The 143655-nt window shown below is 44.3% G+C and overlaps 4 protein-coding genes across 4 annotated transcripts; 1 reads left to right on the plus strand and 3 right to left on the minus strand.

Annotated features, from left to right (window-relative positions):
* Positions 1 to 371: 371 nt before the first annotated feature.
* Positions 372 to 9000, minus strand: TMEM237 (transmembrane protein 237). Its single transcript, XM_088523805.1, has 12 exons — positions 8978 to 9000; positions 8822 to 8832; positions 8423 to 8479; positions 6841 to 6954; positions 6347 to 6461; positions 5492 to 5652; positions 4778 to 4901; positions 3919 to 4110; positions 2961 to 3034; positions 2396 to 2489; positions 1519 to 1640; positions 372 to 671 (listed from the first exon to the last, which is right to left on the minus strand). Exons 1-12 carry the CDS (start codon positions 8998 to 9000, stop codon positions 604 to 606), a joined length of 1155 nt encoding a protein of 384 aa, XP_088379931.1. The 3' UTR covers positions 372 to 603.
* Positions 9001 to 10665: 1665 nt separating this feature from the next.
* MPP4 (MAGUK p55 scaffold protein 4) lies at positions 10666 to 29266 on the minus strand. Its single transcript, XM_088523807.1, has 21 exons — positions 29233 to 29266; positions 27572 to 27693; positions 26716 to 26793; positions 25940 to 26020; positions 25249 to 25380; positions 24473 to 24554; positions 23178 to 23263; positions 22129 to 22200; positions 21580 to 21776; positions 20605 to 20669; positions 19862 to 19879; positions 19032 to 19070; positions 18328 to 18348; positions 17152 to 17166; positions 15672 to 15713; positions 14765 to 14935; positions 14268 to 14348; positions 13280 to 13373; positions 12498 to 12606; positions 11938 to 12072; positions 10666 to 10944 (listed from the first exon to the last, which is right to left on the minus strand). The coding sequence occupies exons 1-21, from the start codon at positions 29264 to 29266 to the stop codon at positions 10753 to 10755; spliced, it is 1866 nt and encodes a 621-aa protein (XP_088379933.1). The 3' UTR covers positions 10666 to 10752.
* Positions 29267 to 39070: 9804 nt separating this feature from the next.
* Positions 39071 to 71632, minus strand: ALS2 (alsin Rho guanine nucleotide exchange factor ALS2). The gene is made up of 33 exons (XM_088523752.1): positions 71563 to 71632; positions 68960 to 69114; positions 66680 to 67593; positions 65302 to 65662; positions 64204 to 64372; positions 63662 to 63758; positions 63207 to 63284; positions 62080 to 62256; positions 60557 to 60728; positions 59999 to 60179; positions 57683 to 57748; positions 54978 to 55140; positions 54080 to 54211; positions 53718 to 53846; positions 53299 to 53369; positions 52961 to 53027; positions 52489 to 52694; positions 52282 to 52347; positions 51745 to 51843; positions 51002 to 51166; positions 48889 to 49000; positions 48459 to 48536; positions 48227 to 48360; positions 46042 to 46209; positions 44944 to 45061; positions 44196 to 44353; positions 43376 to 43498; positions 42703 to 42879; positions 42298 to 42343; positions 40902 to 40963; positions 40473 to 40622; positions 40104 to 40200; positions 39071 to 39281 (listed from the first exon to the last, which is right to left on the minus strand). Exons 1-33 carry the CDS (start codon positions 71580 to 71582, stop codon positions 39243 to 39245), a joined length of 4950 nt encoding a protein of 1649 aa, XP_088379878.1. The 5' UTR covers positions 71583 to 71632; the 3' UTR covers positions 39071 to 39242.
* Positions 71633 to 73969: 2337 nt separating this feature from the next.
* On the plus strand, positions 73970 to 100014 carry CDK15 (cyclin dependent kinase 15). The gene is given in 13 exon segments (XM_088523790.1): positions 73970 to 73979; positions 75298 to 75441; positions 78362 to 78474; positions 78790 to 78876; positions 79641 to 79703; positions 81630 to 81753; positions 83197 to 83246; positions 83248 to 83342; positions 88383 to 88402; positions 88405 to 88475; positions 90957 to 91017; positions 97445 to 97496; positions 99822 to 100014. Coding segments are annotated over 13 exon segments (1083 nt in total).
* The last annotated feature ends 43641 nt before the right edge of the window (positions 100015 to 143655 follow it).

Consider the following 143655-nt stretch of genomic DNA (forward strand, 5'->3'; position numbering starts at 1 on the left):
AACTAACGAAAAAAGTGTCCTCTTTTAAGGAAATATCAAACTAAATCTTTGACAAACCAGCCCCACACTCTAAAAAAACGCTTTTTATGACAACTAAAACCAGATTACATTTGTTAACTTGGAAATGTTTATTGCATGTTTTCTAACTTTGTGTGTTGTTATAACCTTTCTTAAATTGCTTTCTTTGTAAGATTTGTTACAGTCTCTGGAAATACTTAGCCAAGTCAGATAACCCAGCTGTATGAACTGATATTAACAAAGTGCAGGTTGTTGAAGAAGGTAGCGCTGTCTAAAAGCACTGAATGCCTGAGCTTTTCCACCCATCCATTCTTTGGCTATGGAGGCAGCAGTGCTTACAAAAGCAGCTTGACTTTATGCACTAGAGATAATTTACTTTTTATGAAACAAAAAGCAGAAGTATAAAAGTTTTCGGTCATCACTGGAAATTTAAAAAACAGTGTACATAAACATCAAACAAAACCAAATATATACAGTATAAAAATACATTTTTTGCTTTATGAAAGGTGTAATATATGGTTACAATACAAATAAAATGTTTAGGCATCAGTCACAGCTACGATATTCAAAGATGTTTGTTTCACACTATGGCTGGACTCTGGGTAAGATATCCCCCGGAGGAAATTCCTCAATTTCAGCATGAAACATCAGTTCTGCAAGACAGAAAAAGGAATTCTATTTTAAAAACTTCATCTGAAAATAATTTAACTATACCTGAAGAGTTTCCTGGCATTTCCCCAAGCCTCCTCCTTTTTTTCCCCCCAATCAAAAACTCAGTAACAGCAAGAGCCACTAATGTCTCTCAAATCTTGTTGTTGCCCCCAAATCATTAACAGAATTAGCAATGATGTTGACAGCTGATCACATGCAATATCATCCTGCATTCAGCTTGGCACTTAAATAAAATCAGAAAGTAGACTGAGCAACTGTTAAAGTTCTGCAAGCATCAGATTCATAAAGGAAGTTTTCCATTTACCATCACATTAATTTTTACACATACCTGCCCTGTGAATCACAGTGTTAAGTTAGCAACACAGGGATTGAGAAAGTCACGAATTATACTGCTCACAGCTAGCTGTCGCCAAGTAATCTTCTGTTGCAAAAAATACCACCAAATAGTACTAAAAACACATTTAGCATTTGTAAAAGGTACATTAACAACATAAGGAAACTTTCTAAAATATAAGTAGAATAAATAACTGCACATGTTCAAAATTTTTCTTCTACAAAGATGACCTGACCCACACAGCATTGTGTGTCAAAAATTGCTCCAGCTAGGAATTTCCTTCAGCTTTCTGTCCCTCCTTGTCTCCTTTTGGTCTTCTGAAGACCAAACACAGATACCAAAATCCTAAAAACACTTGGAAAGTTACTAGGAGGGAAGGCAAAGCTCATAATTCCTTAACTGTAGCTCTTGTCAGCAGAAGTCTTCAATATAAAACACAGCAGATAAGAGCCTGGACAAGAGTGATCAACATTTTGCCTGTTAATGCTTCCTACCTTCACTGTGGTCCAGCTCTGGCTGGTAAGACAGGAAGATCCAACTTGTCCCAACTAGAATAGATATTACCAAATTCACCACAATCCATGGCTGAAGAATTTCTTCCTCCGTACCTGCCGTCCTGGGCAAAGCACATCAAGGAATCAGTCAGGGTTCACTGGTACATACGTGCTGTAATAATCATTTCAACAGTGACAGAGCAGCGAACCTCTTAAGCCAGATGTGAATAATACTACCAGTCACAACTTCTGAGGCTTCAAATAAACTTAACATTTAGAAAAATAATTAAAGAGGACAACTGTCTAAATACATAAAACATCAATTCTTTATTTTACTTCTCCTGGTCTATTTAAAAAGTGCAATGCTGTAAGAGTTTAATCCCATTAGAAAGTACTAGATTCAAATGGGAACTCCTAGCATGAAATGGCACTTTGCATTTACTGTCATTTGTGTCTGCTAAGCCCTTGCATCCTACTTCTTACATAGACTACACTATCTCCTACAAAAATAGCACTGACTCCCAATAGAATGTTCTGCTGTGGATACAAAAGGGGCGGGTTGTGTCCACCTCAGTAGAATCACAGTTCCCCAGCAAAATAAAGTTTCAGCATCAGTTTTTCAGCATCATTCAGGCATGCTCTTGTTCAAGCTGCAGATCTGGGACCAGTATTACTGAGGCAAACTTTGAGAATTCTCATTTTTCAGTGAAATTATCAAAAATTCAGGTCAAGCTCACATAAAAACAGGTTTACTAATAAAATCTTTTGTTAGTAGTATAACCTTTAAAACCATGAGTTCAAAAAAGATTCCCAAGTGAATTAAGTTATAAAGTGAGCTATATTCTGATTTGCAGAAGTGATTTTTTCATTTTCCTACCAGATGCTGCCGTTTTCTGAAGGTGGTGTGTAAAGGTTAATTCTATCACATGTCATCTGCTGGCTCAAGGATAAGATAAGAGCAGCAAAGTACACTGCAAAAAATGGAATTTGTAGTGTTAGCTATAAACTACAAAAATGCTGTTCCATCATGACATGATAATTACCACATTTTCCTTCCTCTCACTCCGCTGCCTCCAACGATACTGTTGCCTTTAACCCATTCACTCTTCTTCAGCATTGCCTGACCCACTGAAATCTGGATTCTGCACTTTTGCATCTATTGCCTACAAAGGTAGAATCTCACTTTTTTTTTTTTGCTATATCTTTGTTTTGCAATTAAAAGTGGGAAAATATTTCATTAACAGCCCTTTTAATACTTTAATACTTTTAATCCCTAAAACTGAAAAAAACAACACAGCAAAACATTCAGAGCCCTTGAATGCCATTTTCTACTACTCAGGAAGTCATTTAACTCAGTAACCCATTTTTCAATGAAAACTTATCCTAGAATTTCTCCATTTACTTTCCTTCAGACCATGTTCCAACCACTTCAGAATACTTACAGAAGGACGCTATTGCTGCTGGGTCTAGGGTAAGAAAGCCCCTCAGTGCAACGGATGCTTTTGCCAGATCAGTCCTGGTGACAAAAACAAGGATTACTGGCACAGTGCACTAATGATACCATGACTCCTAACAACTGCTCTTTTACTTTTTGCCTTTTTCTGCCTCTATTACAGTGTCTCACCACACACAGCCACATCACATGCAGCAGCAATCTTCCTTATGCCAAAGACTAAAAAGGTAGAAACTAGTGAGGATGTTCCACAAGGCCGGTAGCTTCCGCAAGGTGGTTCCTTCTGGAAGAGGGAGGCCTCGGAGAGGTCTGGCCCCTCCTCTGATCATCACATTCACTTTGGTGTCCACACTGACAGCTCAGTTATGTGAATGCAACTACTCAGGTACTTCCTGTTCTGCACTTATCTAAAATAAATCAAATGCAGAACCAGTTGGGTCTTCTCCTGCTGCCGCCTAGCGAAATGAAAACCACGATTTCTTTTTGCATAGAACAGACTCCTTCCCTGGTTCACTACGCTCACTACGGAAACAGTTCCCTATGGAAACCGGCACTAAAAAACTTCTATAAAACCTTTCTGGCAAGCCTTTGATGTCTCTTTACTCTCATTTTGCCTTTTTTTTTTTTTTTTCCTTTTTCCTTTTTGGACTCCTGTTGTCCATTCCCATCCTTCAGCCATAATGCACCTAATGGAACTCTTTACCACAGCCCTGTTGCAAACCAGACTGGGGAATGGCTACACAGAGAAAGAAATCCAAGAGAAACATTACTTTTCCTGCTTCCCTCTCTCCATCAGCTCTTCTGGTTCACCTCATGGTGATACGAACAGCACTAGCACATTGAAGCAACAGAAACTTTTATCTGTATAGACAGTTGCCTTTAAAAAAAGAAAATCACACTCCAAACACATGAAGAACATTTGCTTTTCCAACAAAAACATACTTTACCTGTCAAAGGCTGAGATGGTACTGATAGACAACAACAAATAGAATAAACTCTGAGCTGGGTAGGCTAGTGTCTTGTACTGCTGGAGGAGGTTAGAAAGTGTGGAAAGCTGATTTCCTGCCAGAATGTAGATAACAATGATGTTCCATACAGCATATCCAGCAAGGAAGCCATGGGTAAAGAGTCCAATCACTCTGAATGGATAAGAGAACATCAGATGATTTGTTTTATTACTGCTACAGTAATCAAATTATATCAGAGAAGCAATACACCGTACAAACTCTCAAATACTCCCCTCTATATTATATTTTCAGTCTTCAAATAATGACAGAAGCTAAATGCACTCTCCAATTCTGCCTGTAGATCCCTGAGACCAAAAGCCTTTTCACTTATACCAGGTTCTTAAACGTCTTTGAAAGACAGTCCAGATTTGCCTCACTTTTTTCATGCCTGTCATTATCCTCCTTGATAAGAAAGAGAAAAAAGGAACAAGCACGAACTTCTACATGAGATAAACTGGGGGCAAGATAATGACTGTCATCTTCCCGCTTTGTGCCACAACATGGTCACATTTGCAAAGATCACTTTTTGCTACTCTATCCAAACTCATGCTGCAGTCCTATTTTGCTTCTCCCTCCTTTTCACCATCTCCAATTTTTAATTAGGAACTATCTGAATTAAGATATTTTCTTTCTGATCATATTGAAGCTGATGGATGCATCTCATTTTGCAATACATATTCTCTGTACTTATTAAGAACATGCAAAATGAGCAAAGATACATCTTGAAGGTAGAAAAAAGGTACTTCTTCCTGTCCTGATTTCTGCTTATTTCCATCCATCATTTAAATCCATCAAATACCTGAAACTTCGGTGCACTGAGAGGGCGACATCTCTGGTGGTCCATGAAGCTTTCACATCCATAAATACATTAATATTTTCAGTGGTTTTAATCAATTCTGCGCGGTCAGCTGCCTGGAAACGCCCTAAAAGGACAGGGAAGTAAATATTAGAGAGTATCATTTCCTTTCATCATTATTACCACATTAATAGACTTGTTAATGTTAAAAAATGTGCCAAAAGTTTCAACAAAACACTGTTTCGCCTCCTTCCTGTCCTACGCCAGCATACATTCAAATCAGGATGCCTTTGCCAGCGTGCTGCACTCTGCAAGATCAGGCTGTCGATGCGAGACAGTGCAAGACACTTCAGGGAGTTACTCAGTGTTCCCTGTCACAGGGTGCACTGCCCCGTGTAAAGACTTTTTGCAATATAATATACGATACTGTTTTTTTGCCTCAAGGTACTATGAGGTTATTGGGGTCAAGTAGCTCAGTTCTGGTTTATCAAACAATCATTTTCAGGCACAGAATCAAAAAATGAAGACGACGTGTCAAGTACAGCAATAATAACGTCCGCTTTTACGGTGAACAATCACAATGTTTATTTCATTGCAAATAATCTTTGTGCTAGTCTTCCTTTTCTTTAAATCTCCACAATAATGCAATATTCTTTTTTAATATTAAAAATATACTAAGAATTTATTTAACTTACATAAAGCACAAGATTTACTTACGATTTTTTTCAACAAACACCTTGCCAACAGGCTGGCTAATCCCGGTAGGTGCAGCAAACACAGGCTGCTGATCTGGGCTCTTTCTGTGCTCATCTTCAATGATGTCTTCCTCCTCCACTTCCAGATCGTTGGAACACTGCATTTCTGCTGGACGAGATTTCCTATCATAACAGGGCATAAAACAGGGTAGAGAAAGAATATTTACTGAAATGTAAAAGCTTATGCCTCTGAGGAATATACAGCATATCTAACTTGGCCAATAAGAACAGATCAGCCTTACAGACATGTATGATACTACCCCCATGCAGAGCATTAAGGATTAAAATTCTCATGGAACTAGTTAAATTAGACTAGAAAGTTGAACCTTGAATTTGGGTTGCTTTTTTTCTCTCATTTCATTTTACTTGCCTCAAAACACTAAGGTGGGAAGAAATGTATAACAAGGGAGTAACAATTAGAAAAAAAGATAAAAAGACCAAGAAAGTAGATACTTTTGGTAGAAATTAGACTAAATGTTTTAAAGGTTTAGTTCTTAGAACAGAGGCATAGAAAAAGGACCCGAGTTTTTTATAAAATTAAAGAAAAAAAGGAAAACTAAAGAAAGCAGTTATACATGTTCTAATTTCTCATGTATGTGACAAACATTAAATTTATGCTAACACATTCTGAATTGTAATGCACCCACATATATATAAAACAAGCAAAGAAAATTAGATCCCAGTAATGGAAGAAATCATACATTCTATTTATTGCAAAGGATGAGACACTTTTTTTTTTTTTTTTAAAGCACACAACTAGGCACATTCACTGTCACAGTTATCCTAAATTAGAACTAGCTTTGGTAGCTTTTCTCACTTGGTTCTTTTTTTCTGTTTGCGGATCACTGCTTCTTCAGCTTCTGGGACATCCATGCCATTTCCATTCTGAAACAAGGACGCAACATTCTGCTGGGTAAAAGAGGTCTCAGAATCTGAAGATTTAAAATAAGCCACGTGAAAATTTCAAAGCTTTTATAGAATAACCTATTTATGGCTATAGATAAGTAATTATTATGTAAACGCAATGGCAAAAGAGTGATGCTCTTCTGAGTTTCTGGATCATAGAAGGAATGTTTTACCACGTCCAAAACCATACTGCCACCATTGGCATCAGGATCTGTACCCTGAGGAAGCCAGAATCAGAAACTTAAATTTTAAGCTACCATTCATCCAGAAATTACATTCACCTGTCATCCATGCAAGTGCACAGGGTCTAAAATATTCATAAACCAAAACACAAGTTGGCCAATCTAACTGCTGCATTACCAAGTTTCACTCAGCATTCTTTCCTGCACTTTCTTCTCCACATACCAGGAGGTACTTTCTTCTTCTTGCGTTTCCTCTGAGGAGGGACATCAGGAGGTCCAGGAGTTAGGGGCTCACTGCTCTCAGACTGCCGACGAACAGCAGCTTGCACAATACCATCTGAAACCCAGAAGAAAAACTCCAGCAATTCTAATTCAGAGGAGCCAGGAAACAACCACGAAAAAGAAATGTGCCCTTTGCATTTCTCTCTCTCACTTCCACTGCTTCGCAGGGATTCATCTCTGACACATACGTTAGAACATTAAGACTTGAAATTCTTCTCTTCTTGGCCAGGAAACTTATAAAGTTCAGTTACAGAAGCCCCTACACCTTGCACAGAACTTCTCCACTTGCCCACTAACAGCTGCGATGAAAAATACTGGGCAGAAACATAAAGCCTGAGAAAAAAATGTAAGGAGCAATGAGCAACCCTTCTACCACTCTTGCAGCTTCTTGTAGGTATTGAAAAAGTGGCATAAGTCCCATTTGGGTCTGCAACAGAGCACTCACACATGAACGAACTGCGCCCCAATAACTTCAACATGCAAAGCTTATCATGCAAGGCTCAAAGAAAATGAACAGAGCAGTTTGTTACAAGTTACGCACAGCTAGACAGATAAGCCAAGGCAAAATGGTGTAACATTATAGGGAAATTTAAATGCTACACAAACACAGAGTAAAGGAGACACAGGAAAAAGCACATTCAGAGAATGTCTACGCCCATTCAGGAGATAAATTACTAGACTTTGGAGAAACTAATTTTCCATGAAAAGTTTACATGAAATTTTGTGCATTCTAGCAGCAGTAGCATCGATTTGCATGACTGGGTGTAAAAAGACCAAGTCACTTGTCCGTTTTACACCACATCTACCTTCTTTATAGCCTATCCAGATACAGAAGTTTTTATGATAAACAATTGAATCTTTCTTGTCTTTACTACAAATAAAAGTTTTACCAAGTTTTATATTTTTACTGTGCTCACATGTAAAATTAACAACCAAAGCATTGGCCAAAGGAAGACTTTGTATCATCATTCAGCTCACTGAAAACACTGAACAAAACTTGATCCTTAGGAAACCTGCTAGCAACAGCTGTACCTATTTAGTTGCATACAAAGACCTTTCACTAAGTTTTAACCAGGGAAAGGAGGTTTATTCATCAAAACTTCATGGGGTCCCAAGTCAACTGTTTTAGAGAAATCTAGTAGATTTTATCAACATTTTGTTTTAATAAACAGAGATCACATCTATAATCTTGCTTAAAAGCACATGCTTGCTTTACGGACCAATTTTCTGCAAAATACAAAGCTCTTCATTAATATACATATTTTTAAAAGCGGGAATAAAAGCATTTTCGCAGTACAGTATCAAGGTTTGCTGTATCGTAGGACTGGGAACAGCTCTGTGGAGGAACAGTGGGGTGAAAAACAAGATGCTTGAGTTGGTATTTTTTTTCTATAATGACAGCCCCCTAAATCAGTTATAGTGGAGCTCTTGTCTAAGTTACTATTTCAGATGTAGAGCACAAAGCTGGGAACTGTGCCTCTGTCAGGTTCCAAACTCCATTTGCAGTCTTGGCAGGACCTTACCTAAGGGAGTCTTTCCTTTGGGCTTCCTTTTTTTTGGACGACTGAGTGGAATTTCATCTGTAAAGCATAAAACATCGTTATAGATGTCCAGCATGAGGAAATCTCTATTTTGTTCTTTCAGTGACCCTTCTACTGCTAGCCAAAAAAAACACAAGTGAAGACTTTCTTAACACAAGACTTGAACAAGTGAAGACTTTCCTCACCTTTTCCAGATAACATGACAACTGACCACTTTATACAAGCAGGAAGAGTAAAGAAAGTGGCAGGAAAACAGTGAATAAGATATCTTTAGGTGCAACAGAGGTTACACAAAGACATACATATGCAATAAACGAAAAAAAAAAAGATTCAAAATAATGCTCTGAAGAATAAACTTTCTTTCATGTCAAAATAACTCACCTTGGCTTCCACTTCAAATTTCCACATTTAAGGAGGAAAGTGGAGAAAAGCAATGTAAAAAGAACAGAGAGAGAAAATTAGTTTTCAATCACAATTCACAACAGCTTTAAATTCACACCTGCCTTTTTCTTTATTGTGATTCCTCCCCTTACGCACCCGCTCCTAATTCTCTTTATCATCGAGACTCAACAGTCTGCTTGTGATTATGCACAGTTTCTTGATCGCTTGACTGTGGAGCAGATTAAAAGCTTTAATCACCTAGTTATTTAGTTAGAATTTGCCTTCCTGCCCAGTATGTAACAAACGAACAAAAAAAGTTTCAAAACATTTGAATATGTGTGTTACTAAAAACAGAAACACTCATTACGTGATTAATCATAAACATCAAATTTGCTTTCAAGGACTTCTGAGGTGCTACACCACAAAACCTCTAAAACTACCTTTCCTCTGCACTATCTGCTAGGATGCTGAAAACCAGAGGCCCATATTTCTCCTTATATCATGTCGCACTGCTATGTACATACAAACCTATGCGAGAATACCTAATCTTATTTTAGAAGTCTTCGTCCAGGAGGATTTCTGATTCAAATATACAAGAAAACACGAAGAAAGAAGAAAAGGAGAAAGAGGACAAAAGGAGATTGAGAAGAGGGATGTTAATAAAGCTAGCATGGATGCTACTGTACAGCTGAGGCAACTGAGATGTTCTTGGTCAGCAAATTAGCCAGAAAAGGGAACATTTTTAAAGCCTTTATGACTGCTCAGACTTTTATTTTCACCACCTTGAAAAAAATCACCGCAACACACAAGTATCAGTTCCATGGGGTGAACGGCTCTTACCTTGGCACTGGAGGGAGGGCACGAGGAGGGCACTGCAGGAGAAGGGACAGAGACAGAAAACAAGCTCAGACAGTGTGAAACCGCCTGCAGGTGTCTGCTAAACCACCTCACCGAAACAGCCGCCTCCAAGCACGGCCAGAACAGCCCAGGCAGCCCTACATTCCTGTGCTTCTGAAACAGACTATAAACAGATCACACCGCAATAAATGCATGAGAAAAAAAAATTCTGAATGGAGACAATATATAAACGCTCTCACACTAGACGGTTCTCTCTTCTAAGAAAAGCCAGGCAGCTTACTTTCAGATCTTGAGTTATATAACCGTAATGGAAGAATAAGGAGGAAGAAATACTTGCCCCGCTCCAAGCTACAACTAGAAATAAAACAAGTAAGGCTGCAGGCCTGATGCCTCGAGGATCCACAGACTTACCACCTGTTTCCTCCCCATACCACCCGAGGCTGAGAGGGCCACTGTGAACTGCTGCCTGCTCCTCACGCCGCTCACCCTCAGCCCCGGCTAATTCCCAACTAAAAATAAGCTCCGCGCAGCGCGGATTAGCGGGAGGTGAACGCCCGCCCCGAGCTACAGCCTAGCGCTGCTCCCAACGGCAATTTCCTGGAGTTTTCCAAGATGGGGAGCGCAAGACCCGAACGTCGCCCACACTGAGGCGACCGCTGGAGTTCCGCAGTGTTTACGCGGCGCCGGAAAGGCGGGTTCAGGCCTCGGGCACCGCTACTCGCTGCGGGTTTAACGCGGGGCCCGGCGCGCCGCCCGCCCTCACCCGGCCGGGAGCCGCCATGGCGCGCGGGCCGCACCGCCCGCCCCCTTCCGCCGCCGCCGCTTCCGCCGCCGCAAAGAGCAAGAGCGGGTTTTTTATTCTTGTAATTGAGACATCACAATTATTTTTCTGGTACAAAACCGTGAAATACGAGATAGCTAAGCAGAACATTGTATTATAACATCTCCTGCAGCCGCTTCTTCCTTAATCCTCCTCCAAATCCTCGCATACAAAGATAAATTCCTGCAGTCCTGACACTAGGATTATTCCTGAGGTAAAACATAATCTTCACGAGGCTGGCGGCCTCTCGGCATTACGGCTGAGTGTCTGAGCATATCCACAGCGCCGGGACCCACTGGGGCTCGTCCTGGGCGCGATGGACGGCCGAGAGCAGCTGTGCCGACGCTTCTTGCAAGTCGTCATTCACTATCACGTGATCGAAGAACTGACCAAACTGGGCTTCCATCTTCTTGGCCGACTCTTCCATCTCTTGTAAATCTTCTTCCTGCAAGAGACAGACCGAGTCTATCCACTGGACTGCTGTGTGCAGAGCCAGGCCACGTGGTATCTGCAGAAGCCCTTGGGCTATCAGATAGCGCAGAGCAAGTTATTTCCATTTACAGCTGTTCTCACAGTGAGGTGTGCTTCATCCCAGCATCAGCTCTGAGCTTCTGAACACAGCCGATTCCCACGTGTGCCCCAGTAACCTAATTTATTCCCATGTGTTCCCCAATAACCTATCTTATGTCTCAGGAGGCTCCAGCATGCGTTTCATTGCTCTGAGATGACTTTACTGACCAGAGTATGTTACAGACTGCAGACAAATCCTGTTTTCTAACTCTTGTCCTCTTCTGCATTTTAGCTTATCTGGAAGTTTCCTCAACATTTACATCTCTATTTTAGCAATTATTTCCATCATCCATAAGATTCGTTTCCATCTAAATTATAGACTGATGTGCTGGAAATCATAGGAGGCTGAACCTGATGATGATTACTGTCTCGGAAACCATGGAGAAAAAATGGACTAGACACTTTATAAATGCAACAAAGACTTCCTCTAAGCGGAATTTGAGTGAGTTTATAGAATTCACTATAGAATTGCCATCAGTACTGTCATTAAGCATAACTGAAATAACAGACTAAGTTCTTATAACTACAAGAGAAAAAATTCAAATCATTGAATAGAACACGTTACATATATTTCAGGGCAAGCAGTAAATGCATATATTGACTCAAATCTGGTCATAAGACATTTAAAACATTTACAGAGGAACATCTTTAAGGTTGTTTGCAGTAAATGCCTCAATTCCCTAGGTACAAATTATAATCCTACCATTCCAAGGCAAATCTGAAGGAAAAAAAAAACAAAACAAAAATATGTACATCTATTAATGAAGACACAATCTTTTAAAGTGTTATCACAGTTGAAGAATATATTAAGCGCTAATGTCAAAATCCCAGTGTAATCAGCTCTGTTTCGTCCATCTCCAACTCTCACCTTGAATTTTATATTTACATAATAATCTGTAATGATCCTTGCGTTTTTACGAGACTGCCTCATGCAACTTATACTGGGTGGCTTGATGAATATGATGTAGGGCTTTAATTCATGAGTCCGGGCTACTTGGATGCCCTGCAGATTGAGAGTAAAAAGAATTTAAAGTATTTCGAGAGTATTAATCCCAGTTTTATTCCCATAAAAAAGGCAAATTATTTACAACAGTACTGTTATCTCCAGACCTGGCAGTAATCTTACTCAGGAGCACCTGCTTTAAGATGACCTCACTAATAATCCCTGGCCCAGACATTATTAAGCACCTGTACCACACTGATCACTTAATTCCACATACGTGCCCTGATAGGGTTACCTTTCAACTGCCATTGTTTTTTCCTCCCCCCTAAGACCAGACTCAAAAAAAAAAATCCATTATTAATAAGCATCATAAGGTATGAGAACAAGACAAATCAGAGCAATTAACACTATTCCAATGGCTCAAGTCTATACAGAGGATTATTTTTCCTTACAGGATACAGATTCCCCGCTCTTTTGTGGCTCACCTGTGGTTCTAAATCTATTACACAGATCTTCCCTTCGTCAAGGACTGCTCGCACTGCATCAACACTGGTACCATATAGGTACCCTTTGTACTCCCCGTATTCCAGCATTCTGCAGCAGTGGTGAGAGAGCAGGAGGAAAATGAAGGAGCACTTGAGTCTCACAAAGGCTCCAGTTAAAGGTGAAATCTGCAATTATTACGTCTGCAATCAAGGCTGAATGATAAAGCATCATGAATAACCTCCACATCTGTTATTCCCCACTACGGTGAGCAAAACAGCAACTAATAGACTGTTAGTGTCAATCAGGACATCCCCAAAATACACCTTTTTACCCATCTTCCTGTGACAAGTCATGTGTTTAGAAGTGGCAATTCTGGTCTATCTTAAGAGAAGTATAAGAAAACTTCAATCATCACTTATAGTGACAACACACTTGTCGTTTATACAGCACTAATATCATAATCAGAAGATCTCAAAGATGCACAGATAAAGGAGTGTAGCTTCTGGTGCTGAGCTGGGCTGTTTTGGCAGAGGGATTTCTGAAGCACAGAGGTGCACAGTCACGTTTGAAAGTTCGACCCTTATGTCTCAGGTGCCTACATGGAAATGTCATCACTCCAGAAGTCCCACAAAGATACGCATATGATAAATGTCTGACTCTGTTCAATACATACGATGACATATATAGCAGTTATGAGGAGAGGAGCCCAAACCTGGGGCCTTACAACAAAATCATCTTCCCATTTTAAGTGCAAAGAGTGAAATTGGTCTCTGCCAGTTACCTGTGAGTGTACACCATGTTTTCAAAGGTTTCCTTTGATACATAGTGGTACTCACGACCATTCATTTCATAGCTCTTCTGAACACGAGTAGTATCTGGAGAGAAAACAACAACAACCACCAAACAAAAAACGCACAATTTCAAGTCCATATTCGTAATTTAAACAAACATAAATGAGGCAGCCTTTCATTAAGGAGTATAAATCCATATTTTTGTAAGAAATAAAAGGAGCTATTTGGGAGTCCAGAGCAAAAGCCTTGTCTACTTTTTGGTTATCCAGTGGAAAAATTAGAAAGAACATCCACAATTCCTGGAATGGGAGAGGTGATTTAATTGACTTAAAATGATCAGGAATTGCTTTAGGCCAGTTTGCACAACTGTTTCTTCACTTTCTCTCAGGTGAATTCGATTCAAGTTCATTCCGAATCATCCCACACTTTCACTTCCCCCAAATTTGGTATCTTAAGCATAATGAAATGCCTAAATTTTCAACCCACTTCCGATTCATTTATTTCCTGTTTGGTTATCCAAACCACAAGTAGCAATTTCAGTGATTAAGTCAGAAATTAAATGGCATAAATTTCAATCAGTAAAAGAAAGGTAATAAGGAAAGCTGCAAAGCCTACTAAGCATAAACCTCTGTTACCCTCAGTACCATATCTCATCATTTTAACACTAAAAAATTATCCTTATAATAACCCTAGGAAGTCTTCCTTTTTTCCTGGACTTGAAAAAAACACAAAAACAAAAACATAGGATTACCCAAAAAACATGCAGATAATGCATAGCTACCTAAAAATCAAAATACATCTCCTGAAACCCATCAAATACCTTTGTGTGACTTGCCTCAAACCAAGCCTTGCAAAGCAAATGATTCTAGTAGAGCTGAACGTGAACAGCAGCAACAAACACGCAAGAGCAAGGGGGAGGTCTCTGTCCTTTCCTAGGGCTGCCGAGGGGGAAAGCGGGCAGGGAAGGGCGCTACGTACGAGGGACAGCGCTCCGGAACTGCTGCGGGCAGCTCGTGATCAGCCTTCGCCTCAGCTCGTTCACTCCAACTCCTGCAGGACCTGCGTTGTTGGAAAAACAACTGGCGTGACTGACCGCGGCGCTTTGCGTGCGCGCTCCCAACCTGCCAGCACGTGCCAGTGCAGACTTTACATAGGGTGAACTTGTGATTTTAGTCAACAGACAACGATGATCTATCAAGCAGAATCAAAGTCACATTGCTACTTCTGTCGGAAACAAAAGAAACCACGCTTGATGCTACTGGATTTTATAAAAGACTATTAGATCTGATAAAAGCAACAACACTGTCAAATTGAAAAGAACCACTATTTGCTGCTTTCAGAGCTACCGCACAGTTCTCGGCCATCACCCGTTGCAGTCAGCAGCAGAAAGTCTCGATGGACTAGATGATGACTGACCGCTTCCTGCCCTCCTTACAGGTGGTGGGGTTTGCACGAGAAAGTAAACCACAGCTTACCCACTAGAATGATGAGTCTGTTCCTGTCTGTCGGGTGCCGCTGGTACCTGAGCACCTCCTCATAGGGAGCGGCGAGCGCGCTGTAACAGCTGCTGGGGCACTGAGCGTAACACGAGTGCTTGTTGGCCCGGGATTTCCTGCGGCACAGGCGCATGCTTCTGCGGAAACCCGCTGCAAGGGACAGAGGCACCAGCGGTGAAAAACACACCTCACAGACAACCCGTTTAGTCCACATTGTCTCTTTTTAACTTACGGAAAAATGCACTGCAGTTTTGAGCTTTTTGCAAGGTGAAAAAGCCCTTCGGTATTAAAAGTCACCAAAGGAAGAGGTTATAGAAGTAAAACCACATTTTTTAAATTTGAAAATCACCCCCATATTAGACCAGAATTAATGACTAAAATATAATTCCAAAACAAGCCTGAGGAAAATTTCTGGCCATAAAGAGCACTGCTAGGATTGGATTGAAAGTGTAGCTGATCCATTCTGCTAAAATCAAATCTGGAACCTTCACTCCAGCCTCCAAAACTAACATAAACATTTTAAAGACCACTATGGTTTAGTAACAGGGATGAGTTTGTAACTTCACCTTGCCATCATAATTATTCTCAATACACAAAAGGCAAGGGGACAACATCATGCCATGGGAAAGCTAATCCTAAAGTAAGGGAAGTAGGGCAGTCAAATTCAAAAGGTGGTGGCAAGTTCTCAGTAGAAACCGAGTGAAGAAGTTCGCATGAGAACAAGTGTTAGTAGGAGGCAAGTGACTTTTTGAAGTCTGGAAAATGGTAGCTAGGATTCTGTTCAGTAAGACTACACAGGAAGTAAAGAACAGAATTTGATTCAGCTACAGACAAGCATTTTTTCTAGGTCAAGCCCCAGCTATCTTAGTTCTTCATCACTACATACCAATAAAGACTCGTTGACCAGATTCAACAAACTCTTCATCTTCTAGAACAAGAAGAACAAACACCCATGAAGGGGGGAAAAATATGGTGATAATTGAAGAGCTAGATAGCTAACTTCATTATCTCTGATTCCACATGGGAAAAAAAAAAAGAAAGAAAGAAAGAGACACACCATTTTAGTAAACAAATCAAGTGCTACATGACATAAAATATTCAAATGACATTTCTATAAGAAAAAAAATAAGCCTAGAATGTCCATGTAATTTCTAAATAAGACCTGAAACTTGACATTGTTTTGAAATATATACAGCACAGAAAGAACTCCATGTTATTTATTATTTCAGATGAAATGTAGTTGACAAGGATTCTTTAATTCTAATATTAAAATAACCAGTAATCAAATAGCTCAAAAATCCCTGAAAAAAATAGAATAACCATATAATTCAACTTCTGTCCAAAGGTGTGCCTTGAAAAAACATAACAAGCATCTACTGAAGTCTTTATGACAGAATAAATACTTTTATTTATTTATTAAAATAGTCTTTGGATCGGGGATATCCCTGCCCCAGTGCTCCAGTCCAATCAGTTTCCTCCATGTCTTTTTCATGTCCCCATTCCCATGCCTTTTCTTATGATGGCTCAACCAGTCAGGTTATCCTTCCAAGTCTCTATCTAAATCTTTTACAACAATGTTTCTTCTACCAGAATCAAAAAGAATATGGTTGATCCATTCCTCAACAGATGAATGCTCTAACAGCTTTGAAACAATTTTATAGAGATGACTTGAAAACAAATAACCTAAAAATCCTGGCAGATCTCTTTAGACCTCTCTTTGCCAAGGACTCATTTTCCCCTACTGACTCATCTGTCTATCTACAAACTGTGTATTTTGCCCCCTTATTTAGGCCTCATTAAACCACGAATGAGATTGGGAAGATGTTCTTGCTTTGGAACAATTATTGCATTTTAAAATATGTCTACGTTACATTCTCTTGTAAAGCATGAAAGGTACTATCTTTTAATGCTAGTTATTTGACTGTTAGTTCTTACAACCACCAAGCACCAAAACATAGCTAGATGCATCTTAGCTACTCTTCTTTCATGTCTATACACTCTTCACTACAAACTGTTTTAAGAGAGTTCTCTTCCCGACTTTCCTGTATGCACTAACAACAACTTGTGTTTGACTGTACCATGAAACAACTTGACACGGAACTGCTCTATCGGCAAAAGGTTCAATGTTGTTCAGCTAAAATATCATTTTTATCTTAATTTCTTTTGAGTTGCCATTCGGATTTTTTCTGAGCATTTCTGCTTTATGCTCTGCAGTACAGATTGCAATATGGAATCCTACAACGAACCACGTTTCAGCTATTGGGTATTGAAGGGACGTATTGCTCCTGGTAAGCCAATAAGCCACATAAATACTAATAATTACTGTTCAAATCTATAGACAGTGTAGGGGAAGGGAAGTTAGTTACCTTCTTTAAGCTCCTCTGCATGTTCAGATAGAGACAGACATAAAAAATTAGTTTTGAGGAGACAGTCTGTACAGAACTAAACAGGAAAACAACCGGCATGGTCCAATATACTAAAGTAGTTTCAAAAACAGATACTGTAGATTTTGAAGTCAAAATATGCCTGACGAAGCATCATGCATGAATACTCAGCTCCCAAAGAGAGAGAGCTACAGCGTCTAGGTTAGGACAGTATTTGCAGAATACATAACATAGAGGTTAAGCTACTTGGTAGGCACAGGGGCAATATCTGAATTTTTATTCCTTTACCCAAATACAGTAGGGGTGACACAGCAGTGGGTAGTGAAAAGGATTGCAGGAGTAACTCTCAAATGAAGTTACCCCAGGTGTCCCCGCCTGAAAACAGGAGACTGCTTTGTTGACCTGCTGGTTCTGTTTTGCAGGCTTTCGACACCAAGAATCAGGCCAAGATAATCCTGCTTGCAAGTGTGAACTTTGGGAAGAAGAAAAAAAAAAAACAGTAGAAAATAAAGAATAACAACATTTTCCCCACAATATCAGCAAGTATCTCAAACAAGCTTAGGTGTCTTGGAAGTCTTAATTTATTTCAGAAGTCTGATTCTGCAGAACTCCAAATATGCTGGAGATGCACGGCTGCCCCCTGAAAAATACAGCTGTATAGAATGAAACAAAACATTGATCGGTTGCATGTCTTACACATTATGCATATGGTTTGTAAGAGCATTTTTGCTTCTTGCATGCCAGCCACACCCCCAGGCTCTGGAAGAACCTTCCTCTTCTACCATGTCACCAGTTCCTCCAGGCACTGGGGCCCAGGCCCTGCACTGCATGTAGGGAATCCAGTCACCCTTCCTGGCATGGGCGCAGGCCCTGGTGCCACAGCTCGCCCTCGCCTTCCTCGGTAGCATCCGACACACACATCTGCTACTGACACACGGGCAGAAACACTCACGGTCTGTGGGGCAACATGGCAAACACTTTACTACAAAGGGAGTCAGGGAGCAAGAGAGTTAAGCCAAGGTAGTTTTACAGAATGGCTTTTCATGCCCGAATGTCATCTAGTTTTTGTCATTTGTGTAAGCCACTTGCTTGTCTATGGACACCCTTCTGCCAGCAAAATGATAGCAAGGAATTTGGAGTTAGGTCAGAGGAACTTACCAGACTCAAATGTTTCTTCATCTTTTTAGCAATCCCGATAGCAAAAAATAACAAACATAATTTTATTTTTTTTCCTGCTATAGGATTTTCACACACACACTATCTCACACACTTTCTCCACTACTTTTTATACTATGTGGTCAATCTGCAGCTTGCCATGTTTGATTTAACTGTCCAGTCTCTTTCCACAGAGCCTTCTTTTTCCTGGAAATCTGTTCAGAAACTGAAATTTATTGGGCCTGATAACAATACGTGCAAAAACAAAGAGAACTTGCATAGGAACCAGGAGATGCTGCGTTGTGTATTTGCTTGTGTGGCTGCAGATTCACAGCACTTGTGTGAGGCACACACCAACAGGAACTGAGATCCATCCGGGATCTGGGCCTCCAGCTAAAAAGTGCGAGAATAAAGTACAAAAGAGCAAGGGACTTTATCTGTAATGGCCAAAGTCCAAAACGTGAATCAATCAGGTTTGATCTCATTTGGAGGAATATTCCTAAGTGTGGCCATTCATTCAGCACAATACTTCACTGTAAGTAGTCATTCACAGCAGAACTGCAAACTGTTGATTACCATATTTTATATAGTAGGAAATTTTTCAGAGTACATATATTAAAACAAAACAAAAAAACTACAAGTAAGGTCACTAGGAGACTTACTACTACCTGCAAGCAACCAGAATAGCCTTAAATGAAGGCAGTTACCTGTTTCCACACACTTCTCATCGATCTGCATGTCATCCTCTGTAGAGAGGCACAAGACAGAGGAAAAGAAACAAGTCACCTTAACGCAGAAAATATTCATTTTGAGAGGAGGGAAGCTTTGCAAATCTTATAAAAACTAATATCAGAAAAAAATGCTTTCAAACTCAAATCAGCTCTAGACATTGAAGATTTTTACCACTGTACCACTAACTTAGATGTTCTTTCTCAGTGAGCAAACAGTTCATCTTAAACTAATGCTCTGAAGGGCTGAGAGCCAAATACACCTAATTTGAATTCTCTTTTTGAAATAATAAAACATTTAAATTGGCTGTCACTATAGTCATCCGACAGATTTCTATCAAGTATTATCATGACAGAGCAGTTTTCAATTCCCTCCTCCCCTTTAGTGTTTGTAAATGTGCATCTGCAGTATGTTTCATTCAAGGAAACTGTTTCATTTAATTGATATTGTTTTTAATAAGGAGAAGAAAATAGGAGAGATTGATTCAGCTGGACCCAAAGGCAGCTATTTTCCAAGTGCAAGGGTATGCAATCTGCCAATCAGGCTCAGTTTCAGTCCCAAACTCCTTTAATTCTAGGAATCTGCCAGAAGTTATTAAGAGCTGCTGGGGTCAGCTACTGAAGAGGGGAGAGAATGAGGGGGAAAAAGGTGTCTCCCTCCACCAAGAAACCCTTCCAAGTTCTCAGTTCCTTGCCATACAGTGCATAGCAAAGTTAAAGTTAAGAAAGACTATAAAACTCATGTGCTATATTCTGCTAAGCAGATTTTAGGTACCGGAATGCAGTGCAGTCCCACCACCACCTCTTACCTTCTTCCACAGTGCTTACTGCTCACAGCGTATCCATTGGAGCAGTTAAAATGCAACAAAAAAAAATAATGGTGAAAGAGAGCAGAAGCTCTGGGAAACAAGCAGAGCAGTTCGTGTGAAAGAAATTCTGGGCAAGGAAACCCAGGAACTTAATCTGGGAGTTATCAACAACAGAAGAATAAATGTTATGTTAATATAAAGAGCAATAGAAAAAAGGCAAGGAGGGAAAGCGGGAAAAAATATTCTTCTCTGGGAAATAACTACATGCATATAGGAAGTTAAATTATAGTTGGCAAATATATAGAGTAAATGAATTTTTTTTTGATCATCACCACAAAAACTCGAAAGGCATCTTAAACCTCAAAGAGAAAAGTTGCATCTTTCTCCCACCAGTTTTGATGACACAAAAGCATTCTAAAAATTATCAGGCCATCCAAAAAAAGGGAATATCTTGATTAAAAACATTTTCTGAAGACTTAAAGTGAAGTAGCACAATTTTAGTGAAATAAATGCTGTTACGGTGGCATCCTAAGTACACTGGAGACAACAACCACCATCAGTCCTCCAAGTGGCACTATCACTATTTTCCATGAAAATACTTAGCATACTCCTGAGGTTACAATACGGCTCCATGAACAGTGTCTTTTAATTGAAGAACTGAATTGTATGAGCTTAGATTTCAGTATTCTTGGAAATGGAGACCCTTCCTCTCTACTCAATCATCGAAATAACTTTTCACTCACATATTGATGACTTGAGGCAGAGATGGGGCTGGAAAGGCTGAGACCACCAGAATTCTCGCTGCTTCCTGCAGCAGAAGAAATTTTAGGCAGTTAATGAAACAAGTCAGTTCCCAAGGCCCTTGGGCTCCAAGTCAGATTCACTGCTTACACACAGCAAGAAATTAGGGCTGAGCTGAACAAAGACACCAAGAATGGAAACACTACCAAAGCTTTAGCCCACTGCAGTGTTGAAGAAAATCCAGCATTCTATTAGAACCATTTGAAGGCAGTTTCCACAACAGCTCAGAAGTATTTGGAGTTAATCGATGAAGTTCGTACATTTTTAGTTTTCACTATACAATGTACAGCTAGGTTTCTGCACAGTATAAATTACAGCTTTCACCTATGACTGCATAATTCATGCCTTACATTGAGCGTAGCATACGGTTAGAAGATGAAACTGAGAAGTGTGCTGCAACAATTTAGTTACTGTTTCTGAAAGCATCCTATCTTAAAAAAAAAAAATTAACCTGTCAACTCAGCTTTGAGCAAAGAAATCACTCATGCCTCACAGGATACCTCCAAAAACAGGTACAGCTAAGCAGTTATACCATACATATAGTATCCCATACTTCTCCTTGTATTCTGTTTTAAATCACAACTGTCTTAAACAGTCAAGGTCTATTCCCACCCAACTTTCAGCTGCTCCACTCCACTAGGTGCCTTAGCAGCTGGCATAGAGTGTAGGCAACTGCTGTCAAGTTTTTAGACTCAAATTTAAGACGATGCAGGCGCTTCTAAAAGGCGATTCTCTCATCGAAACTCTTAAGGAAACTTCTTTCCTTAAGAGGAAGAAGTCAGAAAACAGAAAAAGGAAAAATGACTTTCACCTGCTCTGAATAATACTACTACGTAACTCATATACATTTTAATAGCAAACTTTGAGTGATTGGCATATTTCTGGATTTGAAATCAGAAACATTAAGATTTCTTTACCTTTTAAGAAGATGATTTGAGGGTATAAGTCCAGCACAGGCACCAAGATCTGAAACTTTCCTGGCCTGCCACCAAAAAGCATCGTTCTGGTCCACGATCTGGAGTATTTCACCTTTCTTAAAAGGCAAACCCGCATCCGCACATGGTATGGCAGGATCTTGCAAGGGCCAATAGTCTGCCATTGCTCGCACGTATAGCTGGTAAAAATACATAAGTGTAAGTGGAAGCTCTCTTCAGAAGACGAGATCAAGCCCCAAATCCTATCTACTCATTAGGGAGTGTGAAGGTGGTGGGGAGGGAATTCAGCCTTTAATCTATGGCTGACCCCAAAGATACCTTTATTATCTTAATATAACTATATTTCAGCTTATCTTCATTGCTTCAGCAACAGCGTATTCCTGTTAGCTGAGAGGTAGCAGCAAAAACAAGACAAGCTTTAAGGATTGCAGTGAACATCTAAGCAGCAGCAAACTTCCAAACAAACTGCCCATGAGACATTATTGATTGGCTGCATGCAGTAGCAATCTGGAAGAAAAAAATTAATCTTACTGTTGTTTGGTTAGTGACAGGCCGATCAGAAACTGGAATCAATTTGAACATAATTGTTCCCTCAGACAGGGCCTAAATGAAAGAAAAACAACAACAAACTATAACATATAACTGGTATTCAACACAAATCACCAAGCACAAGCATAACAGTATGGCTCCTTGCTAAAATTTCAGTTTACTATATTATAAAATAGATACAGCTTAAGCAGACTGACCCAGTATTTAACATTACTGTGTTTTTCCAAAAGAACACGGAGAAAAATTTCAAAATCTTGCCAAGTATTTCTAATTCAGTGAAATCCACAGTGTATTATAAAGATACGTAATTTCTCCATTCATCCAGACCAAACTTTTCTACTGAAGTCTAATTTAAATTATCTGCAGGTCTGGTAAGATGCCAAAAGGGAGGAAAATAATATTAAGTATTCAAAAATTAAGGTGTCTTTATTTCTCATACCGAGAAAAATAAGAAGAGTCAGGGAAATAATTTTTAGAAATAATTGATAATAATCACATACAGCAATTCGTTACTGACTGTGACTAACTCTTCACAGCAAGGACCCCTGAAAGACTGTGGGTAAAATGACAAACAAGGCACAGGGACAGCTTAATAGAGATTTCTTCATGAGAAAATCCATCTGGCTTACAGGATCATTTATTTGCTTTAGTGCATTTTGTAAGGCAGGACTTGCGCAGCGCCTTTCCACTACTTTCTTGTGGAAGACAAAGTGAGTGGAATGTCCAAGATAAACAAAGTGTGAATTAAGATTTTCCACAAAAGCTTAAGCTGGAAAGGCCATGGTGAAGTTGATTTCTGTCCAGGACAGAGTTTAGATTCAATTCTTGTTTCATATATGTCTTCATTTTTTTAGGCTTAAATATGCACAAGATTTATTCTGTTTTCATGTGAACTTCATCCATAGCAAAGAATTTTTTTTGTGGGGTGGGGGATGGTGAGGATGGGAAGAAAGAGATGGGGACTGGGAAGGAGTATAAAAAACAAACCCACTATTACTTCTAAAGGTACATAGTAGAAAAAAATCCAATACCAGAATATTAATAACTTGCTCTGGGTCAAGTCCCTCAACAGGAACTCCGTTGACTTCCACCAGTTTGTCTCCAGCGTACAGCAGCCCTAACAAGCATGAAAGCAGCAGCAGTTTTATCACAGCATGGACAATACTATGAGGGGAGGAGAGAGGAAGAATATCCACACCCAGCAATTATGGGATACACCAAAAGTTGCAGCACCAGTTGCACCACGGGTTTGGAAGCCGATTTTGAAAGCTCCATAAATTAATTGCAGAAAAGTATTTCAGACTTGAGCTATATTGCTACTGGACAGGGCTATAAATTTCTGTGGGTCACATGAATTTCGTGCTTCAGGTTTCTTATTCCTTCCTTTCTCCTTCATGCAATACCTTTACAATACATTAATGCTTTGTCCTAAAAGTAGCAGCAACACTTCAATACAGCCCCATTATTGGGAGCTATTTCTGAGTCCATTCCAGCTAAATCCATTATACTAATAAGCCATGAGATTTAGAGCCAGATCCCTGGAGACTCCTTATTTCTCAGGTGCTGTGGGAGGAATGGGAACTCATGTCTAGTCTTTACATACTCTTCACACTATTTTTTAGTTTTGTTGGACAGCAAAAATTGTCACATTTTCCTTCAACTTAAAGCATTAAACTAAAAACTTATTCAGCTATTGCATACCTGCTAATATTTCTTCTATAGACAGAGGCCAGGAAATGCTGAAAGTAGCTATGTTGTAATTGTTTTGAGAATTTATTTTTAGCTATTTCATATTTCTCAGAGCACATGGAACAACTCTGGGACAACAAATTAGTAACATTTCCAAGGAAGCTCCTTGAAAATTGCTAAGCAGCTAATACCAACAAAGTGTTCAGTAGACAGTGCCAAAAAGTATTCCAGTATATTGCTCAGAGACCATTTCTGTTGTGCAGTCTGTGTCACAGACTACTGACATTTTCCATTAGGGAGCGAGCTACTAGTGCTCATACTGCACCGCAGTTTTGGATATTACTGATCAGTCTCGTGGCAGACTTACCAAAGTGCTGGTGTCAAGAATAGGTAACAAAAAAAGAAGAATATATTTGTAACAACTCACACTCAAATACGGCACATTCAAGTGAAAATTAACGAAACTGGAATCAAAAGTCACTGCAGTGCGTCACTATTCACACAGCGCTGTTCAATACGCACATCTGCTCTATGAGGGATGACTAATTATAGAAGTAAAACTTCTACAAAAATCTTATTTCAAATACGTTACTTCAAGTTTGTCTTTTGTGTTACCTCTATTTCAAATGATACATACCACTTCTGTCTGCTAGTCCACCATGGATCACACGGGCAACTGTTATGTCACCTGTTATCTCATGGCGTTTAATGGTGGCACCCTGTCAAAAAAAAAAAAAAAAATCCACACTTTGATAATTGAAGAAACCCTTTAAGCTTCCTTTTGAGATACAAGGCTGATCATGTTTGCTGTGACAAAGGCATTGAAAGATACTACTTTTTAAAAACTGCAGAAAATAGCAATAACACGTCATTTTCAGTGCTATTGGCATTGTGCCGAGTCCTTCAACACCTCCAACTCCTATCATACTAAAATAACCTGAAGTGACTGACTGTAACAAATCTTTCCCATCTCAAGTACTACACCCATCCATTCCTAGACCAGACTAGTTAAAAAATACTGTATTTTCAGCTTGTAAGGCCGCCTGTTTTCTAAAGAATCTTTCAGGGTCCCTCCTCCTTTCCTTCCTTCCTATCCTGTCCAAAGGAATCACTCTCAATGATAGTTGCATTTTCATCTTCTGAAATAAAAATACCTGCCAAATGGTCAAAGCCTGACTCAGTAGGGCTGCAAAAGCAACATGCTCTAGTTGTCCCTGCGCCGACCAAGGGGGTGGCACTGCATAACCTCCAGGGATCCCTTCCACCCTCAGCCATCCCGTGATTCTCTGGCTCTAAAAAAGCTGGACAAGGTGGCAAACAGGCTCTACGACATTCCTGGAAGGAAATCTGTGTGCATGTGACATATTCAGTACTTGCACAGGTAATTTGTCAGACATCAGAAAGCTCCCTCACCAGAGGCTGCTTGTTCTTCACTAAGCAGACAATCCTCATGGCTTCCTCATTCTCAGGTATGTTGTCTGGCAGGGGTGGGAGAGTTGGTTCAAAATCTTTCTGGGCGACAGTATCGTGAGCAGTTAACAAGGCCTGTTACAAGCAAATAAACCCACAAGCAAAGATCATACAGTAGAACAGTTTTATAAAGTGCCCAGTTAAGGAAACAGAGGTTAGATACTAAGTTCCTACATGGGCGTAGGAACATAGGCACAATTTCGCTTATTGTTCTTTCCACCGGGGAATTCAAAGTGCAAGGTGAAATTTAAAAAACAGGTCCTCTCTCTGCTTCTGCTAGAAAATTTACAAAAGAAGAAACATCCCTATTTGCCACTCTAGCGTAAGAATGTGGGTTTTACAGAAACAAAAAGTGTTGTTTTCACGTGTCACCATTCTGCCTCAGCTGCTCAGAATTTAACTCTGCAAGAAGCTGCTCTCTCAAACATAACCTTTAAATAAAGCACAATCCACTCCAAGGATTTCAGATATACAGTCTACATCTGAGTTCACAGCTAGATTATTAGTACATGACAAGAGTAAACTAAGCCTCTTCTAACTCCATTGCCAATTCCTGTGAACGGCTGGCCATTTGTTTCTATCCCTGCTAGAGACATCTCTGAGAAAACTCTTCATTTCTTTAAGCAGGACTTGCCTTTAGGTGTGGAGATCTCAGAAGTCGCCTTAGCTCCTTGATCTCCCCAGACTGGGGGGCTTCACGTAGTAATTCCACCACCTAAGTGCAAGGAAGAAAACATAGACACTGGTTCTGCTAGACGATTATTTTAAAGACAGCTTTATACTGAATTTAAAGGCATATGGTATGGTAAGACTTAAGCCTTCTCCCTTCCTGCCCCTGTGAGTCTAGGATGGTTGCTTTAGTGTTTGTTTTGTTTTTAATTTCAGAGGATGTACCCATAGCATATAGGATCAGGCTAGCTATTGAATAGATGTGTTTCACAGCGTGGACATGTTCTAAATTAACTCCTTTCTCCTATTCTGCAAATCAATTTCATCATTAACTTCCTCCACCTAGTTAACAACTCTTTCACCAATTCAGTAGTTATACAATTATTCGACTATTATGATCAGAGTGCTTTACACTATCCATAACACTGAACAATAGTGAAATGGGAAGAATAATGTAAGGAAGAAAAATATCTTGATTAAAGCAAGAAAAGTTACATATTTATTACACTGGTCAGAACTCATGTAGCCTAGTGATAACAGCACTATGAATTTCTCATCACTCTTTGAATATGAAAATAGTAGTCAATTAGTTTGACAAACGTCTGCGAAGAGAGGTTCTTTCAAGTTTATGTAGCACACTCATGTCAGAGACATAAAATAAATACAAGGACATTCTTACCTGCAATTAAGCTGACTAATTTGGTATTATTAAGTAAACCAAGTGTGAATACATGATCTTACCTCACGATTCAACACACATGCCTGCACTGTGATGGGAACTGGTCTTTTTCCGAGGTAATTTTGGAGGCACTCATAGATCTGTTGCATACCACAATAGACAAGACATTATACAATGATGTTACGCAGTTGTTTTTAAATTTCCAATGAAGAGTTGATTACATTGGACAGTGGGCCAATAGGGTCAACTCTCCAATTTGTGCTTTGTTTGCTTCCCCTAAGTGCAGGTCCCATTAACAAAGTAAACTTAAAACAAAATATTTTGTTGTATTTAAAGGTGCCAGAGAGGGGCTTGTAGATATTCTTATCCAATGGAAATTATCAAAAACACTCAAAGGATTTTAGAAAAAGATAGAGAAAAATAGAATTCAGAGACAGTCCCTTGAGGACCCTGTCCTGCTTAACAGAGAAACACCAACCAGAGCTGTTCTATGCTAACATACCACCTTCAGCTACACATCAGATCGATGTGGCCAACACCAGAAGATTTAATTTCACAAACATTCCGCCCTCAAAAGCCTCCTAAAACAGAACCAAGTTTAACAGTGGAACAGAGGGCTGAAGAGTGCTGTGTTCAGGCTATGCTTTGACCCTCCTCTACCTCACCTGTCCCCTGCTTTATACAGCTCTTATCAAAGAGCTTTTATTTCTAGGACTTCATGCAAGAATATATTTTTCTCCACCTTAAGCAGAAGCGCTTTTATTCATCTTTACTGCTGCTATTAGTTCCAATATTAAAATCATTAGCAGTTTGTGGAAATGTACACTTACTGTCCTAAGAAAGCAAAATGGGGAAGCTATCCACTGCATGTTTTTTTCTCCAAAAAGTCTTTTCCTTCAAAACTAAAAATTACTATACCTTTAGGAGAGCTTGCAGCCAAGGAGATTTGAGCAGGTCATATAACATGCCAACGCCGTTGACATCCTTTTTACAGAGCAAGCTCAGTTCTTGCAGCACTAGAGTCAGAACATGAGATAAACCTGAGCCCAAGAAACAGAAAAGTGCAATATATTTCAGTACCCACAGAAGATCAGCTAAAGCTAACAGGTGACCCAGACTTTGAGAAAAACCACTTCAGTTTATGCTTTCAAGAAATATGCATTGTTTCCTGTTGGCAATGCTTTAAAACGTCTCCTGCAGCCAACTCTCACATGAGAATTTTCTTTTGTTAATAATCAGCAGGATTAGGTCAATGCAAGAAATCTTCCAGAGAGCCAAGAGATAAACACCCAGGGAATCCCCCAAACAGCCTGGGTTCAAGGTCACGCCTCCTGTTGGAACATCTGCCTTTTTCACATCCCTGGCCCCTGTTTTGAACGGCCCGCTGCTCGGAGCGGAGGCTGCCTGTCCTGTCCTCCTCTGCGCTCGAGTGCGCCAGACGTGGGAGTATTGTAAGAAATGCACATTCCCACCAAAGATATACAACAACATTATCAGACACCCAGAACACCTCCCAGCAAAAGGGAAGAGCTTCTTCTTACTATTAGAAATGGTACCTGTCCTATTAGGAATGCTGAAATAAAACCAAGGCACAAGGAGCTTTTGTATTTATGTCACCCAAAGCCAATACACCCAAATCATTTTTTAAACTACAGCTTATCCAGCAGGCCCTAAAATAACGGAATCCTCTCTACTGCAGACTCAATGCCATCAGCTGCTACAATCCAGTCACTACAGTTAACCTGAACACGGCAGCTACTCTTTCTCCTTCCCTTGCATCTCTCAAGCACATTTTCTATACCTGTTGATGGTTACTATTTTCCTTTGTCAGTTCTAGGCCTTTTTATCAATACTTATAGGTGCTCTTATCCCCCAGTTCAGTTTCACTGAGATTACTAGTTAATATCAGTACTTCCTGGCAAAGGGGACTTTTGCCTCAATCACTAGGCAGAATTATTGAGTATTCAAACTGAAAGCCTGAAAATGTCACCCGTTATCGCAGCAATAATTTATTTTCTGGGAAACTCAATGAACAGTACTTTGCTCCAAATTAAACTCAAAAAATAAAAAACAAACAACCTCACACACTTTCACAGGAACATCCTGATGTCAAATAAAACACTACCTTTGGTGGAGACACTTCAAGATATTTTCCTTATTACTAGTTGTCTTTTTTTGAGGTAACTCGTACAAAGTGATCTTCACCAGCAATGCTATTCCTACAGCAAACAGGGCTGAAATAAGCTAAGAGAGCCCATACAGAGGCACAGACTTTCCAAATGCAGAGAAAGATTTCCTTAAACATTGTTGTTTAACTCTTGCAGTTAGTCAGTAACTTCCAGTGCAGCTGCTGAGACCTTTGATTTTATAAGACAGAAATAAATGCCAGGTATTCGCTTCAGACCTACCCTAAACTGCACTTCCATTAAGCACCAAGACTCATTCCTACTTTCTAGTAGCAATGCTTCTAAACATGGTCATCTCTGATGTGACTACACTGAAAAATAATTATGCAGATGAAAGAATAAAGCTCCTTGCCAGCACTCCTTGATTGGAAAACCATACGCAAGAGTGAGTACCATTATCTTGGCTGCAGGTGGTTGGCACCTCCATCTTTCCTTCATTCAGGGGGATTCCGCTCACTTTTCCAAGTACAGCATTCACACCAAGCAGGTTTCACAGAGGTGGATGCCACCCTGGGGAGGAGAGGATATTCAGAGTGCAATTCTGCCAGGTGTTTCAGACCGATAACAAAGTAGAACAAAAAAAGAACGGGGGAAGGATGACAATCGTAAATATTTGAGCGAACAACAGGTTGCAAGAATAAATTAGGGATATGAACCACTCTTGAAATTCAACTACTCACCGGTGTCCCAAGGCAAACAGACCAACAAAAACTACAACATGCTTTTTTATTTCTTTACATAATTTTCATTAGTTTACATTATTAATCCATCTGAAGTAACGAGCTATTTCATACATCATCCGTTCCATAGTTTAAGCACACTACCATGCAAAGAGAGCATTTCTTTCAAGGACTTCAGTTTGCTTTGCACAAACAGCTTAGGAAAAAGAATTATTCAATAACAATTTATGCTTTGATTCCCTTGTTACTGACATGGAATATTAAAATGAAATGATTGAGAGTTTTTACTGGATTTTCATTGAGTAAGGGCATGATTTTGCAAAGAAGGAGCTCTTGTTTCTACCATTATTTAAGTTTTCTGAAGAGTTTTTTTCCGCAAAATACTGCATTCCTGCATTTCTCATAGTGATACCAGTTCTCTCTGGTATCAATCTCTTGTTCATTTCTACTTGCCTGCCACTCTTCACGGAGTAAAGGAAAGAATTCATCTTGAAGTTAAAAAAAACTTCCTAAACGATCTTTAAATCCAAAAGGGAAAATTATGCTACCTTATGATTCATATTTTCTCTTCAAAAATAGAAATTGCTCAAGAAGTAAAACAGTAAGCAAACAGATTATTTAATCTGTATTCAAGCTACCTTGAACCACCATACGGGGAAATTTGGGGAGGCTTATTCATCTACCTTTCGTCTCAGAGTTCTATGACAACCTATCACGTTTGTAATGTTTTCTTAATCTGAAAACAGAGTTTGTAATACAAGTTTCAAGATATTGTAACAACTAACATTATTCTAAGATTACTCATGAAAAGTTAAATATTTAAACTGATTAGTAATTTATACTCTAAAACTGCTCTTGAAAGAGCTTTAATACTAAATATTTAGTACCTCAGACAAAATTGAACAACGATGTGACCGTTCTGTACACAGTGAATGCCTTACCAAATTCTGTTAAATATATAGCTTTAGCCTCTGGATTATTAAAGCAAAACGGCAGCCATTTTCCTCCAGATTATTCTGCAGACAGAAAAAAAAATCAGAAGTTAAAAGCAGTAAATATATTATCTTTACCTGCTTAGAGAAGCAAAACGCATTACTGTCACTTTTACTATACTTCACAGAATCCAGGTGGATTGGAAGATCTCCGGAGAAGGAGCCTCCACAGCCTCTCTTGGCAGCCTGTGCCAGGGCTCTGGTACCCTCACAGCAAAGAAGTTCTTCCTCACATGGAGATGGAACTGCCTGGGGTTCAACTTGTACCCGTTACCCCTTGTCCTGTCACTGGCCACCACCAAGGAGAGTTTGGCCCCATCCTCCCTACATTCTTCCCTCAGGAACCTATACACATTGATCAGATCCCCTCAGTCTTCTGTTCTCTAGGCTGAACAGGCCCAGCTCACTCAGTCTTTCCTCACAAGATAGATGCTTCAGGCCTTTAATCATCTTTGTGGCTCTACGCTGGCCCCTCTCTAGAAGCTCCACGGCCCTCTTGTGCTGGGGAGCCCAGAACTGCCCCCAATGCTCCAGGTGCAGCCTCACCAGAGCTGAGTAGATGTCTTATTAATGTTTTTCAGAATATGTTCCCTCTCTTTTGTTGAATCATAACACTGTCTTCAAAAGGCAACTAAGGGAGAAATTTATAAACTATTGAAATTATAGCTCAAACATTTCCCTGTTGGGTATCTCTAATTCATCACAAGTTACTTCTACAGAATCCTCAACTATGTGGGTCAGTCTTATTTTAATCCAAAGATGGCTTTTAAAAATGATTTCTTCTTTCGAAGAGTGCCAAACCTAGTTTGATCCTCTCCCAAAAACTAATGCAACCTTTCTATTTCAGTGATAGATTATATTGCATCATCATGTTCCCATTGAGATTTTTTTTCCACATTTTCTGAATGTAAAATTGAATCCTTCCACCACATCCCATACTAGATGTTTTGAACAACAGTGCATTCCACCTTTTTTAATGTTTTGAGGTCTGTTCCTTTAAGGGTTTGCCTTCCCCTTTAAGCTTAGCTGATCTGCCTAATGATGGATTTAACAAAGGAGGCCACATAGATCTAGTCACGAACCCTTGTTCAAAGGCTGAAGACATCAGGAGTAGTGCAGAAATCCTTGAAGGATGATGGCAGAGACAGAGAGAGAGGCAGCCCTATGCTACAAAATACAGTTCAAGACAGCGGAGCTCCTGGTTTTCACTGAACACCACTCATAGTGAAACATAATTAAGTCTAAGATTATGGAGCATCTTTGTAGCCTGGCTGATTCCTCCCTCTTTTCTGGAAACAGAGTTTTTAGCTGCAAATTCAGCTGCAGAAGCATTTATAGAAAGCTGCCATGCAATCTGCAAGTTATGTCCTAAAGTATCCCTATAATCTGCATCTGAGAAACCTAATTTCTTAACATTAATTCTAAACCTCCTCTGTGTTTCATAACTATTATTTTCTTCCAGATTTTTCGAGAATTAAAGATAGACCTGACTAACATCTGTCACTACCCTGTGTGGCAGCTGTTTGTCTTGTTTCTCTTAAAATAGTCCCCACATCCCCAGTAGTGCACTCCTAAACGAGGCACATTCAGGCACTTTGGATGTGCTGCCAAACAGCCAGCTCCTATTCTGGGTTGTATTTGGTATATTGAGAGACTACATTAGAAAAAAAAAAAAAAAAAAATGCGCACATGCATCCTTTCCTTTCCATGGAAAGGAAGGAATAAACAAAAGAAAATTCCCACCAACAAAAAAATCCACATTTTTTATTTTTGAAAATGAATAAAATAAATAAAAAATCTGTCAAAGTAGAGGGAGTCAACTTGTTGATATTTATCTGTAGCTGAATGTACAATTTTGTAGAGGTTGGTGTGTTCAGATATAGTATATTCAGCTTCTATCTGTAAAGATACTCTGGCACTTGGAAGGCTCTCAAAGCATTGTACTTACAAGAAATTCCAGTTCAACAGTGTCATAAAACCCAAGCTGGGTCAACTCTAGATCTTTTTCTACAATTTGTCCAGTTTAGCTTTGCAGAACCAAACCATGTGCCTCTAAGCAGGCTGGGAGCCTGCAAACACATACAGGGAAACACATGAAAGCTAGAAACGTTTCTGCAAGTTTTTCAATAGAGGTAGTCAAAACAAAGCTTGGAAAAACGTTGAACTTCAAAATATATTTGAAGAATACTGAAAAACATCTTTTTCCTCCTGATTACTGGAGCAAAATTAAGACCTGTACTGTACAAATACTGCTGTCAACCAAACGAGTATGTCAGCATGCTGGCAGTTACTATTGCTATTATTCTCTCACAAAACACAGAAGTTTAAATGAAGAGGGGAAAAAAAAAAAAAAAAGAAAAAGAAAAAAAGAAAAATGAAATTCTCTTTCTTACACTCTCTTGGAAATACCTTACACATAGTCATTTAGCTATCAGAAACTAGATCATATTTATGATTACTCTTAAGCAGAATAAATCTCGCATAACAGTGTCTAAGAAAGGAAAAAAACACAAATAACATTGTCAAGCAAATTACCATACAACTGCTGAAGAAATAACTTTCTACAATTTTCTACTGAGCAGTCATTTCATTTTTAAGTATGTGGTTGAGAATCATCCTGCAAATAAAATCAGAAATGTTTATGGAATACTAAAAACTCGTCCTGATGCTGTTATCTTTTTAAGATACCTAATAGATTTTTTCCACGGATAGCTCCTGGTAACATGACTGCTTCCACAGAGAACAGATGTGGGATTGAGTATAGTGTGTTTAGGAATGTTTTAAACACGCTATTCTTGACACTGATGTCAGAGAGGGGGGAGAAAAAAAAAGTCACTAAACCTGATGGTCGACATTTGGCCACAGCCTTGGAGATACCAGAGGTTGGCTAGGGTCAGCAAACAAACAAACAAATTAATTTCCATCCTAACTTTTAACTGCAGAGGTTAGGCTCACACTGATAGAGTCATTAAACATCAAAATCTGCCAAGTCTTAAAGAAATAAAAATAAATAAATGAAAAAAAGAAAAAGCAATGCAGCTCACCTGATTTGTAAGAAGTGGTTGTCTCATATTTTCATACAACAAAAGGAAAGCAGCTTTAACTGTGAAGCCTGGTTTCAACAGCTGTCACTGGCAATAAATGATGAACAAGTCATTTCTATGAGGGAAAGAAAAATCCCACCCTTCTGTACATTTCTGTAGAAAACAATGACCAAACCGCATGCTTGCCAGAAAGGCACAGCATCTAAACAAGCAAAATTCCTACTGTGCCTTCGTTTCCTGTGACTTTTATCTATGCAAACTGTAAGACCACAGCTCCGAGCCTCCTCATGCCAAGGATCCCGCTAAATTAGATTGAAGTCCTTACTGAAAAGCTTACCTGACTAACCCCCAGGCACTGCAAGGTCTTTCCCATTCACATTTATTACACACAGACAATCACAGTTGCTCATCAGACATTTCAATTTGCCTGGACTGAGCTGGATAGTCCTGCTGAGTCTGCCAGGGTTTATAGTAAAAAGGAATCCAGCCAAATATCAGTTATCCCAGATCCAGGCAATGCCACTTACTTTCTTCAGTGGGGAGACGCAAGATTCCTTGAACTTATTTACCTGACAGTCTACAAGGTCTTACTGATGTAAGTTTAGGGTTCTAAGGGAGCCTTAGCCTGCTCTCACACACATAAATATCATTTTCAGAATCATCTTAAAAGGCAGTTTTGGACTCTGTGAAACCTTTAAAGGAGACAAATGCCAGAGACTCTGACACTCATAACATGAGCAGACACATTCCCGTCCCCCGCCTCGATCTTGTAAGCTTCTCTGGTTAAGATGTTTGATGAGTTTCAGGCACTTTTAACAAGGCAGACTATTCATATAGTAAAATGTATCCCAGACCAGCAGGTTGGTATACCAAAGACTACAAATTAGCTTGAGGGCAGGGAATGCCCTGAGAAAGCTTTGGTTGTAAGTCACTGCAAAGCGGCACACTGAGCACACAAACAATAAAAGATATTCAGCATCCTTCTAATGATGTGTCCTATTGAGGACTTTTGTTCTGCACTAAATGAGCTTAATTAAACTAGTCTCATGACTAGACTACATCAATCTCCTCTCTCAGTGTGAAAGACATGTTGCCTTTGCACATTGATCTGTAAGTGCTTTAATTAAAAAAAAAAAAAAAAAAAAAAAAAAAAAAAGCAGTCCTAAATATAACAGGAGTAACTTAGCACTTATTTTAAGCAAAGGATGGGATCTGCCCTTTTCAAACCATACATCCTTAGCCTGGCCTAAGAGCCACTTATGGCAATTCTGAGGTGACACAGGTTAAAATATTAAGTCTTACATTGATGCAAGGCACTGTGTGAGCTTTAGACAACCACACCTGTATTTGCTACAAAATATGCTACTGACATTTGCAAATAGATGTATTCAACTGTATGATTCATTCTACCTCTCACTAAGACACATTCCTACAGCTGCCCTGGGGGTTCTCATATCTTATTTGCATGGGGGTAATACCTCTTATATGTTGCTCCCCAAAAGAACAACACGCAGAAAAGAATACGTGTGTGTGCCGCATCAGACTGGCAAAGCTGGAGCATTACTGACTTCTCCCGCATTTTCTTCTTGTAGCTGTTTACTGTCCACAGCTGGGACATCCAAAAAGCAAAACTGATAGTGTTAACCATATAGTTGATGGGGAAACTACCGTATCAGTCACCTATCTTTCTTCTAGGTTAACCTTCACTATACAAGAACAGTTACTTCCCCAAATAGATTCTAACAGGAAAATGCATCTAGCTTTAGCAAAATGAGTCAATAATGCACAGAACATGGCACCCAAGTCAGAGTACTTCATGAAGATTAGGAGTAAGGACGGACATTCTCTTTTTAGATCCTACTCCCCATTCACACACATCTCTGGTACTTAGCAAACGGGAATTAAACAGACAGCACGAATTTAATCAGGGTTACTGTAACTATGAGAAGGAACAGATACACGGTGGAAAATATGCCTAAAGCAGTACAATGGTTTCACAAGAGTGCATATTGCCTTACCTGCAAATCCAGCAGAATATACCATGTTCAGCTCATAAATTTCCAGTGGGAAGGAATATTTGCAGCATGTTAGCAGAGAGTAACCTAACTGCCCTAGCTAATCTATGGACATCTCCTCCTTTCTAATCCGCAGAAACCTAACCTTAGAACTACTTATTACCAGGGAGAAGAGAATAAATCCCCTTAACCCTTTTCTTGCTTAAAAAGCCTATTTTTAATTGTCTCTCACCTAAGCAGCTTGTTATTCTCAAGAACTTTCCCCGTCATAAAGACAGTTAGCTCTCAGGGTTTCTCTTCAGTTACCAAGTCTGCAATTAGGCTGTTATCTTGATCTTCTGTTGCTGGTTACAGAATTTCTGCTACAACACAAGAAATTCCTGGCTTTCAATTTTAGAGTGGGGAGTGGAAGGATGGGTTTTTGGTAAAGTAATAGAGATAGAAGTCCTGCAGGTTAACTCACCTCTTGGCTAGCTACAGCAACACATGACCAAAGCTGCCCAGCACTGATTTCCCAGTGCATCACAGCCCACACACAAGGTTGTAAAGGGGAATATGTCAGAAGTACATGTAATCCTCGGATTCTCTTCAGCTAATAAATGAGCTATATCGCAGAAAGACTGCAAGAATAATCCAATCCAGCCGGTCAGTTTCCACTAATCAGCATATACCTCACTGCTTTTTATAAGAGGGTATGTATATAAAAAGGTAGATTCATTTTAGTTTTTAGTTCTCAATTTTGTATCATTCAACCTGAAGTTAAGTAAATGTATTTTTAAAATAAAGTTTAAAATGCAGAATTTCCTAAGTGACAGTATCCATACAGAGGAGTGTTTACATGAGGCATAAACTTTAGAATTTTGAAAAATATCTGCTAAAAATGCCACACTTCATAAACTGACACAATACATATGGCAGTCACCATTCAAGTTTCTAAGTATAAGCTAGTAACTGTCAATAGTTAAAAGATCAGAACTAAAACACAGAAACAAAAAAATCCCATGGTGAGTGAACAAACCTAATATTAACTTTTCATATAGCAAGAAAAAATACTGTCTAAGTAGATAAACCATTTCCAAATTGGCATCCACCATGCTAAAAGGCTCACACCCACACCCTCACTATGCTTCATCCCCTTCCTCTAGAGGGGGAAAAAGGGAAATCTCTGTACTCACTCTTTCAAGATAATCAATAACTATTAATCACACACAAAGAACAGAGGTTTGGGGAACTGCAGATTCAATGGGGGAGGTTTTGTTTCTAATGTTATACAAGGCAGCAATAACTGGTTTGGTAACTACTTTATGGAATCAATGCTGGAATCACAAACCTGACCTGTTCGATGCAACAGGTACCTTGTGTACTATAAAGCACCAAGGGCGCCAAGAAATCATGATGTTCCTGTCTTCAATGCACACTACATATTCTGCTTCAGCCTTTTTTTCCCCCAAAGGTTACAGGGGGGTTTTAGGTTCCCAAGTAAACAGCTGCCTGGCAGAACGTGCCTCTGCTCCCCCCCCTCCCAGATATGGGAGAAAACCTATAAGAAGTGCTGTGCTCCCTCAAGCTTCATGATCTGAAACTTCCTTGCTGCAATATTCCCTTTGGCATTCTCCTGGATAAAAAACAGTATTAGAAACAAGGCAGATGGTCACAGAATGCTCTGTTTAGCTACTATATATAATTTTCATGCTGTATACACATTTTGACTTACTGTACTATTTATTTGAACTTTTCCCTACTTACATATTTTTCTTTTTGTCCCTCAAGGTCTCTGTGTTAGTCTTCCAAAACAAAAGCAAACTCAGTTTTTGTTTTCAGTTTTACTTATAAAAAGTTCTCTCAGTTTCTCTTCAGCAACCTGTTTAAAGATTAGGCAAATACCTTTAAGTATTCATTATTCTTATATTTGCAAAAAAAAAAAAAAAAAAAAATTATAATGAAACCCTGCAACTGTTCACAACAACCTATCTATTCAACTAGCTACATATATTTAAAAGGAATATTCACAGCAGGCAAAAAAAAGTGTGAGCTTCTGTTATAAATCAACTTTTATCACTATTTTCAAGAAGAGTTTTAGTCCTCTCCAAATGCTCACATCTTATATAACTTTCAGGAAAAGATTTCAACCAGGAATAGTTCCCAAACAGATCCAAAGCTGGCACAGTCCCCATCACTACACTTTTCCTGGTTTAATTTATTTGCATTAAAAAAATAGGTAATAGTCTGATACCACAGCTATCTTTCATGCAAGAGCTTTAACCAAACGTGTTCTGCACACAATGAAACATTTGTAATCTTGTCAGAATTGCTTTGTTGTCTTCTCTAATAAAACAAAAATAATCTCAGAAAGAATTTTTTTATTTTATTATGAAAATTGCTGCATTACAGTCACTGTTCCCAACAGTATTTATACTTTCCTTTTTTGAACAATTTAAGTGCGAATATGCAAGCCATGATATTTTTTCAAAATATGATTAGCATTTTCTATGGTCATTTGAGATAAACTTAAGCCATTATAACATTCCATAACCAATATTCCCCCCAGTCTTTTCTTGTGTCAGCCATGGTACAGAACAGCACCTACAATATCCAAGTTATCCACTAGTGTTATTGATATAAATAAACGTAACCATAAACCACAGAGGAACACACACACATACACAAAAATCCCCCATGGAAATTACTTGTTCTTTGTATCTTCAAAAATGCAATGAGGTGGGCATTTTTCTTTTTGACATGGAAATAACTAGCAAGTTAGCTGTACAATCAAGAGTCTCAAACTTAAGCTGTTGCCAGTGTCAGTTTGCTGAACAGCACGTTCCCATTTTCCTATCACATGGGACCTCTCTTTTGAGGAAAATGTTTATTCTTGGATCTCACGGTGACAGAATTGAATGCTCCAAAGACTAAGCATTTAATTTAGTCCCAAAATATTAACTAGCCAGTGCCTGTTTTTTTCTCTCATAAACAAAGAGTAGTGACTACAAAATTCTAGTAAATAGGGAAGTCTGCAACAGTGCAATTATTTTCACAACAGCACGTAATAACACTGCTTTCTGCAGTTCTGCTCCACAGAAGATGCTTGGAAACCTTTACAGCAAAGCACATTTTAGGCTACCCATTATAAATACTAGCTTTTTTACTTTTTTTTTTTTTTTTTTTTCTCTTCTCCTCTAAACAAACATACATAGTAATAGCTGAATTCAGGAAGACCAAATGGTTCTGTGGTGCAATTAATTTTCTTTAAATATTCCTGTCAACAAACCAGGAATAAAAAAACCAAATGTACTATTTAGAAATTACACGGCCCAGATTTTCACATGTACTCTATGTAGATGCCACGTCTTTTTGAAGTAACCTTAATTTAAACGGAATAAATAATTATTCTTTCACAGTAGGAAGGAATTTCTTCTTGGAAATTGCTTGGCAAACCAAACTCCATTATCGCTATCTTCACCATCTCTTCATAACTAGCTTCCAGCTGCAATTTTCCAATCTTAAATTCAAAGTTCAGAAGTAAAAAAAGACTATGTTCATGTGCAACAACAGAACATGTGTAGCTTCAGAGTATTTTCATGTTTTCAGTGCCATTTCAAGGAAGGAAGTGAGTAGTAATGAAGTTGTTCTCAGCAGATTATTCCACAGAGCCACGTTACAAATGATGGTGATCTAAGTAAGTTTTTCGTGTTGAATCTGGTAGTAACATGCCTGAATTAAAACAAAATTCAGCTTAACACACACGTCAGTTTTAAGGAAGCTGATAAAGCACTAAACACAAATAGGCTGAGTTTTTTTCCTGCCCAAGAGAAGACCAGGCTTTCTGCAAGCAGTGATGATACAAGTGACATTGCAACACATGAGACTCTTCAAGTATGTAAATAAAAGAAGCAAAAAGGCAAGAGGACCTTTCAGTTACAAAGAATGTCCAGTGAGAATAGTGAAATAGTGAAAGTGAGATAGCCCAGTTTGGAACTACTTTGGAACTACAGTGGTTCCCAACTTTGGCAAGATACACATTGTCTTGCTCACAAGTCTTTCTTTACCATTTGATAGAAGGATTCAAAAATCCTTCCCACATGTAGAAAAATCTTAAGATATTAACTAGAATATACAGATTTATAAAGGAATCTGGGTAATTTTTGTGGCAAAATCGAGCTCTTTCTTGATGCACCTTCATGTAATGTTGGACGAACATCATTAGGACTGTTCAAGAGAAGCACTTCATTCCAATTTTTATAAAAGGAGTAAGGTGGAGTAAGGGAAAAGACAAGTGAGCACAGCAAAGTCAGGAGGCACTAGCATTCACCTGTAAGTACATGTACCCATTGCATCATTCTATTAGCAGTTGGCGTAAATGTTAGGCTAAGCTCTAAGTTAAGCTTTTTTGCCCATAATAACTAAAAACATCTATTGAAAATGTCAAGGAAGTTTTAACCTAATGTTTGTGTAATCGTCCTAGGCTGATCATTACTGCCTTAAGCTGATGAATTCTTAAAGAGAGTTCTTAAGGGCCCTGAATAATTTGCATACCTTCAATGTAGTGAACATGATGCCTTGTTCCCCATGCTGGAGATAAGGATCCATCAGGTCTTCAATTAAGTGTACTTCAGACCCCAAATTCCTTATCCTGTCACATGGCGGAAAGAATAGGGTGAAAAAACACCACTAACATGTCTTTTTTGTATGTGCTCTGCAAGATTCATGCTTTGAGGTTACAGACATTTCAGTTTAAACTCTTTAAAATGTACTCAGCCCAAAGCAAACAACCAAAAAGTAAAATTTACAGTTACAAAAAGCTACAAGTTAGTCTTACAATGAGAAGCAGGAAAGCTTAATATAAGCATAAGTACCCAAACTGCTTCTGCCCGCCTTGGGTATGATGCTCCTCTGAATGCCTACCTGGCTCGTAGCACCACGTAGAGAAATACAGGAAATAAGTCATCCATAGACCACAGAAAGTCTTCCTGAAGAGTCTCAAGTACATTCTGAGAGATCTCTTCAAAGGTTTGTTGGATCACCTTCAATTTGTCAGCTGGGGTGAAGGTAGTACTAAAGTAACCACAAAAGAAAAAAAAAATCATACGCACATTTGATTAGATATCCTCTCACTTCTGATTCTAAATGGTGTCCTCAAACTGTCCCATTGATGAAGCTACACTTGTTTTCTCACTGGGAGAATTTGTTGTCATTTCTGGTAGGAACTCTGACACTTTAAGATGACCTCTCTTACCAAAATGAGCAAGGAAAGAAAAAAGATAAGTCAAATTAAATTGCTGCTGCTGTAGCAGAAGCAGGGGGGAAAAAAAAAGACAAAACTCAGAAGATTACCTGATTTGCTGTAAACATTCAACTGCAGAGGCAAAGCAAGCATCTTTTGTAGTTGGTGATACCTGTGTAATCAAGAGAAGTTTTAGCATTCAGGTCCAGCAATTTTCCAAAGACAACACAAAGTCCCAAATTCCAAAGACTAGACAAAGAAAGGGGAAAAAAAATGCAGCTACTGTTGCATTAGCATGAGTGTGTGGCATTAGAAAACTCTCTCCCCACACATGCACAAATTGCCTAATTTCTAGTGCATCTACAAATTAAAAAAAAAACACTCAAAACCTGCCTACTTACAATTTCTAAGAGTTTTATTTAAAATTCAGAAAATGCTGCACTCAATAGTCATATTCAGTAGCTATGGAAGTCATTTACGTTTTTAAGATACCTTCCAAATGAAGGTAGGTAGAGAACCACTTGCACCTAGAGAAGCCAGACCAGTCAATACTCAACACAGACTTGGGTCTGGGGCAGACAGAAAAGATACAAGTGTAGGCTCAGTTGCCTGGTAAGAGCCAAAGTCTTTCTGCATGGGGGAAGCAGAGAACGGAAGGATGGATGGATGCAAGGAGACCAAAACACAAAAAGCAGGAAATTAAACAGGGAAGAGAAGCAGACAACTACAGAAATTTCTGCTACAGAAATTCTGTTCAGTTGAAGAACAACGCAGCAAAGAAGGTAAATGGTTGTGTAGAACATGCCATTCTGCATAATTCAGAGAAATCACACACTACAGTGGAAGGTCTCTAGCCCTTCCTTTTGTGCAAGCCAAAGTTATAAATAGATAACAGGAAATCTGGAGAGGATCTAAATGTCCATAAAAACATAAAAATCTCAAATAAAAGTATCATTCAACATAGCAGACATGATCTAAGTTATATAGTAAAAAACTGTTAATAGCTATGATTACTAAATCATTATCACTGAAGTGTAGACCATTGTTCAGCTACTTTCAGGAAGATGATGAGAAAGAATAAAAACAATACAATTTGCTTAATCATGTGGTGTGCCATGGTACAAACCTCCTGATCAAACTTCTTGAGAATTACCTTGGTAGATGCTTATTTTCTCACTTTCCCAGAATTTTAGATCAAGCAAAATGATTACAGACTTTTAAAATTTATTACTAGACTAATTACTAGACTATTATTAGACTAGTCTAAAACTAGATTACTAAAATTGCATTCTGAATAAGTCAAGCCAAAAGCTAGAATGATAGTTGCTAAAAAACATACTATTTTTCTCTTATAAGCAGCAAAAAAAAAAATGTCAGGAAGCAGACAGCAGAGCATCTCTTCAGCATCAACACTGCTCAAAAAATTCCTGTATTCTTCATGCTTTCAAGTTTTTGAAAAGAAGCACTGGGTAAAGCATATTCTAAGTCAAGGTCCAATGAACTTACGTTCCTAATCTCTCCAAGGATGGATACAGTTCCCGGCCAAAATTTCCTGTGAGATAGACAACGTCTGTATTGAGAGGACAGAGATGTACTATTCATAAAGCATTATTCACTTTATAAAATTAACTGATCATCAAGTTTCCAAGATAGAATAGATCCTGTGGTAAAAATTGTTCTATCTAGCACAAATAGCTAAAAGAGAACTGGAGTGATACTGACTTTTAAGAGGAATGTTTTAATTCACTGGCTTAAACAACATTAATACATTAATCAGCATGGAGCTTAGATGCATTTTAATGATTAAAGCACTATTATCAAAAGATCATCATCAAAGCTTCATTTTTAGACATGCTTTTTATATTTATGCACTATAATCTAACTTCTGTTTTATTGTTGAAACATACTCACGCCTGCACCCCAAGAAAACTTAGGAGAGCTGTATCAGTTTGTTTGTTCAGACGTAAAACACATTCCCAGTAAACATCTTCCTCACGCTCATTGTCTAGAGCGTACAGCATAAACAGAGGCGGGTAGAGTCGGGGCAATAATACAGGGAGCAGCAGGCCAAAACTGGTTACAACGTAGCTGTAGAGATAGAAATTAAGAAAATCCTTAACCATTTACACAAGTGGAATTGAGATCAACGATTGGAACACATATTAAATTTGAGTACATTCTATGAGCGAATAGTAAACACACACACAAAAAATCAACTATTATGTGTGTTAAGACATATATAGGAATAAAAACTTCTATTGATACAGTCTAGGTAGGTTTTGAAATGGAGCACTGTTTTTTTTGATCAGTATAACATTAAAAGTATATTTTATATTGAAGTGTAATTTTTACCTGCATCTTCAAAGTAATCAAGGGTGGACATTTAGCTTTCATTCTGAGACACTCTGAGAGCTGTCACTTACTGAGAGCATCAACTAGAGAATAGGCTAAAACCCAGTAAGTTACCTAACCTGTCAAGTCAGAAGGCACTTGGCACAAAGCTGCCGTATTAACGGATAAAGTTGAACTCACTGTGCCTACTAGAAAGCCGAAAACCATTGACAAACAATTTTTCCCCGTTTACCCTGGTTCAGGAGATTCTGATCTGGAATCTGATTTCCCACTGCAGAAGGATCGCCTTCCCTTTGTCTCTGTCCCCAAAAATGGAATTGTGCTACCCTCTTCTGGCAGATCAGGAAACAAGAACCTAGATAGTAACACAAAGGATAACACAATTTCAAGTTTCCACTCATCACTGCAATTCAAAAGGCAGGACTGGAGACAGAAGTTCAGCCAGAAGCAGAAATAATATCATGGAACAAAGCATTATAGACAATAGATGTATACAACAATTGACTTGGGATGAAACTTATAAAGGCAATCCTCTCCAATGTCAAAAATACATTTTCTACCCTGACATCATTTTCTTCTGGACAAGGCTTCTGATGGCTACTAATTAGGATCCTGCCAATATGAAAGCACAAATACAAAATGAAAGCTGCAAATGCCCTCAAGAATTTAAGCAATCACTTCCTATTAACGTGGATGACAAAGAACTCTGAATCCCTGTCTGCACTCTTCTTCTATACCGTTTGAATATTGTCTTTACACAACAGATAAATCCAGACGTGCTCAGATGGAAACCCACATTCAAGATGAGCTCCCTGTAGCAGTTTTATTTTACAGTATTACATAGTACGTAATTCACTGCAGTGAAGATTTTAATATTTTTTCTGTTTTGACAGAAAACGCTCAAGAGTGCTTAAAAAGTCTGAAGAAGTACAATCAACCCCAAAATGCAGTGAAGATTGACACATTTGGACTACATAAACACAAGGAAATTCAGCGAGTCATATCTTTAATGATACAACACAGTTTGATGCAAAAATTTAGAGTATTATTACCTGACCAACTGAAAGATGCGTTTGAGGTAGGACTTTATTTCTCTTACAGCCTCCTGCAGTAACCGTCGATTAGCTCCTACTCCAACATAGGTCATTCTGTAGACAGCTACCAGTGTCTCCACCAGTTTCCCCAAAGGATGGAGGGGGGTATCACAAGCCTGAGGTGAAACATATTCATTGGTCAGTCAGGGCAATATCAGGCAAGTGAAAGGAGGAGGAGGGGAAAAAAGGAAGAAAAAAAAAAAAAAAGGGACAGGTTGGAAGTCCAACAACAGATATAAAAGCAATTTATTACACATACATCAAAAATCAGTAAATTTTAGGTTATGAAATTTATATGGTATTAACTGAAGAGTACATGTAAGCACTGTAAGAACCTGTGCTACTATTTGGACATGCCATCTGTCCAGTTTTATTAAAAGATAAAATGCAATAATCTGCAAATACTCCAAAATGCTTTGCTGGGATCAAATGCATAAGAAACAAAATAGTAGTTAAGCTAAAATTTGTACTAAAGAACCGTTCATTAAGTATATAATGACTTTAGCTCTACAGAGAGTTCAATTTTACTTATGAATTGATAAATTTAAGGAATCAGGAAGTTACAAGCAAAGATGGATTCACTCAGCTTTGACTATAAATATGGAATCTGGAAGGGATTCAAAAAGCTGTTACACAAGTATAACAACCCCGAGCTCAAAATCATGTCTTACCAACAAGCTATGTGAGCATTAGATAGTCACAATACCTTTATCAAATATTTTTTGATATTTTCATATTTTTCCAGGGTGAAGGCACCAATGTGTTGTGGAATGAACTCCAAACTTTCCAGTGTCTGTGTATGTGAACGACTCAATAATTCTGGGCTGCAGTTATAAAAATCACAAGAACATCGTACATGTTATTCATCAGACACAGTAGGAACAAACGCGAAGGTAATTATGAAAGCTGCCTCAAGAAAGTTAAGAGCCTTAAAGGAAAAACAATGGATAGGGAGGAAAAACACACAGGACAAAAGAACATACACACACACACACGCACGCTTGTTCCCTTAAACTTTTCAGTTCTGATACAGCTCTTCAGTCTGAACTTCTTCATTCCTCCCACATCTGTTGCAGAAGAGTTCTTCATCATTATTTCAGCAAAACAGAAGCTGAAACATTGTACAAAATACTCATCCACAGACTCATTTAGCTCAAAATCTCAACCTTTACAAAGTCATGAACATGCAAAACATTATGCTCACCGTAAGAGACATGTAGGAATCACCAGGATCTTGTCACCATCCATTTCCTGGCACTCAGCAGAATCAAAGTCACATTTTGATTTTTACTATGGCTTTCTTGTGGTTAAAAGCTGACTTTCTGCATTAATCCCCTGATCCTGCCTACTTTTTTTCAAAAGCAGATTTCCCCTAATTTGGATGGCCAGGTCTGCTGAAGGGACCTCTTCTGCAACATCCCAAGCAGGACTTCTGTATCTGCTTTTCTTGTCAAAGGCTTTCAAATCTCACAGGAAATTTTCTTTTCTACTGAACCTTTTCTTCCACCACTTAAGCTTTCAGCAATACAATCTTTACCTTTCTTTCCAAATTCTCCAACACCCCGTGCCATGCAGCAACCTTCATTATACTACATTTTAATGATTTTCTAACTTAATGATTTTCTGCACTGATCTGGATCAGTTTGAATGTTCCCTTACTAGAAAGCTGGACACAGAAGCACGCTTAAAGAAAAAAACCTCTAGGAATAAGGCCCTCATTCATACACGCTACTTAATGTTCAGCATTGATTGTAGCAACTAACCCCAATCTTCACCTTGGTGACTACCTTCTCCAGGAACCCACCTGTCTTTGTGCTGCCGTCGGTTGGTGGTCAGGGCCACGGCAATGTTGTCCCAAGCCTTCCATCTGTCCCCCTGGCCAGGAATCTCGCAGCCCAGCTGATTCCAGCACTCCTCAAATACAGCCTTCCACTTCTCATCAGGGGGCACTGACAAAACCCCGAGTTTCCGCCTAATAAAAATCACCAGTTACTGCTTCAAATCAAACAGTATGGCACAACACATTCAACTGTGAAAGCTACCCATGCCCAGTATCAGTCTAATACTTCATACTCCCTTATCAAATGCTAGCATACTCTAATACTTCACAATGAACAGCATTAGCTATGTTCATCACTAAAAATGTCTGGCTTGATTTTCAATACCCTTTAGGGACTTCTAAGGCTTTAGGACAAGGCTTATAATTATTCTTTCTTGCCAAGGAACATCTTCAACATACACATTTATCCATGTACCAGATTTTAATGCTGCAAGATGCTTCCATTATATGGGAACAACTGTAAGCCTTATTATACTAGGCAAGGCAATCTGACTCTCTTGTAGCCTTCCAGGACACAGTTCTGAACAGGAAAAGCACCGTTTTGATTTCCTAGAAAACAGGCCAGGCTGCTGTTGGCAGGGCTTACGTTCATCATGGCTATTCATTCAGATGCCATAGGATGCATTATGTAAGGATGCTGCATAAAAATGTCCAAAAAATTCCACTATCTTGGAATCTGCAAGTAGCACAGCTACACTGATAAACAGCAAGAAAGGATTATATGGCTTCTGAACCTACAAGGATATCTAGAGATATTGCTGCATAGTATCTTAAGAGAGTTCGTAAAGAGCAAAATCAGGTAAGGTAAAGATCCTTTACAGCCAAAGAGAAGAACTGCTGATTTCCATATATACTGGGCATACCATGAAATCTAAGGCTTTAAAGCATTCTCATGAAGCATTCTCATAAGTGTTGCCAGGAGTTAACAGTTCTACCCAGATTTAGACTTAAATCAAGTGTCATAGAAATCATCAGACCTTCCATTAATATTTTTAACATTATATGAAATGAGAGCCAGTAACACTGAATTCTCCATCATTCCAGTTTTATACAGCCAAAAAAAGCAGCGAATAACCCTTTACACAAATTATACTACGACATTTTCAGCTTCAAGGGAGCCTGAAACCTTTATTTCACAAGCAATTTTAACAAATATGTACATACATTTATTCATAGACTCCCTACTGGGGTGAAAAACAGACAGCTGCTAAAGTTGCAAGTGTTCAGTTCAGCAGGGAGGCCTGCTTAACGTTGCATCCTGCTGTAGATGTCAGCGTTGTCAAAAGCAATCACCAGCAAATACTTCAGGAAGCATACTGAGAAATAAGCTGGGTGTAAACGTAAGAGCGTGTTTCCCATTTTACTCTCTCTGAAATTTAAGAGTAAGCTTTAAAGGTCTTTTGAAGACCAGTATACAGAACTATCAAATATTAGACTTTCATCTACAGCTGTTTAAGGATGAACTTTTCTTTTATCCAAAGATATCTTAATTAAGACTTAAATGAAACAAATAAAGGTTTCAGAGATAACTAAGTAAACTGACCCAAAACACCCTCTGTGTAGTACAAATAATTTTATGGATGCTTTCTAAAACTCTTCCATGGTGTTAAAAATACTCTTTCTTAGTGATTCTTCTACTTCTTATTCACTGTTTGAAATAGGTGTACTAAATAGCTAGTTCTATTCAAATGCATCCCTACTGGTGTTATTACATGACTGTTATATGAATAGATGCTACCAACAGAATAATTAATGGAAGACAGAGGTTTGCAATGGCCTTAACTACTCAAATGTAGCTCAATCTTTCTCTTAACCTCAAAAGTCATTAGTACCTACAAACAAGTTCTAACGGTTAGTTTATTTAAATAAAAATCTGAGACTGCTACAGGACAGTAACAGCACCTACAATCTTATGCCGTGCTATCTAACCATTCAAGGATGAATTAATGCTGGAACAGCTACGAAGAACTGATCTTCATTTTTTAAATCTTACTGCTTTAAGGGGAGGAAAGATACATGAGAAAGTCAATGTTTTCAGAATCTCACCGATTCTGTGGCAAAATTACTTTTAACTGTTCTTTAAGAGAGATCAGTAGGTATGTTCAGAGATGAAGAAGCACATTAGAAATTGTTTATATTCACAACTCACAAGGCTTTGGGTTTGTCCTTCTCACTCTCATATAAGCTAGGTTTGAAGTAGGTTCCAGTGATTTTTATTCCAGATCCCCATTCTCCACTGAAGAGACCTTCAATATAATCTCCATTGGGCAAAGTCAGTGTTCCCTTGGGAGAAGATGATAAAATTTTTAAATCCATTGAGAATAAAATTAAAAAGAGAGTGAAGGCTTCTTTATAATAATAGATACAATTGTGATGCCAACCTTTCCGCTCAGAGTCCAGTTATCTGCAAATTCCCCTTCATACACTGTATCATCCTCAGAAAGCAGAATTCCAGTCCCCTACAGAGGGGAAAAATACATATATATATATATATATATGCGCGCATGTATCTCATTAATAACACTAAAACCAGTAGTTACAGTGAAAACAAGATCACATCATAGATCTAAGGATACACTGAAATACCTGTTACTATTTCTCAGCAATTTTTTTTAAAGCAACTTCTGCAGTAGTTCTAGTAAAATAGAGCAAATATAATGATGGTTTAAAGAAATAGGACAATAGAAAGTTAAAAGAACTGCAGGTGTACACAGTCTAGTGTATTCTGCTTGTGTTACTACTCTTTCAGCCCACAAAGCGCCACGCTTAGAGGACAAGTCACTCTAGGATGAAGTCCAACATTTAACTCACCATCATTTTGTTGGTGCTGAAGGCCCCTTCATAGTACAGTCCAAACTGAGTAACCACAACACCGTTTCCCTGGCAGAGATCATCCTGCCACATTCCCATATACTTTTCTCCTCTGAAGAATGAAGAAGGAATAATACAATCTGATTAGTCCATTAGATTTGTATCCCTTCTTGCTTGGGCTTTCGGAGTCAAGAAGTCATTACAAAAGACTCATACAGCACTGGGTCCATCAATCTGATTTTATTGGCATAGTGGAATAAAAGAAAAAGACTCTTTGCAATAGAAACTGTAATCCCTTCATGATTCCCTCTGACTTTTTGAACGTATTATTAGAACATCAAAAATAACAGGAAATAGACATCTTGTAGAAAGTTTCTGGGTAACAGCTAACAAAGCTCACACCATAAAAACAGATTAGCCAATTAAAGGTTTCTCATATGTAAACAGTATCTCTTCTAGTACTTGAAATTCTTGTTGCCAGTTGAAATTCAGAGACCAGGTTAGAGTGTTTCAAACTAACCCCAGGTCTCAAAACTTTTCAAATAACACAGCTTTCCAGTTGGCCTGAAAAAGGACACAGTGCTTCACCTTCTAGGTAATAGACAAAACCAACCTATCATCAACTATTTTTTATATGTTTTGAAAGGGAGAGTACTGACTTTTGAATAGAACTCTTCTTATTGTGAAACATTTTGCTGTCAGTATGTGGAAAAAAGTTATGGAATATTCATTGTAAAGAAGAAATGAGGGATATTTTCTAGCTTTTTGGCACCATTTTGCATGCCAGCAACACAGCTCTCCAAGTGAGGGCTTCTTAAAAAGACCAGATGCAGCATATTCAGTTTTCAAGATGAAAATATGACAGTCCTGCTTCCCAAAATAACTGGTTTTCAATAATGACTAAAGTTGAAGTTGCAGCAATTCTTTCTTTGGCTGGGCCAAAGAAAGAGCGCAGAAAATGAAGCCTTAGGCAATGAACTTATGCATATATCCTACTCCTCTGAGGGTAGGAAGAATCCCTGTAACAGCTTCTCACTCATATTTAAATCACAAAATGCCACACTTGTTTTTAGCTTAAGACAAATTAAAAAAGAAGGAAATTTTCTTGGCAGGTCCAATCCTTTCCAACACTGCTAGACATAGCAGCAACTCATTGGCACTAAAAAGCCCCACACTATGCAGGTGTAGGTAGCAACATCTTTTGACTAGAGCACAAAAACAACCACAACCACATACCACAACTAAATGCAAAACTGTGGTCAGGAAACACCCAGAGATGACGCGATAGATCGGTTTCAAAAAAATATTTTCTCTCACTGTTTCTTGTTATTCTCCTTTATAAATGAACCTTGAGTTAAGCTTAAAATAGTTTCTTCAGCACTCACTGAAAGTTCTCTTTTAAAGAGAAATCAGCACTGAATTAGTGACAAAAAGAAAAAAAGAAAAAAAAAAAAAAAAGGTTGTATTGATTCAGGTTGTATTGATTCAGCTACGGTCAGGTAGCATGTATTATACCGTGCAGTTCTGGTTCTTAAATTAGCATTTCACCAATTTACCCTGAGAAGCAGCAGCTTTCCCCCATTGTCACAGTAAGTCAGTGGGATGTCTGAGTTTGAGCTGAAATTTACCTAATTCTTGTGTACTAGATCGTTGATAAACTCGTTGATAAACTCAGTGTTATATGCCTGAGATGAGAGAACACACTCTTCTCATGACATTTGAAAAAAAAAAAAAATTCAGCAGTAGCACTATTTTCCCAGTAAAATACCATATTCATTGCCAGTTTACAAGGCAGTAGTACAACAGAAAAGGTGTTAAAAAACACCACAATCCCCATGCTCCTGAGGAGAAAAAAAAAAAAAAAAAAAAAAAAAAAAAAAAAAAAAAACACACACACACACCACACACACATTTATCTCAGGTGCAGTACTAAAAAGCAACCTCTAGACAGATTTATATCACCACCTCCTTCGATCCATCATGCCCAGTACAGTATTAAATAAAGGAAAACATTTGACACATTTACTACCACACTGCTGCCAATCAAGTCCTATCCTACTATTTTTGAAACTGTAGGTCAAATGCTTGAGGATTTCAGCAGCTGAAGAGTTACCTTGTGATATCATCAAAAACTCCATAACCATTCTTCTTATCCATCGTCCACTGGCCAATGAACATACTGGGAGAGGAAGAGGTCAGCTTCCCGCTGCGCAGCAGGCCGTGTCCATGACGCATGTTATCCTGAAAACACCCTTCATACACCTCACCAGTTGCATAGCTTTAATGAAAGAGAGCATAAGTAAAAATCCTTCCTACTTTCTTTTTAAATTCCAGATTAGGAATTGCATTAAAACCACACCAGGTAGGAAATAGATTAAAAGCATATTTGGGTTATAAATGAACAAAGTATTTTGAGGATGATTTAAAATTACCTTCTCCCTAACAAGCAAAGCCATTAGCACATTATCTCTCTCTCAAAAAATAGAATAAAAAAATCACCCCAAAACAAAACAACAACAACACACACACACACACGCACGCACACATCCTTGCTAATCATAAAGTGATGGAAACTTCAGAAAGGAGATTTTTAACAGACCCCAGTACAAGCAGTGTTGTGAGCAGTCATCCAAAATAATGCAGAAAACAAGCCAAGCAAACTACAATTATGGATTTGGAAAATGCAGCAAGAAAACCACGTACAGGAGTTCACCAATTCAACTGCTTGCCAAATGAATAATGGAAATTTAGTGCTACGGAAAAGCAGTGTGGAAATTTTATGTTAGGTTCACATTCCCATCAGATTCCCTATTCCTCTTGCCTTCTGTAGTCAGGGAAACAAATTCTATGCATTACCTGTAGACTCCATGCCCACACATTTTGCCTTCCTTCCAGTAACCCACGTAATGGTCATCCTTGTTCAGTGCTTTGTTTGGCACTCTGTATTCACCATACCTGCCAATGCATGAGAAGGAAACACAAGCAGCTAGAATACTCATCCATTCTATCTAAACACAGAAACAGATACATAGCACAAACCTATTCTGCAATCAGAATGCTTTATGTTAGTTTTAGTGCTTCTCTTCACGTACAACAGTTCATTTTTTTAAAGGGAAAGCTGTAACTTCAGCATCACTGCATCTCTTATCGTATTGCTCTTCCATTTGGTTTTGCCCTATTATAAGCTTTCCTCCTCCTCCTACACTGCAGCATTTTTCTGTTTTCAAAAGGCTGCAAGTCTCCTCACATCCTACATCTGCTTCTATCTTGGTTGCCTTGAGTTTAAAAAAAAAAAAGTTGCTCAAATACTGTTGCACCTATGTTCTAGGGACAAACAACCTATATTGCCATAGACCTATATTGCCTCTGTCTCTAACAGTGAAAGGATCTTACCCATCCTCCAGCCCAGTTCGAAAAGTCCCAGAGTACATTCTGCCATCTGCCCACTTAAGGATTCCTCTGAAAAATACAAAAAGCCACATATATGTACCAGTACACCAGTTCACTTGGCACTTCACAGAAACTAGCTGTGAGCAGATCTTATTCAGATACCATCCAATTATTTTTATTTTTGAACCATTAAGTCACAAAGATTTTTACCTGCCATGGGGTTTCCCCGAAAGCCACCTCCCGTTATACATGGCATCTTTAAGTCGAGGGTCTTTATAGAAGGTATATTTGGCACTACGAGATATAGGAGGTTCCTGTCGTTGAATGTTCCCACCAGCAGCTCCATGGAGAATTAAATCCGAAGTCCCTTTAAGGGCCTGATCCACTGCTTGGCTTATTGCCCTCAACCACTTGGTCTGAAATAAAGTGTTTAATCACAGAATTTAGTTACCATCTACCTTTGCAATCTCATCCTTCAAGAGAACTACTATGATTCTTTGTGTTCCTCATCACAGTTTAACTGTGGCATTTCTAATGTCAGGCACAGGACCAAACAGCCTATCAATCTGTAAAAAGACTTCAATTCTTTGTTAGCTAGCCAGTATTTCTCTCTGTTTGGTTTCAGAGGAGAAAAGAAAACTTTCTTTTCACTAAAGCCATGCAAAATTTGTAGATTACTTACCTTTTCCTGTGGTGTTGAAGAAAGAAGAACAAACTGTTCTTCTGGGGTTGTAATCTTCAAACCATTCCTACACAGAAAAAGACATGCATTTTAATCTAGTGTAATTTTATCCCAAAAAAGGCAAACTTGCTTAGAGCATGAATACAAAATGATTACTCACTTCCTTTTTTAATTTTGAGGCCTATAAATACAAAGCCCTCAGAGAAGAGAGAAGTGTAGATGTGCTTGCATTTTATTCTGCCCCAAGTATACCATACCCAGTTCAGGTGATCGCATAACCCTCATCTTCCCCTTCCAAAATACCTGATTATTTTGACATCACAAATAAGAATACTTACACATTACCAGATTCTTCTGAAACAGCCTCTACCCACAGTGTGGACAAGGGAAAGATATGGTGTGTTGAGAACTGTAGGCAAGGAGAGAAGAAGGGAAGGAGGGAGAAGGGAAACTTCACCAAATACTCATCCCATTCATACTCTCCCCCACCCTTTCCTTCTATACCCCCTGATCACAGAAGTGGATAACAACAAACATGGCAGCCACAGGGCAATAGCAAACAAAAATACATGTCAATAGGTCATTTCAAGTGTTTTTGGAAACTTGAAAACATTAGCACTTCTATGTGTTCAAACAACCCTGCAGTGAAGGGTAGAAAACGCTTCTGTTGTTATATGGAAAGAAAAAAAGAAAACAACAATACGCGATGCAGTTTAAAGCAGAAAAAGCTTTTGCTCCAGCAGAAGAGCTGACTTACCTGTGCATGCACCAGGGCATCATTAAAGAGGATGAACCAGTTTACGGAGAACCTCCCAGCATGTTGTAGGGACAACCCCCGGTTGCTACTTTCACAGATTAAACGACGCTCTGGCTTCCGCAAGGAATCCTACAAGTGGGTTTAAAAATAAAAATCACAGAAACTTACTTAGCATTGATTTTAACTGAAGGTCAGTGCTATCTTTCCTAATGGAAGTCAAACCTTTCAGAAGCTGGAGGACTACAGCAAGAACACTCAAAAGAATAGAGTATAAGTGGAAGAGTAGCACTAGTATAGACACGTGGTAGAATGTTATCAGCAGGAGATTCCAGTTGCCAATGGACTGACAGATATCATCATACCGTCATTTTCCCAGGAAAGGTCCTCCAGAAGCCCAGAGTGTACTCTGCTTCTTTCCTTTTCCTGCTAAGGTGGACAGCAAGGCTCTCGTAACAAGAACTGCAGTCCTGCAACTTCTGGTATTCTGGAGACGCCTGTAAGACACAAAGTAACAACAGTCCTGAAACCCTTCAAGTTTCACCAACCTAGCTTCAAGTTTTGCTACAGTCAATCTTATTAAATCAGCACTGAATATTTAACAGTTCGCCTGGTTAAGAGAGTGACACAGCTGTCAATTTTTTTTTTTTTTTTTTGGTAACATATCCTATTGGGGTGTTGGGTGTTATAAAGGTTCCCTGAACATTAGGCAATATGTAGACATTGCACGTTAACAAACTTCCTCATGGGCAGCTTAACAAGCTGTAGCTGAAGAAACACTAATACTTTCACAAATAATGCTTTAAATGATTATATTGAGATGAATTATCAAACCACTATTGTTCCTAGCTAATCATCTTTTCTTTCAAAAGAATGTGGTTATGTACACTCCGCTGACAAAAGTCTAACTAATGTTTATTCATTACTTTCAATACAACAGCAAAGACAAGGATCACTTTGTCAATGATGCCAGACAGAATTGACGAAAAACAGGGAAACAAGTTAATGTATTTGCAATTAAGAGCTCACACGCACAAACAAGTTATGGCAAGCTAACAAACTTCTGCCTGCCATACGGTATGTGCAAGCCCACATGAAAAACACACAAGTAAATGTGTACAATCTTTCCCTAAAACTATTTGAGGTAGTTTGGCTGCAGCCTAAGCTGCTTCCAATTACCTTGCACTTGCTTCACACAGTTACTTCTGCACTCTAAGCTTTATATGTGTATTTGTCTAGTTATAGATAACAAAAGACGCTTACCACTTCAAAACACGTAGCAAGCTTTAGCAAAGTTCTAGCGTAATTATGAAGTCGTCCAAATGGCATGAAAAACAGAGCATTTAGAACTTCCACTAGCTGCGTGTTCTCCTCATTCACCTCAGACAGTTTCTGCAACAGTTCCTGGTTTTTACTTAGGAAGTCTCTAAATGATGGGACCATTGCATGGGCAGAAGGAAGAAAGAAGAAAAAGGCAGTTCAACATAAGCGATATTTCACATGCACAAGCAGTGATACTAGCAAAGAATGCGCTTTTTACATTATTATAAGCAAGTAAAAATGAAAGGCAAATGCATGCTGATCATTAATCTATTCCCAATTTTTAAGGGAGTACTATAATACAACCATGCTGCTCTCTGCCAACTGCAACACAGGACTTGTTAATTTCTACTCACAAGCTCAGTCATTAAATTGAAGGAAGTTGACTAGTCTTCCCCACTTGGGAGTAACTAATTGCCTTCTGCTTTAACACTTAGTCTAAGGGCCAAGACAGATGGAGTGACTCCCCAGAGATTGTCAGATTAAGTTCGAGTGAGTCTCTAACACTGCTGACAGACTCCTAAGAGACAACCTGAAAGAATCTTAACTTCGCTTCAGTGCGCTTCCCTAAACATATCCAAATCATCTCTTTCCCACCCCTGCTCTTCAAGGAAACTATGCAGTTTTCCCCCTAACTAGAAAAATTACATCCTACCTCAAAGAAAGGCAGGAAATCTGTTCAATCCTCAGTCTGATTTCCAAGAGGGAGAACTAATCTAGTTCAGAGAAGAAGAGGGAAATGATTCTGAAGACAGTGTATTAGCACACAAAACCAGGAATTCTTCACCAAAAGGAAAACAAACCTATATTTTCCCTCTCCTTCAATATCTGTGTGCACACATGTGCAGGCATATATGACCCACATTTGCATTAATACACACTCAGCTGAGAAGTACTAAAACTGCAAGCTACAAGAGTCAAGTGAGGCAGAGAAACCATCCCCAGGGACAGAACAACAGTTTGGAGAACCGCTCGGCAGGATCCCTACTTCTACGTGCCTAGGTATGAAATGGCATCTTGCTAAACTCAGGTACCTTGTCTGGGTCTGCTGATGAGACTTACAAACTCTTGTTCAAAAAGCATAAAGAATGTCTTTTTTGCAGAAAAGACCATATTTCTAAATATAAAAATCTAGATGGCTTGCATTTTTAAAGTGTTTTGAGGTCCTCACATGAAGATCTCTCTATAGAAAGTGTCACATAACAGCAGATTCATCATAAGCACAGATTTGGTCTACTCCTTCAGATGAAATAGCCCCAAAACCTGCCAACAGTGAAAACTTTTACTGAAACTAGCATTTCAAAAAACGTTACTCCTTGCAATGAATTCACATACAGAATATCCAGAAGAGACAAGCGGATATCACAAACCAGTGCCTGAAACAGTATCCCAAGGAAGGGGGGTGTGTGTGCACACAAGTGACATATTCTAAACAAAGAATCATCATCATCAATGATATTCTTATTTTCCCATTGAAAAAAATAGAGCAAAACTTCTTAAATGTTTTCTCTCTGAAGTTTCAGAATTTAAATAAGTGTTATTTGCCTAAGATCCTGGTTGCAGTAGGAGAAGCCATCACACATGACAGCGACAATTGAAGAATTCAGTACGAGTAGTTTCTGTATCCAGAACTTTCCAATATCAAATATAAGCAAACTTATACGTAGTTGTAATGCTGTAATTTGAACTCAGACTTGCTGTTATTCACCCTAGAAACAAGACTGTTGGTATCTCTCTGCAGCAGGATTTTAAACTTAGCCATTGGTACCAGTTTTCAGGCAGCAAGAATTTCTTGCATTAGGTACCTTGGCATTTTAAGGAACTTCCAACACCACTGCTTGTGCTACGTGCAAAGCACCCCAGGAACAGTGTTAATGGAATAACTCCGAGATTACTGAGGTTAGGAGAGAATGCAAATGAAGAGTTAAACTCTTCATCACAACTTTTTCACAACACTATGTTGAAAGATTCACAGTATCATTATTTTATCTTCTAGGTTAAAATATTGTTTAACTGAGAAGAGGCTTTACTCTGAGATCAATGCAGTTCAAATATTATGTCTCAGGCCTCAAGACAGAGCTTTTATTTAATGCTCTGAACGCTTACATATGAAAGAGTAAAGCATCCTTTAGAGGCATACAGGATACTTGTGCAAAAGTGTTGTGCTGTATTTTAGTGTCATTTTAGATTTCTTCTGTAAAGTTAGAGAATTCAAACTAAATATAACTAGTTTCATCTACTCAGTTCTTAAGAGATTGCTGTATTTGTTTACAGCAATATTTGAAAGGATTATGTATCAGCAAACACTGAACAATGAAAATTTAACCTCAAGACTAAGCTGTCAAGAATCATTATCCTGAAATATTATGTACTTATATAAATTACATGGAAATTACCTTTTACACTTATTCTCTTTCTCCACCTTCAAGATAAAGCAACTGAACTCATTCAGCAGCATTTAAACTTAAATTGTTATCACATTTGAGAGCAAGCATCTTTCTTCCTCGGATGGAAAAGAAATCAGTGTACTCAGGTATGCCAAGATCAAGTTACCACATGCTTGTTACTACACACATGCAAACATATGCACATACAGTTCAAAGTACAATTATTTCAAGTTTCTGAAATCAGGGTAAAGGTTTTCTTACATTGCTGGCTTTGCGAGGAGCATAAATCCTCCCATTACCAGGAAGTTTGTTACTGAAGTGCAGTACCTAAAAAAAGGAAAGAAAAAGATAGCTTCAGTTTCCAACCAAAAACATCTCTGGGAAACAAATACAGTTGACATTTCAACCATTTATCAATGAGATCTGTAAGTTTTAAGCATAGAAGTCTAGCTACTTGAGAAAACAATGAACATTCAGCCACTCAACATTAGTGGAACACTTAATAGTCACTTCCCATATGAAAGGTAGGACCTGTATTACTCTTCCACATTCGCGCTGCTGTTAGAACAACACAGAAAGATTACTTTGCAACAGAATCCTCTCTTTTAAATTTTGGGGTTTCCCCTGAACATGGCCATGTACAGAGCAAGTCATCTGTTTCTATGGAATAATGCTGCTAGCTTCTAGTGACCTTCAGCATGGGATTTTTTTTCCCTGCTATTTAACATTCTATCTCTTATTTTTCTCCTAATAAAAGAAAACTATAAAGAAATAATTCACAACATGTTTCTCCAAGGAGATCGAGGTCTCAGTTCAATATAGTTAACAGCTAGTACTTCTGTTGCTTGATGGAGCCTTGGAAGAGGCTTAAATACTACACTGAAGGATGCACAGGTTTTTATACCACAGGCAAAATGCGTAAAGCACTAAAAACACAGAGACAGGAGAAGACAGGCAGTAACAATGACAGCAGAAAACAGATATTTCAACCTTTGACAGGCACAAAAAAGAAGAAATTAAGAAAACCCTTCTAATCTGAGCAACGATGAGAATAAACTCTGGAAATCCAAGTTACAAAAAGAACTGAAATCAGAGAGACAGTAAGAACGAGACAGAATGTCTGCCTACAATTACAAATAATTCCAAGCCAATCAAACCAACTAAGTACATAAATATAGTAATTGTAATAATTTATACTTAATTCTGGGCATTAGAACAGCTCGAGCTCCCAGGTGAAAGATGTAATGCTCGTTATTTGGCAAATAGCAGGAAAGAAGAATTGTTGTTCTATGATGGAGGATGCAGTTTTTAGTTAGCGAGTTTTGGTATTTTGTAACCACAATATATCCCAAAGGTAGCTTTGCTTAGCATCACAGAATCCCAGAATGGTTGAGGTTGGAAGGGACCTCTAGATGTCATCTAGTTCAAACCCCCTTCTCCAGCAGGGACACCTACAGCACTGGGCACAGCGTGGTATCCAGGCAGGTTGGAAGATCTCCAGAGAAGGAGACTCCGCAGCCTCTCTGGGCAGCCTGTGCCAGGGCTCTGGCACCCTCACAGGAAAGAAGTTCTTCCTTGCATGGAGATTAAACATCCTGTATTTCAACTTGTACCCATTACCCCTTATCCTGTCACTGGCCACCAGCGAGAAGAGTTTGGCCCCATCCTCCCTACATTCTCCCCTCAGGTATTTGTACCTATTGATCACATCTCCTCTCAGTCTTCTCTTTTCCAAGCTAAATAGGCCCAGCTCGCTCAGTCTTTCCTCATACGATAGATGCTCCAGTCTCTTAATCATCTTTGTGGCTCTACGCTAGACCCTTTCTAGAAGCTCCACAGCCCTCTTGTTCTGGGGAGCCCAGAACTCCAGATGTGGCCTCACCAGAGCTGAGCAGAGGGGCAGGATCCCCCGCCTCAACCTGCTGGCAACGCTTCTCCTGCTGCAGCCAGGAGCCCATGGGCCTTCCTGGCCACGAGGGCACGTTGCTGCCTCATGGGGAACTTGGTGTCAACCAGGACTCCCAAATTCCTCTCTGCGGAGCTGCTTTCCAGCAGGTCAATCCCTAATCTGTCCTGGTGCCTGGGGTTATTCCTCCTCAGGTGCAGGACCCTGCACTTGTCCTTGTTGAACCTTACAAGGTTCCTCTCTGCCCAACTCTCCAACCTGTCAAGGTCCCTCTGAACGGCAGCGCAGCCCTCGGGAATGTCAGCCACTAGTCAAATGGGACTAGGCAAAGCAGGCAAGATTGAAGCTGGGGAGCCTAGGAGTGGGGAGCTACAGAGAGGGGAGCCACTCTATTACACCGTATTAGAGCATCCTAATTATTAATGACAATTACGTCACTCTGCAAGATATTTTAGCAACAACCAAAAAAAGTTTATCCACAGTTTTACAGTAGGAAAGCTGTATGGTATGCTCTGCTACTTGAAATACACAGCTCAGTACAAAGCAGACTACTCTTTTTGCAATATCCTCCATAAATTTTGAGTAGCAAAAATATAATTGGCATGGTAGTTTCTTATGCTGTTTTCCTTATGCTTGCAGAGACTCTGGATGAGAGAGAACTAGATACTTGCTCAGTGTAACTGTCCAAGAAGAGACTGGAATGCTTCAGGATGGCCAGGCTCCTGGCTTCTTTCACTCCACGAAGAAAACTACTTAGGGAAGCTCCATGTTGACCAATGAGATAGCAGAGCTTGCTGAATCTGCTTGCCATTTCCTGCAACAACTGGATTGTATTTGCACTGCCCAAGTTATCTGCAACACAACAGAAACCAATTTAGCATATACTACAAGAGAATAGCACCCATTAACAAGGAGAATTATCCCACATTACTACTGCAGTGTTTTATCAGCAATTTCACTTCCTGGCAACATTATTCAGAATCAGGAATTCAATGATTTTAGACTAAATACGGCTCAAACTATTAAGATATGAAATAGTTAGGAAAGTGTAAGTACCAGTAACATAAAGCAGATGTCGGAAAGCATCTGTATTTCACTAATAGTTCCAAACAGGAAACAGGAATAAGATCTTAGCTTTAATACATAACATCATTTTTAAATTTTCCATAAAGAAGTTACAGAATTTAAGGGAAATTATAACAAAGAAAAAGTTAGAAAAAAGTTCTTACCTAAACCTAGAAGAGGTCTAAGAACCTGAGATTTGATCTCACTCAGTTTACAATAGAATCTCCTCTCAGTAGAGGCCAACTCATGCAAACTGGCAATATACCCCATTATGTTTTTGTCTACCAAGACCAAACAGCTTTCCCCGCCAGCTATCACATTGCTTATGTACCCTATCTGAAAAGGCAAAAAAGGAGAGAAAAAAAAAAAAAAAAAAGAAAGAAAAAGAGTAGCATTAATATTTTTCTTCCTAGCTTCCAATTTAAAATTAGAATGATATAGATCTTTTATTCTGTATTTTTTTTTTTTATCAGGGCTGAATAAATGTTATCTATCCACAACAATCCATTTAAACTGGCTTAATAAAAGACTGCTAAGTAGAAGAAACGTTCATAGTCAATGCTGTTCATTTTCCTAGCACTGGCACAGCCTAGGAAGCAACAAATGGACCTTTTGAGACAGCTCACACACAGTTACTTGCGTAAGAGATAATGACCATGAACTCAATCACTTAGATCTGTGACTTATTTCTTTATGCATATCAGCAATATTGATACTAATATCAATGAGCTATTTCTTCCTACAACTAGAAAGCAATGGCTACAAGGGTTTGATTTTTACAATTACTCTCTGAATTCACAAAGGCAATATTCCAAAATAGTTCTAAATAACTACTAGTTCCACATAATAGTTCCAATAGCTTCAAAAAATGGATTTGTTCTACTTGCTTTTAGAGCTCACAGTTGTAGGAAGGAAAATTTCTCTCTGCAGTTTCCACAAGTGTCACCGATACACTCTGACTCCTCCTAAATTCTATTTCACATACAATACTGTAAAGTAACTTAGTGTTTGTTGTTGAATGGAAGATTCCTCAGAAACACTGGGCCAGAGGTGCCCAGAAAGTAAACCAGAGCCCAATTGTGACATGCAAAAACCAATTAAATATTCTGCTAGACAATCCTATGACTGAGGAGCCACCCTGTAAGAGAAGACAAGCGAATGGCTAGCAACAGTCTCACAGGAAAAAATACAAGGGTGTTTGCGTGATTCTCAAAACTACTCTTCAGTCGTAATCTGCCACACCTATGAGCAATGAGACCCAGAACAGCGGGGAGGCAAGGAGATAGTTTCTATTCTCCCTGTCTCCTGCCTAATGCTTCGAACTCATGTTGGTCTGAGACTAAAGAGCTTGCAACAGGACACATGGAGTCAGAGCATATAGGCCTCCCCACTTCATACCCAGTTTAAGAGTTAGAGAGATGGAGCTTGGTAATAAAAAATGAATAGGGGCACTTCCGCTCCCCCAAAAATACACAAATGCCCTTTTGGTGTCTTTGCTCCATTCTTCTTCCTTTACATCCAGGAAAAGGAGATGATTCACAGCTCAGAGGGACCATCCACAAGCAATGCTGACTAGAAGGAACAAGTTCCTTGCCTCCATGCCCTTAAAGCTAGCTGAAGGACCTTCACTGTGCCATTTTAGAAAAGCTAGCCATAGGACTGTACTAACAAAGCAAATACCACCCACCTTACTACAGGACAGAAGCAGAACTGGAGCCTTTGTACAGTTATTTTCAAATAAATAATCTTGTGTGGTTGTCTCCTGGCCACCATAATATAATCCAGGCTGGAAATCTTTCTCGTCTGCTAAGAAGAGAGAATAATGTGGTCCTGCTGCCATACTCCAAACACCATCACCAAGCACCTAAAATTCATGGGGAAAGAAAAGACATGGGGGAAGAAAAAAAAAAAAAAAAAAAAAAATCACCACTTGAGGTCGAGGCTGGAAGTTCCCAGCACTTCTGGTCACACAAACAAGGAACAGACTGACAACATGCAAAAGTATCACAATAACTCGGCATTTTTCAATGCCAATGTCTCATTAACAAATATTTTTTCCTGTGTTTTGCCGAAAGTGACATTCTAAGCCAGTTTTATTCTAAAATGGACTTCAAGTCCAAGTAACTTCATGAAAGTTTGGACACTGACCTCCCCTCTCTATTTAACTGGAAATTCTATGAATTTGGGAGACAGCTGTACATTAATTTGCATAAGACCTAAACAGGACAATTCTATAACTAGTTTTCCAAAAAGACAGGCAAGAAACTAAAAACAGTCAAGTCAAGTCTAACCCCAAAACTGGACTATTTACTCAATGTGATAAAAAGGCTAAAACAGGCAAAAAGACCACTACAGCACTGACTTTCATGCAAGATGCAACCAACAGCTATAGAAATACAGATGTGAATAGCAAGTATGGCTATGATCTAGTAAAACTAGACATCTAGGGGCAATTGTTTAGAACATAAACACTATTCCTTGCTATTAAAAAGTCTTAGCATTGCAACTTTAGTATCGGAGAAGCCAATGATAAGGCAGAAATGAAATCTGATTATAAGATACTCTCCTCCTCCCCAAAAGAAAAAACAAACAAACAAACATACTTGCACAGTTGAAGTTTATGGAAATGAATTATTGTGGGTATTTTCACTGATTCATGTAAAGATTTAGTGTCATGCTATAAATCAAAGGAATTAATTGTGTTACTTTATAGCACACAGATCTATAGACAAGGTCAGTTTTTAGAAATTATGCTCATGCTTATTGGAAGAGGCTCTAAATTGAAAGAAGAAAAATACAGCAAACAGGAAGTACCTTTGCAAGACGAGGGACTGTTGTTGGGGAGCTGAAGTGCCCAAGCTGGCCAGAGGTATTACTGCCCCATGAATACACCTGTGCAGAACACAGCCAAGCATCAGAGTTTAACAGTACATCACAGTGCAACACATCAACTGTGCAAACAGACATGAGTCAAGGGTATCAAGGGTATGTATCCTAAACTCTGCTGTTCTATTTTCTTAGGTTATGCCTTCTAACATTCAGATTTGGAGCACGTCACATTAAGTCACCGATCTTTAAATATAATATTGATGACACATGCACAAAATGAAGCAAAAATATAACTAAATCTCCACTAAGGACAGTGCTTCCAACTCCCCTCCCACAAACAGGAATGAATGCTTAGAAGCAAAACTAAAAAACAAACCTAGAAAATAGCAAACATGACAACCATGTCAAAGATAAGCAGTAAGTTATACGATCACTTGTACCTGGGATTTGGCAGTGAGTGCTAAGGAATGATGGCCACCAGCAGACAGTTGGATCACTTCTTTGCCATCTAGACTTTTCACACATAGTGGCTGAAGCCTGTCAATCCCCAGAACCCATGAAGGAAGAAAACCAAAAAAACTATCAGAGGAATTGCTAACATGAAAATAAAATCTGAGTTTTTTTTCCCCAAGCACCTGAGAGAAAACAGAATAGTACACGGAATCTTTTGGCAATAAACCAGCTTAGCTAAAAGTTCCTGAAGGATGAAAATTGATGATGAACCTCACCCCATTTAGTCAAAACTGTTGAGCAATTCAATCAAAAAAATCTCATCAAAACTCCTGCCAAGGAGAAGTTCTGACTGACCTAGGTTTAGGAAGAATATAGCATAAAACATGTTACTAGAAGGACCTGTGGCCAGCAGACAATTTAAAAGAATAAGAGCCCAAAGTAAGGCAGTTGGCCAATTCAGGGGAAGTTTAGTGTTCGAGTTTTCCTAGTAGCCTGCTGAGCAAAGCAGCTTTTCTCAAAGAGGTCTCACCTTGGCAGAACATCACCATGTCCTAGTTGTCCTTCTTTTCCCTTTCCCCAGCTCCATACCTCCGTTCTTAGAGATGGTAACAGTGCATCAGCTTCCCCACTGTAGGTTGGGGTCAGAGCTACAGTCCTCATTTTTGCCCGTCCCACCTTCCGCAAGAGCCTAGGAGAAACTGAAAACAAGCGAAGAGAAACCAAAACAACATTTAAGGCTTGAAAAACAAAAGCTAAAAACAAACCAATTAAAATACCCCAAACTCAGCTCATCACTCCAGATAAATAGATTATTACACAGACTGTGTCTTACACAGGAAGAGTAACATTCAAAACAATTGTTCAAGGAGTCTTTAGGGGAGTCTAAGATTCAGGAGCAAACACTAAAGTATAAGAAGTTAGAATACTCACAAACACAGGAGCAATATATGCTAAAAGTAGAGAAGTCCCAAGCAAATTTTAGTTATCATTTTAGAGAAAAATGGATATATAAAAATTATGTGGTTACAGTAAAGTAAATGAACAAAAACAAATTATATGTAAAAGTAAGCATATTTTGAAAGAAAGTATATCCTTGCTGTGACCAAAAGTATTCCAACAACTCCTAAAAACTCTGCTCAGATCTAGAACCAGTATAGAATGAAGCCACACAACTCTGCACTCAGAGTGACTAACAACATTAAAACTTGCAAGGGAGAAGCCCACTCGCTTTGAAGTTCAGCAGTTGGAACTGGAATATTTCTAGACCCCCTGTCTCAAAACCAGAGCCATGCAGTAGGGTTCAAGGGCCACACAGATCTTAACTGCTACGCAACCTATATGAAAGGCAGTCTCAGTCCTTTTTGTAAAAGATAACCAATTTACCATGGTGAGCCCATTTTATGCAATAAAAACATTCATTCCTAAGCCCACTATGCTTTTGGTTTTATGAAGATGAAGTATTTGCCAGCCTTCCTCCCCCACCTTCAGCTTTTTAAATACAATTTATAATTAATAAACACCTTTAAGAGGATTAAATTCACCTCCAAGTGTACTGTGTCTTCAGTTACAACCTTTTAGAGCATTGTAACTTTTCCAGTCTCTTGGCTTTCCCAAAACACTCTCTTACCTTGTGACAACAAGCCAGGTAGGGAAAGTCTTCGACTCACTCCTTCAGATTCTTCCTCTCTAATATCTACTAAGCTGGAACTCTTCTTTCCTTGCATGGATTCCAGCCTGACCTGCTCTTCTCGACTGTCTTTGAGGCTGTCAGGCCCCGTGGAACTGCTGCCAGACTGAGACCCAGCTTCACTTGAAGATGTGCCATAGAAGTTCATGACTTTCTTCAGAGACAGTGCTCCAGCTTCGTACGTAGCAGCTACTCTCACCCCCACTGCTGATGCACAAGAGGCCACCAAGCTGTTCAAAGCAGATGTGCTGGTGCTTGGAGGGCCTGGGACACAAGCACCAAGTTGTTGTTCTTGAGAAGCCTAAAACCAAAGAAAGATTGAAATACATCCTATCAGACACCATGCAATAGGGGGATGAAGATACACACTTACTATTCAAACTATGTGCTATACTGAATGAGACACTGCTGAAGCTTCTCATACCTACATCTAGATCTATTTCTTAGAATCAATCATGTTTTGTAACATGAGCCACTTTTACACGGACCAGGCTTTGTTTGTTCCTTGTAGCTCATCCATAAGAGGTCACAGACTTGTTTTGTTTGCTTGTTTTTTGGGGGGAGAGTGGGGAAGAGGCTTTCTTTGCCTTTTTTAAATACTAAAAAAAAAATAGTCTTTGCAAAACAAATTTAAGATTTAATTCTAGGCTTATTAGCAGCTTCTCCAGCTGCTCAGAAGACATTATATTTACAAAAAGATAGGTTAATATATTGTGATCCATTGATTCATTTAGCAAGGTCTACTCTATGCTATATACCCACTTACGCTACCATTGTATCCATATAAAGCACAGTTGTTAATAACAATCAGCAGTTACTTGTTTGCCAGAAGTAAATATTAAAAGCAGCCATTACTACCAGAATATTATCTACTACTGTAGCAACCTATTTACACATCAAGTAATAAAGAACACACATTTAACCTATTTAGCAAATATCAAAAAGTCAGCAAAGCCCCAGTTTCCCATCTAACATCCCTTAATATTCTGGATTTTATCCTGCAAGAAAGAAAATCATCTTTGAATTTTTTTTTTCCCCTCCGCAAAAGACTCCACACGTCCATGGCCCCCATGCGGAGGCAAGGCTGGAGCGCTGCCAAGGCTGCTCACATTAAAGGTGGCTTGGAGCTGAGAACAGCCAACAAACTCTTCCATACATAAGCTGAGAACCACCACGGCGGGGGCGGGGGGAAACTACAGAAAAGTCCTACTTAAAACACTAAGAAAATAGTTCATCTGTGATCAGTATAACACAAAACATCATGAATACAGCTTAACACAAGCTGTGGCACATTAGAAACCGGTTACTAGGTACCAACCAGCTCAGGCTCTGTAGCAATGCTTTTCTCCAGGCTCTCATTCAGTGAGCTGTCTGATAAACTATACTCCTTCACTTCTTTTTTGTCAGGGAACAGAATATTCCCAGGACTAGAGATTCCGCTGTCTTCCTGTCCATCATTGCTGGAAAGCAAGCTTGCTCCATCAGCTTCCAAAGCAACAAGGGTATGTTCTGCCACAACGCACTTCTGACTGTCTTCACTTTGGCTACCTGTCACACTTTTTCCTTCTAGGGTCTCCAACGACGGACAGGAAAGAAGATTATCTGTTTGGGTACCAGCTAGTGCTACACCCAGTGGGCAACAGTGACTATCTGATATGATTACGTGATCTTCCTTGTCCGTCATGGTAATGAGGAGCTGGCTGCAGTGATTGCACCTCTCCGGGATAGGCTTCATCTCCTGCACAGGGAGACACTGTACGAGAGCCAGGCTGTGGAAAGCTCCACAGGCAACCTGGAGCACAACACGCCCTGCCAGGTGCTCCACCTTCTGGGGCTTGATCACTGGGAAAGTTGTTGTTATGAGGCCCAGCTGGCAGCCACTCCCCCAGGCCCATATCTCCCGGCTTAGCGATAGTGCCAGCGTGTGCTCCTCTCCACATGCCAGCTGCAAAATCCTGACCGATAGCAGAGGGCTCGTTTCGGAATCAGAAATACTGATGGGCTGTGGTTCTGGCACGTAAGCTTGATTAGCAACAGCACATTGGCCAGCAGAATTGTTTCCCCACATGTAGACCACGCCACCGTCTGTCACGGCTCCGTTATGGAAGCTGCCAGCTGCCACTGTAATAACATGCTGCCCAAGCAAAGTATTTTCTAAGATGGGGCTATTGGTGCATGACTCCTCAGATCCTGTTCTCCAGGGAAGTTTGCCAAAACTGTAGACCTCTCCACCTGAAAAAGACAGTACAGTTTTAATGAAATTAAGCCAGAACTACAATTTAAAGAGAGTCAAATGAATGAACATCGATTTTTGGCTTATTCTGTGGTACTGATGCATGAAGGCTGCTGGTTGGTCTTTGCCTTGGCTGCTCTAAGTTCTATATACCTGGTATTAACATTACCCCGCACATACACGAACACTGCTGAAGTAATACTTTTTTGCTAAAAATTCTACTATACCAAAGTTAACAGAATAGGCTGAATGAATATATTTTAAAAAGGACCAAGGAATGTTGATCTACAATGAACATCCAGATGAATAAATACAATTCATCTTGCTGGTACACATTATTCAGAGCAAACAATACTCTTGACAAACTACATAAGAATTTTCTTAAGAGTAAATAACATATTCTATTTCTTAATAGAGAACACAGTTTTATACTTCAGCCTTTAAAGTTTTCCCTGCTCTGTAGTTCATGCATGCAACCATGCTGGAAGACCACACTGAAGTACAGAACTCACCCTTCCATACAGATATCTAGCATCCCTAGTTGTACTGATCCTACCATCCTCAAGTACCACAAGAGAACATTGCCCTAACATGTGAAAATGGGGTAAGTATACCCCATTATTTAATTTTTTTAATCACAAGGCCCCTCTTCCAAATCTATTTGTTTTTATCTAAAGTGATTGCAGCAACACCAATGCAAGTTAGGTCACATGATACTAAATAAAAGCAAAAAAGCAAAATCTACTTTAAGGATGAATTTTGACAACAGTTGTTTTGACAGTGATAAAAGAATCATAAACTATAGTTGCAGATAATATTCTTCATGGTGTAAGAATATATGGGCAAAGGTCTTTTTAATTACTCAAAACCAGGTTCTCAAAAAAACACTGGATCTCCATAACAGCTTAGATATACTAGAGATGGCTAGAACAGGCATTCAGATAACCTGTAGCTTTTTTTTTTTCCTTTTTAAAACCTGCATCTGCAAATGCATTGCTGCTATATCCGCTAGCTATGTATTCTTCCAGAAACCAAAGGATCCTACACATTGTGAAAACTTGTTGCTACGATGTCTTTTTGGAACAAAAGAAGTCACAGTAACTTTTATTTTGAGATAACAGGGTGCTTCAGGTCATTTCACCATCTTTAAAACTGAAACCCAGAGCCATTAAGAGAGAAGGAAAAAAAATTGAACAGTTTGAAGGGATATTAAGAAGTAAATATTGGCAATGTTACAAGTTTAACAGTTTAGAAGTTGTTTATGGGACTCAGAAAAAGGATCAGATAAAAACGCTAAAAGAAAACAAAACTGACAATAATCAAAGCTTGCTATTGCTTTAAGTCTAAGATTAAAATGCTTACTACCTTCTGTTAGAAGTAAACCATGATTTACTCCAAGGGCTGCCTGCAACACCGTCTTCCCATTGAGGCCTGGAAGTCTCTCTGGAGTTATGGAGCAGGAACCAGCTTTCCACACATAGACCAGGCCTCTCTCTTTGGCTCCTTCTGCCTCTTCTGAACTACAAGAATGGAGAAAACAGAATCAGCTCGCAGTTTTCTAGGGTTCAGTCATGTGCAGCTTGCTTGTCACATGTGTTTGAAAGACTTAGAAGCTCAGGCATCAGCTTCAATTTCAGGAATTTCATTTACGCCATTTCAAATTTAGTGATCTCAATTAAAACGTTATTTAAAGGAAAAAAAAAAAACTTCAAAATAAAATCATTAGGTTTTTCATTTATAGTTCCCTCTTTGAAAAGCAGCTGACCTGATGTTAGTAACCTGTAAAGACTACTTACTCACAACTAACAAGAGCCCTTATATTAAATATAGTACTTTTGCTCACTGTGAAATCAAATGAAAATACACTTACGCCATTGCATGTATATTCAAGGACATAGTTATGTTATTCCTATAGAATACAAACAGTGAGATTTACGTTAATTCCTAATGCGTCAGGAAAGTGGCAAAAATTGCAACTTTTTGATTTTGTTTTGTATTCTTGAAATTAAAATACAGAAAAATGACATTACAAATATGCTTAGCAGCTACATACAATGCCAGGTGTGCTGAAACAGTACAAAAAGTTCTCGTGAAACATTTGCTTTTAAAAGGAAAAGCTGCCTGCAGACTGTGCAGTGAACTGATTGTTTATATTCAGTGTTTTCAAAACATCACATCTGCAAAAATCTCATGCTTTACCTACTTTCATTTCTATCTTCAGAAGAAAAGGGGTTTATTTTTGCTTTTTAATTTCTTAACAAGTTCCTCAGATTCAAATAAGCAAGTCATTCAAAACAGCCATTCAAATAAAAACCACCCCAAAACAAAACAAAGCTTGCAGGAATGAGAGCAACTTTCCAAAGCTGCTTTAACACTTGGGCAAACTCTGGTTTGAAACTTAGTCAGTAACTTCTTCCATCCAGCACAAAAAAAAAATCCTCAAAACATTTTACAATGAGCATATAGTTTTAGCTATTGATGTAATCGTATAACTAAAAATTACATTTTAAAACTTTAATGCAGACAGCATCTTAAGTTCAATTAAGAGCCAAATTCATTTACAGATTCATATATAGTAGATTGCTGTCCACCCTACAGAAAAAAAAAAAAGGAGATTTATTTACTCATTCGACAACAGTCTTCAGCACTTTATTCCCTCTACAAAGCAGCTCTTGCCAGCTTCACATGAACTTGTGAAGTAAAACAGGCACTAAGGCAGTGAGAAAAGCTTTGATGGAATAGCAGTGTACATGTAGAAGCAAAAGCATTAAGTAATGCATGTTTTCCAACACTGAAAGAATTCCAAAAATGTTCTGTTTGATAGGCTGCATTGCTGCCAACTTCTGGCACACAAGCAGCACACTCAAAACAGTAGGCAGCTATTCGTGCTGGCTCTAACTTCTTTTAAATTATGCAATTCGTTGCATAGCACGGGTAGGTGAGACTGAATAGTACAGATAGTTCCACGTCTCAGTTTCTGTTCCCAGCCCCACTGGAAGAAGTTGCCCACAGAAGGTGGGCAGGCTCCAGCCTCAGAGATATTCAAAACCCATTGGGTTTTCCACTGGGAAAAGGTCCTAGGCAGCCTACTCCAGATGACCCTGCTTGGGCAGGAGTTTGGACCAGATCATCTCCAGATCCCTTGCAACCCCAACTGTTCGTGTTTCTTTTTCCACATAAGATGACCAACAAAAAGATTAGTCAAGGAATCTTCTGAAATTGGGGTAAACAATTTAACCCAACCCAAATCCCTTGAATTTAATGCAAAGTGAACCGTGCATTTTAACACTATACATTTCTGCTTAGAAGTAAATGAAAAGTAATAAGCTAGAAATACACAAGGTGGGAAAAGCTAGGAAATCCAAAAATCACAGCATGCCCAAGATCAAAATGTGGATTTTACTCAGAAGAGCAAAGCACACCAAAGAACAGAGCACAATTATAAACAGTGTATTAAATTTGTGTGTATTAAATTTAATCCATGGCCTAATGTTTGGGTAATTATCCATTTAGTAACTCTTCAGAGAGCAATGCAAGATAAATTCGGACATACATCTGGATTCAACAGAAGACACTACCCTTCCATCCCAAGACACCTGACCCCTCTGTTAGGTTTCTTAGGGTAAGAAAAAAGGATACAATAACAGTCTAGTTGCAGGGCTATCAAGCTAGAATCAGAATTCACACATGCAAATAAGAGATCTGATCTATTCTTCATCAGATAATGTTACTTTCAAATTCCAATAGCTATGCACAGGTAACCCTCAACAATGAGTTGGGGAAAAAAAGTTATGTTATAATAAGTTGAGGGTTCCAGACACAATTAAAGCTGAAGTTAGGTCAGCCCACCTCATCTTCAGCTCAACTTATATAACAAGTGTATGTGGACATCGCTCACTTTTAAAGGATGATTATTAGTTGGCACATTTCCACAAGCCTCTGGGCTTCGCCTCGCTACTCATTCTCACCTTCTTTCCTGTGAGTCCATCTGTCAGTGGCAGCACTCCATCACCACCAAATCATTCCCCTTTCGAAAGGAACAATGGAACAATATTATTTCATAAACCGTAACACATGGAAAATAAACTGGCTGTAACATTGCAAATACTATCAACTCCGCAAGAAACAAAAAGCAAAGCTTTATATTCCATGTATTAAATAGTTGCACAACATAAAAATGTATTCAGATTGCACACACTGAGTTGGCAGACAAAAACTAAACAGCCAGAACTGTCCTACCTACTCGTCTTACAACAGATCTATTGTAAGAAAGGCTAAACAGAACCTAGCTCAAAAACAAAAATTAATTAGTTTAGGCACAGAATGAACTTCCCAACCAGAGACACTATCACCAACTAATAAAATGCAGCATTTGGATGCCGTGGTGACCATTCAATGATTATTTTCTGTACAATGGGTAACAATTTTTATAATTCACAGTACATCACTCAATAAACCTCAAAGCGATGCATCTGATCCATTCCAGTTTAACAATATGACAGAATTCTATGTTCAAGAAACTTTTACAAGTCATATGGATTTCTATGAGCGCTATGAGTTGAATTCATAACTGTATTCCTGAGCCAAAGCACATATCATCAAAACCTATGGTTCTATTAAAGCTGGAGCAGAAACACAAATTCAATCAAGAGTTGAAAACATTTATTCATGCCGTCTGAAAGCAGAGTGTCTCTGAAGATCTGACAAGACCACAAAAAACAAGACAAAACGACTGCTCTACTTATAAAATTCAAAAATCAAAAGGCTTTCGATCCAAAGTAACTTCATCCTTCCTACCCACACCCTTCACACCACTTTCTCTAGTTGCTACCATATTGTTAACTATAATTAAAAAAAAAAAAATCCTGTTTGAGAAACCACAACAGGACAAACAGCACATACTTCCACAGAAGTATCCAGTTTTCCAAACACAGGACACTGAAAATAGAGAGACCAGGACTTCTCGGTTGACAGCAAACTTATTTCAACAACAAAAAAGGTCATGAAAATAAGAAATCAAATTCATGTGTCATGTGATACAATAATAGTGTGATGAGTTATACGCATTTTGGATTTAAAAAAAGAAAAAACAAAAAACAGAAAGAAACCACAGAGCATACTTACAAGAAATCGAGATATGGCAAGTCAAGTCACACTGGCCACCAGAAGGACACAGATTTGAAAATGCTTCTTTCTCTCCTTCCTCGAAAAAAAAAAAAAAAAAATTTGAAAAAGAAACATTTTCTTGTTTTCTTGCTCAAAAAAGTAATCAGAAAAAATATTTATATTATATAAACACATTTATACAATATGAATGTTATAGTATTATTCTCTATATACATTTTTTTTTCTCGTTTTCCCACTAAAATTACCTGAGCTATTATAAGTAGCTAAGTTTAAGGCCCAGAGAAGAGACCCATCACACGAAAGTGAGTTCTGATGGTATGGAAAGCTGGTCTGATACCAGCACCTGCACTGCTCTGCCTACACATTTACACTCTCCATTTTCTCTTGCAACATTGCAAGGAGAGATGGGAGAAAAAAAAAAAAAAAACACACCTACAAGTTGTGCTGAACAGTGCCAAACTATGAAATGGCTTTGTGCTACAGACAGATGGTCACTAGCATGGCACTGATGTCATTCTTTCCTCTTTAGAGCAGAGTGCTATTCCAAACCCTCCAGAAATCAAACACTACCATCCCGTAATAACCTGCTTGGTCACAGGGAGCAACTTAGAACAAACATCACGCTGATTACTACAGAGCTGTGTCCTTCACTGGACACTCGCTGCTCAGTGGGAAGCATCACGGATAAACAGTAATTGCAGGTGAGCAGGAACAACAGGTATGTCACCGACTTGCAGAAATACTGGGACTCTTATCAGCCTCAAATATTACGTGTTTATATAGCTGCCAAAGATAGTAAATGCCAGACCACGTACCTCTACCACTTTATCAGGTACATTCCCTATATACACTTACAAACAAGCTTTTAGTAAAGCAGCTGCACCATGCATAGTGAACTTCCGTCAGCAAGGCTAAGTTTGTTATATTTATATATTATTATAAATATTTAAACATTATTTGATACATTTACACAAAGTTATCTGTTCATGTTCTGAAGGGGTAACCATCAAGCTTCCTAGCTCAAGCCGAAGTTACCAATTTTAGTGTTACATACATTTATATAACCCATTATTAACCATGGTTCACAAATAACATACTATCTGCTCAAGGAGCTCTTGGATTTTTGTTACCACTGAAGACATACTGCCAATGTTTTGAACACTGTGTGATTAATACCTGCCCAGAGCAAAATGAAACAACTTTCTATTGAAAAACAGCAGCAGATATTGTTAATGTAAGTTCGTACGAATGAGTGACGGTAGTAAACATGATACAACAATAAAGGAGTTGGAAAAAAGGAACAACAACAAAAGTTTAGTATCAGCTGAAAGAACACAGATTAAAATTAACCGACTTAGGTCGTATTTTTTATGGTTTAAAACTTACCAGTTTGGTAAGAGACTGATAAAAAGTTCTGAACTAATATTCCTGCCTCCTCTCTTTCTCTTCTGCAGCTACAAGTTTCTCATTTAGCACATGACGAGATGCTCTCCCTTCTGAAAACAGCCCGTTTCACTGGAACTGCAAGCAGGTAATTAGAGCTATTTTCGTTAAGGTTACAGCAACGGCGGCTGGGTCCTGAGAAGAGAGCTCAGGTAGCACACTGCTACAGCTACACTAAGCTAGCAGCCCCTCAGCCCCTCACCGGAACGCGACAGGAACCCGCCGCCCGCTCGGGGAACCGACCCTCCGCGCGCCCTCCGCCCGCTCGGGGAACCGGCCCTCCGCCCGCTCGGGGCACACGACGGGGGCCAGCCCGGGCCCTCCCCGCAGCCCCAGGCCGCGTCCCCGGCACGTCTCCGCGCTGCCCCCACCTGCGACGCCGCCCGGCGGGGGCGCTAACGGCCGCGCGGAGCCGTTAACGGTCTCGCCCCACGTGACCGCGCGGCCCCGCCCGTGCTCACCGGCGCGGCCGATCAGCTGATCCACGCGCGGGGGCTGTGCCGACGGGTGCCGCGCGGGAACAAGAGAGGCCGAGGCGCGCAAGGGCTCAGCGTAAGGAGGTTTGGGCGGTAAAAGGAGAGACGCCACAAACTGAAACTTCCTGAAATTTTGCCCTTGCGCTTGGCCCTTAGTCCCTTCCCCAAGCAGGCTGCTATCCAGAGGAACAGATCGTGGCTGAGAGAATAACTTGCATTCAGACTGATGCCGACCGAACTGCCCTCGGCTGCTGTGGCAGCTCTGTCCTCCTCGGTGTGTTCCCAGCATCGGCACAAACATTTACGGAAACAGGAGCGTGCGGAGAGTTGCTCCCAATACGCCCATCTAGGAAACCATAACTGAGTGCCAGGAACAGCAGGAGGGAGGTAGAAACTACACAAACTGCACAAAAGTCAAGGCAGTCGAGGAGAGAGCGCCCATAAAATGCCGATTTGTCTGCGATGCGGTTGGCACCCAGCTCCTTAGCCAGGTCTAGGCAGAGCAGCCTTCCTGCACACAGCCCCCGGAGCCAGCGCACACGCTGGTCCGTTCCGGGAACAGGAACGATCTGGAGAAGTTTGGAGAGGGGAGGGTTTCATCTGATGTTTACCCCCAGCCATGAATTAGCATTTGACTGCCACATGATGTGCTAGTAGCTCCTGCCTCTACCCTGCAATCTCAAATAGATACTGTTTCCCTCAAGGAGCAGAGACATGCCGCTCCGTTTGGAGCTGTCACGTCCTATGTATACCTGGAGAAGTTGTGTGAAGGCTCCCATGCAACCGTTCACAAGGGGATCAGCAGATGAGCAAGGACCAGCAGTGCTGGTACCGCATGGTAACTCACACTGGTACTTGCTTACTGCTGGTAACTCAAAGCGAGATAAAAACACCTCAGAAGTCTGCATTTGCCTTTAACTGGGGTATTTGCAAAGCCCCATTAGCATTCCCTGGGGAACTCCTCCATTGCAGCTGCGGAAGCCCTGCCAAGACACCTCGCTGCACTGCAGTGCAACAGGAGGCTGCACCCGAGATGGTGCCAGGACGTTTTTAGTGCTAGGTAGGCAAGCATGAGATGGAGGCAGGAGGAACCTGCTTGCTGCTGCCTTCCCTCATGTGATCCTCAGTGAGAGCAGCCTGCAGGGTGTTCTGCCCCTCCGCATCCCAGCTACATGGGGTGCAAGCTGTAGAGCAGGGGCGTATGTGGCAGAGCCAACCGAATGAGTCTCCTGACAAATGCATGTGACTTGACAGGTCAGCCTCATAGCACACTGCCATTCTGCTGGCCAGCAAAGGTTTTACAAGCACAAGATTTCCCCTGAGAATGAGATTATCACCACTTCCCTCCTAGCTGGAGCACTGAGAAACAGGGAGACGAGACTTTGGCCCAGGTGCGTGGAGAGTCAGTGGCAGAACTTGGGCTACAGCCGCAGTCTCTGTGCTGCTGGTTGCATGTCCTGAGCAACAAAACATGCTGCCTGTGGGATACACCGTACATGTAATAAAGTTTCTGATCAGGCTTGTACAAGAGGGGCCACCTCTGTGTTTTTGTATCATGTTTAAGACTCTGTTTAACAGACGTGATTCTGCTTGAATCCTTATGCCTAGCTAATGCCCTGCCCTTTATGTCTGTGTAAGAGAGAAGCTGCCCCTCTGCGTCCACATATCAGATGCTGGTTATATAAGGAAAATCACACCTGTGCTGATATATATAAAATTCACTTTCTGCAGCAGTTCCTGGATGACCTGCACTGACTGCGGTGCGGTCAAAACTCACCTGGAGCGATACCCTGCCCTGGGCAGGCCTGGCTAACCCCAATCCTGCCCCTCCGCTCACCGCCCTCGCCTGCGCCACACTCACCTTGCCATTAGTGACTTGCATGGATGTAACGGGTGTCCCATATCCTCACTGCAGGGGATTTCTCGAGGGGTCCAGTGCTCAAAGGCAGGTGATCCTGCTATGGCAGAAGTCCCCGGAGAAGTGACAGAGACTCAGTCTCCTCCACGCTTTTCCCTGACCCCCTGCATAAGAGAGGAAGAGAAACTGGGCCATTAGACACAATGGAGCCCTGGGAAAAGCATCCACAGCATTTCCTTGAGAAAAAAAATGATTTTGCTTAAGTGACGAGGTTTTGTTTGTGCATTTTTATGTGTCCCCACAGACATAACTTCACAAACTGCTTGCCTAATTAAGACTCCTATTTTCGTCTGCTCCAAAATCTCAGGAGGATCATAATCCAGTTTCTTCCTTACATAGAAATATACAACCTTTGTGCCAGTCTGTTGTCTACTATTAGTGAGTGCTGTGAATGTAGGAGGTCACAGATTTCTGTGTTTTCCACTTCTGTTTAAAGTGGCAGCTAATTTTGTCACCATCGAGCGCTGCAGACCAGCTCTGCCAGCATGGGAGAGCAGTCCTGCCACAGGGGACAGGATCAAAACTCTGATATCAGTTGACTCCATTCAAGATTCAGAATAACCAGAGAGGTTAATGGACCAGCTCCAGATTTATTCCAGTGTAATTAAGATACGAAAGGTTACAAAGTCTGCAGTGCAATTCTGGGTGAAAGCTGAGAGAGATCCCTGAATATGCTTACTTGTAGCATGGCTCGTGTTGATGTTTGCCTTTAATCTTGCATGCTCAACCAAACAGGCTGAGAGCCTGCAACTTCTGCAACTCCCTTCTCTACAGGAGAAAATAACAGTGAGCCTATGGAGAATCTAGTTTAAAGAGGTCTTCTGTGTACTGCTGATTTACACTGGGTGCCACTGCCAGGACCAGTGCTGGGGCAGGTAGCCCGTGCTGCTCTGCAAGCTCAATATGGGCAGAGTCGCAGGCCCCAGATCTGAAATACAGCGAATGTGGCTGCAGGGTTTTTGCAACCAGATGAAATTGTTGTGGTCACAAGATACAGAGTGCTAATCCAGCAGAAATTTGCTCTGCCAGCCCAAAGCTCTTCAAACATCTTTTGTAGATGTTGGAAAAAAAAAACAAAAAGCAGCTTTTATGCAGGACCAAAAGCCATCCGCCCTCCCCTGGCCAGCACAAGTTGTGTATTGTGTGCTTTGGCTAATTCAGCAGAAATGTGTGCCCGTGCTTTATCTGGATGAAATTTTTACCCCTGGGTGGTCTGACAGGGTGCTCAGCTGGTTTTAATCAGCAGGGAAGGACGAGTCTCCAGCCATTCTGAAGCTCTTCTGCTGTGCCAGGAGCTGAACTAAACTGTGGAGCCGGGGGGGCCTGGTTTTGCTGAGCCTTGGGGCCTCTGCCTGCCGCCATCCTGGGTTTCGCAGCTGGGTCTGCCGTGGTGGCCCTGAGGAAGAGCAGGGCGATGCCAGCGCTGGTGCTCACTGCTCGGCAGAGCTGCAGGGGCTGTTGTCCGGCTCGCAGCAGAGCCTCGTGTCCCACGGCTCCTTGGCCAGGGTACAGAACGAGGGAACTGCGCGTGTTCCTCTCCCACAGAGCCCATCCTCGCGGCAAGGCTGCACGCCGAGACCTGCCTTCGCGAGCGCCGCAAGGCCTGCTCTTCCCCGCGAGGCCGCGGCCGGGCTGCCAGGCCTTGCTCGCGGGGCTGCCTTCGCGTGAGGCCGGGGTGCTCCCGTGCGCTGCCCCTCGCGCCACGGGCAGCCGTGCCAGCGGCTGAGCACCAGGGCCACGCTGCCACAGTGCGTTGTTAGGCCCCAAAATTGCATGCGCGCAAAAGAGATACTGTTCACTCAGCCGTCTCATCTCTGAGCTCTGGATTAGAGGAAGTGACAGTGCGCTTCCACAAAACTAAAGCCACGCGCCTAGATTCACTGGAGATCTACAGCCATTTCTACCAGTGGATTTTTGTACCCTGATCCCATGAAGCTGGAAGATAAGACCCTGCTTACCCCGACGGTGCTCATCTCGAGGGCAGCTCTGGGGAGGCAGATGGAGGGGATGGAAACCAGGGGCCAGTGCTGAGTTCGGGCTCTGTGGCGGTGCCAACCCCAGGCCTCCCACTGCGCTTGCCTGGGAGAAAAGGCTTCTCCTCAGCTGAGGAGCTGGCACCTGGGAGCTGCTGTCTCACAGAGGCAGATCCCACCTCAGAGAGACAGGTCCCCTCCCGTGTCCACCAGCGGTGGTGAGCTTGATCTTGCTTTGCTTTTCCACAACTTCTCGAGAGAAAACATGAGAAACATGCCAACATCATACTCCTTCATAACATTATCCACGCCAAGGAGACACTAACATTTGTCTTTGAGTACATGGTGAGTTGTTCTTTTTGCAGCTTGTTGGGAGGAAAACAATGGCTCTGTAGTGAACTTGTTGCATTAGGAGACATCTACAAAGAAACAAGTTGTTATCCTTTAGTGCACTGTTCCATTCTCCTTGGTGTCCAGCTTTCCATCCATGCAGCCTTGCTTTTTTGTTTCTCTTTATGCAACAGCCATACACAAAAGTGATTCCACATGTTGTCCTCACTAGGATGGCAGAAGCTCCCTCTGTTAGTGACCTGCCAAGTCAGTAGAAGGTGGCTGCTGAGCCACAGCAAGGGCAGGGCGCAGTGATCCCAGCTCACAGCGCAGCTACTGTCAAGTTTGGCACTGGCTGCAGTGGCTCCCTATGGCCAAGCGACAGGTTTGTCTCAAGGGGAGGGTAAGATGTCAATAAGTAAGTTCTCAGTATGAGTCTGCTGTTATCTTTTCTAATAGCTATCAACCAAATGATGAAGAAAATGTTCTGCTGTGTATTCTTACTGTAGCTTTATAGTTAATTCTGTGTGAATTCTCTTAACTATCATCTTCAGGCAACAAACTGTTACGGTGATAAGCAGGTCATCCAGCCCCGTGCTTCAGCACGTCCTCATATGCTGCATCAGATCAGATGTTCACCAAGACGAAAAGAAATCCTTTGTATGTATGTAGTTGTATCTTTTTTTTTCCTCCCTCTTCCCTATTTGCAGAACAGGCATTCCTGGTAGGAACAATAAATGCTGCTTTCCTGGAGTTACCTTTTCCTGGCTTTTATTTAGCACACAGATCTGGCACAGTACACGGCCCAGCATCCTGGAGGACTTCAGTCTCACAATGTTATGGTGAGCTCCTTAGAAGACACGTATCTCTTAAAGCATGAGAAACACATTGTTTTTCCAATTATGATCCTTGTACATTTCTGTAATGCTTAAAACATCTATAAGTTACCAATATTTATTCACTCCATATATGACAAACACTTAGAAGAAAAACTGTCTTTGATAAAGGTGTAACAATGTCCCTTTCACTAACTCTCCAAAGCCATTTTCAGCTTAGGTTCCTCTTCCCATATCCTGAGCCTGCAAGAGGACATTCAGCTTTTGTAAACAACGACATCTTGTGGCAAGCAAATCTCTTTCTCCACAAATTAGTATTTTCTTATCATTAGAATATTTTATTCATCTCCCTAAATAAAAGCTCTCAAATCTTACTCTCTTCTCATCTGGAACTATCTTCATATTCACAGTCAATTAAAACCCTCTCATTTTGCAAAAGCTTTTTGGGAGATAGCTTGACTGCAATTGAGCATAGCTGAAGATGTACCATATTTTGTAGGCTAGTATTTTAATAGTCTCCTACCTTCCTTTGTGGACAACTTCACAATTTTAATTAACTTTCAGGACTTTTGCTGCACACTGAATTAGGTTTTAATGCAGATGTCCTCAGTGAGTGCCTAGGTCCTTTCCCTGAGTAGCTTCAGTTAATTTAACTCACAGCTGTCAACAATAACTTTGTATCTTATCAGACTGTCTATTCATCTGGCTTTGTCGGATCTCTCTGAAGTTCCTCACTGACACTTCTTATCTGGGCGAATCTAAACACTTCTGTCATCTTCAAATGTTGCCACCTTGTTCACATCTTTTTTTTTCCCCAGATAAGCTGTTAAGCAATACCAGTTCTAGAGAAGTTTCTCAGGGCCCCAAATTTTAAACATCCTCAATGCTCTGATGTGTCCAAGATCCCGTATTGCAGTTTTGGCAGAGACCTCAAGGGCTCTGCTACCAGGCAGGCTTGTAACGGACACTGAGTACATGACTGTAACATGTAGTCACTGGCATTTATGTGAAGAAACACTAGCCAGCTGCTCTGCTTTTGTGTCCAAAATCCTCACTGTCAGCAGGAACTGAACTGCAAAATGACTTACTGTTCTTCTGGGTCATGTAGCTTGCTTCATTTTTGCTGGCAAAACATTGTTTGTTTTTTCTTTGAGTGATTCCCGCCAGCTATGATGTGATTATGCAGGATACGACAGGGACACTTCTGTGGTAGAAAACTGACCTATGGGTGTCACCGATTTTCCTGCTCGTCAGGTTAAACTTCTGATGGGAAATGTCTTTTCTCTGGGGAAGTCCATTTATTTTCATTATGTTTTGTTTTCTAACCGTTATCCAATTTCATACTTTGCTTCTGCCCACACTAGATTCTTTTACAATGGGCTTATTTATACTTGCCACTCCGACAGGAGTTAGGTCTTGCTTGCTTCATTCGTCAGCTCTCCTTTGCTCTAGCTGTTAAGCTGTGTCTGTGTTTTCACCCAGCTTGCAAGCCAACAGCTTACACTGCCAAGGAAGCCGTTTTGTGGGTGCAGTTTGTATTGGGGAGAGGACACGCAGTGGCCAAGGGCCTCCCTCTGCTGGTGTTTGCTGCTCCGGATGGCCAAGGCTCGCGGCTCCTGAACGCTTCCTGCAACCCCTGCTCCAGTTCTAAAGGAGGGCTGTATATCCAAAATATGCACTTAGGGACTGCCCTCACAGCCAAAGTGCTCCACAGGGAAAGCTGGGGAAGTCCCAGGGCAGTCGTATCCTGCTGCAGCTCCCCGCTCATTTTCAGGACTGCTGCTGGCTTCTCACTTGCTTTGTCTCTGCTCTGCTCCAGTTCTCCTGCAGTTCAGAGTCCATGCATCAATGCAAAGGCACCCAAAGCCTTTTTTTTTAAATTAATATTCTTTTTTTTTGGGGGGGGGGGGCAGGTATGGAGGCTTTTTCTAGCTGTTTGTGTTCCAGCTATTGCAAGGCCTGGCTTATAGCCGCCAACAACACATTCTTCCCCGTGATCCAAAACCCTGGAACTTGCTCATCAGTTGCCTTGGCAAGCTCAAATTAGCCAACTCGGGTGAGTCACTGCTTAGAGACTGCCCATATGGCTGCTCAGAGCTAAGCTTTGGCGTACCTATAGATCTGTGTCCGCAGCCAAACAAGGCACAGGGACATAACTTTCCTTAGTTCAGTGAGAGGTTATTTCCGTGGTCAGTCCGGTCTTTCCTTTCTTTATACTGGGAGATGCAGGCAGCTTAAGTGATAACTGCCACATAAAACTAGGGCTACTAACTGGGGGTGCTACGGCGGCCTCCCTGGGCACCACCGCTCCCTCCTCTGCCAAACTCCAGCCTCAGGCAAGGTTTTGTGGGGGTAATATTCGGTTTGGCTAAACATAAACAGCCTCCCAGGCAGCAGGCTGCTCATCGGGTCAGGGCACTGGCTCCAAGGGGGCTCCCTGTCCCCACCCCTCTCCAGCTACTGCCCAGAGCACACGCTCAGCCCCGCAAAACAGCACTGTGAAACCAAGGGGAGCATTGCCGGCTCCCAGCGCGCCCTCCAAACCTCTCCCTCTGCAGCACCTTGTGCAGCCTCTTTGCTGGGCTGATATTTTGAGGGTTACAAGGCTGTCAAAGGAGGGCTCCAATTCTGGTTCCTTTACAAAGTCCCTTTGCAGAGTTGTATCTACTCTCGGGCCTTTTTACAGGGCTAGAGCGGGTTTCTCAAAGGCAAAGCCTGAGCAGTACAGAAAAAGCCCCCGAGCACAGTAGTTGGATCCCCCAGGAAGGAGGATTCGTACAGGCCAGCAGCAAAGCTCTTCCCCTTCCCTTTGCTGGGCATCGCAGGGCCACTTCCCTGGGCGCTGCTGGGGTGTCTGCAGCACATTTCTCCTTCACCTTCCTGGGGAGTCTTAGGGACTTGCTGTGACGGGCTCTAACTCGTGATTTTTGGAAAGTCTAGGGAACAGTGACCACAGATGCCAGCTGAGGTAATACCTCCTTCTTCCTGTGTCTTTATCCCCATTTTGCTTGGGGAACAGAGATGAAGAAATGCCTCTTTTTTTCCTCCTGAAATGAAAATATCAGTTTGTTATTATTAACAGTCTGAAGCTGTTTAGACGTCTGCAAAGAGCACAGCTCCTTAGTTTGAAGAAGTGAACAAAGTACATTAGAAGCATTTTGAAGATGCAAAATAACTACAGCTTATCCCAGGGAGTTAATAACATATAGTCCATTTGAATATAAAATTACAGGTGTACACATACATATGTGTGGATATCATCAGTCAAAATAGCCTTTCCTTCGCCTCTCTGCCCTGCAGGACAGGGCATATTGCTTGATCCAACCTGCCCCAGGGGTCTCCAGAGACACCAGCTTTGTCAACTGCTTGTAAACTGCTTTGGGATTACTTGTGTTTAAAGGCACAAGAGAAAAATAGTGTTCTATTTCCCCAGTATTACATTTATGTTGTATTGGCAGGACCATCGCCTCCCAGGACTCCACATCCTTTGTTCTGGCAGGCGTTGCTCGTGCCACATCTATCCCCAGCCAAACATCCTCCTCTGAAGCGGAGTCAAACATCCCCCCAATCAAACATCCTCCTCCTCTGCTGCCCTCCTGATGCACTGCTTGGCACTGCGAAATATTCCTCTGATCTGGTTGTCTGGCTTTTGGGGAAAGTCATCTTTAGGTGAATTCAATGAGTCAACCAAGTTAGCGTAGATACAGATGCTAAGTAGAGCAGTTAACGTGTGAGGGATAAGTGTCGAAGTAGCAGAGACTTTGGTAATGTTGGATTCCTATAAATTTTAAGGAATTAAGTCATTGCATTTCAGCTATGGAATTATATAAGACTAGTCTGATAGTATTTATGAGACATAGAAATCTCATTTGATAACATTTATCAATCATCTCCGGGTTTCAGAATAGAAGCACTTAGCTTAATGCACTCATTGTTTTGGATTTACCTAGTTCTTGGATTTACCTAGTTGGATTTATCTAGTTGAACCTACCATTTCAGAGTAGCTTTCTGCAGACAGGACTTTGTGAAGAACCAGGGGGTACAATCTACCCATGGAGGCAGGCAGCTCTCAAATCATCAACAGAACATCCTTGTTCTGGGCAGTTTTACATCTGTAAGTTGTACTGCTGTTTCACCCCTTTTTCCTCAAGCCTGTTAATTCTCCATGCCAGGACTCTGCTTACCTGCTCTAGAGCCAAAGGCTGGGAATGGAGGACAGCACAGCAGGCTGAAAAACAAGACTGCAGAGGAGGGTGAGTAGATTTAAGAACAGCAAAGCTCCAGCTCTTCTCAGCTGTTTGAGCCTCTGAAGGTCTACAGCTTATTGGAGACACTGATAGCCTAAGCCTAAAGGGTAGAGAAACAGGGCTTTTTATTCTGTTCACTTCTCCAGGGCTGCTACTGTTTTAGTTGATTCAAGATCTCAATGAGGAGAAAAAACTTGCTAAATTCTAATGGCTTCCAGCTGCTTGGCCAGTCTCAGTAGCCCTGTCTTTCCTCTCCCCTTGCCTGCCACTTCTCCCCTCCACAGTCCCTCAGGAACGTACGCTGTGCTGGAAGAAGATGCCCGTCCAGCAGGCCAGACACTTTGTATTGGGTAGTTGCTTGATATAAGGCTGTATTTTTTTTTTCCTGAAAGTAGCCCATGCTACAGCCACAAAGCCTGGCATTTGTGGCTGTGCAGAGCCAACAGGACACAAGCACGTTGTCAGGTACCACACAGCAGCGGGGCCCTGGTCTGCAGTGATGCCATCCAGCACTCTCAGCCAGGGCCACTGAACTGCACGGCGCTGCGGGCACCTTTGTGACGGTGCCTCCTTATAATGACAACATTCAGTGTTTGCCCTAAAGAAAGATGTCATGCTGAGAGGATAGAGGTACTTCAGTGAGCTCTGTTCAGTGACTTCCTGCAACAAGAGTCATTATCTTGATGTATGCTGTATTTAAGTTCAATTTTTGTCTATTAGGAAATAATGTGAATTCACACAGATGTTACTTGTCTATAGGGAAGAAAGAAAAAAAAACCTATTTCTTCTGGATGCTGCAATTTACATGAAGACAGGTCAGAAAGCCCTTGGCAATGGCATGAGACAGTGGGTGTTAAAGCCTTGGTTTAAAGAAACCAATTATAACAAAATAAAACATTATGGCAATTCATGCATAGTGTGCTTGAGCAGCAATACTGTCAGTGGGAGGCACATGGGAAGTGAATGAGGCCTTGAATAGATGAAGAGAGAGAGATAGGAGGAGACTCACTAGCTCTTGGACTAACTAGCAAAGCTGCTTTAATCTCTCTGTATCTTTTCTCTCTCTTCTCCCTCACTGTCTCTTCCAGACTTTAGATGACTCAATTAAGGGATTTCAGGGAGACTAACAGGATGTTTCAGAAAGATTACACTCTGCATCGGGGAGACCTTTTTTTAAACAAAAAGTGCTTTATGAATGTGCAGAGCTGATTTTCTGTAGATGCTAATGTCATGAGTGCCTTAAGTCAGCTCTTCTTTTCAGTCAAGCTTTCCTAGCATAATCTTCCAGGAACGTCATGGGAATCTTCTTAGGTAGTTTCACATCAAATAAGAATTCCTCAATAATGAACAGCAAGGGAGAAAAAGGAAAAAAAAAAACACAAAAAAAAAACAATACAACAGTTCTAATGTCGGTCTATATCTTAGAAATACTTAAAAGTAGAGGCTGTGTTTTGAATAATCCTGGTTGAAAGAAGGATCCTTCCAGTACTATAAATCCTACACCTCAGAGGGAAAGTTGAGGCTTCTACAGAGAGTGAAATGAGGGACCCAGAAGGCCTTGTTTCCGAAGTTCTACTTTAACAAACAGACCAAAACACTTGCAAAACGAGAGTTGTTTTATCTCCTTCTGGCCTTTTCCTATAAGGAAAAGTATATTTCATCCTGGAAAACACAGAGATGGAAACAGTTATGATTGCCACTGGTGAATCAATACAGTTTCAAGCAGGCATTAAAGGCAGCTGGTCAGCTAAGCCTCACTGCAGGAAGCAAAAAGCCCTTCCTTTCCAGCAGTTGTGGTTGCTCTGATAGTTTTGTCTTTATTAGAGACCCAGAGGTTTAAAGGCTTTCAGAGATAATGGGCATAAACCCTGAATACAAAAGAGAGCTCTATCGGAAGGTGAATTTGTAACAACCTAGAAGTTGTTCCTCTCCTCAGACTGACAGCTTGCCCATTAGTGAAAAGGCTGTTTCATTAGATTTGGATGTTTCAACCCTTTGCCCTTGGGTAATTCTTAGCAAATGTTAGCTGAGTCTAGAAAAAAAAAGGCATCTAGCTCTTACTTCTATTTATTGCCCTGTCTGGATTTCCTGCGTTCTCAGCACTAATGGAAACCACAGCAGTTTGGGGTTTCTGTCAGCCACATGAACTCTCCTACCTCTCGGAGCACTTTGGGTCATGAAGACCAGGGCGCTTCCACTGTTACCAGCAGGGGAGACTCTCCAGCACCTCCAAGGCCCAGTTCCTCCGAGTCTTAAATTCAAGTTAGAAATGGGCACAGCCGGAATTACTCATTAGAAGAAACCTCTCCAGAAGGTCTAGTTGTGGCTGTCTCATTTGAGGGCTGCACAGAACCCACATGAACTCGCTGCAGCAGCTGCTGTTTCCCATTAGGTGGGCATTCCCAGCTAGAGTTTAGGAACCCAAATAGTGGGCAAACCTCAGGACCATTTGCTCCAAACCCACACGGAATTGCTCCTCAGTGCAAGTTGAGAGTGTCTAAATGAACACTGGTAGAATGCAGTCAAACTTGTGCAAGGGCTCAGTGGATTGTAGCAGCATATGTGGTTGCAAAACAGGGTGGGCCGTTTGGGCACAGACATCAGCTGTGGAAACAGAGGGTTGGCACTGCTCTCCATAGAGGGGACTCCAGAAGAACTGACGTGCTACTGCTATGAAACACAAATCTGTGTTGCAAATGCTGTGAGCTAAGTTTCCTGATACATGGCCCTGTCAGAACATATCAGAAAAATAAGAAGCAAAGTTCACAAGACCCAGGGCTTGTACACAAAGCTAAGGAAAAGCGGAGATATTTGTGGAAACAGAATTGGGTATGGATCTGGAAAGAGACTTGGCATCACCTGATCCATGAGGATGACCCAAATGAATACCACGGCTGAGCTGCATTTCAGGCTTCCCACTGGCCACAGGCAGATAGGAAAAGCAGCTTCAGGATTGCAAAAAACCCCCAAGATGTTAGAGGAAGGATATCATCAGTGCAGATGACCAGAAGAGATTACTGGTTACAGCACAACATGTGAAAATAATTCATCAGAGTCTGTCAGAGACGGCTGGATTGTCAACATTTCAACCTACGTGCTATACCAGAAGATTCAACTTAAAACCTGAAGAGCAGAGATGGGATATAGTGAAAAAACAGAAAACCCAGAAGTTTGTAGTGAAGAAAAGTGAAAAAGTTAAAAACTGAATGAGTGAAGTTTTACACCGTACACTAAGTCATGGAAATTCTTGGAAATAGATAAGCCTATCCTGGCCACAAGTATCTCACCACTATTAGCACCTGGACTAACCCCTCTTAACAAAATAGTTTTGCAAGCAATTGTTTTTAAGCCTTGGTTTGCCTTGGTCCAAGCACAGGGCTAGGGATGGAATAAAAATAGTATTACTTCAGTGTGGTGTTGCCACTGATTTCTTTACACTGTGAAATCCTGCCCTCCGTTTTGCATTGAAGAACCAATTGCTTCTAAAGGAAAAGCCTCTTCAGTGCTTGGTGTCTCTGCATCTACTGTAGCTAATATACTGTGTAGTAGCTCCCTGCTTGTTTTCCCTAAATAAGCCAGCCTATTACCAGCCTAATTTTGCATCTTTTTCTCCTGGAAAAAAAAAATCCACAGGTTTCTACCTTGGCTGCCTTTTTTGGATGGGTTTGTAACAAAACAGGTTGAAAGAGATCTGAAACAAATTCTTTTGGTGATGGAGAAAATATGATGCTTAATGGGATTCTCTTCCAAGGATATTGCCTGTTCTGTTTTGTTGGTGACGTTTTTCTTTTCTTTTCTTTTTCTCTTTCTTTTCTTTCATTTTTTGGTGGGGAGAGGGTGGTGCTAATGAAAAAAAAAAAGAAAAGAGGTAGGAACAGGAACTCTGATTATTTTAAAATATTTATCTGAGATGGACATGAATGTGATCTCTTGCCTGTCGCTGCCCTATTTTACTTACCAGCTTTTTAGGTCAAGTATTTCAGTGTGGGGGGCTTGGATCAAGTTTTTGTTAACTCCATCCAGTCTATGACAAGAACCAGTGGCAAATGTGTAGGAAAGTGCTGCAAGACCAGTGCTGCATAGCATGTTCCTTCCCCTAGGGAAGCCTTCCTGACTTCCCAGGGTTTTCTCCTCCTGTACCGTGCCTACCACCTCACTGCAGAGGTATAGCAGCCTTCACTTAAGCCTGTATTTATATATAAGAGTGCATTTATTTCTTCTGCCCTGCTGTCCCCCACGTCACTCCCCTAGATGAAATGGAGGGGCATTCATCACCTGTGGTTCGAAACACATGGGCATGATACAGCCTATATCTGGCTGCACATCAGGATTTCTGAATTTCTGTTCCCCAAACTGCTACCTCATTCGCTTTGCGCCGCCTCCCCTCATGCTGCACACACTGGCATGTGAATGAGCCAACACCTCGGCTCTCTCGCAGGAGCACAGGCTGCGTATTTGTGGAATGATCCAGGGCCAACCAGTATCCGCAGGAGCTTCTGGTGCTCTCCAACAACTGGAGAAGATCTGGGAGGTGGGTAAAATATTCCTGAAATGGGAGAGAAAAAAAAGCTGTTGCTCCAGTCCCCTATTTAATATTGAAGCCTTGAGCATAGGTTCTATGAACAGCAGAAATAAATTGGTCCAAGCTGACAAGTTTATAGCAGACTTTGCAACCATTTTACCTTTGGTAACTTTTTTTTTTTTTTTTCAGACACAGGAGTAAATCAAATGACTTTCCTTTGATGTTTGTCATCTCATCAAAAATTTAAAGCCAATTACAGTGACATCGAATTGAAGAAGGCATACAAGGTGTGCAGGTACTGCAAATTCTGCTGCTCCTGGTTAACTCCCTACCTTACTGCAGGATGCAGCACACACCGTATGCTCACAAAGAAGTGCTAACGCTGCCCTCAGCCTGCCTTGGGCTTTTTTGGATGTCCTTTTTTAATTTTAGCTTGGAGCGTTTTTTATTGTCAGCTCATGCTGCAGCCCTGCAGACTGTTTTGTTTAGAGAGATGGGTAAATTCCTGCATAAAGGCAGTGGTGAATGAGGAAGGGCAGCAGATACTCAGGAGCCTCCTAAGCTGTTTCTTCTGCTGGGGAAAGTGAGCAGCCCACAGTGCTGGGGGGTAAAGCTAAGGCTGAAGGTAAAGCCACCTCTGCAGCCCTTCCTGCAGGGCTCTCCTCCGCGCGCTGCCCAGCGCCTGTTACAAAACAAAGCAGCACTTCTGTGAACCTCAGCATTACTCAGCCCGTTTAAATAAATGCTGAATTTCTCTTTCATAGAAAGTGAAAAAAATGAATTACTGAGAAAAAATAAACATCCATATTCGGCCAATTAGTAGGGTTCAAAGCACGGGCAGGGCACGGTCTGGCAGCGTGTGGATGAAGGGTATCCTTCCACTTACAGCTCTGAAATCTCCTGATACGTTCCCTGTGGTTTGGCAGTTGGAGGGTTATAGCCCTAGCTGATACCGTGATTAATAGGCTTTGTGCTATGGAAGGCAAAGAAACTTATTTAAAAATCATGAGGAAGCTTTAAGAGCCATGAAATAATCAGTGCCTTCACAGAGGGCTTTATGTTGTTATGCAGCCTGCAATGAGGCTCTGTGTTAAGCCAAGATTTCAAAGCTCCTCGAGGACTTCAGTGCCTAACCTGAGACACACTGCAGACTGTGAGGTTCGGAGTGGGAATTCCTACTTTTTCTTTCTAGTAGGCAGGGTTTGTTTTTTTAGGTAGCAATAACACAGGCAGCCTGTGCCGGCCCAGAGCCAGCCTGCATCTCTGCGGATGATTTGGTTGCTCACCGCTGGTCAGTCCGATCGGCTTAAGCAAGTATGGATATATAGCAGGCAAAAAAAAAAAAAAAACAAAAAAAAAACAGTTGATGGAACGTGTTGATCCTGTTGAATCACCAAGACTGTCTGCTGCTGTCATTTTACCACTTCTTTTAGAGGCAAGTGCCACCTCAAGCAATCTCCATGTGCCCTCTCTAGCCCGTTACTCCAAGCTGCTCCGTGTCACCCTCCCCTGTAAGCAGGGCTACATCTATGAGAGAACCAATGCTTCTCCCTGGATTACTTAAAGGAGAGCAGTTCAGTCGCTCACCTCACCGTGTGGCTGCGCACGCAGTAACGTCGCTATTAGCGAAGGGATGACAGAGGACCAGGGTGGGAAGGAGGTGAAGAAGGAGCTACTCGGGCCAGCAGTGCTGCTTGTGAAGGTCTGGCCTGAGGGAAAGAACAGAGTAACTCTTTTGCTCTGATTCATTCGATAGCACAGGACAGGACTTAGGGTGATCACACAACGGATGAAACAATCCCCACAATATTATTCATTTAAGTTAAATAAATACAATTCATTCTCCAATTTGACATGAAAACTCGTTAAGGCTCCAGAACAACCGCCCCTGCCCAACCACCTCATAAATTCAAAACCAGGCCCAAATGCATGGTCTGGAAAACCATTCAGTAAAGAGAGGGCTCAGAAAATAGAAATCCGTATTCATATGGCACTGGACGGCTCGGAAGGCTCCTGTGCCAGCCAGGAAACGCTGATCTGCTGGGTGCTGCATCCCCTAGTAGCTCCAGGTAACCGCGCTGGTCTCCTGCTTGCTCCGAGTGACAAAACAACCGGTGAGCGACGCACGCCGGCTGTCCCAGCCAGGCTCCGCGATTGCTCTTCATGGTGTTTCTTTACTGGCACCAATTTTTTTGCACTCTCACTGCAAGTTTTCACGGGGCCTATTCCTTGTATCACAGCACCTCAGCTTTCATCTGAAGGAAAAGGAACCATCGCACCTCTGCAAAGCAGAATTGCTGTGAGGCAAATCCAATGTTGAAGGATGAATAAAAAGCCCTAACATTGTTCATATTAACATTCCAGATATTTTTTAAGGCAATCTGGTTATTTGGGGCATTACGTGGATGAGCCCGATCCCTCCAGCCTCACACCAACACACGCTGCTGCTGCAGTTACTGCTCTTCTCACTCTCTTCCTTGTTTTACGCAGGTCCTGGGGGTCCCAACCAAGGACACCTGGCCAGGACTTTCCAAGCTCCCCACTATAACCCAGGTCAGACTGAACTCACCAGAGCATCACCTTTTTCTTGGAGGTACCAAGCGTTTAGTAATTTTGAATCAGTAATTCTCACTGTGAAAAAAAATCCTGTGCTTTTTCAACATTATGAAACATTATGTGTTTTGCTGTCAGCAAATCCCTTGAGCTAAGTGATAAAAATAGTGCTGTTGTAGGAGTGATGGACGAGGATGGAAGCAGAGATACAGGCCTGCCAAAATTGCCACCCTGGCAGCCAGATACCCTTAGGCTCATGGAAGATTTCACTGCTCCAAACACTAACAATTAAGCTGGTCTCCACTCCTCTCGGTAAAGGACCAATGTCTCCTACTTCAGCCTGGAAAAGCTGGCGGGTTCCTGGAGACAGTTTATCTGAATCCTCCTTGTTTTCATGGAGATTGGTTGGGGGCCTTTAAACCTCATTTTTTAAAGGTCACTGTCCCTGATTTTGATGTGGGCAAGGTGAGAAATCTGTGTGATTTATAAAGCTGGCTTCTTTTATTTCCACATGGGCTGGTAGGGAAGCCTGTGTCCTGGACTTCAAAGGGCCAGTTGTCTCTTATTTTGATGTGGGCAGGTTGAGAAGTATGCTTTGAAAAGCAAGCTCAGTCACTCTGTCTCACTCCGTCTTCCCCCTCTCTCTCTCCCTTTTTGTTTAATGTTTTCTCTTGGGAAAATATATTCAAGTGTCAGTGAGGGAGAAATGATGAGCACTGATTCTCAGCCTCTCAGCAGGATCATTCTCTAGGAGAAATATAAAAGTGAAATATTAAAAACCCTCGAATGAGAAACCCATCCATCTGCAATCTAGCCATTCTGCCTCGCTCTACCCTAGGAGAGGGGTGGGGGGAGTCTGTCTATCTGGAAGGGGGGAAAAAAAGAGCAGGGGGGAGAGGAGGAGGGAAAAGATGTGCTCAAAGCAAGAGGTTTACAGGTTTAGTAGAGCATAGTAACATCTTTTCAAAGAAGTGGGTGTTGCGCTGTGACCCAGTCCGAGATGCCCCTCCTTTGATTCCGGTGCATGAACACTAAACATCCCCCATTTTCACATGGTAGCCGCCATGGGCTGAACAATAACCCGGTCTCACAGGCGAAAGGGCTGGAATCCCTCACACAATTAGCTGAGACACATTAATCAAGCCAGCGTGAAATGGGAACGTGTTGCTGCCCACAGCAAGTTGGATCTGGCGGGGAGCAAGCGCAGAGCGGGCAGTGCAGGGAGCACATTCCCCTCCAACTCCTCCACGAGCTCCACATGGGTGCTCTGGAGGGGAAGGACATGCTCGAGCACGGGACAAATCGTTCCCAAATAATCTTTCTGACAAGTCATCCGCTGGCACAAGGCCAGCTCTCAACATGGACGAGGAGCAGGTATCCCGGATACTGCCCAAAGGAGGAGCTGGCGCGAACGCCGCGCTGGTGAAGAGAGGGGTGGGGGCAGCACACGGTGTCCCGGTGTCCCGAGCGCCACTCGCTGCCGGCGCCGCGTGGTCCGAGGAGCCGCCATGACCGTGGAGGGAGCCGGGAGGGAAACAGTGAAGGCCCGGGCAGCCACCACAGGCCGTGCTCAAGCTGAGCTGCTTTCAGGCTGCATGGAGAGTCTCCCCGCAGACTCCAGTGCGGCAGACGCGACCGCTGCAGCACTGCGATCGCGCGACGTGGCAGCTTCTGCGGCTGCAGCGCGCCGGAAATGCAGGAACCAGCAAACACCTTCCCGCGCGAGTCAGGAACTTACTCCGGCCAGATTTGGAAGGCTCTGCCAGCGAGAGCGCAAATCAGTCTGAAATCAGTCTTTGCCGTTCATGCGCGCCTGTGCCCTTCCCTTCTCCGCAGAGCGCAACCTCCAGGGATTCCTCAACCCGAGGGGTGGCTGTGGGGCCTCTCTGAGGGCCCCTTTGCCCTTCAGAGCGTTTCCAGCCCAACTGTGTGAATCCAAGTGCCTGGGATGGTTCAGATAAGCAAACAAACTTCCTCGCGCTTCCCCAAATCCGATGGCTTGAGTGCTTTTAGCTAGTCCCCTTGATGTTCGCAGGAGCACAGGCAGCAAACAAACAAACAGGTTTGTGCCCGAGGCGCAGAGGGAACACAGCACAAAACAAAGCGCCGAGGTGTGATCCTATTCTCCTTGAAGTTGATGGCAAAACTCCCACTGGATTCAGCGGTGTCAGCTCAGCCCCGTATTGAGGTTGTTGCTGGAAGGGTTCCTGCACCAGGTTGGGTTAGGAGGAATCTTTGAAATGGAAGCTGGAAACCTTTGGATGTTTTTGTGTCGCTGCCGTGGGCTCAAGCACATCCTGCCGCAAGCTCCGAAGGGGAGATTGGCCACACGTAGCGCAGCCGGGGGAAGAGCAGCAACCAGCCCCGCCGTGGGCACCGGCTGAGCGGGGAGGACGGTCACGCCGCTCCTCCTCGGCCAGCGCCACTGCCACCTCCCCGTCTCTCCAGGAGAGACGCGTTTAGAAGCGAGTTACGCACGGCCGAGGAGCCAAGAGCAGAGCTGTGGCCGGCTCCTGAGGAGCGTCCCGGCAGGCCGGCCCCGGGCCGGCTCCCTGGCGCTCCGGAGCCCTGCCTGCCGCGCCGAGGCTTTGCCCTGCGCTTGCTCATTTGTTCTGTCCCCCTCGTTTTGCTTCCCCTGAAAGCGGCGCTTGGAGCTCTGTTAACACTATTTTTGAAAGCCCTCATGCTGTGTGAGCTCAAATCCTTGCATTAATCTACTGCTGTGTTCATTTCACTGTGCTGAAAAGCAGGGAGTTTAAATCCCCTCTAAACACCATTGGTGACACCAGAAGGCCAGTGTCTTGAGCCAGTCCCATTAATGGTTACAAGTTTGAATCTAGACAGCAGGGGTCAAGGGCAGGAAAGGATTAGGACTCGCAGCCCTGACACGAAGCCAGAGCCTTGCCAGACTGGGAACACTGGAGGGCCCAATGCCCCGAGTCCTTTTGTGTCTCCTTTTCGCTGACATCTGGATTCCAAACAGGAGGCAGCAGCACATATTTGTTTTTCGGTGACATGCTGGGAACTTGTGAGGAGCGAGCCAGAGCTTGCTGTGAGCGAGCCGTGCTCCCTGCCGGATCGCGCGGGCTGACTCGCGGGGCCTCCTACAGCAGCTCCTGTCATTTCGTTCGGCAGGCACGAGTTGTACGCTTGTCTTTTTCAGACGTAGCAATGGATTTTAAAATAAGCTTCATTTTTTCCAATGTCTGTGGCTTTGCTATGCCGAATGAACCTGGAAAGCTTTCCATGGCCAACTTCTCCTCTTGAGCGCATTTTTGGTCTCATTTGCTTTTCCAAGGTGCCACCAGCAGATGGAGGCAACAAGCAGCAGGCCCTGAGCATAAACTCCACACGACAGTTGTGAGACAACAGATGAAGTCTGAACTCTTAAGTGTTTGTCTTTTACCTCACTTTTCATGCTGATGCTTCATTGAACAAATGGGAAACCGAATTCTCCAATGACAAAATCTTCATCGTTGCAATAAACTGCACACAGCTCCGATCCCAACAGGAAAAGCAGCACTAGCCCCTGTGCAGCACAAGCTGGCTGGGATGCAGGGAAGCTTCCTATGGGCCTAGCAGCGGGCACGGACACAGGCTGGATCCTGCCCCGCGGACGGGGCTCCGCGGAGGTTTCGCTAATGAGAGGAATTAAGGAGCTATCTCTGGGAGCCTGGAGCCGCTGCCTCCACCCGGCAGCCCTTGGCATCCTCCTTCCTGCTCTTCATCAATTAGGAAAGTTTAACATTTGTCCTCTGGCTCCCTTGCCTTATTAGCAGTTCATTAGCTGTTTCCACCTGGGTTTTGGTGCAGGAAGGTATTTCCTCATTAGCACGCCCTGCATTGCATGCTGATAGACGATAACAAACCCAGGCGCTGCCGTTCACATCTGCTCGCGCTGCTAAAGAAGCCCCTCAGCCATACACGACTCCATCATTTCATGTGTGTATCATCACTGCATGATGATTAAATCAGCAGTTTAGCCACTTTTTGGAGTGATAGCCAAATATGGTTTATCTTACCTCTAAAGAGGAACTGTTTACATTGTTTTACAATTTTAGATCAGTCTTAATCCTTACAGTAGGGAAATATTTACTGGTCTGTTCTTATCCTCAACACAATGAGGCCCCATAAGTCGCTATGGGTTTGTCTCCACAGGATCAGTCAGAAGATTAATCTGAACTGATTTAAAGTGGATTAGTTAACTGCATTAAATCCTTGAGTAGAGACACTGCGTTTTCTTACCCATATCTTCCATTTATTATCAAAGCTCTCTGTATGCAGTGGCAAGTTTGGCAGCCCTCACTCAAGCAGAACTGAGAGCTTGTTTGCACAGGGACAGCAGTAGTTGCTTCATCGACTCTTATACTGCCCCTGTAAATAATTAATTCCCCTGCTATATAAATGACAAATTAAAGTCAGGAGCTTAGTCAAGACCTAGTGGAGATAATAACTCAGATACTCCTCCCAGTTCCCAGTAAGCAAATAGTTATCTCTAGCTGTAATGTAAAGAAAATCCTGTTTTCTCTTTATGATGTTAATCTTGAAAACGTATTTCACAAAACAAGATGACATTTCATTCAAACAACATTGAGACATTTTGCCTTGATGTTATCAGCTAAGCTTACATTTTTAACTTGTATATTTAACTCATTAAAGAATGTTAATGATAAAAGTTTTCAACAGAGTTAAACTATGATGCCTAAGTCATCTTGACATTTTTATTAAATATTAAAGGAAACTAATATATTGCCATGGCATGGTTCCATCTCATTGAATCAATTTTTTTCTGGCAGAAAGTTGCAGTCTCTGGAAGTTTTTGGCCAGCTCTGCTGGGAGGTAAAAATTTCTACCTCATACAAAAAAATGTTATGCCTTTCCAAACCATTTTTTATAAGTTGTTTTACTTCTATTCCTCCTGGAAACATTATGTCTCTACTCAGTATGGATGATTTATTTCAACACATATATTAAAGCTGAGGAGAAAAAAAAATGAAGGAAGGAGGAGGATCCAGAGAAAATGTTAACAAGGATCCAAGAGGAATCTGCTGCCAGAGTTAATCATCTCAGTGACTGATTTGGGGAGGGAGCTATTTGAGATACTGCTCTATCAAACCACATGTATCTGCGGTATTTGCAGAGCTCTAGCACCAAGCGGTCATGAATCCCAATTGGTGTTTTCATCAAGGCTGAAGAAATAGCTGACCTGGTACCATAAGCATCTTCTCGGCCCATTCCGTATGTTTGGGTTCCTAAAGAGCCTGGAGCATCATACACACCACCTTCATTTCTCTTGATGCCTCCCTTCCACCCTCCAACACCTTTGGTGCCTATTGCTGGATCAAACAAACGCTCTGCAACGCGGATGTTGCCTGGGCAGTTTTACCAACAGGTTTTACGAAAAGCAGTGAGGAGGCAGCAGGCAGCTGCCCTGGAAACGCGGCTGTCTCAGGGAACGAGCACGCTCAACCACTTCACATCATGTGCTGTCGTGCAGCTGCAGGAGGTCTCGCGTTAGGGCTTTGCTGTTCGTGTAGCTTTACAGGCACCCTATCTCCTCACCATGAATGAACCCTATTTATAATTTTGCAAAGAGTGAAATCACCTTCCCAAGAGGGAAGCCTCAGCAGTAAGTCCTGAACAGGGCTAGTGCTCTGTGAGGCTCAGCTTATGCTCCATTGCCTAGAAATCTCCCTGTGGTTTGCGAGAAAATGACTGTTAATCACTGTAAGGGGAGTCTTCCAGGGTCATGCCATTATATTTTTAACTAAGCTCAAGCAAACTCATATTTTATAAGAAAAGGCTTCAAGTAAATTCTTCTCTCTGTCTCCCATAATGTTTAGAAAGTGTCCTTTAAACACATCAACAACAACATGCCCTTCCCAGCCTGCAAAGTCTGCACGGATCCAGCCTGGTAGCCGTGACTGAATCCCAATGTCCAAGGAGGTCACTTTTAGGGAGGGAACGACTACAAAAACTGTGGGTGACAGAGTGTGGGATCCAGGCGCCTCTGCTCTCCTGCCAGCCTTTCCATCGGGTCCCTGCGGAAAGGCCTCGGACGCCCACGCGGCACCAGGCCGCAGCAGCCCTTGGTCAGGCCTGCAAAGCTCCTGCTGCTTCCTTAGGGCTGAGGTGTTAATCCTGGGCCTGAGACCGCTCTTACTGAAGGCAAAGACCAACACGCCCGCGAAGCCGCCCCAAGGCCCTTCCTCGCAGACGAGGGGAAGGAAAGGGAGCAGCGAGAGCCTTGTTAATAACGTCAGTGCTGCTGCTCAGGTCCTATAGGAATAATGTATATTTATAAATACTAAGATGACAGATTCTATAGGGCCCTTTGAAATTCCGAGCACATGTTTTTGTAAAGGCTCAAAGAATGGTTGTTGGCTTGATTTTTGTTTAATGCTGTGATTGCATATTAAACTTTGCAGGGCTGGTTGTTTCCAGGAGCCCTCAGAGGCTCCGAGTGATCTGTGACAGGTGAGCTACCTAGAGCTGCCGTGTCAGAATGGCCTCTGGGTTTACTTGCTTCTTTGTGCAGTCATTTCACTTGAAATGAGCTCTTTTGGCAAGTTCAGAAAGAGCGAGGTGCTTCTGTCGGTGTAAGCAGATCTAAGGGCAGTTAAGCAGTGGATTCTGAGTGGAGGAAAGCACATAGTGGGTTTATTATTCCCAGAGGAGCCGTGATTATTCCCAGATAAGCAGTGACTCAGTGACATTGCGCGGAGCTTTTGAAGGCGCGTGGTTTGATTCAGAAGATGGTGCTTTCCCAGGCCCTCCTGCACAGGCCCCAGATCGACTTTGTGCTGCCCCCATTTTCATTTCTATCAAAAATGCCAAGGGGGGACACGCTAGGACAGCCCTTACACAAGACCATGCCATAACGTTGGGGTTGGGTAGGATGGGGAAATTCACATTCTCCTGTGGCCCAAAGCCACAAGAACAGGTCTGTGATTAAGCACCTTGGCCTGAGCACACCAGCACCTTCCAATTGCTCTCCAGTGTGCTGAGACAGGGGGCTTGCAAGTATAAATACATATGTATATATGTACGCAGGCATGTGTGTATAGATACACATGTATGTACCTACCTGTGAAAGGAAGGGCACATCCCAAACCCAGGTGACAGAGGCCCTGCAGGAGAACAGGCCCTCTCTCCTTCTGAACAAGGAAGTAAGTGTATTCCTTGACACCCTGCCGTGTCTCCCTCCTGCTTCCCGCCGTTCTCCTTGCCGGGCGCCGCGACGTCCCTTGGCGGCCCAGCACAGGGGGCAGAGGGAGGCGGCACGGCGGGCCCTGCTCCGCGGGGCCTCCTGAGCCTGCAGCACGAGCAAACCAAGTAAAAGCTGTAAAGCTAAACGACCATTTTATTTGTTTGCTCGCCGGCTTGTTTGCTGCCTTCCCCTTCCCGGCCCCCGCTGCTGCTCCTCCAGCAGGCAGGCGCTTGGCAGTAGCACTTGCTGGGCACACAGCGCGTCTCTCACGTGTGTTTCCAACCCTCACTGCAGCTCATCTGCACTCCTGCCACAAGGGTAGGACACGGAGATGGGTATTTTGTGCAGTGTCTTAATTTTGACCTCCCACCTGCACACTTGCACTTCCCACTATAAATCCGTAGCACCAACGGCTGATACTCTGGCTATGGTATGTGTAGCATAATGCTCCCAGTAATCTCTAATAGCATTTTTCCTTTTACTCGTGATCTTCTCTTTACAAAATAACAACTTAGAAGTTTCCTCCAAAACGATGAGCCTGAGCTGAAGTGCATGTGCATACTCCAACTTAATCAAGCTCACATGGAAAAGCAAATGCCCTGGGAAACGGCTGTATGTGGGGTGCCTTACTCGGATGCCCGGTGTCGCGCACTGCCTCTGTCGCCTGCGCCGCAAAGGGCTGGTGCTGCCTTGGCCCCAGTGGCCTGGCTGGTGCTCGTCTCTCGGGCTCCTCTTCTGCCCCGCGTGAGGCTGGGCAGGGTGCCGGCCACGGTCCCGCGCAAGAGGCGCCTCTGCAAGCGGCTGCTGCAGCCCCAGCTGCAGTGTTTCCTGCAGGCACGGCCGAGCTCATCGCGGCTCCTCCATCCAGCCTTTACTTTGGCAAGTTAAGGGTTTCTGACACGGACCAGGCTCCTCTTCTCTGCAGCCCCCACAACCCTCCAAGCGAGCTGCAAAGTTTATATCCCGCTGCAAATCACTGAGCGCGTTTTCCTGTTTCCTTTGGCTCGACCCCTGTGCTAACAGCGGAAGGGGACAGAGCAGCCCCGCGATGCTGAGGAGGATCGGCCCGAGGGGCGCACGGGGCCTCCCTCCACCGCGTGCACCCAGGGCCCCGAGGCAGCCCAGGGGCCTCCCCGGCGCCCGCTCCGCTGCTCGCTTGTTTTTCCTTAGATAGGAGCAATTAAGACGAAGCTTCCTGGCCGTGTTGTCAAGCTGTTTGAAAACTTAATTCCGGTGTCTCTGACACATCCCAAGCGGCGGAGCAGGCGGCGGGCGCCTCTCCCAAACTGCCACCCCTCGGAGGGTGCTCGGCGCGCGCGCGACCGAGAGGCATCTGCATTCCCTTTCTGTTCACCCAGCCACGGAGCACAAATCTGCTTTGACACTTTTAGAGAAATGAAAAGCTGGAATCTCACAGGAGCTGCCTGTGCCGGGGGGGGGAGGAGGGGAGCACGCACAGCAGGAGGGAAGTTGACTTTTCTTTATACATATAGGGTTTTTTCCATGCAGAGTTTAAATTATGCCTGATAAAAGGAGTTTCGTGGATGTTTCAGTTCTTTCAAACCCTCCTGGCTTCCTCCCAATTAAATGAGGTTTGTCAAAGCCACAGGGCTCTGCTGCTGCCGGAGAGGCGGACAAGCACTTCCCGCAGTGACATCTCCAATCCCCAAGGGAGAAGATGAAAGTGTCGGTGCCAAGAGAGAGAGAGAGAGAGTGGAAAAAAACAGGTACAGAGACAGACAGTGTGAGAGCAAGAGAGAGAGTGAGGAGAAAGAGAAGGAATGAGAAAACAGATTGGCATAATGTGTCAATTCCCGTGACACATTTCCAGAGAGGGGATGGGTTCATTTCACCCGGGTTTATCCACCATCCTGGGTTTATTATCTGCGCCGTGTGGACAGGGAGCTGCTTGGCGTTATCCTAGCAACCAGTGTGTTGGGAACAGAATCCATGTGCACCGGGCTGGAACACGTACGGTACCGTCGTGCAGGATCGTGTCTAGGAGCGACTCGTTAGGCCTCTAAAAATCAGGCAGTTCTGAGTAACTCTGCACATAGCCATCCCTATCACCGCAGCCGGGTAGGACATTTTTTCTCCTGTGTCATTTTGGTATCGCAGCACTTTGGAATTTAACTGCATCATTTTAAAATTCTGGTTGCTATGATAGCACAGCGCAGATCCGAGGCGTCTTCTGTCCTGCGCTGTTCAGGGGTGCTGGCAGAGAGCTGTCCTCCTCGGAGAGCTAAAGCAGAAGGGCAAAGGATGAGCTGGAGACGAGAGGTGGAAGGAAGGGAGCCGATCTCAAGGTGTGTGAGAGAGGGAAACGACACCTGAAGAAATGAAACGTGCCCATCAGAAATTACCTTCTGTTTTTATAAAATGGCTGCAGCAAGAATGTCCTTTTTAGAAGTTGATGTGATAAGTTGGAAGCCAGAGGAAATCTTTCAAAGGTCAATTCCCTGGCAAAAAATACTTGGGGAAATGAGTGTTTCCAAGATACAAACACCTCCAAACAGCATCTTCCTGGCTGTGGAGGGGAATGCTAACGGCTGGATCCTGCCAGCAGCGTCCCAGGACAGCACAGGAGCAGCTCCTGCCTTTCTGCGCCCTATGCAGGAAGTTAGTTATAAATTTAATTTCTTTTCCGTCTCTTTTGCCCTCGGATGCTCCGGAGCAGCTCACCGGTGGGGAGCGTGAGCAGTGTAATATTGGGGTTGGCACCAGCGGGTTCCCCCAGAAAACACCCTGCGAGAAGGGCTGGGGCCAGCAAGGGGCCAGCGGGGGAGCTGCATGGGATGGGGAGGCCGGCGCTGGCACCCCCGGTCGCAGCCCTCCCCGCTGCACGTCCTGGCTCAACAGCCACCTTTCCTACAGCTCCGGAGGCTCTCAAAGGCAGGCAGCGCCTCAGCCTGGCTTCTGGAACTGGAACTTCCGTCTGGAACGCCGGCAGGAGCCGTGTCCTCCCTGGGGACGCGGGCAGGGTGGCACGGGCAGGGACGGGAGGGGACGGCAGGTTTCCTTCGCCCCTTCCCCAGCTCGGGCTCTTGTGAAAGCTGAACGGGCACAGCGTTTGGCCCACGTGACTTGTGGAAACAAAGTCCTACAGACATGGATCAAATGCTCTGACTGCCTTGATCTAAGGCCAGGGAGCCTCTATAAAGGTCCTATTGTTCTGGGAGGTGAACTGCTCCTTTGGGGAATGCTCGTAATACCCCACGAGGAGGCAGACTCTATCGCATCAAACGTTAGCAGACATTTTTCCCTATTTTGTCTCCTGCAAAATTATATCTGAGGCTTCTTTATCTTCCACTTCCTCTTTAGGACTCTTAAATGCAAATCGAAGATGATTTAGTTGTCTTGTTTGCTGCGGAAGACAGCCGGACTGGAACTCCCATGTAGTCACTTCCCATCCTTAGGTGCACTTCTGCCTTCAGAAAAGAGCAAATGGGGATGCAGTGATCAGATTTCTAAGGCACAAAAGTTAAAGCTAAGTTGGAGACGGTGACAGCAAACAGCCATGAGCCTGGGAACTCAATTAGCCTGAAAGACAACTATCTCATTATCTTTCCTAAAATGATATAAATACATAAGAATATAAAAATTTAAAATAAACTCTCTCTCTATTGACTGTCTAGATGACTGAATTTCACTGCTCAATTTCTTTAAACACCCACTTTAGTATTTATTTATTCTAAGCGTGAAGCAGCTCCGATAATTAGACTGTCAGATTTGGTAAGTTAATGAGGAGTCACTGGAGTGGAAGGTTTTGCATTTGTGAGATTGCTGAAGGAGAGGAGCTCTGTGCCTTCGCTCTGTCTCTTTTTTCTTTTGCTTTTTTTCCCCCTCCACTGGCTGGGAAGGAGAGAGCTTGGCAGTGCACAGATCCATTTGAATCCTTTTGATTAGCGGGTTGCATTCCCACCACTGTTCTACCAAATAATGTTTTGCTGGTTGCTCCAAGAAGAAGAAAAAAGAGAAGAAATCATAGGTTAGATTTCTAGAGAAGGGAGCCTAGATTAAAGAAATCCTCTTCCAAAAAAACCCAGAGGGAATGGAACTGTGAGAAATAAGATCCCGAATTAGTTTATGTGATGGGGAAAGCAGCACAGAGAAGGCAAGGCAGTGAACTGCAGCTCTTCCTCCCACCTGGTTTCTGCACAGGCCAGTGGGTGCTCACGGGCCCTGCAGTGAGGCTGCAGCCTGAAACCTTTGACCTGTTGCTCCTTACCAGACAGGAGCCTCTCAGGAAGCTCGAGCAGGTTTTGGTAGACACCAGGAATGGCCGAGTGCCTCTTTGGTAAGAATATGGTTGCTGCTATCAGTGTTGATGCCATTACTGAGCACGGGAATTCCTTGTACATTAAAGGTGGGAGAACAGGCACCCTGGCCTGGATCACCATATCCCAGGCTGGGGGCAAAGTGGGAAATTTTCTCACATTGAGAAAGAAAAGATCAGTAAATCAGTGTCCCACTGCCCAGTGCACAGTGGTATCATTACCGGGGAGGGAGAGTGGGTTTAGTCATGTTTCCAACTGCCAGACCAGTGCCCTTTCCTCTGGTGCCTCTCCATTTAAAATATTGCTTCATTTCCACCTTGCTTAGGCTGGCCAGATTGTTTTGTTTGCCTTTGTCCGTGCCGGTTAAGTTCGTATTTCATAGCTAATTTGTTCTGGTTTCACCCACAACACAATTTCCTCCCTGAAGTAGCAGACCCGACAGAGCTCTGCTCATGGGGAGGGGGCCAAGTCGCAGGGATGTTCTGGCCACAGCTTCTCCCTTCTTGTGTTTGTCCCATATCACAGCACCCTGCTGCTGCGAGCTGGAAACCGGAGTTTATCTTTGGAGACTTCTTTCCTTAGGACTCCAAATGCCTTTGCTGTTTGAAGCAGACACCAGGAATTTCTGATACAGTTTGGGTTACTCAGCCACGGGGCATGTTCTGTTTTCAACTATATCTCCATAACACGGGGCTAACTGCAGGAAATGGAGCTGTTTTCTGTTAGAGCGGCCTAACGTTATGATAAAATCTGCCTCCTATGCGCGTGCCAAAACCTGAGCAGAGTAGGCAAAATCTTATTTCATAACATGCCTGGGTTTACTGTACGTGCATTTTAGTAAGAGATACTTTAAAATGATACTCCAGCATCAATATTCCTGCTCTCCTTGTTTTGTTACAGAAGACCTCGATTACTTAACTCACTGTTATTGAGAGAAATTACGGGAAAACAGCCGTGAGATTCACCCCTCTCCTTGCTTTCTTTGTGCATCCGCGAGCAGCACGTGTCCAGCCGGGGCCGGTGGCTGACTCTGAGACTCGGGGAGCTCCTCCCGAGGCCGCCAAGGCAGGGCAGCCCAGCCGGGACGGCAGGACGCGCCGAGCTGTCCCGCGGTGTTTCCAACGGCACGTGGATGCACAAACCTGGATCAGGCCTCGCTTCCGAGTGAGTGTGTCCCTTTTTTTCTAAGCTGTTTACAAAACATATTAAACAAGCTGAAATGTCAACTGAAGTTTTCTTCTGTGGTTAGTTATAGAAGGCATTCTGTAAGCGAAGGTGTGTGGATTATTAAAATCTTTACTCTTTTTTTTTAAGAAAGGCATCTGGAGTCAGACATGCAAGCAAGGTTATAAATGTAACAGGAATTTCTTTGTCATTTTAATAGGCTACCAACGGAAAGCAGGAGGTTCTGTGTGCTTTTTCAAAATCTAATCAGAGGCAGATAGGCATCTAAGGCACCACAGCCTCACGCTGGCACACGGGAGAATGGAATTTCCTGGGAACATAATGAAATTGGCCAGCCTTCTTTTATTGGCCAACCTGAAATAAGTTACAAAAATAGACAAAACCAAAAAACTAAACATACCAGGCTAAAGCATGAATCCCCGGGCCCCACAGCAAGGGACAGAACATCACCACAGTCTCCCTGTTGTTCTCCTGGTTTCAGAAAGGGAACGGATAGTGCCAGAGGTCTATCCCAGGTTGACAAACCCTCCATTCCAATACTCCATCCATTTTCCATCCTGTTCAATCTCCTTGTATGTGCCTGCTGAGCAGGAACCTATGGATCTGCTTCCCTTCTCACGCTGGCTCCCCAAATGCAGAGAAGTAATGCACTGCCCCTTATGTGTATGTGCTCCTGGACCAGCTAACTGCAGTTGGATCTACAGAAATATTGGACCTTGTTTTAAACCAGCTGTTTAACTAGCAATGTAACTGAAGTCACTAGCCCCGCAGAATATTTGGAATTGGGGTATTTTTTTTTCTTCTCATTCAGGGATTAGGGACATAAATATTTATCCTAATAAAATTCCTTTGTAACAAGGGCAGATTCTGCCCTCCATTGCACCAAGGACGTCTGAAATAGCTCTTGGGATAGATGAAACGACGTAGAATCTTTGTGGGTATAAGACAAGGGCAAAGTCTGGTCCAGAGAACCTTATTTTTAAAAGTCACCTTTCAGTGGAAGAGAACAAAACTGCGCAGCTGTCCTGCCTTTTGTTTTTCCAAAGGCAATGTCAGAAAGATTGACTTGGCAACGAAGATGTAACAGCACAGTCTGGATGTTGGTCCTGCAGAATAAACTCAGCCATGTGTCACTTAATAGAGAGATCCCTGGACCAGAAGATCGATGTACAAACAGGACAGATGGGGACTGACAATTGAAAGAATGTAGAGGCTGATCCAAGGCTTACAGAGACCTGTCATTCCTGGGGTTTGCCTACAATCTCCTTCAACAAAAGAGCTCCTGAGGGAAGGAGGGGATTAGTCAAAAGTTGAGTGAAGTCTCCAGGGAAGATGGTTTCTTGGATAAAGTTGTCAACAAAAGGAATTGTTTAAGACTATTTGTTATAATTTCCTAGAGGGAGCTTCTGCCATTACTAACAGGATTACCAGCCTACTGGTTCCACACCAGCAGAGCATTAGACATGTGCACTGCAGACTGGCTGCTTAGGGCTGAATTTGGAAGTATTCTTATGCTGGGTCCCAAATGTGTGCAGGTGTTGATGAGCAGAGGGGAGATGGCAAAGAATTAAGATGAACCAAGCACAGGCCATTTTTGGCCCAGCTGTTGCAGCAAGCACTGGCACACTGAGTTACCAGGGTGTTTTAATCCCCTTGATCTTGGGGCTGCTGACAGGCAATGAGAAGGAAAACTAGTTTGAGGTGAATGCTGACCAAGATACATGGACAAATCACTGAGAGCTTTTTTTCCCCTGTACAAGTACTCTGAAAGTACTCACTTCACTGTACTGTGAGTACTCTGAACTACTCACAGGATTCTTCCTGTAAGAATACGGAAGTGATAATAATATAATAACAGTATAGTAATAAGGGAGTGATTACTGTGCTCATATCCTAGTCTGCTTACCTGAGATGGCTTTTCTTCACCTCTGGAACATCAGGAACTGGAAGACTCCGTGCAGCTTCACGATAGTTCTGGGAGGAAAAAGGAAGGCGAAGAGAAATAGTCAAGGGGCAGGCACATAAACCTTCCTGAATGCATCTTACTTGTCTAAGTAGTGTCACTGGCAAGACTGCGAGAGCTTCTCTGAGCAAGAATTATGCGCAGCACTGAGGTATCAGAACACCACTAGTGAGGGAGCTATGGGGAAACACCAGAGAAATTGGTGGCACTCATAGCCAGAAGGCAGCATTTTGATGTCGTGGAGGAACATCTCCACCCAAATCTCCCCATCCCAGTCCACTGAGTATTAAACTGAAGATCTGGGCAAGAAACAGTAACTGTTTACATTCCCTTTTCCTCTTCTTATAACCATATTTATAGAGGAAAAGAGGGTATGGACTAGCTGCAGGACAATATTATGTTCTATGTTGTGTCACAGTCCTTAAAGCTCTCTGCCCTCGCAACAAGGCAAGCTATATCCCAGAATGTCTTCTCCAACCCATCGTTGCACGGACCTAGACCTTCCAAATACCAAGCTCTCTCACAGGAGAAAAGGAGAGCAGGGAGGAAAACCCTGAAAGATTTCTTTTGTCTGCCAGGAGGTATCCAATTTAATGGAGGAATCTAATAGTGCAGGAGGAAAAATGAAACATGGAGAACAACCAGCCCGTGATGGCAGTGTGAATGTGTATGCTTGACTTTCTTTGACAATATGAGAGAGAACTTTTTCGTAATATTATGACGTTCTGCATTTCATTTGCTCTGCAATGAATCTAGAATAGTATTTAATGACTTCACAGCAGTATAAGCAGGATCAGATTAGAGCCTAAGGAGCTCTACTTAGACATGTATCTTTGTACCAACTCCCCGTGCTCAGGGTTATTTGTTGAGAGGAAAGAACTTCCCTTGAAGAAAGTCAACAAACCTCAAGCACATTGGCACTGGCTGTTGCACTGTGAAAGCTCAGAAGAAAAGCTATGGAAATAAGGAGCTTTTCTAAAGTGGATTGTGAGCTGCATAGCTAGGACATGGCTCTCCACTCTGAGTCGCCCAGTGTGGTCATTTACGTGTCCAGAGGAGCTGTAGGGTTGGGACAGGGGTGTTCTACATTCCCCGTGCATTCTCAGGGATGGTTGGGCTAAACTTATGCATGGGCAATGAGGGATCTAATGATGGAAACGGAATCTCTTTCTTCACGGTGTCCATCAGGACACTGGCTGTAAACTCCTCCTGCCCCGGAGCAGCAGAGAGAGCGAATAGCTCTGCTGTCTTACACAGCTGCTATCCCACAACGGCCAAGGCTCTCATGCTAAACCACCAAAGGGCCAATGACACCTCCTACCACTCTGCCTCAAGGGCTGGAAAGCCAGGAAGACCCTGGCAGAAAGGAATGCTGCAAACCAACGCTCCTCTTCTGCTCTTTAACCTAACACTGAAGACCGAGTGCCTTAAATACACCTGATGACAGAGAGAAACTGCCCCAGAGCCCCCCCGCTTCCGCATTAAGGGGAGTACTGTTTGTATCAGAAGTACTGATCTATTTTCTAAGCCCTGGCCTGCCCAATCTCAGGGGCAGCAGCTGTCAGGGAGACCAGATGTGGTGCTGTGATGAGGCAGGGAGAGAAGATAAAAAAGAAGCATTTAGGAGGAGTAGCTGGTAGTAGATTCAGGCTGATGCTTGGGTTGAATAGAGGGGAACCTCCCCAGTCCGGAGGTTACATGGATCCATTCCACTAAAGAGCAAAGAACTTCCCTGAACTTTTCGCTCTGAATGGAAAAGGGAAGGGGATGCCTGAAGTGGAATCTGTGAGCTCTGAGTCCATGTACCGACTTACCGCCACCCAAAAAGGCTCTCCTGCTTCCCCATTTCCTTCTCTGCTTATCGCTTTGCACTGTTCCTCTCTTTTGCTCTGCACTGTTCCTCTCTTTTGCTCTTTGGATTTGTCTAAGCCCTTGAATAGTTGATTTAACTTATTAAATACTTGGAAAACTATTCACTGTTTTCCTTGGTTAGCCTTCCACTGCTTTAGTGAACTGAATCAGCTTGTGAAGAGGTTGGACAAGGACTAAACTTCATGCATGGCTGAGTGTGGAAGGAGAAAGGAGGAGCAGGGCAAGGGCATGGAATTCATGCTATGTTATCTCCTACTGCCTGCTCACATCTGCTTGTTGTGGGTGATCATCGCATGTCGCATCTAGGTGTCTGATGTTTTGTTTTGGAGTAATGACAGAATGGGTCTGCTGAGTAAATGCTGAGTACTGCTCTTGTGTATGTGGGCCTATCTAGGTGCTCGCTGCTGAAAACCTCACAAAAAATCCCAGACATTGGCAGAGAAGACAAGGACTGACCTTTCCTGTCTCCCAGAGAAGACCTTCTCTTGGCATAGGATGTGCTGGTAAAGCAGGTGAGAGTACAGATAAATTGAGATCATTGTCACCGAAGATCAGCAAAATCTTTCTTCTCACCACCTAAAAAAAAAAAAAAAAATCTGAGATTTTGGAGAAACCTTTTAATTTAGAGAAAATCCTCTTTTAGGCAAAGAGAGCTTTAACAACACACTTAAACACCTGCGTTAAATATATCTTAAAGTAAATGCAGCAACTTCTTTCCAGGCCTACATTCTCTGTTTTCCTTCATCCCAGAGCAAGTTTGTTGGCCAGCTGCATATCCCCAAGATCAAAACCAACCCTGCCTGTCATGGCGCAAGTGGGCAATGCTCTTTCTTTAAAGGGGAAAAAAGGCACCAAGAGCGTCCCCCCCCCAGCCTGGAATTGCATTTGGGGACACAGATGAAAGCCCTGACGTGGGTCATGTGACAGGTGTCACTTCAGTAATGATATTGGGGCAGAGATAAAAGTCCTTGCCGGCTGCTCACGTGGCGCCGCTTCATTACTCTCACAGCAGGTGGTCGGAGAGCCTCAATGCCTTCATTTTTTTATTATTTTTTAATTTTTTTTTATTCTGTGATAATGAGAAAATGTTTAAACTTCCATGCCTGTGTTTAAACATTTCTTCATGCTGACAGCAGCAGGAGATCCCTTGATCAGCTGTCAGATGGGAAAGTGCAATTTTTCCAGAAAGTAAACAGCGTGTTTGCCAGTTGAAAATCATTTTCTGTTTGTTGGGACGGCTAGTCGTGGAGTGATGGAGCTGTGTCGCAGCATCTGACAGCTCGGGAATGGGGAATAGCAAAGAAGCTGAAAAATGTGGTTTAGACTGAGCTTCTGATAACAGGAGCTCAGGCTTTTTGACACTTCACTACTGCTATTGTATGAAAAAGCAGCACTTATGGGTTGCTTATGAAAGTTTTAAAGCAGCAGCTCAGCGTCAGCGCCAATTCCGGGCACCTTGTGAAGGAAACTCATGGTCCTGCTGTCGCATCAGCCTGGGGAGATGGGGGCAGTTCCGGGTGAAACAAGGAATGTGAATGTGCTCGTGGGACCCGGCCGGAGAGCAGGGCCCGGCCCGGGGCTCAGCCAGAGCTCTGCTCTTGTTCCTAAGGATCCTGCAATCCAACCGGGTTCGCTTTAAATCTTAACCACATTTTCTCTCTTCCTAGTAGGCAAATATCTTCTCAAAGTCTTGTCCCGTAAAGGACAAGAGATACAGATAGAATGCACCTCATTTAAATTAAAGTTAAGGTTTCAGTGCGCATATGCAGAGGCATACGCTGCATTTTCTATGCAGAATCAGCAAATCAACCTGCTTTCAACACTGGGAAAGTTAATTACTGAGAAGACAGTTTGGATCGTGCATTAGATATGTGCATCCTACAAGGAGCCCTTGATAGTCTCCCAACAAACGCCTTCCTCCAAGGGCTGCAGTCCCACAAACGGGAATGTCACCATTCAGAGCCTCCTGTTTGTAACATTTCACAAGGTTTTGGCTCATTACAACCGAAGATCTGACGCCAAGCTGGTGTGTCACGGACGCCAGGAAAGCCCTCGGGTTCGTGCTTCGCTCTGAGCTCTATCGCCATGTGCGGTGCAGAGCACGACCCGTCGGCACTGGGGCCTCAGCCTGGGGGAGTCACATCCATGGGCTCCAGGAATGCTGTAACTGGGGGCAGGGCTGGACCACCAGCAAAAACCATCCCCAGAAAATCCCATCCGCATCTGGCCCTTTGTTGGCAGTCATTAAAAAACATGGCACTTTTAATAGGAGCTTATTCAATTAGCAGACTAACAGGCTCCATCAGATAAGGCGGGGGATTTCCCTGGGAATCTGAGTCACCAAGGCACATAGTGCTCCACGGGGTGATTAACCCTCCCCGCGCTGACGCAGAACCAGGAGGCTGCATCTCAGGAAAGCTTCAAGGTTGGAATTCGTAAGGGAAAAGGGAGAGAGGCCTCTGTCCTGCTGAGGAGCCCCTCGAGGTGCCAGGGCTGAGCGTTGGCTGCTCACGCCAGCGGGGACCCAACGGCCGCGACGCAGACGGAGAACTCGCCCCATCTGATGAACACACTGACATTTGGCAGCCTGACAGCTTCACAGTTCCCTAAGAGGCTTCCTAATTAGAGCCTGGGTGAGAAATAATCCACAACTTGAAATTTGTCGCTAGCTTCCTTGCTGCACTTTCTTTCCCCTCCTTTTTGCTCTTTCTCTGCTTTTCTCCCTTTTTGCTGTTTTCTCTCACACATTTGCAACATGTCCCCTCCCTGCAGGCGGAAGCTGTTTGAAACACCAAGTGGGAAAGGGGTCCATTCCTGCCTGTCCTCCCAGAGCAGAGCCAGCCGTGGCGGCAGCAGCCCTTTGGCATTGTCGGGCTGCCAAAGAAGAGCAGAGAAGGGAGGACAAGCTCTGGGAAGCGCAGAGAGGAACGGACAGCAGACACTGACGTTAGTAACAAGGCAAATGGTCAGAAATCCAGCAGAAAACCAACCTGGTCCCATTCAGTGCTGGTCAGATGCGCAGGGTAAAACCAGCGCTCCCGGCAGCAGCTCTGGGGCTGCCTTTGCTCATCAGCTTCCTCCCCACTTACCCCACCGCAGGATGGAGTCCATTTTCCTTGAACAATCCCAGTCATATGCAGTCACCTCTGAAACTGAGACTATGGGAACAAGCAATGTGCTGGGACAAGCGCAATTATTTTACTACACTTAGTTGGTAGGGGGTTCTTAAGAGGATTGGTTGTTCTCTGATACAAGCTTCGTGTTGCGGGTTGTTCCCATTCCCTGTCCTCAATAAATACCATATTCCCTGGATAGCCACCAGGCTTGAGCACAAACGAAAGGCTCTCCGGCCTTGGCCGTACACTTTGTATAATAGCTCTGTACGTTACCAGTGATCAGCAAGATGCCAGATGGTGACGGGGGACCTATACCTATAGATATCTACTCATTAACTCTCTCTAAAGTAAAGAGATTTAATTTAAAACACACAGGTGAAGCTATTTCCAGCATATCTGTTGCTGACGAACCCTGGGAGATCTCCATGCAGTACCTGGGGAGTCCTGCAGGAGCCTTTTCCAGAGGGCCGGCTCCTTGAGGAACGTTCCCTCTTGTTGGCAGCCAAGCGCTTCACAGGCAAAGCTACTAGAAGAGAAGTCGACCCAGGTCTCCAGACAGGGCAGCACAACCCTGCAGTAGGAACAGAAAGGTCTGGCAGGGTTTAAGGGCGCTCTCACCTGCCCTGTCTGCGCTGCTAAGACTCCGAGGCTGGGGAACGTGCCCGCTCGGACGGTATTTCCGATGAATGGATTCCTATGAAGTAAACAGAGCTTCTCCCCTGGGTTCTAATATTAGCAAATTCCCCCAGTAGAGTCTAGCTGTGCGTTCTCCACCATCCCTCGTTATAAAACGGAATACGGGTTGGTGTTCTCTACTTACAGAGCCAAACCTCTCCACTTCCTTGGAGTACTCCTAAAGCTGAGGGAGATCCTGCTGCTGTCACTGCCTGACACCTCCAGCGTCCATACAGCATCAGGGTAAAATTCTGCCTTCCAGCAGGGAAGAAAAATTAGAAAACAACAGAGGTTCTTCTGGGCCCAAAATATCTGATTCCTTGTTTTTTTGCATGAAAGAAAGCCAGCAACTCTTTTCAATTAAGCTCCATTCAAGGTTTAGAATTTCAGTAATTTAAATCTATTTTAGATTAAGTCTTGGAATACAACTTAGCAGCCTGGCGGAATTAATTTTTATTTTATTTTAAGAGCTTAACTCAAATTGATAGATTTAGAGCTCTTTTTTTTTAAAGATTGTTGGTTTCAGATGTTTAAGAAGAAATGAAAGATAAACAAACAAAATCCAGCCAAAAATCTGGGGAGGGCTGAATCCTCTGGGCCCAGGCTTCCCCGGGGAAGCGCAGGTCTGTGATAAGCTGCGAAGACGCTGCAGCGCGGAACCACGGCCTCTCCAGAGACACCCCTGTGCTGAGCGGGGACTTCCCTAGCTTAAATGCCGGATCTGCCGCGGTCCCGCTGGAACTGGGGACGGGAGCGCGCCGCCTTACAGCCACCACGGCCCGGGCCCCCTTCTCGCCACCACAGGCGGTGCCAGGTCCTGGGTGCCGCCTATGCGCCGATGGTGACGCTCCCCCCAGCACCGGCTCCGCGTTTGCGAAGCCTCCGAGCGCTTCCCAGGGCTGAACGCACCGCTCGCTGCCGGCAGATTACAGCCGTAATGAGATTTGAAGCAAGCCATTTCTTCTAAACAACGGCGCTATCTCATTCGAACCCATTTAGATGATAATCTGCTCTTGCAGATATTAACATTTTCACATTAATGTAGATCCTTTTATCCCTGTAGCGTAGCTCTGGGTTCTGATTTATTAATAGCTGGCTCCCCCTGGACGAGGGGAGCGGGAGCCGCGCTGAGCTCAGCAGCTCGCGGCTCCCCGGTAGTAAATCATAGACTTCCAATGTGCAGAGAGTCGCGTTGACTTTCCCTCGTCCCTCGAAGCAGCTCAGCCCTGTTGTGCCAAGCTACCTGCTACGGCTCCTTCCCGCCCGAGCCGGGCCCCTCACAGGGGAGCATCCCGCTCGGCTGAGCTCCCGGCAGCGCTGCAGGAGCCGGGGCAGGAACGGAGCTGACGAACGTCACCTGCGTTTGCCTCTCGGACGCTCTCAGGGCCCTTTATCTGGCAGCGCCAGCCATAGAGCAACCAGCAGAATTAATGTATTTATTATTTTAGAAAAGCTCATGTTTTCTTAATGCCTTCCAGTTCGGAGGAAGGGTTGAAAGTAAGGGCAACCTATCTGCATTGTGAATAAAGTTATCTGCCTCCTCCGCCCCCTGGAATATGCAGAAATAAATGCCTTCTAATGAACCCTGGGGGGCCGAGGCTTTGATATGGATCTTGCCGGGGGGCTGGGGGGAGCTGCTAGCTGGACTGAAACCCTGCGTGGCATGGGGGGAAGGCAGGCAGCGAGTCTTCCCGCGGGGAGAGAGAAAGGAAATGGGATTATCTTGCCAGCAGTTGGTGTTTTTCTGTCTCCACGACTTTACAGAGGAGAGACCCTGGCTGGGAAGTTAAATTCAGCCCTCTGCAAACAGGAACAGCTTCCCCTCATCTAAATAAAAGAGAGGATCCCATCCAAGGGGCAGAAATGTCGCTCTCCTGCTCTGGCTGCGTGCAGAGCAGGTGGGGAGAGAAGCGGAACTGCGTTTGGGTTTTGCAGCTTGGGTTTTGTGGGACTGGAGTTTGGGTGTTCGGTTTGGGCGTCTGCGTGTTGGTAAACAGGGATTACTCTCCAGAGGCAACACTTGGCTTTCAGCGAGCTGCCAGCCCAGGCCGAGCGGCAGCAGCGCCTGCTCCGCATCCCGCACACAGGGAACCCAGTGCAGGACACGGCCTTGCAGTTTGCAGTGCCCCGGATAAGCTCAAAAAACAACAAATGCAGCTGAAGCCCCTCCACAGAGAAAATCTGCTTAAACGAGTTGCTCTCTAGGAACAAACTGTTGCATAAAAAGAACATAGGGGGAAAGCTTTCTGGGTTGCCAAGAGACTCCATAAGAAGAGCATTTTACACAAGGATGAGACGCAGCAGCCACTGACAGCAGGGGAGATTGGGATCCTGGGGGAGCCCCTTCGCAACGGGACTGGCACGGGTGGTACAGCCATAGAAAATGTTTATTCTGGATAAAGTTTGGATTTATTTGGAGATTTCGGAGCGGGACCGGCTCCTCGCGTGGCCACCGCACAGCGGGGCCTGTCGGGGATGGCGGCGCGCGGCCTGGCCTGCGAGCGGCCCCGCAGCGCGACGCCGACGCGGGCGGCAGGAGCGGCAACGTCGAGCCTGCTGCCCACAGCGGCCCCGGGGCAGGGCTCGCCGGGAGCCTCCCGGGACGAGCGCTGCGAGCGGGCTGCTCCCGGCACCAAACGGGGCCCTGGAATGTGAACGGCCGCAGGCGGCCCCGCCGGCAGAGCCCTCGGCGCGCGCTGACGCAGGCGCCGCCCGCCCGAATGAACACCCCTTCTGTCACCTGGGCGCACACGCGATGCAGAAGGAAAACCCTGTAGGTGAATGTTGAAGCAACGTACTTCTGATCCACCCTCTCCCAGACATTCCAAATACGTGTCCTCAGGGGCTTCGAGGCGCTCGTTAGCTGGAACACCTTGTTTCTGTACTGGAAGATTAGATTCCCCATGTTTTCCACAGGCAAAGGAATCATGCCCAGATATAATTCAGAGAAACTGTGTAAATTCATTGTGAGTAGTAACCAGATGTTGGCAAGAGGAGACGGTAGAAAAGCGCATACTATTTCCTCATGTGAGCGTATAGGAAAATAGATCCTCTTATCCAGCTGCGAGCCTTTCCAGAGCACATCCTGCGCCTCCCACGGCGCACGGGGCTTGGTGCCGTTCCAGGCCGGCTCCGTGGCGAGCGCGCCGCTCCCAGCGACTATCAGCCTCACTACAGCGAGGACCGATGTGTGAGGACCTGCACATTTTAAAATGCTGGGTGAGATGTCTGGGTCTGGAGAGCATCAGAGGATGCTGAGAACAGTAAGGAAATGTGGAACCCGAATCTTCCTGCTTCCTGCTCCCGTAGGAGTCCCAGGCTGGGCTCAGTAAAAGTCACCGCAGCGTCAGTAACTCCTAATAAATCTTACGCTCGCTTCACATTTGGGGAGCCCACACAGGGAAAACCTGTTCCCAAGCTGCATGTGGTCTTTCCTCGACATCCATAATGCTCCACCTCCGCTGCTGACAAACCGGAGCAGTTCAGCCCTCACTCCGCACTGCCGCCGTGTTGCTCTCTGTCCTCGGAGCCACCCTCCTTCGGAGCCTTAAATTTAGCCCCTTGCAAAGCTTTGGCCGTGGCCAGCGGGACCTGCCTCACCCGAGGAGCGATGCTCACTGTCCCGGAGGCCACGCAGGGACACGCAGGCAGCCGAGGGGCCGGCGGGGGCCCCCCACGCGCAGCCGAGCGCGGCGCTCTGGGCCGCAGCGCTTCAAGGCCTCGGCCGTGTCCGCACGAGGCGGCTCGCGCGAGGGCGGCACGAGGACACGCAGCGCAGGCGTGGGCAGCGTGCGCGCTGCAGCGGCGGGGCAGGGGTTAACGGCGATGCCGATACCCCCCTCTCCGCTGAACTCACTGATTCATTTTCTCTATTCCTACTTCTTTCTCTCACTTTCTTCTTCTCTCTCTTGCAGACTGATTAAAAACTCTTTGAGTTTGAAGGTTTTTGTGTCAAAACAGCTCAGCTGCCAGCTGGGTGCCAAGTGGTGAATATTCATGGTATTTAAATGTGACAGTGTGGTGGGGGCTAAAGGACGGGCTAGTTAGCTCTTTTTAGATGGAGATTAGCTGCCTCTTTGCTCCTAATCACCACTGTTGTTGAAATATTACAGCTTCTGTTACAACTATTAATGTCCTAAATGAGGAACGGGCTCCTCTGAATAACATCAAACACGAGATGGTCACTTCCCACTTGAGGCCGGCTCTCCCTGCCCTCCTAGTGCTGCATTTTTTTGGCTGGAGAGGGGCTCAGTAGCGCACGGGGAGAGGAGCTGGCGCAGGGCTGTGGCGAGGGCCCAAGGAGCCGCCGCCGCCAGCTCGGCGAGGCCACGGGTTGTGGCGGCTCCTCCTGCCGGGGCCGCGCGCAGGCGAGAGGCCCCCTCGCGTCGCGGGCTGGGGAGCAGGTGGGAGAGGAGGGTGCGAGTTGGTCCTGTCACGGCAACATCCAGCGGGAAGGCCGCAGGAACACGCGGAGCAGCAGCGAGCGTGCCCTGCGCGTCGCGTTCGTGCGCGGAGCGCGCCCTGCGCTACCCGCGCGCCCGCCCGGCAGCGTGATGAGGACGGGGGAAAGCCCCTGTGTGGTCCTTAGGCTCTGGCAAGGAATAGCAGAGCAGAACACCAGCCTATTGATTTCATGTTTGCTTTAAAAACAACCTAAGTGCATTCCTGGAGCAAGGCAGGTCTGGAAGCCTAAATAAAATAATATTCTTCAGCCTTGAAAACTGACACTAGACTTCAATGACTGCTTTAAAGTCCTGTCCCCCAGACTAAGACCTGCACATTTCCTAAGCGCTTGTCTCCACACAAAAATGGTGCTACTTTAACTAGGCCCGTGGAGCTAAAGCAACACATCTCTCCCAGCCCTGCCTCCCTGCCCGCACACATGTATAAAGCCTGTTTCTTTGCACAGAACCTTCCTGACGGGAGGAAAAAACTCTGTGACTTGCATGGGACAAACCACTCTCCACACACCGAACAGGACCGCGGCAGCATTCCTGCTTTGGTGGCAAACACAAATGAGCCTGTCTGAGATGGTCAGGGACCCCTCTGGCATTCACAAGGCAGTGCAAAATCTGCATTAAAAATGGTATAAATACGGTAAATACAGTATAAATATGGTAAACAACAAATACGTTATTTATAATGTACAAGCAAATCAGCAGAATCCAGATCTTCCACAGTGTAAACAAATGGGCAGGAAGGGCATGTTGGCTAAGCTCACCAGGAAAAAAAGCCCCAAGCAAGCAAAAGCCACAGCAGATTCACATGTACAAAACCAACATGGATTTGAGGTTAGAAATGCTAGTTTCCATGAATGCTATCAGAAATATACGGACCTTGCCCTTTAAAATTCTTGCTTTTCAAGGAGAATAGGATTGAATAATATTGGCTTCCTGAAAAAAAAATAAATAGTTTTTTGTATATTGGATAAACATATATAGCCTTCTGACAGAACATCAGGACTATAGATTTCAACAGATAACATTTCATATTCACAATACTTGTGGGCAACGTAGTTGTAGAGAGGAAAACCAACATGATTTCTCACCAGAATCTTGGTAAAGTCACACTGTTTTAGATGACACGTTATTAAAATAATAACGAACAAACTCCTAACTTAAATCTTTATCCATGCAGGAAAATGCACCAACCTTATTATCACTCAGGATAATTTCCCAGGTTTCAAACGCCATATTGAAAACTGCACCAATCCTAATACTCTCAGTAACAACATCAAAGCCTTCAGGTATCTCATCCATTGAAGCTTGGATGACCTGAATTGCATTAGATTTTCCCTTCAACAGTCGTGTTTTCACTGTTTCTGAGTAAATCAGATGGTGCTTAGTAGGCCCTTGTGCAGAAGGGAAACAAAAGTCCCACGGATGTGGTTCCCAGCAGTCTGGAACACAGCACCAAGCACATCAGCATCCCAGGATGTTCCTCGCACCCTGGGATGCCTCTTGCCTTCTTAGGATAATTTGCTTCAGATCTGTTTGGCCCCACAAATTCTGAGCACTACCACAGACCTTCACAATTAGGAAGTCCTGTAAGGTCCTCACTGGCTCGTGGTGCCTCATGCAGGACAACTAAAAAGAGCTTTTCCTGCCCTGCTTGGCGAGGAGGTGGAGGCTCTGCATGGGGTCACCCACCAGCCTCAAGGAGCGCTGGCTGCTGCAAAAGGCAGCTCAAATCCAAGCACACATCCCTGCGCCCCGGAGAAACACAGGCCAAGCTGCAAGCGGGTGCTGAGAAATGATCCAAAGCTCATCTCATTATGTCCTATTTGACTTAGATCCCGAGATGCTATAGCTGAGAACACTTCCTTTCTTTTTCCACCATTCATAAGCAAGATCATTTGGGTCTTTGTTAACAACCGCTCAGCTGCTTTCACCTCTGACTGATGCAAGTTAAAGCAAGGACAGAGAGTACCTGCCGATGGAAAGTTTTCCAGGAGAAAAGCTGGAGTTAAGCAATCTCCTCCCAGAAGTGAAGGACCAGAGCAGATTGAGAATGGGTGGCATAAATGCAAGCACCATCCCCTTTCCCCACGGCTCAAGGCATCCAGTTGCCTATAGCCCAATGTCCCGGATAATCCTGGCAAGTACTCCTTTGCCATGTGCACATCCACGTCCCTGCGTCCAAGGACATTATTCATCCTAAAGCAACCTACTTTCCACCCATTTGTTTTAAAATGTGTTTATATGAGAAATCTGCAGTGTGAGGCTACAGGAGCGAAAGTTTCCAGGACTCCCTTCCGGCAAGGTTTGGTTTCACTGCTTACCTCGCTCGGTGCATGTCCCACACTGCCTCTGCAGCATCCGTCCCCCTGCAGCTGGGGCAGGCTGGGCTGAACACCCCTCACCGCGCCGCCCACAGGGGACATTTTCAGGCACATAAAACATCCCTTCACCAGAAGGGCCAGGCAGGGGTCTCACCCCGAGGAGCCTGCCCGGGCAGCCTGTGGCAGGAGGCACAGAGCGACACGAGATGTCCCTGGCTGCTGGCAGCAGCCGTCGGTTCGCTGCATCTTCCCGAGTCTGCTCCTCGCACTGCATGAATCCCCAGCCCGTCCCTTCCGCCACGCCACGGTCCAGCTCATAACCCTGGCGACGAGCGATTCTCCATCTCCATTTCCCTCCCATGCTTTCTTTCTGATCATCACGTCTCTGTTCAGTTACTTTCTAAGCTTACTCCTCCCTTTCTTTCCTTAGCAAAGCTCATTGGATCTCATTATGGTTTTGTTCATTAAAGCGACCTGCGTTTGCGTACAGGAGTTTTCCTGACTCCTCACGGCACTGCCTCGCTGCCAACCTGCCAAGCAGCATTAGGTATGAGGAGGAGGCTGAGCGCAGGGGCCGGATGCCTATCCAGGAAGAAAAGCCCATCTTTCCTTGGGGACAGCCACGATGCTGCGTGTCCCCTCTGCCAGCCGGGCCCCAGCGGGGCCCTTCAAGCAGCTCTGCACGAGGCAGCCTGCGAGCGGAGGCTCATGTAGGGCCTGGCTCCTCAAAGCACACCCAGCGCCAGCATCTAAACCCTGGGCAGGATTAATTACCAGCGAGCGGCTCGTTAGAGGCTCTGCTGGCGCATGGCTGAGGCGGCGGCAGGAGAAGCAGCCAATTAACCAGCCGCTGGAGCTGCACTAAATGCGACCTCATCATTAACTGTGGCTGCTTCTCAGCAGCTTTCTCCTCACACGGGGGGCGGGGGGGCAGGGCTCATCCAGGTGCTTAATTTATTTCTGCTCACAAACAGCAATCGTGGGATATAAACTTGCTGACGATCACATGGCAGAGCTTTCAGTGTTGTTACACCTACCATCCCTAAAAGAGAGGGGAGATGAAAGTCCTGCAAAACCTGGAGAAAAGGGCTCCGTGCGCTCATCAGCACAGTAAACATGTGCCTGATATAATGAAGCCCGATGAACAGGGCTCACCTGAAGGCAGGTTTCGGTGTGAGCAGTGTGAGAGGGATCCCTCTTGCTCTGTGGCCCGTGCACGGTGCAGCACGGAGCCGGCACTGACGTCAAGGAAAGCTGACGTGAAAAGCTCAAGATGGCCTCGAACCTCAGCTGTAGATCCGGCTCCAGCCTTCCCTGCAATTCAGAGGTGTTTGCGTGAGAGCCCCTCGCAGAGCCTTTGAGCCAGATGGAAAATCTAGGAATGAGCTTCCTAAAGTTCAAGAGTGTTCGAGAGGTTTTGCTTTAAGTCCATCTGTGGGGCTGACCTGAGGCAGTCAGTGAAGCAGAACAAAGCCCTGTCCACTCGCAACCACCTCCTTCAAGGAAAGGGCAATCCTCCATCGGGAGAACTAACCTCTGCGCTCCTGAAGAGCCAGCTGCTCCGCGGAGCAGCACGGTGCTGACCGCGTCAGTCACCACAAGGAGCATGGGAATTGCTAGGAGCGCCTGGTTCCGGAGGAAGCCGGCTCTGCGCTGATCCAGCCTGCAGCCTGCTCTGCCATACCTGGCCTGGCTTTAACTCTTGTCTTTTTTTGCAACCTACCTGGCAGCAGCCAGCGTCAAGTTTAGGGCCGAAGACAAGGCAAGAACAGAATGGAGGGTCTTCCATGCTCCTGCAGGCTGCAGCTTAGGAATGTCCTGAGCTGGAGCTTGCATCTGCATCCCTGAGTTTGGGACTTCCATGAGATTTCAGAACCCTTTTGAACTTGTCTGTAATCGCATCACTGCCTGTGGCAATGGACTCCAGGTTTGGTGACGCTTTGAAAAAAGCGTCTCTTTTCATTTTCCTTTAAAACTTTTGCCTGGTAACTTGGTTTGAGGCCCCCTTGTTCTTGCGCTATAAGAAATAGTCACTAATCATTTCTCACAGGTCTCTGTGCACTTCATAACTTGATGGATCTCTAGTGTGAGGCTGTCAGCTGCCACCTTTCCGAGCTGAAGAGCCCTAGTCTGTTCAGCCTCCCTTCATGAGAAAGTCATTTCATCCCTGTTGCCTCTCTGCTGTCACTCCTGTCTCCCATATTTCACCGTGCGGTTGCTCCAGCTCTGCTCTGGCCCCTCTCGCTCGGCCAGAGCCCCTCGGTCACACCGCAGGCTCCCGCCAGCGCTGCCCACGCTCCTGCTGCAGCCTCTCTAGGGGGCCGGGGCTGCACGCACCGTTCGAGACACATACGCAGCGCACATTTATTCTGCAGCACAATTATGTTTTCTGTCTTGCTGCCGGCTCCTTTCCTAACCATTCCTTCCCCCTGCCAGTTTGCTCACTGCTGTGCCGCTCCCCCGAGGACGGCTCCAGATCTCCCTTCTGGGTGGTAACATCCAGACGAACCACTCAGCACCTTCCCCCCTCGCTACTCCTGCGTTTACCGACGTGGAGCCTCCTCTGCTGCTCAAGCACTCACTCGCTCTGCATCCCACAGCTCTTTGCCCGTTACAGTCGTCATAGCCTGGAGAAACAAGCCCAGAGGGGCCGAGAAACTCGCTCCTTCCCGCTCTGGCTGAGGGGCTGCCCCGCTGAGCGCGGCGCTGGCTGCCTGGCTCTCTTGGCGGTTGCTCGCACAGAGGGCCCCGTGTGCGCTGCCAGCCCTCGCCGGAGGGGCCGGCCTGCTGGCGGCTGCCTCCCCAGCCCCAGGGCACGCGTTACACGCACAACACGCACACGTTACACGCGTTACACGCGCATCCCCGCCGGCGACAGCCCCCAGGGCTAGGGGCAGCCGCCTACCCGCGCTCCGCTCCCGGGTGAGCGGGATCCGGCATCCAGAGGGCAGAGCCATCCTTGGAAAACAGCTTCCTTCCCGCGCTGCCCTCGTGGCCACGTGTGCTGGCTTGGTGGCAGCGAGGGCCTGCACCTCCCTGCCATCCGGCTCCGGCCCCCCAGGGGTTTAGGAGAAGATATTTTAAAGACTCTCCCAGGAGCTCACTCAGGCTCTCTGTTTACACAGCAGATTGGTGGCTTCTCGTTTGAAGTCGGGATTTAAGCTCTTCTTTCTAATTACAGCAAGGCTCTGAAACCTGAGAGCTCTCTGCTGCTGAAGACTAAGCCCAAGGAAAAATCCTACTTGCCTAGGTAGGACAAAACTAAGCCAAATCCTGGGCTTTGCTTTACACAGAAGGCCCTGCAGCAAAACAGGACACGCTCTTATTCTTCTCCTATGGTCTCCTCGTCACATTATTTTCTGTTCATCACCTTGGTTCCTTGCAAGTTATCACCAGCACTTGAGGACATTTGGTCCATTTTGTCTATGACAGAGGATGGGGGATGCCAGAAAACGTCTGAATCCCAAAGAACTTCCCTTGGCAGCCACTAGGTATTTCCATCCCTCTCCGAACTGACCGCTGCTATGGGATATAACTACATTTTCACACCATAGATGAAGTTCGTTTGAGCTGATCAATCACTAACTTTTCCATTAGGAGAACACAGGGGAATATAACACCACTCCCCTTCCGGGAAGGCAGCTAAGGTTTCTATATGTTTCTTTAGCAGCTCTTGTGTTTCCAGGAGACAGAAAGTCCTGACCGAGTGCTCCAGTTTCTGGCCAGATGTCTGAGGTTTTTGTGCACCCGTCTCTGCAGGAAAGACGAGACGGAAGCGGAGCCCGGGGGGAGCGTGGGGGCTCTCGGGGTGAGGGAAGCGCGTTTGCTCTCTCTGCCTGTGCAGCGCAAGGCTTTCAGTGAGAGGGGCTGGCTTCACGTGACGGGGCCCGCAGCTCGGCTGGCGCTTCCAGACGCTGCTGTGGGCTGTGTAAAAGGGGATGCTCCTCTGGCTCCTTTGCTGTCGCCAGCAAGTGTGATGTTTTGGCAGTTGTCAGAGGAGGCAGGAGGTGGAGGCAAGGTGAGAAAAGACTTTGGGAACTTTCCCAGCACATCAGAAAGAGCCCCTCGGCAGCACGAAACCGCAGCTGACCCCTTCCCCGCTCCGCTCGCTGCGGGAGCCGAGCGGGGCTACACTAAACAGGAGGTGGAGAGCAGCGTGGCCGAGGCAGAGCCATGTGCACGGACCTCCCGCACCAAAGCAAAGTGCTCACCTGAGGCTGCTGCAAAGGGAACTGCTCTCTGCTGGCTCCAAGCAGGGCCTGCTCCCTCAGCTCGCTCAGAACTGAGAGGTTAGCACCTCTGTAATCAGATTAAGGCCTCAAACAACAGCTGTGTTTGTTCTCCGAATTAACGGCAGAATCATTATAAATGATTGTTTTCCCACAAATTAAAAGACTGTCTCCTCTCCTTCTGATTTCCAATTTGTTCTCTGAATAAATACACTGCAGCATTAATAGCAATGAATTACTGCCACTTGGATCACACTGATCTGTGGAGACTTCATAACAATTATAATCTCTTATCTGAAAATGACTTGAGGGAAGGGGGCCATAAATCCCATTGAGAGTGAATTCTTGCCAGCATTATCCACTATTCAAATGGATATAGGCTGAATAATTGGCCCTGATTAATTAAAAGCTGCAGGGTACCAGAGGGTGAGACTAATGTAGGTCTTCACCTAACCCACCCCCCCAGCAGTTTCTTGCATTTTTTTTAAAAAAGGCACAAAAGCTCCTTCTCAGGGCTGCATTTGCTGCAGACTGCGAGACGCTGGAGCAGGACGGTTGCACGTGGCCACGTGCTTAACCAGCTCCTGCCTCTGAGTTCCTAACCAAAAGCCATCACAGGAGCAACACAAAGTTCCTGCGGGAGCCTATCTCCAGCACAGGGGAACCTCATCCTGGTTTCAGGGTAACGAAGCTGTGGCTGAGCTGGGGATTCAATCCAGGCCCTGCGGTGCACACAGCCGCAATGCCGACTTTCTGCCCACCGGCACAGCCGTCGGCTCATTCCTCCTGCAGGGAAAATACCACATACATTTATTGCTGTTTGCATGGCTGAACCGAGGTGAAACGTTGAGATTTTGACGCAGATTTTCTGCCCTGTGCTGCCAGTTTCAATGCTATTTTGGCACCAGAAATTTACCAGCATAAGACGACACTGCTAGCACCTGCCTCTGCAAGGGAGCAGGAGTAAGATTTGACGGGAAGCAAATGAAAATTGCCACAGCCCAAGTCCTGGCTGCATCTCCAAGGGGCATTTTGCATGTGTGGTGACTTGGTAACAGCCTCGGGAGCTGAGCCCGCCCGGGTTTGACATTAGGAGCAGAAATCACGCCTCGGAAATGGGAGACGTGGGTTATCACCCACATCTGGGGAGGAGGGCAAGCAGCTTTGCAGAGCCTGCAGTGTAAGTTGTTCCTACGCTGTTCCTAAGCTATAGTGACTGGCTTTCCAGCTTGAACATTAAACACAGAGCAGCAGAGCATGCAGCGAGACAGCTATGCCAAGGAATTTTATTCCTTCATTAACATGGGGATACAGACTGTGAAGGCAGAGCAGCGAATAAAGGCGGCAGGAGAAAAAGCTGGCTTGCGCTTCCCAAAAACTCACACTGAAGTTAACGGCATGAACTATACTTCAGAGGAAAAAAAGCACAAGCCGGACGGGTAGTGACACACACACGGCTCCCTGCAGCCACCACTTCCCTGGGCTCGCTCACCCGAGGGCTGTCCCCAGCGCCAGGGGACAGGGCGGCTGCCGGGGGCCTTGCCGGCAGCAGCAGCACGTGGCTGCTGTGCTGCTCCTCAGCGCCCGCGGCCTGCAGACGGCGGGAGGAAAGCCCGGACACAGGGTACCACGGACGGGTGGGGGAAAGAGGTACTTCGCTACGCAAACACTAACACAAGGTCATCTGCAGTTTATGTAAAGCTACCTCAGAGCTGAAGGACAGAGACCTTTGATCAGAAGAGGACCAGAGAGCAGCAAAGGAGGAGCCCCAGAAAACCTAAGGCCAGAGAGTGCGGGAGGGCAGGGCTGGCCTGCAGCCCCCAGCCAGCACTCCTGCGTGTCCCGCTCCGCTGGGGACGCAGACACCGTGCTGGCACGGAGCTCATGCACTGCACAGCCTGGGGAGGCTGCACACTGCTTGGCTCCCTCAAATGCTCCCGCGCGGCCTAGGAACAAAAGTTCTCATGCAAAAGTCTGAGGGTGCCAGCAGAAACGCAGAGCGTGCCGCCTTACAGAATGCATGGAACAAAATTAGGGGTTTTACAGGCACCGAATTTTGTCACAGTTAAAACCAAGCAGCCTTGTAAAAGGCAAGTGAGTCATGTAGCTGTGCGCTGGGTGGCACTTGCTGAAATAAGGACGCCCCTTATTTGTGTGGGGGCAGGGAGGGCACAGTTGCTCTATTCTCTCGCTGTGTTTGCTTAAAGAGTTTGGAGCACGCGGTGAGCTGGTCCTCTCTCGCTTAATGGCCCTGAATTTCCCCCTCTGCTCCAACTGCGAGCAGGCTCCTCGCAGCGGGAGGCCGTTTCCAGCCCCGGTGTTTGCCAAGGCTCTGAGCACAACTGAGCACACAGGGAGCTGCGAAGGAGGGAGGCCGACGGGGCTGGAGAACCCTGCTCTGGGCCGGCGCGGAGGGGATGCTGGAGCAGTACATGGGGATCTCGCAGAAGGGCCCGGGGGCGTTCGAACCACCAAGAGTTACGGAGGCTCCGGGGCACATGGTGCTCCCGTCCCCGCGCGCACCACTCTGGTCGTTGTGCGCCCGCAGCAGCCGCTTCGCTGCAGCCAGGAAAGCTGCTCCACGCAGGCAGCGCTCCAGCTGTCCCTGCCGCGCAGGGCACACCGCTGGGGCCCAGGAACCCTGGCAACGCGGGCTTCGCCGCCTCCAAAAATGCCACGGGGTTTTCGTTTTGTTAACGCTGATGGCCGAGCGCAGCAGCGAACGGGAACAGGGAGGCCTTCCAAGCGCATGGCGGGGAGAGGCGGAGAGAAACAACCATGAACTAAGGCAGCGCCTCTTGAAGCAGCCTGCAGAAGTGGCCGTCGGTAAAGCTGTGGAGGGATAAGAGGGATGTGAGCGGGACCTGCAGCTGCAGCACCAAGGTAAGGCTAACCCGGCACCCCAGCTCTGAGCCCGGGGGCACGTGCTGACTGGGATCTGAGCTGCAGGAGCGGGTTATGCAGGGCCTGCTGCTTCCCAGCTCTCTTCGTTTCAGGAGTGAGCTCTGCTGCCGCTGAGAAACCGCAGAGAAACTCTCACCAGCACGGGTGATGTGAGGAATTAAGACGGCAACGCGCGCGAGTGCCCAGACCTCGCACAGCTGAACGTGTCGCTGCCTCTTCAGCATGCTGGTTGCTCAGCACACTTGGCACAAGCGATTGGCACCAGAGGGGATTCACAGCCGGGCACCTTGTTACTGCTCATCAAATAGCAGCAGCTTCCGCAGCGAGCAGCAGAAACGGCGAGAAAAGTGTCTCATCTCCTCCCGTTCCCGGGTGTGATAGTGTCAGCATTTTTTTCTGAGCTGCAGTTAGTTGGCTTCTAGTACAAAACTGTCACTCCACCTTTGAACACACAAGAATAATATTTCACCTACCCCCAATGAAAGAGACACTTGCTAGAGATTAAATTGTAAACCCTGTCACCCGCCACCACTTTTGGAACGCGTGAAGCAACAGACCTTGCATCTCCCTAGCAGTAAACAGCATGCCAATTAGTGCAGGAAATTCTGCCCGAGATAATTCTCATAATGAAATACCTGGGACCTCCCAGACTAAAAACCATAGCAGCAATGGACACGTAGACCCCAGTGACTCCCACAGGCTTGGCAGGAGAGTGCTCCCAGCGGGAAGGGCTTCCCTGGCCACTGCTCCCCCAGGGTCACCATGCTTCTTTCTACGCTCATCCTTGCACAGGCGGCCACCTCTAGCCACGGGCTACCTGCCAGGGGCCATTCTCATTCACAGCGGCTAAAGAGGAGGCACAAAGAGGCCAGGCCACCTTTGAACCAGCTACGGCCCTCTCGCTGAGCCCATTCAGGGCAGGGATTCTTGCTATGCAAGGGAGGAGGCTGGATACTTGGAAGCAGAAAGGGCATCTGTGCCTGATTTGTCCAGGGATTTAAGCACCAGTTATGTGTTTGCCCCAGGAGATTTAGCCAACAGGAGATTTAGTGAACAAAGAAGCGCGAGCCAACCTGGATGGCGCTGGGGCAGCGTCAGGTCTCTCCGGTGCTTCTGCAGGATGCTGCAAAGTGCTCTTGGAGTTATAGAGCGAGCCAGACCCAGGGCGGTCGCCCCAGCTGTCGAGCAGCTTTGCCAGTACGTAGTTTAGGAGCCACTGCCTCTTGTTGGGTCATCTGTTCATAAGCACAGGCCTTAAAATCCTCTGCATAAAACATCTCTGTGCCAGGCACTGGCCCTTGCTTTGCCAGGACTCGTGCCTGCCGAAGAGCCTGGCCCTGGACAGCAGGGCTAAGGGCCAGGAGGAGGGCGCACAAGCGACGCGGGTTGTCCAAGGCCGCGACGCAGACGGTGCGAGAGCTGCCCCGCGTCGAGCGTCCAGGCTGACGTAGTGACAAAGCCACTTATGTCTCTGAGGAGATTCGACTGTGAAGAGCCTCTCATGTCTGACCTGCCATGTCTCTGCCTTTCGCAGAGCCTGGCTGTGCCGGGGCCAAGCAGAGCCCTTCCTGCCACCCCAAGCAGGCCCTGGGTTCCGATGCTGGGATTGAGGCTGCTCCCCAAAGGCTCCACGACTGCGCTGAGGACCCTCTTGCACAAGTGCTGCGAAAACATGACCCGGCGAGATCCCTGCCTCGCTGGCTTCCAGACTAAACACAGCCTAAGGCGAGGACACAACAAAAATGTGGAGACGGGGAGGATAAAGCTTCCAGGAATCAGATAGGGCTCCTCGAGCCGGACATACGGATGAGTGCTGCAGGAATCACCTGTGCAACTCCTTGGCTCTGCGGAAGCAATTTATTGGAAGCAAAAGAAGTAATAAATACTAAAAAACTATCTTTTTTTTAAGCATTATGAGGAATTTAAGCATGGTCCTAACATAGTCTGTAGCTATATCCCTCTCCAGAGTTGTAGTAATGCCAACCTCACCAGACCACAGAAGAACTCCGTCTTTCCTACCCTGCTTTGCTTCCACAACTGCTGTCCTTGGGTTCAATCCCTTACAGCTTGTGCAGGGGTTCCCCAAAAAGCTAAAAAGGCTGGAGTAGCCTAGTCCTGCCCATTAGAAACTACTATGAAGCACTGTAAATGCAGGGTTCATTCCACACCAGGAGTGATTTTATTCCCTGGAAGACAAAGGTTTCACTCCTTTGCAAATCTCCACAAAGAAGAATATGAATGAATGTAAATATTAATAGCAAATATGTTTATGTTTTATGCAACACCATGTTCACTGCACATATGTGCATATACACCCAAATAGACACATACCTATATATTTAATATTATGGAATAATAAATATTAGAGAAAGAGCAATAAATATACAGAAATTATTTTTCTATTGCAGTGAGACTAATTATCAGCAGAGATTCTTTTTATTAGCTCGCACCCTTCTGGATGTGGATTTCAGTCAAGGAAGAGATGGCAGCCTGTGTTCTGAGGGTGTAAGGGCTACTTTGCTCCTCATACTTTATTCTGTGTAAGCATCCAAAAGGAAACCATCTGCTCTGAAAGATGGCTATGCTATCAATTATCTGTAAGGATGCACTTTCAAGGGAAATGATATCCTTTCAAGGCTTGGCTAGTTTGTTTAGACGACTTTACCAGTGGAGAATTTTCTTTTAGGTGCCTTGAGCGTGTAAAATTTCAAGACTGAATATTTGTGAAATAACAAAGTTAAAAAGGTCAAGCAGGAAAGTGAAAGGCAAGACGACTGCAGACTGTACTCTCAATGGCACACATTGTTCGGCAAGAAATCGCTAACTGGGAGGTATTCAAATCCCTAGATAAGTAAGGAGAGAATGCCACAGGGAAAGAGACGTCACCTGATAAATTTATGGAGTAAAGAGGCCAGCAGGGCAGACGGGGGAAAACTGAAGCCCGAAATAGGAACGAGGATTCGTGCTGGGGTCACAGGAGACTGCCCAACACGGGTAGTTTGTGCCTGCGGCGGAGCAGCCAGAGGCAGCTGCTCTCTTCCAAGTGTGGCCAGTGCTGGGATCTGCAGAGAGGGCAAAGTGACGTCCAGGAGACGAGCCCAGAGCCAGGGCCTTCACTGCTGGGTGTCGGTGCCTCTGCCCTCCTCTCCTGGCGGGCCGGGGAGGCCGCGTGTGGCAGGCGAGCACGGCTGGACCAGGCAACACGTCCAGAACCAACCCGGAGGTTGAGAGCGGGAGTCAGCGCTCCAGGATCTCTGGAGTGCTAGACCTGTCTGTTGCAAACGTGGCTATTGCCAATACACCACAAGCAATGCAGGTATCTGCACCCATTAGTGAGTAATTATGGACTCTTAAGGGTAGAAGAAACTTTCCCAAGAAGTGCTCAGACAAGAGGAACTAACCCATTCTCACAATGTCTCTAATCTCTCACAAATGCTGCCAGGGTCCAGTCCATTTCAGAAAATGCTTTTCACTTAGCACCAGGTCTCCCATTTAATGTGTAACTGCTTCACTTTACACTTTTATAAAACACTGTCATGGGGGTAGTTTCCTGAGCAGACAATTGTTACATTCTTTTCATACGTTTAGAATAAACTTTTAAAAACTTTTTGAATCTGAGCTCTCTAGTTTTTTCCTCAACAGTCTTCAATAATATATCCATGGCCAAACCCTTCAATTTTAAGTGTGCAGCCTGACTTTTAGCAAACACTTGCATTCTCACACTCCACACATCTGAACAACTCCAGTAACACTGACTGCCACTACTGTCATCACTGTTGATCACAATTGACTGGAGCGAGAAACTACAGTAAATTTTGATTGTAAGCATTTAATGGAGCCAGGAAACTGTTAAGTGCCTCAAATTGCTGGTACGTGTTCATACCTGTAGCTATTAGTTACAGATGCTTCTCATTCCTGTGTCCTGGAAGAGCTGTACTGCTGCCATCTCCTCTGAGGAGTCCTGAGTGAGCCAACAGCAGCTTGATAAACACTCCTGAATTCCTATAAGGTACCAGGAGTTTTACCTGAGAGACAGGGCAGCAGAACGTGCCCATCTCTCTGTACCAGCCATTCATTCCCTCCAGATCTTGCAAATACGAAGGACATGCCCAAGTATGAAACATTCTTGCGAGGATGAAGGTCCTGCTCAGAGTTACTCTGTGAATGTAGCAGTGAGCACACACTGTTTTAGGGCTCTGTACCAAGAACAGTGCAGCTACCTAACATAAGATGCTGATCTCATGTATGTTCACTCATCAAGCTCCAAACTGTTCATGGAATGGTGAAGGCTCATCTTTGTGCCAGCAAGTTTTATGCTGGGCCAGGAACTTCTGATTACAGCCACTCTGTCTTTATGGGAATCAGATATCACTTCGCTTTTTGCAGCAAGTATAAATCAGGGAAAAACTCTGACCAGTTCAATTGTATGTCCGGAGCTGACTGATTAACTGTGTGCTCGTAGGTACAGACTAGGCAAAACAGGATCAGGAAAACCCACCACACGACTGGCCCGTGCCCTAGCAATGTCCTTAAGCTCCCAAAAGCTGCACTATGCTTTTTCTCCATGCCCACCCCATGAGCTTTACTGCCATCAGCAGCTGCTGTAGAACTGTGGGCTTCCAGTGGCCAAAGAGCATAGGTCCATTTGGGCTGATGGCTTGAACGTACCCTCCCCAGCAGCTCCCACTCCTCAGCAGCATCCAGCATCTTTCATGCAGAGTCTCTAACCACTAAGTCAGTCTGGTTTGTACTCACCTTCGCAGCACGATGCAGTGCAGCACCCACCCAGCAGGCTGGAAACACAATCTCCTATTCCTGCTCTGACCCTGGCTCATAGATCACCTCGGGGAAGCCATGTGAATCCTCCATGCTCAGGTTTCCAGAGCTGGAAGATACAGAAAATAACATTCTTTAAAGCCTATCCAGATCCTTTGATAAAGGATAACAATTTAAAAACATAATTCTTGACTGCATACACAGGAATTGCGTCCTTGGCATTGGAAATCTCCTCTAGTGCACCACAAGTGCTAACACTGCTCCAAAGAGAAAACAACAGAACTCGGCACCGGCTTATCATTACGGGCGCTGGAAAAACACCCTTTGGTTGCTGATACTCTATTGGATGTTTGGCAAGTCCGTGTGTTATTTCTGAACACAAGCACAAATTGCCTGGAGTTCAAAGAATTATTTAGCACTGCTCAGGGTTATCCAGGAGGCAAGCCAACCTCCGGCTGTATCACCCCACGTCCTTGGGAATATTCCCCCGGTTTGATCTGAGGCTGAGCGCACTCTGAAGACACGCAGCTGGATTTCTGGACATCATCTAGGACTATACATGCTCTGATCAATGCATTTTACTTGCCAGGGAGAGTTTTAATTTTCTTACTTAAAGGAAAAGGATTGATTTCACAGGTGTTTATATTGGCTCTGTGCGATCAGTTTTAGCCTTTTCCCTCCCCTTATATAATATTTATTCTAAAACAGCAATGGCTGAGGCAGCACACACAGCTCCAGCTCAGAACAGGGAGGGCCCTTCTTATGTCACTGCTGTCAACTTAGGACAAAAACTGCGATGAATAAGAAAAAATAAATAAATCTTTTGTTTTCAAAGCTAAAGAGCCCAAAATGCAGCTAGAAAAGTTCCATAAAGGTTTAGCTTTCGGGAACACATAGCGGAAACAAAGCTGATTCCTCCTCTTGCTGTGCCCCCTGACCTCGGAGTTTTATATGTCACTGCCTAGAAGGCCCCTAGTCACGGCAGCCTCTGTGCTCGGCTTTCCCAGGACTTTCAGGGTTTTCCTCGGGGGATGCTTGAGTGGGGGAAAAAAGGGCTTTAGCACCAGTCTTCGATTTAAAATAGCAGGGGGAGTTGCTGATTAATATTCATGAGGCGGGAACAGTCTGCTTTTTGTTACCGGCGCCGTTTCCCATGCAAGGTGGGTTGAGAGGGAGGAATACATTAAGAAACATATCCTGCTATCGCAAGTACCACCACCTTTAGGCACACACAAAACCAGGATCCGAAGCAGAGCTCAAATGGTAAATATTTATCAGGGAAAGGACTTGCCTCACATTCCGTGCTCTTTCTGCCTGTATATATTAAACTCATTATTTCGTTTTAACAAGGGAACTGTGTTCCCCTGAGCTCCCTGCTCCCCCCTGCCTAACTCAGGGCCTAAGTTGATAGTCACAACGTGCTATAAATCCCCTCGGCTGCTAGCACAATCGAACGCATTTCCTTGTTTGCCGGGGTTTTAAAGTCCCTGCTAACATTGTTTCTCTAGTGGGAAATGTTACTCCTATTCACTGAGGCACAATGAGGAGCGGGACTGGTTCCCTTGCACTTCTACTGGAATATTTTGGGGATAATCCAGGCAAAATCAGTCACTTTTATACCAGTCTAAGGCTGATGTCTCCAAAGAGTGGGAATGAAGCGACGTTCTTCCAATGGAGCCCTTCTTCGGGGTGCCTGGCACTCGCGGGCGTTCAGCTCCGAACACTGTGTCCCTCGTGCCCATCACGGAGCCCAGGCCCTCCCAGCAGCCAGACAGGTCCCAGCGTAGAGATCCAGCACCGGGAGGCCCTCTGAAAATGATGGCGAACGATCCAAAAGCTCCTCACGCGCTGGGGCGAGGAGCACGGGCGCTGCCCTCCCGCTCTGCAGGCTCCGCTGCCTCTGAGCCTGTTGCGAATGCAGAGCACGACCCATTTTAAACAGGTAGCCCATGGGAGCCTCCATGTCTCTGCCGTGAGGGACCTGCTTCAAGATACAGAGGACTTACCTTGAAGATATTTTCCATGCCGTTTGATGTTGTGGAACCGTCAGTGGGAATACTGAGAGCATTAGATGCCTGGGTGGCTTATCGATTTGTTCTAGTTTTATCAAATTGACTAAAGTTCATTCAGAAGTCTCCCTTCCTCCCAGCCAAAAACCTCATCCGAATGCTGCCTGGAGAGGGGTAAAGGGGGGAAAAAGAAATAACGGAACTTGAAAGTTGAAAAAAAATTATCTAAAGAAACCTGTGATGTGAAAATGGACTTCATAAAAAGTATATATTATTTATATTACTAACAGTCTTCAGGGTTCAATATTTCTTGCTACTTAAATTTTGGAAAAAATTGGATTTGCGTGTGCATGATGTTTCTAATGACCACACACCACACACATGCGCGTGCGTGAGGAGGGAGAGAGACCTGCTGGGAATGGGAATGAGTCTATCAAAAACATTGATTTTTCTTTTTGTCAACCAAAGGAAAAGAAAACTTAGACCACAGCCTCTTTCTGTGAGCAAGTAGGCTGAGAATTACCTTTTCTGTAACCTAAAGCTATGAAGTAATGACAGACAAATTAAATGCTTGAGGCTGCACAAGACGGGTCCAGATCTACCCCCTTCTCCCAGCAGTAAGATTAGACACCCTGGGAGACTTCCAAGAAACTTTGCAAAGGAAAGTAGAAGCTGTGAGGACCACCAGAGTTTGGCAGCCCACAGAAGGCAGCCAGGGTTTTACAGGGGCCGAGTATAGACCGTCCTGCTCTGAATGAGCAGGAGCCGAGTGCTTCCCCTGGCATTGCCAAGGACTGGAGCTTCTGCCAGCAGAGTTTGGAAACTAGGGAAAACAGAGACTGGGGTATAAGGCATAAATATCTACGGGAGCTATCTCCAGATTATCAGTTCTACTGTGATCCCTGAATAGCTTCACAGACGTCGGAGTTACATTTGTGCAAAACAGGTGCTAGACCTGAATTTGGTGCTTCTCCTAAAGCTGAAACAGAAAGTTAATACCCGTATTTATTAATCTTGATGTAACTTTATGTAACTTTACTTATGCTCTATTTGAAAAAAAAAGAAAAGATTTGAATATTATTTTTTTCTTCCAACAATCTTTCTCCATCACCTCTTCTCCTTAAGAAAAACACTACAGGCCTCATTTGTTACAACCTCTGCAGCTTCCCTCTGAAAAGCACTGATAAAACAGCCAATCTTCCCCCAGCAGACCATTTAAAGGCATAAATAGGTTTAAATAGGTAATTCTTTTTGTGCTATAATCCTGGATAGCACTAGAGGCATTTCTGTTTCACTCACATCTTTTTAATTTTAAAAAGTCCTCAGCAGAGGCTGCCTGGCTCTATCATTCTGCCCTCCCATTCTCCACCCAGTGAATCAGTAAATTGTAACAAGAGAATCTGGCTAAACAAGTTCCTAATTCAAACGCCATCTTATGGACAAAGGAGTCTTTGAAAACAGTATCCGTCATCTGGCTCCTTGCGACGGAGCGGAAAGTTGTGTTTTTCCCGTCCATGGAATCCATCTCTCCCGTCCGCGGTGTCACACGCGGAGCGCTGCTCCGGGCTCAGCTCAAGGAGCCCAGGGGCAAGCGATTTCCTGCCAATTAACACACGGCTACTGATAATATTTCTCCCAAGAACTGACTGCCAGAAAAGGAGAAATTTTTAACTAGTTGATTCCAGGTTATTGGTAGAGCCTAAGGCCTGCTCTTGTTCTCCACGAAATAGTTGAGTGCAGCGAAGGCAGTGCACCAGGCCAGGATTTCTTCCATCACAGAAACTGACTGACCAGCAGGAGCATCCTGCATCCTAGGAGCCCGTTTTGCCACGGGCCTCCCAAGCGGAGCACGCAGCTCGCTGTGGCTCTGTTTGTCCAGACATCACTAAATTGCAGCTCTCTCCGCAAGCCGCGTTTTGTCTAAACGGCAATGTTGTTAAGTTCCCGGTGCAGCACTAAATTAATTAATGTGTACTAAGTGCTTTCAGAGCCAAGCACCGTTATATCCCTGATAATAAACTAAACAGAGATCCCAACTGCCAGCATCTATAAAACGTAGCTCAAATATGTCTATGAACGTTCTTACAAAGAACCGTGCTCTTTGCACGCGCGTCCTTTTGAGATTGTTTTGCTTCTTCTTGCTCACTGTTGCAGTACCTGAGAGAAACGGAGGACGTGGGACTCGCAGTGAAAGACGTTTGTTCCACGTATAAACGCGCCGGGCATTTTGTGTCAGGAGCGCGGACTCCTTCCCTTTGCTCTCCTGCATCTTGTAGCTTCTTTGAGGAGGCTGGTGGGAAGAGGTTAAAGGTTACCTAGAGCTGCCAGGAAGAGTGAAAAATGGCAGAGAGTGCCCCCTTCTCCACTGCGACTCCCATTATTTCCCTTTGTCAAGGCAATACCTTCCCAGGGAAGGCCTGAATGTTGCAAATTAGTGCTCCAACTTATCTTTCTAATTACCTCTTCAGGTGTAACAGCGAGCCAGCTGCTTGCATGAATAAAAGACGCAGCTCAGTAGCGTCTGCGCATCGGCATCTGGCACTAACATTAGGCTTATACAAAACACAAGAGGATTTTCCCTAACAAGCTGCAGTTCCTTCAGTGGCAACATTTGGTTCACGAAACCCAACCACCTAGTCCAAAAAAAGCTCCAAATTGCAGTGTCTGAGCACCGAGCAGCATCGACCTCCTGATGCGCCCGCGTTGTAATAAACTGCTTTAGACCTGGTCTAACCAAAGGGTTCCCAGCGGCTACGGGCCAAGAGCTGCAGAGCTGCGACTCCAGCTCAGAGCAAATGATTACAGCCAAGTTCTGCAAAATAAATCCGTGTCCATGACACGGCCCAGGGAAAAGTGCAGCACGTTAGGCATCCGCCAGAGATTGAAAGAATAATTTTGGACTGAAAGAGTAATTTGACACAGAGGTTTTCATTTAAACAAACTCAAAAAGTTCTGTTCATCTGTGGCAAGAGTTAACGCATTCTTAGCAGTTTTTCATGTCTAGTTAAACCTGAATCATGTTAGTAATTTTACAGTTTCCCCGTGTAGTTGCTGTTTGTTTGATAGTCGGAAATTATCATCGTGCCACACGGTAAGAAGGGAAAGGTGAAATTCAAAGTGCCTTCAAATCCTGATTTCCCGATCGCTCATGGAGAGCTCTTTGATGAGCGCGGGGATGGTGGCATCAGAAGCCGTGCCGACCCCGAGCACCTCCGCGCGCTCATTCAAGTCCGCACACACATAAAGTGGTTGTTTTCCCTGCATCTCGCACCCTCGACTTAAAAAAAAAGGCACTTATCAATGTCAGACTTTACAGATAAAAAGGAAAAACCTCTGCGTCAGAAACAAAACCGTTTTTCTAGAAGGCAGACAACTTTTTCAGCTACTCATATATAAGAGATATTAAATTTTGGAAGATTTAAGAAAAGTCTTGACAGCCTTTTATAACAAAAAAAAATGCAACTGTTTCTTGAGATAATGTGGAGCTTTTCTCCACCCCCCACTGCAGGGTGTTATGTTCCAAGCACACACGTCCACAGCACAAAAGCAGAACTGATGCTGGTGCTTTGAGTTCCCACTCCCTTTTCCTTTCCTCCTGGTGGGACAGGCCCAATCACAGCTCCCAGAGCCCCGGATTCCAGAGGGGCAGACGAACACAACACCCGACAGGGCAGTGCACGCGGTTGTTGTCACCTGGCAAACACAGGGAATTAAGAGACTATGAACAGGGAAAGCCAAGAATGTGCAGTGGAAAAGTACTTGAGATGTTGCTCCAGGGAGGACACCAGGGAGGAAAGGAAGATGCAGCTAAGCCTTTCTAGCCCCTTTCTTACTTCTGAAATAACCCAAAAGCCTATTTAGAGAGAAAGAAGAAACTGCAGGGCTTTTAATCATTGCCAACAGGTCTTTAACCTCCCAGGAAACAGAAAAGGAAGGGCAGACTGTAAAACATCCAGGCATGCGAAAGGTCGTTCTTCTTTCTCTTGGGACGGAGCACTGCCTCTCGCCTTAAGGACAACCGTGCGCCTCCTCCAGGCGCGCTCGCCCACGTCCCCTCCCCATCACGGCACAGCGGCAGCCCGCGGTCATGTTCAAGAACGAGGCCAGGCTTGGCAGAGGCGAGGAAGCACAGAGACACTCCGAGGAAAACAGGAGGCTTCCCTGTGCCCACAGGAGGGATCCACGGCGGGCACGTCCGGGGCTGCTCGTTTCCAGCTATGCGCACTAGATCACAGCACTGTCCTTGGCGGGGCTGTGCTGAGGGGTAGGAAATGAGGGTGCTGAAGCGGTGAGAGCAGACAGCGTTCCCGGAGCCCCGAGCCCACAGCAGGCTGATGGAACTGGGCCCGGCTCCACGGCCCGGAGAGGGACGCGGCCTGCGGCTCGGCCCCGTCGCAGCTCCCACGGAGCAAGGACCGCGCAGACCGGCCTCGCATGGGGCTGCGAGAGCTGCCTGGCTTCCCACGAGCGCTTCCAACGGGGCTGAGAGCTGCCTGGCTTCCCACGAGCGCTTCCACAGCTCTGGCTGGCCTTAGCCCCTAGGCAGAGGGGCCCAGGGCCCTGCAGAGAACCCGGGCTGCCCTAGTGCTCCAGGAGCCAGGCTGCTCCACACCCTCTAAATCCTTTGCTAATTGCTTTATTGCCACTGTTTGTGGAGATAAAGGAAAAGGATTAATTAGCTAAGAGAGAAGAGAGCACCTCTCCCTTAGATGGGCTTCATTAAGTGATACAGGGGGGAGGGAGAAAATCAATTAACAAATTCCTCTGCCTTCCTGATCAGGTTGGAAGCAGAGCTGGGGCATGTTTTGCTTAGGGTTGTGACTGCTAGAAAGGAGCCTGCTTTGCTAACTAGCTGCACCTAATGCACTCGGCAGCCTGCAGAGAATGTGCTTAAATGTGGTGCTGTAAAGGCTGCACATTGTGGACACGCTGCAGCTGTGGTACCTGCAGACCTGACCAGGTGACATCGGTGCAGCGTGGTGGCATTTCTAGCACCAACTCGCTGTCATTTTGATGCTCCTAATAAAGGCCACTCAATTACAGCAAGGAAGTATAGCTTAAAAATAAATATACCTTGCCTCAAAGCTGCTGTCCCCCGGCACTCTGCATCAGCATGCGAATTGCTGTAATGCACGAGAAGAAGCAAAGGGAACAACGGACAGGGAATACCACGTAGTGTCTGTATAGTGTCCTTCTTACATGTTACTGAACCTTTATGCACATTTGGAGCTGGATTCAGACACAGGAATCTACCCAGGATCCCTTTCACGGGGCACATTAGCGGGAGGAAATGAGGGGTCCCCTGGGATAAGGCCTCAGAGGAGAGGAAGTGTTTGATGAATGAGGTTAGAAAGGTCTCGGCGAGGTTGTGTCATGCCCGGGGAAGGGCTGCTACAGAAAAGAGTGATAGTGGTTTCCATTGCCTACACAAACACGGCAGATATTCAGCATCTGTGCTGCAGTGTATAAAAAACAAACAAACAACGAGCACCAAAAACCCAGTGCATCCCTTTGCTGCAGCTTCCTCTAAAGCAGTTGGAGTAAACCAGATGTGATCTATGCGATTGCCCAAGCACTATAAATCATTAGTTTGTGTTAAAAACACAGATGGGGGCAGAGCTGCAGTTATCAGCTGGGAATTACACAATGTGAACCTGATGTCTTGGACAGCAACTCTGAAGCTTCGCTGTCACCATCTCCCAGGGATGGAATTAGTGAAGAAAGGAGAGAAATAGAGCACAGGCACTGAAACAGGGAGAAAAACTGCAGAAGAGGGACAGAGCAAGCTAATGAATAAAACAAGAGCCTGAAGGGAAGAGCTGCTTTGTCAGAATATAAATATTTCCCTTCCCCTTTTATCTTTAATGTGGTGCGAGGAGCTTATTAAGGGGAAGCGGAGCGCTGTCCCTGGAGCCCGTGGCCAGGGGCGCGCGGGAGCTCCAGCCGCCGCGGCCTGCATAGCCACTCGCGTGTCCCCTGCTCCATGCTGGCAGCACATGCCGTGTGCCAGGAGGGGAAGCGGGAGCCCGCGGCGCCCACGGGGGTCCTCGGCGGCACGACCCCGCTCTCCGTGCTCCGCAGGCCCGTGGCCTCCCTCGCTGGCCGCGGGGCCGGGCCGGAGCGAGGCGGCGACGCTCCCCTCGCTCGCCCGCAGATGTAGCCTCCGATAACGACTCCGTTCGGTCCCGTTCCCAGCGCTGGCACCAGCACCTCTCTGCTGGCCCTTCAAGATGTTCGACCATATGGCTGCACAAAGCAAAAGCATCCGTCAAAGCTTCCCCGGCAGGAAGGGCTACGGTTTCAAATTGCTGCCAGCAGATTCTTTCCCACTATTTCCCGTGCCGGAGCTGTCACAGATACAGGTGTCAGCCTGGCTCCTTTACTGCCTAACTCATTTCATCTTGCCTGAAATAAAAAGGAGAGGGAAAGGGAGAAGAGGAAAAGCTTTGCGTTTCCTCCACGGGGGTCTTAGGTTGGCAAAGTGAGGGGGGCTCGCTGCCAATGCCTCCACCCCGCGCGCCACACTGCAAAGTGACGCGCACGATTCTGTTCAAAAGGAATTTTTGTAGCTGGACAAAAGTAGCAGCAAAGTTTTATACAAGCACCTGCCCAGCTCCGGGGCTTTTCTAGGCAAGCTCCAGGCCTGTGCCATGAAACCAGGCTCGACCGCCGCGCACCCGCTCCAGCAGCGCCGGGACAGCTTCCCGGCGGCCGAGCACAGGGACACAGAGCCTTACCCTGGAAAACCGTGCAGCAGGCTTGGAACCTGGCGTGCAGGTATCACCCAGGCTGCTTTGGAAAGCCCAGCCTGGCCGTATCTCTGTAACGTGGAAACAGCGATGCCCAGAGACTGTAGGGACCGGCCCGGGCGCTGCAGGTCTCCCTCCGAGGTGCTGCTTTCCATCCTCGTCCAGCTCCCAGCCACGGCCCAGGGAGCACCCGGAGTGGAACGTGCTATTTTCAGAAGGCGGCAGCGAAGCTGCCTGCCCCGGAGAAGCCAGCAGCATGTTCGGATTGAGGAGCTCTGGGCACCTCCCCAGACCGGGCTGCGGATTACACAAGATCTCAGTGTGCCGTAAGCCATGGGCATGGCCTCGGTACCAAAATCTCTGCTTTAAAAAACAGTACAAAAAAGGATTATTAAATACAAATAGACACACACCCCTCAAATTCAGCTGAATCTCTATTGTTCCAACGCCTAGCAAAAAAAGGAATTGCAGTCAGGGCCCAGGAAAGCTCGGGGGCTGCAAACACCACGCCGGCATCAGAATGACTCCAGAGCAGAGTTTCAGATGTTGCTTTGAATTCCCCAGCTTTGGTAGGTGCAAACCAGACGCATGATGTTCTTTCTCTTTTAGCCCATCTGAGCAAATGTTACATGCAGCTGAAATCCCTTTCAGACAGCAGTGTTTCTGTAGCAGAGTGGGATTTCTCTGATGCATTGCTTTGCTCCATATGCTTCTAATTATTGCTCAATTCAAACAGCTATTTCTGCACTGACTTGCAGGAATCTCAGAAGGCACCTTCTACGTAGGCAAGCAGCAGAGCACATAAATAATTTCAAAAAGTATTAGAGAGGGGAAGCTTCATAGCTTTTCATTCCAATCTGACTATGTGGTATTTAAATAAACCTCTGTGGCTTTCCAATAACAGAGTAGGAACTCCCAGGTGGCAGGGCTGGGGGAAGAGAGGGAGGAGAGCACTAAACATGCTAATGAACATGTAATTAAGAAAACGGGCCCTTCAGAGCCTCTGTGAAGAGGGAGCTGATTTGGAGTGCAGCTTTCCGCCACATGGAGGGAAAACAGCTTCCCATGTCCAGTGCCCTCTGGGCCCGTGCTCCCCCTCCTCCAGGCCTGGTCCACGAAGGCAGACACAGCGGGTGAAGCTCCAGCTTGAAGGAAAGGCAAGGGGACGACGCGATGCCACTGCCAGGCCCTCGTGGCCCCAGGTTCTTGGGGTGCAGCCGCTGTGGGGCCGCGGGAGCCTCGTACCGCAAACCGCCGGGCAAGCGGGTGCCGGGGACGCGCCTGGGCCAAAGGGAGAAAGCAACAGTCCTGCTTCGGAGTTGAACGGCGGCTGCCGAGCCAAGGGGTTAATTTGTGCAAGCCCATCAGGAAGAGGGAAAATAAAAGTAATTAAAATGTTTGTTTCTCTTTCCAATCCAATTTTGGAAGTGGCGTCAGTTGCGGAAACTTCACCCCAAGCGGAGGCTGGTAGCGCTGATTGGTAACTTAAGCGCTCATGGGAGAGGAGGGAGGATTTTGTAAACAAAGGCTTAGGAATTCCTCAGCCTCTTTGGACATCTGGCAAATTGTGCACTGAATACCAGCTCTTCTCCCCTTGGAAGCTTTGGAAACAACGGGTTTCTGGAGGCTGCACTCATCTTTAGTGAGTCTGAATCAAGCAAAGATGAACCATTTGTCTGAACATCAGGCAGGGGCTTCCTGCCAGTACCACTATCAGACGCAAAACCCTGTCCCAAGAGAAATGCAGCAGTCCTGTTATTTAAGGCATTTAAAATTAGACTCATTAAACCACCAGATTGTATAATACCAGGGGCTAAGTGATCTAATGGGTCTTCCCCATCTCGTATTCTGGGCTAAATCCAATTCCTCTTACTACGTGAATGGGATTTGAGGCTTTGGGGAGTATCTTGCCCTGTTTTCATTGAGCCAAGTGAAAACTCGCCCATTAGCTCAGGCAGGAGAAGTGCAGGTCTTCAGTCTGAACATTGGAAGGATTTAAAAATACAATCTCAAAGAAATGACACTGTAGAAACCCAAAACAACAGCAAGGTTGGCGATAAACGACAGAAGACGTAGCACATGGGTGCAACTACTGCGCGTGAGCGGTCTGTGCAGAAGGTGTCGCTTGGGGAGCGGCCCGAGCCACGAGTCCCCAGCAGCCCCGGAGCTGCTGGACGCGGAGCAGTTCGGTGTCACAAGCTGCGTGACGCCAGCTGCGCTGAGCTGGGCATCTGAAGCACAAACCTGGGACACGTGGCTGGATTTTATTAAATTGCTGCTTGCTGCGCACCTCAACCAGCCTTCTGGTGTCAGAGCTCTGTGCAGAAAGGCTCTGCAGAAGAGGCTGAAGGCACCGTCGTGGGGAGACAAAGAGGAGCAGTTCTGCAGAGCTGGCTGGCTGAAGGCAGGAGGACTAGTTTTCTCTAGCTTTTCTGCAGAAGGCTGGACTTTGCAACAGAAGGACATAGAAACCAGGTGTCAGCGTTTGGCCACAGAGGCTCAGAAGCTGGGAGGGGGACACAGGAGGAACAATAGCACTAGGTTTTTGGGGAAAAGAGATGTCTGTGACAAAGGGCCCAGACAAAGGTGGAGGAAATTGGCTCTCGGAATAAAAAAAAACGCTGATCCCTGATGTGGAAGAGTAGTCTGGAGGAAAACAGTCCTGGGAAGGGGAGCTCGAACCGCAAAAAGACACTGGCTGAATTCCTGAAAAACATTCCACGGTGGTGAGAGCAAGCGGGGAAGGGTATATCTATGTTTTGTTTGGATCTGCGATAGTTTGGGGGTAATAAAGCAAAGAACAACTCAGGGAGAGACCTTCGCCGACCCGTGAGTCATTTATCACAAGAGCTGGGAGAAGCTCTGGATAAGCGAGAGCCCCGTAAAGGCAGCTGGCCCGGGAGCTCGGCGCAGCCGGACGGGACCGTGGGAGGCTGTGCTGGAGGTGCTGCCTGTGTTTGTGCATCTTTGCGTCCTGCATTTGAGACCAGAGGGCCTCTGCAACCCGGAAAACCTTAACAAAGCAGATTAAATTCACCTTAAAGAGCAGGGGAATCCAAAGTGTCTTGAAAGGGTTAAAATGCAGCTGATGTCCTCACTGAACTGCTGAGCGGGGAGGAGCAGATAACTTCAGGTTTTGTTTTCTTATTCATGGAGCCAGAGATGAAAGCAGTCAGCAGCCTGATAGCCCATCTTGGTAAATGTTTCCTAATGTTTTGTCCAATTTGACAGTAAACGTGGCAGGCAGTGGAGCTCCCACCATATCCTTTGGGATTCTTCTTCATAAGCTAATAATTACCTTATGAACCAAGATGCATCCAGCGTCCACCTCTCAGCACAGGAAACCACATCCCCTCCAGCAGAACCCCCTTCCCATTGCCAACTGTGCCCTCCCTGTGCTCTTTTCAATCAGTTTCTTAAGTCTGTGCTCTGATTTCCAGCTGCGGCTCCACGGTGGGGCACAGGGACTTCCCGTCTCCACCCCCCCTTCCTGAAACACCACAAAATACTCCTGTCTCCTTAGAAAAAGATTGCACATAATTCAGAGTAATCTGTTATACTGATAGACATACAGGCACATAGAGTACCCGTGAACTTATTTTATTTATGCAAATCTCTATGTAAAACAGGCAAATGCATTGCTCCCCCTTCCAAGGGTCTGGCATTTCCCCACAAAGCTTTAGCTAGTGCAAATATGGATGTTCTTCGCTCAAGAGCCTGCCTGATCATGTAAGAATGCATGTAAATATGCTTCGAAAGGCTGAGGTTAAAACCGTCACTGAAGTTACACACTACATCTAAATGTGACAAGTCTCACAGTTCAGTTGGTTGCATCTGGGGCTTTGGCAACCAAGCTGGCCATGAGGCCAGCAAGGGCCCTCAGACAGCAGCATGTTCCTGCAAATAACAGGAAAATGTTCACCCTGGGGCACACAAAATAAGAAAATAACTCCTGACTGGTGTTGATTTCCCTTCCCATCACAGGAAGAGTTTTGAATCAGGATAAAAAACAAGGAAAGCCACCTTAGCATTGCCAAAGGAGACTTTAAAGCAAGAGAGAAAGACATCACATAGGGACATCCCTCTTCACTTAGACCTAGCTTGGAGGTAGAACTGTATTTACTTTTTACGTGTGTGAAAAGACAGCTCCTAAGAACAGCTGTGAACAGCACTTCCCAGGCTGGGGGTCTGCTCAGGCAGACCAGGTTGGCACCAGGACCTCAGACTGGGGGCTTGCTCTGGTGCCCTGCACTTAGCAGGGTTTTGCTCTCAAAGGTTTGTGAATTTAGAGTGAGGTAAAAACAGGAGACAAGCATGAGTTTGCTCTCATTTGTATCACAGGTGATGCTACCTGTAGTTGTGGATGTTTAGGGGCAGCCTGAAATCCAAGATCCTGGAGCTGGCTGGTGTTCTGGGGTGTTTTTCCCCCCACAGAAAGCTGCCAGTATGTCCTAGACTGACTTGGCAGCCTGAGCTTTTCTCAGGCCACAGTTGCCATCCTGGGACTGCTCCCTACTCCCAGTGCTCGTGTCCCATCTCCCAGCGGGTCTGCGTTGGTAGGAAAAAAACAGGAAAGAATTAGGTAACAAGCCCAAGAGACTTTCTTCCTCCATCTTAGTGCAGGGTTCACAAAACCCGCTGCACATTCCTGCCACCTGGAATGCCTTCGCACTGTCATTCCACATGACAAGCTTACTCTCTTCTTATCTCACCAAGAAATAATTCAAGATGCAGCTTTCCCTTCCTGCCCACCCTCTGGCTTCCTTCTCCCTTTGGCTCTCTCTGATTCTACATTACGGCCAACGTGATTGCCACGAAGCCATCCCGCCTTCACAGCCTGTGCCAGAACTCCCGGTTCTCTTTTCTTCCTTACAGGGGATCAGAGGAGAG

Source organism: Tinamus guttatus, unplaced genomic scaffold (assembly GCF_059628265.1).
Source record: "Tinamus guttatus ecotype Peru unplaced genomic scaffold, ASM5962826v1 Tinamus_guttatus_pri_ptg000197l, whole genome shotgun sequence".
NCBI classification, from domain to species: Eukaryota; Metazoa; Chordata; class Aves; order Tinamiformes; family Tinamidae; genus Tinamus; species Tinamus guttatus.

Excerpts from the sequence above, each read along its gene's own strand:
- TMEM237 (XM_088523805.1), bottom strand. The coding sequence starts at position 9,000 with ATGATAAAGAGAATTAGGAGCGG. Across the intron at positions 4,902-5,491 it reads GGTGTTTGTTGAAAAAAATC|GGCGTTTCCAGGCAGCTGAC; the intron begins GTAAGTAAATCT and ends CTGTCCTTTTAG. Across the intron at positions 4,111-4,777 it reads TCAGTGCACCGAAGTTTCAG|AGTGATTGGACTCTTTACCC; the intron begins GTATTTGATGGA and ends TTATCCATTCAG.
- ALS2 (XM_088523752.1), bottom strand. The coding sequence starts at position 71,582 with ATGGACTCACAGGAAAGAAG. Across the intron at positions 67,594-68,959 it reads TGGTTTACTTCTAACAGAAG|GTGGAGAGGTCTACAGTTTT; the intron begins GTAGTAAGCATT and ends TGTCTTTTTCAG. Across the intron at positions 48,537-48,888 it reads TCAGCACCAACAAAATGATG|GGGACTGGAATTCTGCTTTC; the intron begins GTGAGTTAAATG and ends TCCCCTCTGTAG.
- MPP4 (XM_088523807.1), bottom strand. The coding sequence starts at position 29,266 with ATGGAGGTGCCAACCACCTGCAGCCAAGATAATG. Across the intron at positions 13,374-14,267 it reads GTTCCGGAGCGCTGTCCCTC|ATACTACTCGTGTTCAGAAG; the intron begins GTACGTAGCGCC and ends TTTTCTCTCCAG. Across the intron at positions 10,945-11,937 it reads ATGTAAATATAAAATTCAAG|GAAGAAGATTTACAAGAGAT; the intron begins GTGAGAGTTGGA and ends TGTCTCTTGCAG.